General features: G+C 36.5%; 1 protein-coding gene across 3 annotated transcripts; it reads right to left on the reverse strand.

Moving 5' to 3' along the window:
- Positions 1–1,411: 1,411 nt before the first annotated feature.
- Positions 1,412–115,631, reverse strand: LOC125074876. Of its 3 annotated transcripts, XM_047686337.1 has the most exons (19): positions 115,569–115,625; positions 114,849–115,110; positions 73,580–73,649; positions 25,595–25,817; positions 15,832–15,943; positions 11,350–11,503; positions 10,988–11,090; positions 10,369–10,620; positions 9,947–10,025; positions 9,157–9,237; positions 8,631–8,664; positions 7,858–8,014; positions 7,520–7,609; positions 5,448–5,557; positions 4,922–5,046; positions 4,322–4,470; positions 4,084–4,175; positions 3,190–3,289; positions 1,412–2,251 (listed from the first exon to the last, which is right to left on the reverse strand). In XM_047686337.1, the coding sequence occupies exons 4-19, from the start codon at positions 25,677–25,679 to the stop codon at positions 2,058–2,060; spliced, it is 1,917 nt and encodes a 638-aa protein (XP_047542293.1). In that variant the 5' UTR covers positions 25,680–25,817; positions 73,580–73,649; positions 114,849–115,110; positions 115,569–115,625; the 3' UTR covers positions 1,412–2,057. The 3 variants fall into 3 exon arrangements, with proteins under 3 accessions (XP_047542293.1, XP_047542292.1, XP_047542291.1); XM_047686336.1 differs by having other exon boundaries at positions 73,580–73,645; positions 114,849–115,631; XM_047686335.1 differs by having other exon boundaries at positions 114,849–115,631.
- Between the last annotated feature and the right edge of the window lie 28,548 nt (positions 115,632–144,179).

Genomic DNA, 144,179 nt, shown 5'->3' on the forward strand with positions numbered 1-144,179 from the left:
TGCAATACTTTTAATGACCTTAGAACAACTAGTTTTATTAGAAAATATTTATTTAATAAAAATAGCAGCCATATCTGTAGTTTACTAGTCGTTCGCGGCCCTTCGCTTGCGTTTTAGGGATCGATCAGGGCATAAAAAAGTAACAAACGTCCCATCTTGGAGTTCGAGCCTGCTTCGTAATAAAATACATCAAAATCGGTTCAGTGATTCGGCTGTGACAGAGCAACAGACAAAGTTACTTTCACATCTATAATATTAGTTATATATAAGCAAAATACAAAAAAATAATAATTTGCAGGTACATATGAAAATTAAATAGCTAGAAAAATAATCCTGGCAACACTGGTTAGATATAATCTGTGAATTCGATACTTACACAAGAAGCAGTTTAGTTTAACTATATTTTTCTTTCAGTCATCATAGTTTTTCAATTCGAAAAAAGAAGACGGCGTGCAACAAGTTAAACTTGTTACAAACAAGCTCGCCCCCCTCCTCTACCCAACATTCGAAAGTTGAAAACCGTATATCTAATAACCCCTTATTAGGTTATATAGCGGTCTTATCTTAAATAAATACTTAAATATATTACATTGATATAAAATAATTCCACTGGGTTTCTATAAACTTAAACGGTTGTATGATCCAATAATAAATCACTAATTCAGTAAATTTTAAACAAATTTGTACCGTTATAGAAGTCATGTTAGAGTTATCCTCATAGTAAAGCTTTTGTTAAATTCAGTGGAATCTTTCAGTATATTTATTGTAACCATAAAATTGTTATGAGACAATTCACGATGACTGATTGAAAATAGGAAGCAGGCTTGCATATGGGATAGATCTCACCATAGATGTGAGGAAACATAGAGCATCTCTTATGTTAATGACCTTGGGAACGAAGGTGATATGTCTCCCGTATCTGTTATTGCATTGGTTCAGTCGAGACGAGACGAGTTTGCATAGAGTTCCCCACCCAGTATTCGAGTACGAGTTCCCCATACGAGTTTAGTGAGTAACAAATGAATTGGTCTTTCAATTACCTAAAAGCCTTAACGGTATATTGGAAGGGCAAGTTTTTATACTCAAGGGCCACTTAAGGGCTCGGAATACAAGGAGCCTCTGGGGAGACGCTTGGAATCTTTACGAACCTGAATTTATAATACACAACATTTTAAACGAGCGAGATAGAAAATACCTTAAACAGTATGAAAATATTTCAGTTAGAAAGAGACATACCTCTTTGCGTGAAGAGAGACTTTTAAGTCTCAGTTGTATAAAGGTAAATATACTCAAAGTCCGGTATATAATATTGTATAATGATATTCCAGTAGATGGCGTTGATCGAATATTTTCAATTTTTGAATCACGCGGGCAAGATCTTTGGTACCGAGTATATATATATATATATATATATATAAATAATAAAAAATTATATACTTTAATAAAAATTTTAACAATAATTTTATACAATATCTGATTCTATACTATAGTTAACGAAATCTTTGTTCGTACTAATAGTTAAACCAATTATACAGGGCGTTTAAAATTGATTAAATATTATCTATACAAATTAGATTTTAGTAATCCTGTCACACTTCGAGTTGATTTCAAAACTTCTGTGTTCCGCTCTGATGTAGCAATCGTTTGGTTAATGTAACCGTATCGTTTCCAATTGCAGGAGAACCAAGCAACTTTGACCTTGAATCGGCGCGCCGTCATTGGTCGATATCTAGATCATGAGCGACGTTCATTGGCGTTTTGAATGTCAGCGAGGATTAAAAAGTAAAATTATAAATACAGATGTATTAATCTATTAACAAATCGGATTGATTATGTAAATGTAAGGTTTGTTTATCTTTGGTCCTCCTACCATTGGAAAATACTACATATATAAATATATAGCGTGTTTGACGACAAACGTGACGCGTTAAAATCGAGCCAATAGTATATATTAATTGCGTGACAAATTAAATGTGACGATTTTCACTTTACACAATTACAATAAAACAATAATAAGTCTAGACAATCGTGTTACGCAAACCTCCCTACCGTCCGTGTCACGAGTCCGCTTTGCCGTGCCGCGCTGCAACTATGGTGAGGTCGGGTCTCGTGCGCATCAGCTGCGAGGGGGACGGGGAGGGCGCCGGTGAGGGCGACGACGAGGGGGGAGGCGCTGACGACGGAGAGGTGGGCGCCTCCGATCCGCGGAGGGACTCCAGGCTGGCTACGCGAATTGATGGCCATTTGCCGCCTGAAAAAATTTCATATGTTATGTTTTTAATACATATACAATTGAATCCCGTTGAATAAATCAAAACGGTCACAAAAAAAGTACAATTTATTAAAAAAATGCGTCGTAAACCTTCGGTTTGTAGTTGTAAGTCTATTTATGATTTATTATTGAGTTAAAATATTCAGACGGTATCGTAGAGACAGCAAAAAAATAAATAAGATCTCATTTTTTTTTCGAATGCAATTTTTACGGAATAGACTAATATTAAATTATTTGTATGAATTAATTAATAATATTCTTTTGATTTTATTTTATATTTTTACATAATACTAATCAAAATCAAAATATACTTTATTCAAGTAGGCTTTTACAAGAACTTTCGAATCGTCATTTAACAAACTATTTAAAGTAAAGCTACCACCGGTTCGGAATGTAGATTCTACCGAGAAGAACCGGCAAGTAACTCAGTAGTTACTCTTTTTCAACATCTAAAAATACAGTCATGTTAGTTAAATACAATTATATATGTATGTTATGTCTCCTGCCTGGAAGTCAACAAGCATTAACTCCACGCTTTTTTATCATCAATGTAATCTTGTATCGAATAATATGCCTTCTATTAATTATTAATTTATTAATATTTTAACAGAGTTTATTTTTGCCTCAACGGTCTACAGGCTGGGGACGTCAACAGCGCAATGGCCTAGCTATGGTAAAAAGTCACAGGATCGATCCTGACCCCTTGGACTATTGTCGTCCCCACTCTTAACGCAGGTGAATAAACTTGAAGATTGTGTTGGTGGTAAATAGGAATATTAGTAATTTCTTAATTAATTTGGAGCATTGCTGTAAAAATTGGGCTGAATAATGCATGTCTCAGCTTTTGACTGATGAACAGATTCAATTGGACAGTTTCACAAATACTAAGTTCACATAAATTCATAAATGTATCTCACTGCAAGCGGGCTGGCTGTGTTTGTCCTGTGTGGTGATGATGGTCGCTGGTATGGGGTCGTCATCAGCCAGGCTGCCTACCATCACCTTCTTGCCAGGAACCTGTTACATTACATTACATTAACAACCTGTAAATTTCCCACTGCTGGGCTAAGGCCTCCTCTCCTTTGGAGGAGAAGGTTTGGAGCATATTCCACCACGCCGCTCCAATGCGGCTTGGTGGATACACATGTGGCAGAATTTCGTTGAAATTAGACACATGCAGGTTTCCTCGCGATGTTTTCCTTCACCGCCGAGCTCGAGATGAATTATAAACATAAATTAAGCACATGAAAATACAGTGGTGCCTGCCTGCCACGCGTTCTAACCACTCAGGCACCTATTATTCGACATTTATTCATATAGCGATCATTCCATTTCGGTTTCACTTCAAAAACCTCACTACTAGCCCGAAATTCCAACAATGTTATGTACGAATGTTACATTCTTGAGCTTCAGAAAAAGCGCTAAGGCTTTAGTCCTCTCTCTGCGAGTGTCCAATCGTTGTTACTTCGGACTATGAGAGTGGGGGGGGTGTCTATTCTCTACGCTTTTGTTTGCGGACACACTTGCGTGCTGGATGTCTCGATGGACATTGTCGTGACATAACAATCATACTACACACAGACATATAGACAATTTTCTAAAAAATAACAGTCCAAGGAAGATACAAAAAATCTATACGAATATTATAAATGCGAAAGTTATCGTCTGTCCGTCTGTTGCTATTTTTCGCCCAAACCACTGAACCGAATTCGATATAATTTGGTATCAAGCATGCTAGTTCCTCAATATAATAAAACGTATTAGTAAGCGGACGTGTGGTTAAGTTAACCGAACACGCAAACAGCGCTCACCTTGTCCGGCTTGCGCGGCTTGACGGCGGTGGTGTACGTGCGCGCGCGCAGCTTCAGCGACGGGTCCACCTCGATGGGCACGGGCTCGAAGTCTGGCCGACCACATTATAAGTAAATTAATAATAAATATTGGAAAACTCTAGTTAAAACTCGTTCTGGTTAATAGTAAATGATCAAACGACCTATATTATCAAAATGTATTCTATTACAAGGACACAGAGTCTCAATTCCAGCTCACCCTTGTCGGACACGTCGGCGACGTAAGCGGCGAGGTTGGCGGGGTTGACTCCGAGCGCGAGGGCCGCGGCTTCGATGCCCAGGTCGCCTCGCTGCAGCCGGTCCAGGATCTCCGACGGCCCCTTCGCTTGCCAGAAGTCGCGAGCGGTACTGAAAAAAATATTAACAAGCTTTAATTAAAATCCATTTGTCATTGGAAGGAATTTTACAGCCATTTTTTATATATTTCTTCTCCGAACATGCAGGTTTCCACACGATGATTTCCTTAACCGCCGTGCGCTACACTTGTGAGACTAGCAATTAGCTAGGGCCTGATGAGAAATCCAAATAATCCAAATTGTTGAAATAATCCTGGAGCTCAAAATCAGTCCAACCATTTGGAAGGAGTTCAGTGATACACGTGCGGAATCTTTATATATACCACTCACCGATTAATCACGAAATCTCAGGAACTTTAACACCTACAAACTTGAAATGGTAGATTCCTTATAGGATGTAAACATCAGCTAAAAATTTTACGAAACTCCACCCCTAAGGGGATAAAGCCGCAGGTGAAGCTGGCAAATATATATATATATATATATATGTAAAGACTTCTCACCGATACGGTCTGTTAATACATCCATAAACGTCCCGGTATCTGCCGTACAGGGTGCCGTAGCTGACGCCGAGTATTTCCGCTGCCTGTTTCATCTCCAACTCCTTGAGACGGACGGCTTCCATCACCTGAAATTACACGAAATTATCCATCAAGTATAGATCTTTTCACAGACGAAGTCGCTACAGTCCACGTTGAATTAAATAATTTTTAATTTTATTTTTTTTGCTGTCTGTATTCTTAGTCGTCTCACGCACACTATGACTTCTTGTAAGCATGAACGTGACTCACTCATACTAATACATGCTGGTATTAATTTATAATTCATTCCTTACTCGGGTTTAAGGCTTACATAGAAAGGAAACCTACATGTGTCAGATTTAAATCTACCACGTGTGTCTGAATCAGCAGCGTTTGGGAGTAAGCTTCAAACCCACTCCTCAAAAGGGGAGCACTTAGCCCAGACCTAAATTTACAGCCTGACAATTACTTAAATACTTTTTGTCAACGAGTTTGAGATTCAGCTCACCCTCTTCACATAATTCTCTTCCCAGAACTGAGGCCGTCTTCCGTGCTGGAGGTAATCGTTCAACTTCACGACATCCATGAACCGTGGATCTTGCATTCCCAACTTGTTCGCTGAAAACGAAACACCAAATATACTTTAACGAGCGCTCGACTACAATTTTATCCTACGAGAGGAACCGTTGGAGAACTTAGTAGCAAGCAACACCGAATAAATAATATAGATTAATTAAATACATTTAAATGGCAACACCGGTAATGAATACTAGACAAATAGATAAAACCGCGGTTTGATTTTACATTGTAATATAGAAAAAAAAAATTAAAACTAATAATAACTACTAATAAAAAAAAATTAAAATTAAAAACGGAAGAAACGCATGAATAGGCGGACGAGCAAATGGGCCCTGATGGTAAGTGGTCACCACCGCCCATAGACATTGGCGCTGTAAGAAATATTAACCATTCCTTACATCAACAATGCGCCACCAACCTTGGGAACTAACATGTTAGGTCCCTTGTGCCTGTAGTTACACTGACTCACCCTTCAACCCGGAACACAATAATACTGAGTACTGCTGTTTGGCGGTAGAATATCTGATGAGTGGGCATAACCTACCCAAACGGGCATGCATAAAGCCCTACCACCAAGAAACTAGAACTTTTAATTACATTTATTTTAATCTGAATGCCCATTGGTCGATGATAGTATGCGACGCAACAGGCGACCAATGGGCGTTTAGAAAATAAATAAATATTGGACAACATCACATACATTGCTCTGATCCCAATGTAAGTAACTAAAGCCCTTGTGTTATGGAAATCAGAAGTAACGACGTTACCACAAACATCCAGACCCAAGACAACATAGAAAACTTATGAACTTTTTCTACATCGACTCGGCCGGGAATCGAACCCGGGACCTCGGAGAGGCGTACCCATGAAAACCGGTGTACACACTACTCGACCACGGAGGTCGTCGAGGTTAAGAGGTCGAGGAGGTTAAGAATTCAGTCCAATCAAGCAATTTGAGTTTGCTTATCATTTTTAAAAGTGATTTTATCTTTAGCAAGTTTTAGAATCGCTTTTTCTCAGAATTCTTAAATCTTAGCGGAAAAAATGTAAGACTTTTTTTTTGTCTGAGCTATTTTTATCAAAATAAAACCAATCATTTTGCTACAAAATCCAAAAAAATCATACAGAATTCGTTTTGCAGGATTGGGTCTTTTCATAGTTCAATTATAATAGCTTTCCTAACGTTCATGTACAGTCGGGGTAAGAAAAGGTTCGTCACCTTAAGGTCTATTTTCGTGTGCTCGGTATGAGCGATAATCTGCTTTACCGATTGAGTATGACATATTGCGTCGCAATGTACACTATTTTGAACCTAGTTATCATACCGTGTTAGTTCAATTTTATGTGCAGTTTTTTATTTAATGCTTTAGTTTCAAAATAAGTTTACGACTTGATAAGGGAATGAATTTGAAAACTCACGGAGGTTTTCTTACTCTGACTGTACATTTACAGCTCTTTGGGAATTTATGCAAGGGTGACTTCAGGGCAACATAGCTGAACTGTAATTCCTAAATCAGAGCCTTTAGCTGCCTTGTTCTATGTTCATGGTAGTTTATGATTTTATTATTTAATTAAGGAGATTATTACTTTTTTGTATTGTAATTGAATACTTTCGTAAAACCTGTAGTGGTGTAAAAAACTGTATCAGACCGTGTGGCTCTGTGAGTATTCTGATGGTGTATTTATATATTAAATTGCAGTGTCCGTTTGTAATAATAAAATAACCGCTTTTTACTAAATGTGTATGTGTGTATACGGTACATCTACAAAAATAACATCTTTTACAAATTTTGTCTGTCTGTCTATCTTTCTGTTTGTTCCGGCTAATCTCTGAAACGGTTGGACCGATTTCGACGGGACTCTTACCGGTAGATAGTTGACGTAATAAGAAGTAACTCAGGCTTACTTTTATTTTATAGTTATATATATAATAATAATAAAGTTATCATTCGGCGGGCACAGCTCGCAGCTCGCAGCTCGCGGGCAGGAGGCGTTACTCACGCTTGACGTAGTCGATGTGCTGTGTGCTGGCCGTGGACGACGACGACGACGCGTGCGCGCGCGCGCCCGCGCTGCCGTCCGACTCCTCGTCTGCAACACCACGCTGTTATATCGAGGGCTAACGGAGCCTCAAATACATACAACTGTTCGACCACGCCCGCGACCCCCCCCCCCCGAGGTATACTACTATTAACATATACAGATCGATGCTTTGACGCCTGTGTTTACATCTGATACCTAGCAATAAAATGCAGACACATAAAAAATATATTGTAACAACTGACATATATTTCCATATAAGAACCCCCCCCCCCCTAACTCAGTACATATATACATACCACCACTGTTATCGCCGTCCACCCTCAGCTTTGTCCGTAGGAAGGAGCCGATGTCGGCGGGTGGGTCGGCCCATTCGTCGTCCGACTGGTCGCGCGACCAGTCCCCCTCCGGCCCCTCGCCTGCCCCCCACCCCACGACGCGCTCCGCAGTTATATCCTGGAAGACATGTGAAATCTATTTTATAATATATATCACTAAAAACGCAATGCAATTTTCGAAAGTTTAATGTACTTGATTCAAGTAGGCTTTTGCAAGAACTTTTGAATCGTCATTTAACAAACTATTTAAACTAAAGCTACCACCAGTTCGGAATGTAGATTCTACCGAGAAGAACCGGCAAGAAACTCAGCAGTTACTCTTTTTCAACATCTAAAAATACAGTCGTGTTAGTTAAATACAATTATATATGTACGTTATGTCTCCTGCCTGTAATTCAACAAGCATCGGGCACAATCGTATTTTGCTTTAGAAAAGTAATTTGTGCCAAAAAAAAACATTTGCAATTTGAGCTTTAATACTAAGTAATAAGAGTCAATCACGCTTCGTATAAAAAACGCCTTATTAAATCATACAAAGCAATTTAACCCCAAAATCATGTTCAGTTTTATGCACATATCAAATAATTATTATTATACCATTTAGAAACGGTAACTGTATGAATGTGTGTGCGTTAGTGTACGTGCGTGCGCGTGCGTGTGAGTTTGGGTGTGTCTGTGTGTTGGTTATATATAGAATTGTTTCGTGTACTTTACAGAACAGTTTAAATACTTACTAAATTTCCATGCCGCCATTCTTGATCTCTTTCACTGAAAAAAATAGTTTATAAAAATTAAAACTGTGTAATGTTATTGATTTTAGTTACTTAAATTAAAAAATAACCCTTAATCTATATGCATACGAATAATACTTGGCCATGGGGCACCTACTCATTGCCTATAGTTGTGTTCAGGTTTGAAGAGTGAGTGAGCTAGTTTAACTACGTATACAAGGGGCGGATTTAAGATAGTAGTTTGGAAGGGGAATGATCCCGCTGAAGGTAGGTTTTAGCAAAATAAAACACTTAAAAAGCACACCAACTTTTTTGCCTTTGGTAAAAATTTGCTAAAAAGTTTAAGTAGAATAATAATGATCAAGTTCACTTTAAGAAATGAATTGGGGGGGGAGGGCGAATCTAAGGCCTTTTAGATCGAATCTGCTACTGGGCACAAGGGTCATAACGTCATAATCAAAGTTGGCAGCGCTCTGCCGATGTAAGGAAAGATCACGCCTGACGACTTAACAAAAAAAATGGTACTAACGATTTAATTTGCCCGCTGTTTTCGTCGTCCGTGTGTTCCGTTGCGCTGATCACCCTCTGACGCTTCGGACTTGGACTCTCTCTGCAAATTATACATCATTATTATACGATAAAGAGGTAACAACTGTTTGTTTGTATGTAGTGAGTAATCTCGGAAACTCATGATCCAATTCTAACAAAAAAACATTGGTAGAAAGCTACATTATTCCGGAATGCTAGTAACAGCCTGTAAATTTCTTGCTGCCGGGCTAAGGCCTCATCTCCCTTTACGGTGAAGGTTAGGAGCGTATTCTACGACGCTGCTCCAATGCGGGCTGGTGGATTCACATGTGGCAGAATTTCGTTGTAAATACAGAAATTCGTTAAGTTATTTGCAGGTTTCAATAACCATATTATATGTATGTAGGTTTCCTGACGATATTTTCCTTACCGCAAGAGAAAATTTCAAATGAAACAGACGACTATAAATTCCAAAAAGAACATTGCCAAATTATTTTACGTTCCGGAATTGTCTCGCTTATCAGATGCACGCATCGACCGATGAGGTGCGAGTATTTTATTCCCTAGGAGTACGACTGGTGGAATGGACTATCTAGCCTATCGTGAACTCAGAAGCTCCGAGTTGTGAGGCGTCTCGACGATGATTGCCAAATCCAAGCGCCACAGAAGATATCTTAAAAATATTTTGGGACAGGGCGGTTCGTAAAAGCAAATCACCAGAACACTATTTGTATCCGCGTTTTTGACGTGATTAAGATGGGGCTGTAAAGTATAGTTTATGTTTAACTTACGTGTCCGACATTTCTCTCTTAGGATTAGGGATGCTGTTCTTCTCTTTGGTCGGCAGTTTTATTAAAGGCGGTGGTCCACCTGCCGACGAAACGAGAAAATTAATCCTGTAACTTTTTGTGATATTCGCTTAACCCTAGCTTTATACAATTATTCTATTAGATCAAATTAAAAGGCCCCCAGATGGATTCAGGCCTCTGCTCTTTATGAAAATGTTTTAAGCTGATACACGTATACCGGTTTTATTTCAACACCGATCACGAGATAATTTGAAACACAAATTAGGCAAGTTCAAATACTGAAAAGATAATTTTATTCTTATATATCTGGACTTATAATGGGTCATTTAATAATGGACTATTTATCCTGGTCAGGCAGGTTACCTGTCTAATCTTATAATGGTAACCGCTACCGCTAGACTCACCATTGACATTAAACTTTTCCTTATTCAAGTCTTCCATTTCCTCTGGTTCGATCTGACTCTCGAACTCTGGCGTCTTCCTATCGACATTCTTCTCTTGAGTATTCTTTGTGTTTTGCGTATTCTTCAAGTCCTGTGTATTCTTCTCTTGTGTGTTCTTGCAATCGTGAGTCTTCTCCGCGTTTTTGTGTTCATGTCTCTCGATCGCTTTCACGTCTGCCGGTCGTTTCTCGTGGGCGGTTGTCGTTACTGCTCCTGAAATTTATGTAATCGGACTTTTTAGTATTTAGTTCTACTTATATTATCTGTGATGGGACCTTGTGCAAGGGTACTCACCACGCCCGCATACTTTAGTTTTGCTGTACTAGTGTAATTACAGACATAAGTAATATTCCATTTTAGATCCCAAGAATAGTTTACATTAACAATGTAAGGGATGATTAAAATTTGTTACAATGCCGTTGTCTATGGACGGTGATGACCACTGACCATCAAGTGGCCAGATTTGCCGTGCTTTTCGAAGCACTTGTGTGTCATGAACCGGAAGTTCATAGTCCAGCCGATTAAGCTTATCGCTCATGATGACGGAACTTCAACTTAGGTTAAGATATATCAGTCTTACCTGTAGTACAATCGGGGGGTTCATCCTTATTATTCCACCGAATATCCGTGAGCCCTTTTATACGAAGTTCCTCGGCCGTCTTCAGCAGACCAGCCAACTGGGTCTGCAAGAAGATACACAAGAATGTTGTTAATATTACCGTTACTCCACCAAGCTGCTGTAATGCTATGAGGGGAATACCCGTATTGCATTTCACCTGACACGTACAGGATACCTCACGAAGTTTTCTTCCACTGTAGAGCACAAGATGATTTATTATATTATACCGAGAAATAGTTATAATGGGCTGACATGGTGAAGATGATGAAAGAAGATGGAAATTAAGTTTAGAGAAAACTAATTATGGTGACGTTTTCACTCACGTGGTGCACGTTCATCTCTCCGGTGTACATGTAGTCGAGGAGAGCCTTGAGGTGTCGCGGTTCAGCGCCGTCAATGACGAGGACCGGCTCACCTTGGGCTTCGTGAGCACCCAGCAGCGCCCCGAGCAGCTCGGAGCATGCTGCCAATACCACTCTGTGAAGAAATGAAAAGTAAGTGTTTATTCAGCTCAATAAGACATATCCACCAGATCGATTTTGGTCATGCGCTCCAAAATGAAGGGGCTATGTGGGACTCGCCGGTGCCCGGTACGCGTAGTGCACCCCCGTTCACTAGGATATCCACAAACACAGCGGTACCCAATCCTTTGGGGGATATCACTGGATCGCATACTACAATGACGATCTCAATACTATTTCAACTCAATATAATAAATGCTAAAATTAGTTTATTTGTTTGTATGTTACGCCTTCTCGTCCTAACTAACTAATCATCATCCAATTTCGCATACACATTATCAGGGTGACAGAAGAGCACCTAATACCTAACAACAAACCCTCCCCCCCATTTAAGCCTCGAAGCTGAAGACAAAAACTAGTGTGTCCAGTCTAAAAACAAAGTTCATCTGTCTTTCCTCAATCACGTGTGCTTTTATTATATTTCCTGCGCGTGTAGCTGGTCTCCGGTCTGGTAAACCGGTCGAAAGGACATCGGTAAAAGTCTCGTTAGACAAAATAGAACCTAGTCCAATTAATTTAAGATTTATCGTCGACATTAATTATCTTTGTCCATTTGCCTAGCATGACCACTAATTCCGTTCGAGAGTGGGACGTAACTGTTATTTCGAAAATGATACGCACTTTAAAATATCGCACCCCCGGTGCGAGACCGTCACTTTTACGAAAATGCAATTTTTCAGGAGAAGCATTTAAAGCTTTGACGTTCTCCAAGCGTCGCCGTTATACGCGCCAAAACCATAATGACACCACGCTATCTTACGGAAACTATGTGTACTACGAAAGTAAGGTTATTGCCCCAAATAAGGGGTTGCTTCAGGACACTTAATCTTCATCGGTCTTGCACCGGGACTGCGATATTATATAGTTCTTTTGTAGACATTTTATACAGTTTAATAAGTTAATATATGTATGTTGTAATTACCTGTAATCAAAAGTACAATCAAAACCTTGTATATTATGATTTTGAGCTTAAATAATTTAAACCATAAGATCGTCACTTTTGTTGATAATTCAAAATAAATAAATAATAAAGATTTATTATTATTATTAAGTTAAGACAAAAAAAAATTTATCAAAATCATAAAATCCGACGTGAATACCTTTCTTATAAAATATTATCTGCAGCACAATGACAAGACACGTGTATTGAAAACGGGACTGTCCCCCTCGAAAACGGAACGTATGGTCACAGTTACATATAAGCATAAAATCCATTCATTTACGTCTATCGACAAATCTACGACTTGTGTAATAATAATAAAACAAATCAAACAAATATGCACATATATACATCGATGTGTTAACTTCCGGTCGTACGTTCTAGATTTCTATTAGCTTTCTTTGTATTTAACATATATATATATTTACAGTTGAGCGCACATATATTATAAAAAAAACCTTTTCATATAGTCTAAGGGTAAATAAAGAGTTTTTTTTTTATGATATTTGTTGGCGGATGAGCAAATGGGCCACCTGATGATGTAAGTGGTCACCAACGCCCATAGACAATGGCGCTGTAAGAAACCTTGGAAACTAAAGTGTTATAGTATATATTAGTGTCCCTTGTGACTGTAGCTACACTGGCTCACTCACCCTTCAAACCGGAACACAACAATACTGAATACTACTGTTTGAAGAGTTTTTTATCAGTATAATTTTGTTTTAATATTAGGTACCTAATAGTGGTATTTTAGATCATGGTATCTGATGGTAAGTGATCACCACCGCCCAAAGAAACATGACACTGTAACTATTAAAAATGTTAGATTACATTTTGAAATTTGAGTGTCCCAGTCATAACAGAACGTATGGTCACATTAAAATATGAAGTTCGGCTGTTATGGTTAACGAAATATTTTATGTAATAAAAAATAAAAATTAAACAATATAACTTAGGTACTTACTTATATATAAATTGCGTTCTTATATATAAATGAAAAAAAAAGAAAGACAAATTAAATTTTAAAACGATAAACATAAATAAAAAAAAAAAACAAAAGAAATTAAAAAAAGCAGCAACGTAACATAAAAATGCACAAACGTTCAAAATAAATGACATCGTTCCAAATTTAAAAACTAGTTTTCTATTTTAGAATACATTCCAAATTTAAAAAAAAAGGAGGCAACGATCGCTATCGATATTATGAAATTGATTTTATTAATTCGAACGTTCTAGAAATAGCTTCGAAACCTCGTTACGAATGATTATCACTCGAATTATTTATTGAGGCGAAATGGCTTACTAGTCGGAACGATGACTGCGGGTTCAAACTACTGAATTTTCATTTGTTTCACCTATTATTGTTACGAATTTTGATTTAAAAATAATACTAGCAATGCCCCAAATTAATTAGGGAATTACTAATATTACTATTTACCCCTACTTTTAAGTTTATAACTCGGGTTAGGAGTGGGGACGACAATAGACCAAGTGGTCAGGATCGTTCCTGCGACCATTGCGCTAAACGTAAACTGTTGACGCGTCGTGTTCCACCTACAACGATTTCATTTCTAAATATTATAGTTAAGTAATGTACATAATCTTACGTCACGTAACTATACATCTAATATCGTATATAATCTTTTTGGACGGTGTACCTCAAGAAAATGGGGGGATCGATATGAGGGAATTGTCAATATTTACAGTGTAATTATATATTTGCGGTGGTGACCTCTCACCATCAGGTGACCAGTCTACCAAAAAAAATAATTAAAAATTAAAAAAATCTTGTCCTGCTCTGATCACTCGGTTAAAAGTCACACATCCCAACCACTGAACCATCTCAAAGCAGCTTTTAAATACATATTTGTTTTAATTAATTGAAAATAAATAAAATTATCATTTACATTATTAACATTTTCGAAACAGACATTATCGAAAGTCAGCCAACAAAAAAAAAAATTAAAAAAGCACAAACTTATTTAAATCACTTAAAAAACTTACCAATACGAATATGTAAGTCCACTTTGCTGTTACAATATTTATTACAAACGATAATACCATAACGCATAAAATACAGATTAAATATTTAAAAAAAAAAAAGAAGTCCGTAATTTTATCAGCGTCCGCGCAAGTGGTACTACAAGAATTCTTACACGACAATCAAATCAGAATGAATCTTTAACTGTATTAAACGTCTTATCTGTAATTAATTAAACTAAAAAAAAAAAAAAAACATCTAATTTATCGAGAGTATTTTTATCGTAAACGGCACAGTAATTTAAAGAACGACCGCGTACATGTTTTCACCATTAAACATGTTTATAAAAAAACACCTGCGTGAAAATATTTAAATTTTAAAATATAATAACGTCATATTGTTATACTTGTGCTTCCGCGAAGTGCACGCCATTGATGGTACCACCCATTCATCGAGAAAAGAACAAAAAAAGCAAAAACAAAAAAAAAAAAACCCGATGAGTTCGTTCGCCGGTTCTTCTCAGGTCCGAGGTGCTAAATTCCGAACCGGTGGTAGATTTTTGACAATCAATAAGCAAGTGTAAACACTTCTATATTGAATAAAGATTTTTGACTTTGACTTTGATGGTACCGATGGACATATGTATACAGCCTATTCCGATCGAAGGCGTAAAGATAAACAAACCTTAGATTTACGTATTCCATGAGATGCGCTAACAGCTCTGACAAATGGTACACTACTAACAGTTCTTGATTAATAAATCATTATTTATAATTACACTATTCCACTTAAGCACTTCAATTTTTTGCTTTCGACGATTGTTGTTAACGATCTATGTAGTCGTGTCATCGTTTAGACGATCTTTTATAATACACTATACCAGACAACGTCCACACACACACGCGTACCTTGACGTTATTTTACGATGGTTGAATTAATTTGAATAAATACGGTTGACGAACTCTATGATTATAATATATCTACATTCATAATAAGTCGTTTAGAATTATCATTATCATTTCGTCTTCCACTAACGTTTTCATTTTCTCTAAATCATATAACATAAATAAAAACTGACTTACAATAATGCCCTGAGGTACGCTTCAACTAAAAGCTTAACACTATTCAATAAGGTTGTAAGGAATATTAAGCATACCATACGTGGCTAATACGCCACCGATCTCGGGAACGAAGATGTTACGTCCCTTATCCTGTTACAGTCAGTTAGATAGGTGCACAACGATACTAAGTATCGTTGTTTGTAAACAGCGTCATCAAAAGCGTTTCATAAACAAAATAATATAATACAGACGGTATAGGGACTTTCTTCGTCTTTAAATCCAAAAAAAAATAGTGGACCAACCTGTGCGCCCTGAGTGACACCCCTCGTATGTTCTGCGGATCGACGGTGTCCTTGTTAGGTACTTGAGTCGCGAAGTTCGGCGAACAGTATAGCGTGACATCACAGAAGCGTTCTGGAAATAATAAAATATACTATAAAAATATAGAACATGATTAGATCTTTATATACCTACTAGCTGAACCTGCATTACACGCACTAAATATATAAAAAAACTTTACATACAGCACGCAAACCTACGACGAATTTTAAACTCATTAGCATTAGCAGCCCGTAAATGTCCCACTGCTGGGATAAAGGCCTCCTCTCCTTTTGAGGAGAAGGTTTGGAGCATATTCCACCACGCTGCTCCAATGCGGCTTGGCGGAATACACATGTGGCAGAATTTCGCTGAAATTAGACACATGCAGGTTTCCTCACGATGTTTTCCTTCACCGCCGAGCACGAGATGAATTATAAACACAAATTAAGCACATGAAATTTCAGTGGTGCCTGCCTGGGTTTGAACCCGAAATCATCGGTTAAGATGCACGCGTTCTAACCACTGGGCCATCTCGACTCTAAACTCACGAGGAGTGAATTAAAAAAGCCTATGTCCTCAAACTATCTCAACACCAAATTTCATCTAAATATGTTAAGCAGTTTAAGCGTGACGTAACAGACAGACTTACTTTCGCATTTATAATATTAGTATTGATATAGATTTTGGCCCTCAATGTATACAAATGATAAATTAGATAATAGTTCATACATTTAAAAAAACATGCCAAAAACTCCACTCGGGAAACTAAAATTTCGCGGTCTAGAGTGACAATGGCGTAGATCTGACATGAGATCTTCGCTTTAGGATGGAAAGAGATACGTGTTTAACTGACTTTATGTTTTATTCAATTGTTTAGGGAATATATTTGTATAAAATTTTTTAATAGGACTATACTTTTTAGTCTCGTAAAACATTTCAAAGGTTCCCTGCTAGAATCTACATTACAAAGAGAATGCTGGTAAATCCGCAAAAAAATAATAGGTTCAATATGACCACTTCAAGTTAAATATATTACAATTTAATTTGCGTAAAACATTTAAATTTGTATGCAGTCAAATCAGCCCGAGGCAGTTTTGATCAAATGCCTCTGACAGTTCTAAGAATGATTATAACGTGCCATATGGAAATTGTACGATAATTATAGCATTTATTTAGCTATGAATGAACTGTTCTAAATAGTCGTTTAATACCTTATTTCGTTATACTCTAGCAAGTTGTCGGCCGCGGCTTCACTCGCGTTTTTGGCAAAAAAGTAGCCCATGTCCTTCCTTAGAGTTTGCTTCGTACCAAATTTCGTTAAAATCGGTTTATTGGTTTATCAGTGAAAGAGCGACAGACAGACAGACAGAGTTACTTTCACATTTATAATATTAGTAAAGATTAGATATTTTTAGATAGTTAGAAATAACGAAACTTGCTAGCTGTTGGCAAGTATTATATCATAATCCAATCCATTTCAATCCAAAAGAGTAACTACTGATTTTCTTGTCGGTTCTTCTCGGTAGAATCTACATTCCGAACCGGTGGTAGCTTTACTTTAAATTGTTTGTTAAATGACGATTCAAAAGTGCTTGTAAAAGCCTACACGAATAAAGTATATTTTGATTTCCTAATTTCGGTACGTACACAAACAATGCTTCCAGACCTTCTAGAGCTTTCAGACGGGGCTGTTACTGAGAATTCCTTAATAGAAAAACCCAGTAACTTCAATACTCAAAACAACAGACAGAAAATGACAGACGAACAGACAAACATGAGAACGATCGTACAAATGTATCGTTTTAACATCCTACACACGGAACCCGAAAAAACGAAACCATTTACAAACAATTACAAACTCACAAGATACCCAAAGGATGTAAAGCGAAAATTTTAAAAACTTATGCTAATTTATTTTCAAATTGAACATTATTTTGATATAATTAGCGGTAGTCAGTACCGCGGGATCGGATTTAAACAGCGATACAGGTTATTAATCCGTTCTCTGATCTCTTAAATCTCTTAAATAAATACATTTTAATATTCAATAAATTGTTATTTCATAAAATGCACGCTCGCCGCGTCGAACGTCTGAATTTCAAACGGTCAAAAGTGGAGTGATAACCAGTTCCCAGACCCAGCTTCTCAGGGGTAGAATAAGGTTCTACATAATACACAATACATCTAAATAATAAGCCGAGATGGCCCAGTGGTTAGAACGCGTACATCTTAACCGATGATTTCGGGTTCAAACCCAGGCAGACACCACTGAAATTTCATGTGCTTAATTTGTGTTTATAATTCATCGCGTGCTCGGCGGTGAAGGAAAACATCGTGAGGAAACCTGCATGTGTCTAATTTCAAAGAAATTCTGCCACATGTGTATTCCGCCAACCCGCATTGGAGCAGCGTGGTGGAATATGCTCCAAACCTTCTCCTCAAAGGGAGAGGAGGCCTTTATCTCAGCAGTGGGACATTTACGGGCTGCTAATGCTAAATAATAACACCTAGTTACCGACGTCGCAAAGTTCACACAATCCTTCCCGGGACACGGTATTCGTTTCTATAGTTAAGATACGACAGATTTTCTAACTTGGCTTATCAAAAAATTTAAAGCTCATGTCAATAAGACATTGTTAAAATTGGACTTAGTATATCAAACTCAAACTCAAATTCCTTTATTCGATATAGAAGTATTACACTTACTTATTGAAGGTCAAATTAAACACTACCACCGGTTCGGAAAAAGGAACACCCTGACCTGAGAAGAACCGGCGAAAGAAACTTAGCGGGTCTTTTTTTTTGTCAAATTAATTAGACACATAATTGTATATGAATAGAAACAGCCAGGAGGCAATCGTTTCATTCCCAAGGTGTGCTATCAAACATAAACTCACTAATTGTATGGTACCCTTTTGCACAAGCGTTCCTTAACAAATTTTTTTAATTTCGTAACAGAAGCATTTTGAACACTTTCTGGGATCCTGTTGTAGAACCGTATACATTGCCCCACAAAAGAGTTACTGACTATGCAGTCGAGTAACAGGAGTAACAAGATTGTGTTTGTTCCTTGTACCAATGTTATGAGAATCACATTTTCTTATAAAAACATTAATATTTTTCCGTACATACAAAACATTACAGAATATATATTGAGAAGCAACAGTTAATATGTTAATTTCTTTAAATTTATACTTTAATGATTCCCTGGCTCCTAGGTTATATTTGATTTCTAGGTAGGATATACTCTAATATATGTCGAGGAACGAGCAACGCCTTTTGTTAATACGATCGAGAACTATGCTTGGTGTTGCTAGTCAATGAATTCTCGATATCGAAATGTCAAGTTGACAATTGAATCGGAATCGATTTTGCGAAACGGCAACACTGCATTTTTGATGGAGCTGTCATTCATTAATTTGTTATTGCCGATTTTTTTCCGTTAAAATAAAACATTGAGAAGTCCGTTAACGATTTAATTTGAACACCGAGTAATGGAGGAAGAGCGATGCGAGCGATGGAAGGGGATGCGACATACATATAAGTAATTAAAATGGTGGACAAGAGAAACCCAGTAACTTCAATACTCTAGACCTAATCACTCAAGTGATCGATGTTTACTACAATGACAGACGAACAGACAGACATGAGAACGATCGTACACGATCCGATAACACGATACGATCGAGAACCTACCGAGTTTCTTGCCGGCTCCTGTCGATTGAATCTACTTTCGGATTCGATGGTAGAACATTTAATTCAACACTAACATCGATTCAAAAGTGCTTCTATGAGCTTGATCGAATGAAGAATATTTTGGTTTCGATAACAACTCTACTGGTCAACAATCTAAATCATCAATTTACACCTCTTTATTAATTATACACCTTAACCCTCCAACAGTAACAGCCTGTAAATTTCCCACTGCTTCGCTAAGTACTCCCCTCCCTTTGAGGACAACGTTTGTGGAACCTTTGAGGGCAAATGCGGGTTCGTGGATACACACGTGGCAGAATTTCGTTTTAATTAGACACATGCAGGTTTCCTCACGATGTGTTCATCCACCGGGCACGAGATGAATTATAAGCACAAATTAAGCACATGAATTCAGTGGTGCTTGTTTGATTACGCACGCGTTATAACCACTGGGCCATCTCGTCTCTTGCCCCTCCATTTAAGCTTTAATTTTGCGTTGGGAGTGAGTACGACGGAGCCCATAGCCTAAGCCTTAGCTCAGCAGGGGCATGCCAGGGCGACAGTTCTACCAACAAATGGTCACATAATCGCAATCGAATCGAAACGCCAAACGTTGCCGTTCAACCGTTTACCTATTCTCCTAAAACAAGATCCAGTTGTGTTTCGATAGAAAAAAAAAATCGGGATCGCATCGAAGTAGGTTTCGCTCTCAGCTACGACCAAGCTGCGAATTGAATTCTCCCCTTGGCCTTATACCTTTCCCCTTGTACATCAATCAAAATAACTTAAATACCACAAGTTTAGAAAAAAAAAAAACAATCAACGGCTTCCTCAAACCCCTGTCACCGAAAAACTCATCACGATTCCGACCCGAGACTTCCCAATTAATTAAAGTTACGGTTTTTATTTTCAAATTTAATGTGTCGACAGATATTTTTATTGCAGTTCTCGAATTTTAAATAAAACTGGCGTCGTGGCTCTTAATTGGTGGTCATTTCGTACGAGCACCGTCCGTCGTTTCGGAGAAATCGTCGAACACAAAGAAAACAAAATATGCGTGGAAGCCGAGATTCTTATTTCAAAAGCTGGACAGATAAACAAACTTCAGATCTACGTATTCCATACGATTTTCTAATAGATCCGAAAACGATTTTTACGACCGAATGCAACAATACCTTGAAGCGTAACGCTTAAAAAAAAAAAGTCGCGATCGCCTGTCAAATAGGCTTGGGTTTACTTTTTGGCGCGAAGCTCGGATGCTTCGGACGTACTATTCTCGAGTCATAGAAAATTTGACATATTAGATGTTTTTTGTTATTAATTATAACTAGCGTGTCTCCCGCGAAACTTCGCGTTCATTCAAAATCTTTTTTGGGACTTTCTAAACCTATGACAGGTTTTATTTCTAATTGAATTCATTCAACTAGAAGTCACTTATCTACATTTGGCGCCAAAATGATGAACCCTTTTTTTAAATGAAATTTTTAATGTCAAACAGTATACTTTACTTCGAGTTTGTCGATAACAATTTACTTTAATTTAGTTCACGTACTTCATGTTTTTCTTGAATATCCGCTAACTAATCGGACAGTATCTTTTTTCCTCTCTATAAAATTAATTCTTTGTTAAATTTTAACAATTTGCAATATTTTCTGCACATCTACGGCTGGAGCTCCTCAAAACGAGACCATTACCGATATTCTACGTGCAGCTATCGTCCCGTAATCACTGGGACAAAAATCGGCTTACGCTATTTATATATAAAATTCATTTAAAGTAACTCATCTCATTTGTTATTGTAAAGTCAGATAGTTATTAGTTTATTCGATATAAAAATCATTTTCAGTTCTGTTCTGTAAGAATATATCTTTATACATCTATTTTAAAACACTTAAATATCACTTGCAAAGTTCCTATAACAACTACACTGACATTCAAAACGCCATTTTTTACGAAACAATAAATGTCATAATCTCCGAAATGATCGAGACTCTCGACCAATGACGTCGCTTCAATTCAAGGTCAAATATGTAATTATTTCGGAGATATGTAACCATTTTTATGGTATAGGTTGACGGACGACCATATGGGCCACCTGATGGTAAGTGATCACCACCGCCCAGAAACAATGGGGCTGTAAGAAATAATAGCCATTCCTTACATCACCAACCTTGGGAACTGAGATGCTATGTCCCTCGTGCCTGTAGTTACACTGGCTCGCTCACCCTTCAAACCGCAACACAACAATACTGAATATAATTTGGCGGTAGAATATCTGATGAGTGGGCGGTACCTACTCAAACGGGCTTGCACGAAGACCTAACACCATTTAACCCTATGTGCCACCAAGCATGTTTCCTTTACTTTTGTACTAAATAAGTGTCCCATTAACAGTCAAAATAGCACAACTGAAGCTTATCCTTATCTGAGATTAATTTATTGATTACACTTTAATCATTAAAAACAACGAGGCAATATATATGACATATTTATATAAAATTACGAAGAAACAAGATTCGACAGCTGATTGAAGCGTCGTATCGACGGTTGGCGGGAATGTTGACCGCCGCCATTGTTGCGGCGTCTACGTCTGCGACGAATCGCCTTTGTTCCTCATAATTTTTATATTGTATTATTGTAATTTCTTAAGATAATGGAGATTTGCCTTTATATATATTTAGATACGCGTGATTAAGACGTTTGTTTATTTAACGTGTGAAACGAATCATTTCTCTGATTACACGGACAAGTGTTGCCAGGTCTCAACAAATATTACATTTAACGATAAAGTTGCAATACCAGTTTCGCGGCAAATATCGCGGGTAATTTCAATGAATCAACCTATCAATCAGCTCACAAATACGGGTCAGAGGCTCAAATATTGCTTTAGAATTCATAAAAAAAACGACTTAAAGTACTGTATAAATACAAAATGTCTCTATAACCTTCTAAAGGACATTGGTATGTTAAGATCTATAGCAATTTCTATCGCGGAACGAACACTACAGGCACAAGGAACATGACATCTTAGCCCCAAGGGTTAATGGCGCATGGTTGATTTAAGGAATGATAAATATCTATATCAACATTACAAATGCGAAACTAGCTCTGTCCGTCTGTTGCTCTTTCAGGGCGGAACCCTGAACCGATTTTGCTATCAAGCACGCTTGAACCCCAAGATATAGCCTACTTTTTGATGCCTAACACTTATTTTAACATTAAGTTTACATTAACAGCCTGTAAATTTCCTACTGCTGGGCTTAGGCCTTCTCTCACTTTGAGGAGAAGGTTTTGGAGCATATTCCACCACGCTGCTCCAATGCGGGTTGGTGGAATACACATGTGGCAGAATTTTGTCGAAATTAGACACATGCAGGTTTCCTCACGATGTTTTCCTTCACCGCCGAGACGAATTACAAATAAATTTATAAGCACAAATTAAGCACATGAAAATTCAGTAGTGCTTGCCTGGGTTTGAATCCGAAATCAACGGTTAAGATGCACGCTTTCTAGCCACTGGGCCATCTCGGCTCATATATTTAGTAGCTCAGTATATTTTAACGACCACAACAAAAACGGATAATAAGCAGTTGATTTTTTAAACTTATTACAAAAAAACTATTATCAATTATTCAAGTTATAATGTCAACCGGTCTCGAGACATATTTATAGGACTGCGGGGAACAAACAAACATAAAATAAAGTATACAAAAAAAAACGAATTCAAAACTAAAAAGAAGACATAACATTCATATCCTACATAACTCAGGGATGACTAAAGCTAAATATGCCGGAGATCGTCATCATCATCCTCCTGCCCTTATCCCAATTTTATTTAGGGTCGGCGCAGCACGTCCTCTTCCATAATTCTCTGTCTGACGTCATCTCACAAGTAACATTCTCTCCAGCCATATCATCTTTCACACAATCCATCCATCGTCACTTTGGTCGTCCCCTTCCTCTATATCCATCCACGTCCAAGTTCAAGACCTTTCTCATGATCTATTTATTTATAGATTTTCGAAACACCGTCGGCATATTCAGAAATTATTTAGTAAAAGTAGGTAACAAATTCTTGTATAGTGTGATACCCCAATACAAGAGTTTACACTGTACATTTTAAATAACAAAAAATAACTAAATACTACACTCCTACACAGTGGCGGACTAACAGGAGCGGCTCGACCCGGGCCTCCAGTCTTGGGGGGACCCCCAAATGCATTCGCATTCCTCTGATGAAATCCTAAACAAGACTTTAAAAATTTTATGTTTATATATATATATATATATATATATATATATATATATATATATCTAGAATCTTTCCGTCTCGCTTACTCGCACGGATACAAATTTAAGTTCGAAGAACAACCACAAAGAAAAAATCTCAATTTTATACCGGACAGACAGAGTGAAATTATCGGCGTTTCTCTACTATATTATGCATATATGTATATTATACATGTAAACCTTCCTCTTGGATCGTTCCGTCTATTGATGAAAACCGCAATAAAATCCGTTGCGTAGTTCAAAAGATCCAAGCGTTCAGACGCGAAGCGACTCTGTATCGTACTGCGTAGAGATTTAATTAAATACTTTAAAACAATCAATGAATATTAATTCCTCACATTTTTATCGTACATACAATCTCGTATAACATACTACGTCTTATCTCTAAACGATTACCGAACGAACATAAGCTTTAAACTAATTAATTGGCCAATTTGATAATCTTCGCATCTGTACATGTGATTCGCATCGTGAAAAAACTACGACGATTCACTTCTGATTGACTTTTGAAACAGTCGACTAACTAAACATTTTGAGAAATATCCCACGGCTGGGCAAAGACCTCCTATCTGACGTTTTGAGGAGAAGGCTTAGAGCTTACTTCACCACGCTGCATCAACGTGAGTCATTGGATACGAGCGTTAATCACTAATTCTTCCTTCTACATACAAAATTAAGAACTTGAAAATTCAGTGCTAGAAATTCCGGGATAGAACCTTCAATCATCAGTTACCACTCACACGTTCTAACCACTGGACCAACTCGGTTTAATAAACAATTCAGGTAATTATAAATATATTCGTATATTAGATTTCGAATCTATTTCTAGAACGATCGAATCAATAAAACTAATTACATAAGAACGATAGCGAGTTCGTTGCTTCCTTTTTTTTTTAAATTCGGAACGTATTCGAAAATAGAAAACTTGTTTTTAAATTATTTATTTATTTTTAACATTTGTGATTTTTTTAATTATCGATCAACTCTAGTCTGTTCTAGAATGCTCAGATTGGCTTTGAACGACGATTTAATAATAAAAATAATGGCTTACTCATATTAGCCCTCGAAAGCCCCCCCCCCCCTTACTGTTGAAATATCAAATATCCTCCGTCTACGTCCCTAACTAACTATGCAAAATTTTAAGTTAATTTCGAAGATTTTGTAGTATTTATTTTATATGTATAGCGAGTATGAGAGTTTTTACATTGGACAAGGGAACCCTGGAAGTACAAATAAGTTAAATGCAAAAACAATTCCATTTTTGAATGTCTAGTCATTTCGAGTGTTTTGAAGGTTCAATGCGGTTCCGGCTAACGACAATCTAATATCCTTGACCTATGCAATATTTTGAAAGTATATATTATTAAAAAAACTAACTATCTATTTCGTGCGCGTTCGAATTTAACAAATAAGTTATCGTTGTAAGTTACTCCTTATTACATCAGCTATCTGTCAGTGAAAGTCCCGTCAAAATCGGTCCAGCCGTTCCATAGTTGATACAGGCACAAGGGATATAACATCTTAGTTCCCAAGGTCGGTGGAACATCAGCGATGAGGGGAATGGTTAATATTTCTCACAAAGCCAATGTACATGGACGACAGTGACCATTTACCATCATGACAAATAAAAAAAAAACAATCTTACCGCGAATAAAATAAAAACAGAACGCAGCCAGTCAAAAACAACTCAAGAGAGTTCGTCAAAGACTCCATCGTTTAATCATAGTTGGTGTCTATGGAAAACAAAATGCACCTCACCTTTCTCGAGGAGCTGAGCGAACATGCTCTGGACGTTCGAGTGGTGGTGTTTCCACCTGAGACAGTACTGCTGCGGCACCATCATGTTCCTTATTCAAGCACTTTGGTTGCTTTCAAAAGTTTGGTAGAAAAATTTTGGTCAGTTTTATTTTTATATACAGTCTATACAAAAAGAGGGGGGTTTAGCTATTTTGGAATGTACTCCTTCGGTGGTTCTTTTTACCTGGAACAAGGATAACACACGATTAATTAATTTATTTATTACACACACACACACACAGACACACACATAAAACACAAACATTATTAGAAAATATAAAGAGATATGTCGTATCTTGTGACATTAGCAGCCTGTAAATTTCCCACTGCTGGGCTAACGCATCCTCTCTCTCTGAGGAGAAGGTTTGGAGCATATTCAACCACGCTGCTCCAAGGCGGGTTAGTGGAAGACAAGTGGCAGAATTAAGTTGAAATAAGACACATGCAGGTTTCCTCACGATGTTTTCCTTCACCGCCGAGCACGAGACGAATTATAAACACAAATTAAGCATATGAAAATTCAGTGGTGCTTGAACGAGCAATCGGGTAAGACGCACGCGTTCTAAGCACAGGGCCATCTCTACTTTAAAAAAAAAAAAGTTAATATATAATAAACATTATGTATTAAATAACAGATACAATGGAATTAGACAAATTGTTATTAAAAAAAAAACTTTACATTAAAACATAACAAAAAAACAACAAATTAAATAAATAAATATTGGACAACATCACATACATTACTCTGACCCCAATGTAAGTAGCTAAAGCACTTGTGTTATGGAAAATCAGAAGCAACGACGGTACAAACACCCAGACCCAAGACAACATAGAAAATTTATGAACTTTTTCTACATCGACTCGGCCGGGAACCTGGGACCTCAGAGTGGCGTACCCATGAATACCGGTGTACACACAACTCAACCACGGAGGTCGTCAAATGGTATTATATAAACACGTATACAATAGAAAGAGAACTAATGCTCCAGCACAACGCTTCCCTTACTTGACGACTTGCGACTGTTCACTCCACTGGACGCAGCGTTAGAGAATTCGCCCCAAAAAAAAAAACTTTTTAGAACTCTGACGAGTTTAATCTACATATCACGAATCTCAGAAACTATAACACCTACAAACTTGAAATTTGGCACGTAGGTCCCTCAAAGGATATGGACATCGGATAAGATTTACGGATTTTACGAAACTCCACCCCTTAAGGGGGTAAAGCGGGGTTGGAAGTTTGTGTTTCATATATTCGCGCGGGTAAAGCCGCAGGTTCGACTAGTGTATTATAAAATTTTATATGACATTATCCGCCTGCTTAGTTGGGTATTAAGTATTAAAAGGGGGGAGGATTAACGGACACCTGTCTGGGTAGCATCACCCACTCATCACATACTCTACCACCGCATGATAGGGATTTGCAGTGCGCACTGTAGGTACCACAGGTGGTGAGAGTCACAATTACAGGCAAACTCAAACTCGAATTCCTTTATTCAACATAGAAGCATTACACTTTCTTATTGATGGTCAAATTAAACACTACCACCGGTTCGGAAAAGGAAACACCCTGACCTGAGAAGAACCGGCGAAAGAAACTCAGCGGGTCAAATTCTAAAATTGATTAACTACGAATAAACTATTGATAAATTTCCCTTACACTCATGTCCCAGTGTTTATAGACGGTGGTCACCACCTGGTGGTCGTCAACACTCAAGCCTATTAAAGATAATTAAAAAAAATATAATACAAAGTAGACTTACAAGCAATTTAAAAACGTAATTTTACAAATTAATTGTACACCAAAGTACCACCGGACCGGAATGTCGAGATTCTACCGAGAACGAACGAAAAAACATCAATCATTACTCTTTTATAGTAATTAAAACGCATCGCGATATTACACAGTGCTGTGTGTGGTCGAGATACAACGAGATTTTTTTTTTTTTAATTAACTCAGCTTAAATTTTCTTCCATACAGCCAAGTCGGATAAAAGATTAAACTTGCAGTTCTATAATCATATTTAAAATTCCAGTATAAGCGCACGTAAATACTAGTCATTACGTATATACATTAGCAGCCTGTAAATTTCCCACTGCTGGGCTAAGGCCTCCTCTCCCTTTGAGGAGAAGGAGAAGGTTGCGGGTTCGTGGAATACACATTCGGCAGAATTTCGTTGAAATTAGACACATGCGAGTTTTCCTCCACCGCCGAGCACGAGATGAATTATAAACACAAATTAAGCACATAAAAATTCAGTGGTTCTTGCCTGGGTTTAAACCCGAAATCATCGGTTAAGATGCACGCGTTATAATTACCCAAGATATCTCGGCTCTATCGTAAATTAAGAAAATTTATTGGTATTGCAAATTAAATAAATGAGTGTTTAACATAGTTGTTTTATTACTATTAATAACGCCAAAGAATTAGTTCTCACTTGAAAAGAATAAACAAACATTTCTTATTTAAATTATATTTTTCTATATAGATCTCTAATAAGTATAGATTTTAATGTTTCAAAACCACCGGTCGCTCACGTAAACCACATTCCTTATCGATCACGACCAATTTCCTGCAGTAAAACGCGGACTCAAGCCTTCGAGACATTCTCTGGTAGACAACTGTATCACAAACATTATGACATTCACGGTCAGTATCGAATAGAATTGGAGTTGCGTGAATAAAAGTGATAGATGGCAAGTTGTCCATAGACAATGTCTCCCATTCCTTACATCGCCGATACGCCACCGACCTTGGAAACTGACATTTTATGTCCCTTCAAACCGGAACACAACGATAATACCGGTTGACTTCCAGGCAGGATATATTACATACATATATAATTGTATTTAACTAACATTACTGTATTTTTAGATGTTGAAAAAGAGTAATTACTGAGCTTCTTGCAGGATGCTCTCGGTAGAATCTATCCGCTCCGGTAGGCTTTTTATTTAACTAAACACTGCAACAAGATTAGAAAGTAATTTTAGTAACGTACTTGAATAAAAAAAAAACGATCTATATACTAATATAAATGCAAAATTAACTCTGTCTGTCTGTTGCTCTTTCACGACCAAACCATTGAACCGTATTCGTAGAAATTCCGTATGAAGCAAGCTTGAACCCCAAGGAAGGACATATGCCTTTTTTACTCCTTAAACCTGACAGCCAATCACAACAATATCACTGTAGAATTATAAATACCGTTAGATTGTAATCTATCTCGCGAGATTGTGAACATCCGAAATATTGTGAACGGTGATTTAACTCAAAATAAAACTTTAAAAAAATCGATGGTTTATTATATTTCGATTATGTTTGGTTAGAGTTTATATAACTTAACTTTAATAAGTGACGTTATAAGTAGACAAGCAAAGCGTTAAATTGTAATCAGCATACGGTTCACAATCTCTCGACAGTTCACAATCTCGTGGGATAGATTATAATCTAACGGTATTTACGATTCTACGATGACATACATTTCGAGCGCGTTAAAATCCTCATTCGTAAGGCTACAACCAAACTGTGCGGTTAAGTGAAAAATTACATCGAACAGCTCCCGGACGATCGCTCGAACGGACATCTCTCAGTTCATTTGTTTAATACTCCTTGGCGGCTAACGCTTCGCTTCGTTGCGCGAGTGTTTATTATCCTAAATAAATAAAAGCGACATCATGATAAAAAAAATATATATTCGTCCATCACCAGTGGCGTAGCATAGGTCACTAGCACCCGGTGCGGACTCCAAATTGGCCGCCCTCTTATTCTTGAAATCGTTATCGAGTTTGAAGTCGAATTAACGGACGGTTTTCGACATTTTGGTGGTACGAGTAACACTTTTGACAGATTTACGCATGACAATTGACGTTTTCGTTAATTCCTTATCGAGTTTGAACTCACTTGATTTATTTGGGTGAGAGCAAGTGAAACTTTATTTTGAAAAATAACTATTAAGCGTGTGAGGCAAAAAAATAATATCTTTAAAAATGTTAAACCTCAGCAGCGCCGCCTCCGGCAAAGTGCCGCCCGGTGCAAACCACACCCTCCAAATGCTACGCCACTGTCCATCACCGGGGCCGGATCTACCATATGGCTTCAAGGATTCAAGGTCAAGTCAAAGTCAAAAACACACAAACCATAACTTTATTAAATTAAACAGATCGTATGGTTAGCAGCCCTACGAGTCCTGCAATTAATCAAACCCATTCAATTAATTTAATTCAAGTCTAAGTTCAGATATGTCTTAGGTGGGTTCCTAAGTAGTGTTAGCCCGGGGCCCAAACTTACGGCAGATGGGTGTAACAACGAATATTATTATTATTTAAAGAATTTATAACCAAAGAAACCAATCAAGTACAACAAATTTACTTAAGGGACCATCTGACGTAAAGTGGTACCATAAGATGAGGTATCGCTAGGGGACAAATTTGCCCGTAACAATTATCAAAAATAAAATATCCGGAACCCAAGTACTCGATATATTATGCAACTTTTTAAACACCATACATACGAGACATTCGTACACACAAACACACCCATACATCCATTTAATATCGAAAAACATATTTAGAATGTAAATTATTAAAATACGTTATTAATAATCATTTAACATTAAAATATTCAAAATAATCTACAATAAAGACGAAAATAACGCTACATACAACATAAGACACATTAAAAAAAAAAGAAAAAAAAAACAAAAAACACGCGCTGTCAAACTTGCACAAAAGTCGTTACTACGGGGATTTTTATATCGCTTTTTTAATTAAATCATACTAAATATCGCGTATACTAAATACGCACCCGGTTTCTATCGTTACACACATGTATACCTCTCTATCGGTGTTAAACCGTAAAACAATGTATAAAATATTTGTCATGATAATTTGTATGAAGGGGGCTGATTTCTGAATCGCGCTATCGTTTGGTTCGCTCCAATATATATAGGGTCTCGATGGAAAAAATATTGTACTGGCATTTATGGGGCTCTATGTTAAACTGGAGGTACCACAGTGGTAAGGAATGTCAACCGGGAGTACGGAAGTGGATTTTTGGATGGTGAGTGTACAATTGGTGTACGCGACGCCGGGAAAGCCCCCAGTCGGCAAAATATTTCCCGACATACCAAGAACTTTAATGAATTACACCCAAGCATTCCTCGTGAATCACTCCGTCGATTAGTAAAAACCGTATTAAAATCTGTTCAGTAATTTTTGAGTTCAGACAGACAGTTCTTTAATATGTAGAGATTTCATTAATTTACATAAAAATATATATTACAATTTATTTTTAATTAAAAAAAAGTAGGTCTTGTTAGGCCTAACATTAAATTATAACTATGTAGAGATTATTTGTTTTAACGCGCTTAACTCAGGAACTACTCGTCCGATTCCAAAAACCTTTCAGCGTTAGATAGGTCATTTATCGAGGAAGGCTTAGGCTTTAGGCTATACCATCACGCAACGACCATCATCAACAACGAGCGAAGTCGAAACAAGCACCACCCACTCATCAGATATTGTACCGCCAAATAATACCTAGTACCCTGTATTGTTGTCCGGTAGAAGGGTGAGTGAGCCAATGTAATCACAGGCACAAGGGAAATAACATCTTAGTTCCCGAGGTTGATGGTGCATAGGTGGATGTAAGGTTAATATTTTCTTACAGCGCCTTTGTCTATGGGCGGTGGTGACCACTTACCATCAGGTGGCCTAATTTGCTCGTCCGCAAACCATTCAGTTCATTGTAGTTTAATTGCTGATTTAATATCAGTAGATTAAAACGCATATATCCCCGACTTTAAACATACGGAACCTTTATTAGAAATCACAGGCAGTGAGTAATTAAATATAATTTTATAATTTACTAATATGTGTTGACAGTCGCTCCGGGTCCTACCTGGCGCAGAGGTTGTCCATTGCCGTACAGCGTGGAAATGCAGCCTGCATTATGGGCAGCTTTGCGTCGGGTGGGAACCAGGAGAGACTATTTTAAATATGACTTTGTATAACATTTTTATATTATATTCATTTGATTTGATTTGATTACAAACATTATGTACGAATTTAACCATATTACATAACAGAAAAGCACTGAATTCTAGCTCAATTAATAATACTACTATTAATACTAGCCAAGTCTTAGCTAAGAAATATGTGTCGACTGATATTTTATTCTTCGGTCAAATACATACATAAAATACTTATGACATTTTATTCTATATTTTTGAAAAAGTTAAGTTTGCGGGTAAATATCCCACTGCTGGACTAAGGGCTCTCCTTTGAGAAGACAATATTAGAGAAATGCAGGTTTCCTCACGATGTTTCCCTTCACCGAGCACGAGCAATTACAAACACAAACACAAATTAGTCAAATCAATTTCAATGACGCTTGGATTCGTACCCACAATCAATTCTCAAGATAAACGCGTTCTAACCGCAGCGCCATCAAATATACATACAGTTACAAAATCAATCAAATTAAACGAAGTCACTCACGACACGGAATCATTCGTTCGATCGAAAATAAAAAAAATAAAAAAAAATCTAAGCATAAAAAAGCAACACCATTATCACTAAAAAGGTACGAACAAATAAAAAAAAAAAAAACAAAATACTGTCTCTTAACAATTATGACGTACGAGAAATCCGATCACGGCTTATTAAAATTAAAAAACGAAATGTACATAACGAGGCATTGCGTGTCACTTGAATAAAAATAAAATAACACGAATAACCAGACCGCGGACGCGTTTCAAACTGAAAATTTTGACAATTCCGACAATACCAACTTATTATGTAGAAGGTATTTAATTTGGTACTTTTTTTTTGCGCGCGTTTTAAAAATTTCAAACGGATTGGAGAGTATTTCAGCCAATTAAGCGGAGGTACGCCTTCCGTATTGACGTGCGTCGAGCGAATTTGTCGATGCGGTTGCGCTTGCGCAGATCGACAGTTGAACGACTTGAAGGACCACCTCGCTTCGTACGGTCGACTGATTTAGGGCTAGAGGTATCAAATCGAATTATTAAGATGTAATTAATTGTATATTTTGAGTTAAGCTAACTGTAAAGGTATACTGTACGAACGAACTTGATACTCAACGCTCGCTCTGGTATTTAAGAAAGTAGTATTCAACGTCGACTTAAATAATCGCAATATTTAAGGGAAACACGTATCAAAATTGCACATGTATGTAAAACGATGAACCACCATGATACGTCCCTTACACTGACTCACACAAACTTCAAACCGTAACAAAAATGACGAACACGTTAAACAACGTTGCGTTTTAACTAACTTGGTGATAGGGTTTTGTGCAAGCCCGTATTGGTAGGCACCATATCCTAGCGCCAAACGGGCAGGGTTGAACATCTCAGTACGCAGGGTCGGTGGCGCTTTGGCGATGTAAGGAATGGTTAATATTTCTTACAGAACAAATTAAAGTAATGAACGAAATGAAATTGGAAAGTACATGATCATATAAACAATTATTTTACTCGTTGATTTCCGTATTACTATCTCACTAATATGATAAATTCTCTAGTAAGTCTGTCTGTCTGTTACGTTTTTAAGGCTAAACCCAATTTGATGATATTTTGTATGAAGCAAACTTGAAGCCCGAGGAAGGATATAGGAGTTTGATGTAAGTTTGTTTCTAAACCACGAAAGATCGGCTGAACGGATTTGGATTAAATTTGACAGAGATAGATCATAGCTTAAAAAGCACATAACTCCACCCCCGTCACTCGAGGACGGAACTAGTTTAAAATATATCTTCTACACATATAATAAAATTGGAGTGTCTGTTTGATTACAAACTTTTACTAAATGCAATTGTATACACGGTACATATACCAAATAACATCTTTTTCAATTTATGTCTGTCTGTCTGTATGTTCCGATCTAATCTCTCCGAGATAATCTCTCGAACGGCTGGATCTATTTCGATGGGACTTTCACTGGGAGATAGCTGATTTAATAAGGAGTAACTTATGCTACATTAACAACTTTTTTGTTAAAATCAAATGCGAAACACGAAGTCGCGGGCACGGCTAGTAAATATTAATAAAAAAAAAATTACGACAGCAAAACGACAACAATCTCGGTCGTTAAAAAAAAATCAACCTACATATTTATGCTTTACAAACATTTAGGTATATATATTATTAAATCGCCTCGCTTTTTTTATAAGTAATTTTAGTACTCGAGTGCAAAAGCGGCCGGACCGACCGGTAATCTTATATCTGTTCACATAGAGACATATATATTTAAAGACATATAGAATTATGTGCTGAAGTATTTTCATGGACATTTATATGAACTCAATCAGAATCTATACATATAATAAAATTGGAGTGTCTGTTTGTAATATAAAAATAACCGCGTTTTACTAAATGCATTGTATACACGGTACAAGTAACAAAATAACATTTTTTTAAATTTTTGTCTGTCTGTCTTTTTGTTCCGGCTAATCTCTGGAACGGCTGGACCGATTTTGACGAAACTTTCACTGGCAGATAGATGATGTAATAAGGAGTAACATAGGCTACTTTTATTTTAGAACTTATGTGTCAAATTATTATTTTAAAAATGAATTTAATAATTAAGCGTGGCTTTATTATTATATATGTTTAACTTTTATTATTATTATATATATGTTTGCCTTCAACACTGCAATAACCCCATCAGTTTCCACCAGTCCAGCTTTACCCCCTATAAGGGTATTAGGTCCTAAAATGAAAATATACTTTACCCAAGACTTTTAAAATTTTGAATCGGTACCGACAAGAAACTCAGTAGTTACTCCTTGTAACTGCTTCAATAACAAAGCTATATCAATAAACATAAATGTATATATGTATATATCCTCAACAAGAGCGAACACCCCGTATAAGATTTTTAAAGATGACGTTAATTCGACCATATCACATCATCTTTGAATCGAACGACACATTCAACGACGTGCCTGTAATTATTTTATAATTGCAATTAAACTTAAATTCGATCGTTTAATGAATACAACATTTTTTTAAATTAATTTAACAAAACTAGCAAGTTTTTTTTTTTTTTTAATTCCTTACGTAACCAATGGCCCACCATCACATGACTGAGACATTACGTCCCTTATACCTGTAGTTCCTAGCTCACAGCTTTCAAACCGGAACGCAACAATATTGAGTGCTTGGCGGTAGATCCTGACGAGTGGTACTTACATAACGTGCTTGCACAAACCTTTAAAGATAAATATGTATCTAAAAGCACAGCCCACCACGCTGCACCAATGATTAAACATACTCGAACACGCTATTTGCAAAGCCTTCGTATCTAATACGTTCGAAGGCTTTTTTTTTTAAATTTCTAACTGGAAAAACCTCTTTACAAATATACATGAATTTTTCACTTCAAATTCCTGATAATACAGGGTTAACTTGCTTGTTTAACAATGTTACGTTACATTGGTACGGGATTCATAATGTCAAATCAATAAATATAAAGAGCATATTCCACCACGCTGCTCCGATGCGGGTTGGTGCAATACACATGTGGCAGAATTTCGTTGAATTTGGACACATGCGGGTTTCACCGCCGAGCACGAGATGAATTATAAATACAATATAAGCACATGAAACTTCAGTTGTGCTTGTCTGGCTGCTGTTTGAACCAGCAAACATCGGTTGAGATGCACGCGTTCTAACCACTGGGCGATCACTGGAATTGAACCACTGCTATCTGTGCATATACCTGATACATTATTTAAATACAATTCAAGGCCTCGACAAGTGCTATTATAATTTTTTTTTTTTTTTAATTAAAGCACAACAAGGCCTACGACTAACGTATAAGTTGTAAAAATTTTATGTATACCACACCTACACAGGTAAATCAAATTTATGAGTCTGTCTGTGAGTTCAAATTACTTTTATTACATATGTATATGGAACAATTAAATTATTATATACATAAAGAATATTTTACATTTAAATTTTTAAGGATTTTCATGCACTTAAAATAGATAGAAATACTTTCTGAAAGTCAGCTCCACCCTCAGACCTTAGAAGTCTAAAAAACTTTAATCCGACATCGCCAACGCACCCCTAATCTTGGGAACTATGTTATGTCCCTTGTGTTACTTACACTGGCTCACTGACCTTTCAAACGGAAACAGAAATATACTAAGATTTATAAAGAAATTGTTTTGTTACAAAGATCGCTAAAGAAAAATTCGTAGTTTTTTTTTAAGGAAAAAGTATTTGTTTAACTTCCCTTAATATTCATAGATTTAAGAATATTTAATTCAAATTTAAACACTGGTGAAACCACGGAGCATACATTGTTTATATTTTAAATGAAAGAGAACAAATGCTTGCTTTATGCGTGAGAAAGCGAAGCGGATTTACCACGTGGGCAACACGAAGGTCGAGATTTTAAAAATAGGCCATGACCCTTTTTTTTGGCATTGGTTGGCGGACGAGCACATGGGCCACCTGATGGTAAATGGTCACCACCGCCCATAGACAAAGGCGTTGTAAGAAATAATAAACATTCCTTACACCACCTATGCGCCACCAACCTTAGGAACGAAGATGTTATGTCCCTTGTGCCTGTGATTCACCCTTCTAACCGGAACACAACAATACCAGCCCTACCACCAAGTAGTTCATTTGGCTTTTCTCCTCTTATGGTTGGAATAGAGTATAGTTACACTGGCTCATTCAGCTTACAAACCAAACAAGAATACTAAATTATTGCTGTTTGGTGCTAGATCTAAACCGTGGTTGTGTAGTGTACCGAGAAGTTAGCTGTCAAGTCTTTAGTCCTGCGTCATTCGTGGCCCCCTAGCCACCAATATACCCAACCAGTTTACGATTCTGCTACAGATTTAATACAAAACGAATCGCTGCTATATAGTCTTATTACCTTTCAAAAAAACGTTTTTCATAATTCTCAGGCAATCAAAAAAGCGAATGTACCGTTTTAGGTTGACGCAACGAAAACGAGGCGTGTCCGTTTTCGTTGTGGAGGGGTTGCAATAAAACCAGTAGTTATTACGTTGACATTTTTAATATTGTATTGGTATATAGGTACTTCTTATTATATAAAACCGTACACAAAAAAAACGGGTTCTTTATATACTTCTCGTAAATGAATTTATGGTTCGACGTTTTTTTATAAAGTTAATTTGTTTTTATAGCCTACGTCTGGGCTCATGGCAACGGTCAAGTCGCATTGTTCCTAAAGGTACGTATACTGGCAACGCGCCCCGACTTCCCTCGCAAAACGACAAGTGCGCTTAGCAAGTACCTATATTTATTTTATAAGGTTAATTTTTTAATTTACATAAGTATATATAGTTTATATAAGTATATCATAAATGAAAAAAATATAGAGGAAGAGAACGACCGAAGAAACGATGGATGGATTCCGTGAAAGACGATATGGCTGGAGATAATGTTAATTGTGGAGGAGAGATGACGTCAGACAGAGAAGTATGGAGGAAGAAGACACGCTGCGCCGACCCCAAATAAAATTAAGATAAGGGCAGATGGATGATAATAATGATTCCACCACAGGATACTGATTATTGTAAATCTGTTTATTTGAAAAGAGCAACTATGTGAGTTTCTTGCCGTTTCCGAAACGGTGGTATTGTTTAAATATCGACGATTCAAAAGCGCTTCATTGTGAAGTTTACTTGAATAAATTTTATTTGATGACAGACATAGATCAGCGTGTGTCAACGGCTTTCGTGATTAAATTTTGGATAATTTGAATTGCAAAGGTGATAATTTTCGTTACAGACCCGACCACCATTTTCGCGGCCAACGATTTCCCGTCAAACATAATTCATAAAAGTTGATATCTTTTAAAGTATTCTCTCAAATGATACAGTGCAAGCGACAATTTCAATCTATATTGAATACCCAAGATAACTAAGACATTTTTTATCTGAATGAGGATTTATAATTACTTAGAGTAAGTCGCTCCGCAAAAAGCCTAGTATTTTTTTACATTTTACATTACATTAGCAGCTTGTAAATTTCCCACTGCTGGGCTAAGGCCTCCTCTCCCTTTGAAGGGAAGGTTTGGAGCATACATATTGGTGGAATACACATGTGGCAGAATTTCGTTGAAATTAGACGCATGCAGGTTTCCTCATGATGTTTTCCTTCACCGCCGAGCACGAGATGAATTAAAAACGCAAATTAAGCACGTAAAAATTCAGTGGTGCTTGCCTGAGTTTGAACCCGAAATCATCGGTTAAGGTGCACGCGTTGTAACCACTGGGCCATGTCTACTCTTAACTGGACAATTAATTACCATAAAACCCGAGCTACCAACCTTCTATAAATTAAAAATATATTACATTGCATCAAAAATGACGTCGAATAAAAACTTTTTTACAGTCAATAAAAACGTCCAAATCGTAATCGTCCGCTACCTTTATTGAGGCAATCGGAACAGGGCCGGATCTACCGTATGGCTTTTTGGGCTTCAGGTCCCGTGGATTCAAGGGGCCCACAGCTAAGTCAAGACAAAAATAGACGATAATGCGAAAGAAATCCATAACTTTATTAAATTAAACAGATCGTATGGTTTGCAGCGCTGCGAGTCCTGCAATAAATCAAACCCATTTAATTAATTTAATTCAAGTCTACGTTCAGGTATGTCTGAAGTGGGTACCCTAAGTATTATTAGCCCAGGGTCCCCTAAACTCAACGGTCCGGCTCTGAATCGGAATATAGAAAAAAAAAAAAAAAAACTAGTATTGTCGCGCAACCGTGACCTCTTTCAAAAGATGAGCGATAATGGTTGTTTTGTTTTTAATTTTCGACTTGAAAACGATAAGCGTAACAGAATTATTACATTTTCAAAATTGATAACGCGAGGTCACGGGGACGCTGTTATCATTCGTGGTCATGTTCGACGTGCTTGGAGATTCTACGGGATGTATTCAACTAAATACAGCTACAGACTCAAAGTTAAATTTACATGGTGAGTTTTGGGCAAGTATCTCAGTGTAGGTAGCCAATCAAATCACATCACATCAAAGCGCAATGGTCTATGGGCCCCTAGCGTTGTAGTCTCAGGGTAGATCCTGACCCCATGGGCTATTTTCGTCCCCACTCCTAACACAAGCTTTAAGCTTAAAAGCCAAAATCAATACACACACTTACTTACAAGCACTTTTGAATCGTCATTTAACAAACTATATTAAGTGAAGCTACCACCGGTTCGGAATGTAGATTCTACCTAGAAGAACTGGCAAGAAACTCAGTACATACTCTTTTTCAACATATAAAAATACAGTCATGTTAGTTAAATACAATATGTATGTATGTGTATGTAATACATCCTGCCTGGAAGTCAACAAGTATTAGCTCCACGCTTTTTTATCATCTGTATAATCTTGTATCGAATAATATGCCTTCTTTACCAATGTATTTTTTACAAATGACTTGAATTTATGAATCGGCAAAGTTAAAAATATCCGCGGAATTTTATTATAGAAACGGATACCTTGCCCCAAGAAGGATTTATTGACTTTGCGGAGGGGGTAAATAGGAATATACGTAATTTCTTATAATGGGGTATTCTACGATACGTAATATTGTTACAGTTTAAAGGGCGGGTTTAAAGGGCGGGGCGGGCGGTAACTATAGGCTCAAAAGTCATAAAAAGCTAGTTCCGTGATGGTTCCGTAGTTAGGGGTTACTTATTCTTACTGTACTGTCTAGTGTCCCGTTTGCCTAGCTATAATAAAAAAAGTAATATTTAAAAAAAAACCTTCATTCAAAATAGAAGATTTATTGATTGTCAAATTTAAAACAACCAGCGGTTTTAAAAAGTAAATACCTACACTTTTTTAATGTAATAGTTAAGCGGACTGGCAAATGGGCCACCTAATGGTAAGTGGTCACCACCGCCCATAGACATTGACGCCGTAAGAAATAACCATTCCTAACACCAATGCGCCACCAACCTTGAAACTAAGATGTTTTGTCCCTTGTGCCTGTAATTACTCGCACTTCAAACCGGAACACAACGATACAGAGTACTGCTGTTTGACGGTAGAATATCTGATGAGTGGGTGATACCTACCCAGGCTTGCACAAAGCCCTGACACCGACTTAAAAACACTTCAGAAGAACTGGCGAAAGACACAAAGCGAGTTTTTGGAACGAAGTTCTTTAACGCTGCTTATAGTGGATTGAACTGTCAGAAATCGCCACGTAAGGAAAGAGCAAAAATTAACCAGTATTTTCACCGTATAACAATATTTCAATGAGAGGATCGGATAAAATCGCCGCGGGACGTGCGCGCATTACTTATAAGCAACACCGCGGGCGGGTGTATAGCGTTCGGTATCCATTGTATTGTAATTTTCGAGCTTATCTCGTCATTAAAGTTAAAACTGGAACAATACTCAAACTATTTTTATATCTAGATATAGTATCGAGGTACAGCCGAGATGGTCAAGTGTGAGAACGCGTGCATATTAACCAATGAATTTTCGTGTGTTGATTTTGTGACGGCGAAGGAAAAATTCAAATGAAAGGAAAAATTAAACTAATCCGTATTGGAGCAGCAATGGGAGAGGAGGTCTTAGCCCAGCAGTGGGAAATTCACACTGTTACAATAGTACAAAAGAACTAAAACATACGAGCTAACTTTATTATCTTGGTGTGTGACGGTTACGGTTGGCCCTCGCCGAACGTCATATTACCTTTACTAGTGTGCGTGCACTCAGGGGCAAACGGTTGGCCTCTATTTTTTTCGATACGATCTCCGCTTTGACATTCTATACATATACATAACAAAGGGACAATACTGTAAGCTTACTTTAAAGCTTATAGTATGAGAATTCAGTGGTGATTGCCTGGGTTTGAACCCGAAATCATCGGTTAAGATGCACGAGTTCTAACCACTGGGCCATATCGGCTCTTAAATTTATGTAATGTGAAATACTATATAGGTAATATATATTCAAGTAAGAGAAACATTTACAACTGCTTACATCAGCGACGCCAACCTTGGGAACTAGGATATTATGTACCTTGCGCCTGTAACACTGGCTCACTCACCCTTCAAACCGCAACACACCAATACAGAGTACTGCTGTTTGGTGTTAGAATATACGTCGAGTTAATGGTAATCTAATAAATAATTAATCCTACAAATGAAACTAAATAAAAAAAACGTCATCGCTACAATGGATCCGAATCAATTATATTATTTATAACAGGCACAAGGGACATTACATCTTAGTGCCCGAGGTTGGTGGCGCATAGGTGATGTATGGAATGGTTAATATTTCTTACAGCGCCTTCGTCTATGGGCGGTGGTGACCACTTACCATCAGATGGCCCGTATGCACGTCCGCCAACAAATGCCATAAAAAAAATCAACATCAATCAAAACCAACGTGAACCAACCACTGAAACAAATCGGTTCCCATTGAGATAAACTCAAAACAAGCTTCGTTAACTGCTACCGTATTAAAAACAAACTCAATCGGGAACCGTACTTACGACCTTGCGATATTAAGCGAGTCACTTTACCCTTCTTACAATTTCTCAGAAGTCATTTTAGGCTCGATCTCGTTGAAGATACTAAAACACACATATATATGTAAATATACATATATCGTATTATGTACTTACTTATTATTACATAAAACGACATTCACGGCCGTTTGTAAAAGACATATTTTTTTGTAATAGGGATGTTCAATTTTATCGACAACATTTACGATTTTTCAGAGTACAATATTTTTTGTTTGAATTCGAGCAAATTACGTGACGACACTTCGTACTTTCGTTATATCTTATAATATTTTCTATCTATCTATATTATATATATATATTTAGCGTATACATTTCCCGCTAATATAAGAAAAAATAAGAACTGGCCGACCCCCTCTCTCCATGTTTAATATTTATTACGTAAGAATCTAAAAGGAGAAAATGAATACACTTTTGGTTTATTTTACGGTTTATTTTTCAAATTAACTACATTTTAAAAGGTGTTTAATTGTAATTTCAAAGGTTCTAAAGGTACGCATCCGAGCGAAACTCAGAAATCGGGCGGTTTCCCGCGTTTTTTCAAATATATTTTTTTTTCTTATCTAACTTAAGACCTATGGAAACTCCTTCCCACCCCCTTGGTTGGTATGGTTGACCCCGTTCCCCCCCTAAATCGTCTTACGTTATAAATGAATGGTCCCTCTTTAGTAAGCTAAATCTTTAGAACATCATCGCGTACATCATAGCCGATGATTGCGGTTCAAACCCAGGGAAACCGCTGAATTTTCAAGTGATGAATTGGTGTATTGTAATTCATCCCCTGCTCGGCGGTGAAGGAAAACCTCGTGAGGAAACCTGCATGTGTCTAATTTCAACGAAATTCTGCCACATGTGTATTCCACCAACCTGCATTGGAGCAGCGTGGAAAATATGCTCCAAACCTCTACAAAGGGAGAGGAGGCCTTAACTCAGCAGAGGGAACTTTACAGGCTGTTAATGTAAAAAAAAATGCTACGATTATTTAACTCTCTGAGACATAGTTGTTATATTCAAATCAATCCATTATTGAACGATAATAAAGCTGTTTCTAAACTCATCACTACAAAGTATAAAACAAAGTCGCTTACTGCTGTCTGTCCCTGTGTACGCTTAGATCTTTAAAATTACACAACGGATTTTGATGCGGTTTTTTTTTTATAGATAGATTGATTCAAGAGGAAGGTTTATATGTATAATACATGCACTATATAAGTAGAGAAACACTGATAAGTTTAGAGGTTTCTAATGTGATGTCGTAAATAAACACAGACCCACAATAATACTTATCCGATCTTTTTACGAGAAATAATGGCTTATTTTCGAAGCGGTTTTAAGCAATACAGCATTAATCCTTATCCAATCAAGTACCTTAAATACATTGTGCATTTAAAATAGATCAATATAGTCCTTTACAGCGTGTAATTTAAGATGAATATTTTCGAAGATATTACAGATTTAAAACGCAGGGACGTAGCGGTTTGTATTATCGAACGACTGAAAAACTGTGAACGTTGTGAGACATTCTGTAGTATATTTAGTATCAGCATTGCACCATGCGAAGCCGGGGCGGGTCGCTAGTACTATATAATTACCGGTGTTCAAAATACGCCCCTAAGTATATAGGCTGCCTGCTGCTACCTGCTGCTTTCGATAATTTAAGAAATCACATTGTATATCTTCTCAGATGTCAATATAAAAACTTTATCGACTTAAATTGAGTCTTAATCGATTCTTCAGTATGCATAACGCGTCATACGAAATTGGTATCCAGTCGCGAGACTAGTATACGCAAAATCGTTTTGTCTGTTCGTACATCACGCGACTTTATACCCGTTTTAATATAATATGATAAATTAAAACATTTAAGCGGTCGGACTAATGTACTATTAAAACATTACATTAACAAACATCCTGTAATTTTCCCACTGCTGGGCTAAGGCCTCCTCTCCCTTTGAGAAGGTTTGGAGCATACACATTGTTGGAATACACATGTGGCAGAATTTCGTTGAAATGAGACACCGCCGAGATCGAGATGAATTATAAACACAAATTAAGCACATGAAAATTCAGTGGTGCTTACTCGGGTTTGAACCCGATATTATCGGTTAAGAGGCACGCGTTCTAACCACTGGGTCATCTCGGCTCGGCAATGTACCGCCTGAACGTAAATGGTGACCACCATCCATAGACATTGGCACTATCAATTCACAACATCACCAATGCATCGTCAACCTTGAGAATTAATATGTTATGAGCCTTATGCCTGAAGTTACACTGGCTCACCCTTCAAATTTGAACACAACAATATTGTCTTGCTGTTCTTCGGTTGAGTATTTAATAAGTAGGTCCAAGTCTTAGTACCAAATCGACGCGACCTACAGCCTCGACCGACATAAGCTATTAACATCGATACATTATCAATGGCCAACCCTATTCACAATGATTAATCGATACCGACTTTATACGCACAGAAGCAGATCGTGTTAAATCTTGTAATTCCGCCTTGATATTTTAATTTTTATTGTATATGTCTTACGACAATTCAAAACAGTTTTAACGGAAATTAGTTTAACGTAAGTACCTACTTATCATTCATTGCAAGTAAACGAGAAATAATCAACTAATAAATGCACCCACCAACCAGAATTGGATCAGCGTGGAATACGCTCCAAATCTTTCTACTTTACTTAGATTAGATTTCGACTTGTTCTCAAATATAATTTGATTTAATAGTTAACCATGTGTTTTTTTTTAGAATGTATTGTTGATATTCTACCGCCAAGCAACAGTCATTATCGTTGTGTTCCGGTTTGAAAGGTGAGTGAGCCAGTGTACAAGCACATAACATAACATCTAAGTTCCCAAGGTAGGTGGCGCATTGGCGATGTAAGGAATGGTTAATATATCTTACAGCGCCATTGTGGTGGTGACCATTTACCATCACGTAAACGTAAAGCTATTGGACATAGTGTCCTCTACAGCGTCACCGGACGGAGGGTAAAAGACGCTGAAATCTCGGCATAGGGCGGCGTCGACGTCGAAAATTTTTCTTTCTTGTTGTTTCTTCAAACTAAAAGATATACATAACACCTTATTGTGCACAAGTGAAGCCGGGACGCGTAACTTGTTCTTCATATAGTTTTCCTTACATAAACCTTTTATATTTATAACAGAGTTATTAGCAAAGTAAAATCAGGCAATTTTTTGTATGCATTAGCATTAGCAGCCTGTAAATTTTCCCACTGCTGGGCTAAAGGCCTCCTCTCCCTTTGAGGAGAAGGTTTGGAGCATATTCCACCACGCTGCTCCAATGCGGGTTGGCGGAATACACATGTGGCAGAATTTCGTTGAAATTAGACACATGCAGGTTTCCTCACGATGTTTTCCTTCACCGCCGAGCACGAGATGAATTATAAACACAAATAAAGCACATGAAAATTCAGTGGTGCCTGCCTGGGTTTGAACCCGAAATCATCGGTTAAGATGCACGCGTTCTAACGACTGGGCCATCTCGGCTCTCAGGCAAATTGCTCATTTATTTCAACATCGCGAAACGTCTATATATGTACGTATACAATTCACGACATTATTCAGCCGTCAATTTTGTTCTTAATGCGACTGAACTACTCGGAATTGAATATATAATTACATTTACGAAAAATGAAAGATCGAATTGACACAAAATACATTCCCCCGGTTCCTCTTACGAGATGTTTTAAAAAAAAAAAAAACATTATTTAAGACGTGGCTGTATGGTGTAATACATACGCCTTATTCGAGAGAAAAAAAAACATCAACTGACAATAAAATCGCTCCCATTAACGATACATAAATGGCGTTTCCGTGCCTCGGACGATAAGAGTGTTTTATTATATTTGACTCCATTCAACAAGGCCTTTTACCAATAAATTCAATTATAAGTTAAAACTGGATCGAGATTTTTTTTTTTAAATATTATACCATCACCATTTATAATAAAAAAAAAAAATTATGACCGTATTGATTTAAAATTGAACAGATATAAAAAAAAAAAACAATTATGTACAAATTTATTATTCCTAAAAAGAAAAAAATAACACTAAGCCAATTCGAGGCTTTCGAGGTTTTATACAATAATATAATTTACAACGATCTTATAGATGAAAGCACGCCTTGGAAATTAAACGACGGATTCCTGGTAGATTCAAAAAATAAATAATGATTGACACAAAAAAATTATACGTGTACAAAAACTATATACATATATATAATATCTCTGCAACGTTTTTTGCGATAATTACACGGACGAAGGATTATGACATTTGACACAGTTCAAGTTTATATGGAGAATTATTGTAATGACACACACATTAGAAATACATCAAAATTATAATGACACATACTGCTATACGTTTGTCAGACACATATATACATACATATATAAAAACATTTATAGTTTAAGTTCAAACCGCCAATGACAACACACGTCCTGTCAAAGTTAAGACGACGCTATTTTTGACATTTCTTTTTTTTTTTAATTGCAAGACATCGTCCGGCTGAGCCTCATTTTCCTGCCATTCGAATCGATATATTTTTAATTTTAGTATTGACCAATGAGCTATCACCATTCTCAGATCTGAGGCGTTTCTTTCCGAACCAGTAGATTTTTTACAATCATTGTAGGTGAAATTTATATTCAATAAGATTGAACAAGACGACCCCTGTAGCACGCGTTACCGGAACTTTCGATGTTAAATTTAAGTGTTGTAAATGAGTAGTTAAGTGTAATAGTGTTGTATTATAAATAAAGATGTATCAAGAACTGTTAGTGCTCAATTAGCAAATCGCATGGAATACTTATAATTTTAATCTAAATTTTATTTCGAATGGACGTAGCTGTTGGCCAGAGTGGCCTCTACAGCGTCACCGGGCGGGTGGGCGAGTCGTGGAAGTCTGTCGGATGTTACGAGCCCACTGAAGGGCTCAGAGTACGCGCGAGCTACGGGCGCCTCCTGTGAGGCCGGACCTCGGCTTAGGACTAGTAGCTACATATTATAAAAAAAAAAAAAACTTATTTATGAAACGAAATTGATGATTAGACGTACAGACATTTCGATATGCGATATCAATAAATGAAATCCGCAGATAGTGAAAACAATTTAAATAATCTACAATTTCGGACAGGCCTTGATATTTTCCAACTGTTGCATTGCTTGCTGCGCAGTGACGTGGCTAGGCGGATGAAGGCTCCGCGCCTACGTCACCGAAGTGAAGGTTTCATAAATACCTATATAGTACCTCTAAACAGCAATACTTAGTATGGTTTTGTTCCGGGTTGAAGGGTGAGTGAGCCAGCGTAACTTCAAACACATAGAACATAACACCATAGATCCCAAGGTTGGTGGCGCAAAGGGTTTTACTATATACGCAAAGGGATGCTCACTATTCCTTACAGTGTTAAAAAGCGCCTATGGTTTTCATGGGTACGCCACTCCGAGGTCCCGGGTTCGAATCCCGGCCGAGTCGATGTAGAAAAAGTTCATTAGTTTTCTATGTTATCTTGGGTCTGGGTGTTTGTGGTACCGTCGTTACTTCTGATTTTCCATAATAAAAGTGCTTTAGCTACTTACATTGGGATTAGAGTAATGTATGTGATGTATCCAATATTTATTTATATTAAAAATAATAAAAGAAAAAAACAAAAACAATCACTAACCCCAGAACATATCACATCAGAAAAACATACCCCAAAAAAACACGATCACAACTTACACTACTTACTTGGTGGTAGGGCTTTGTGCAAGCCCGTCTGGGTAGGTACCACCCACTCATCAGATATTCTACCGCCAAACAGCAGTACTCAGTATTGTTGTGTTCCGGTTTGAAGTGTGAGTGAGCCAGTGTAACTACAGACACAAGGGACATAACATCTTAGTTCCCGAGGTCAATGGCGCATTGGTGATGTAAGGAATGGTTAATATTTCTTGCAGCGCCATTGTCTGTGACTACTTACCATCAGGTGACCTATTTGCTCGTCCGCCTCTCGATATCATAAAAAAAACCAACATTACAACATACATAAGTCATTTTTTTTAATATTTTTTTTTTTAAATATTGGATAACTAGTTAATTTTGTAAGTAGCTAAAGCACTTGTGTTATAGAAATCAGAAGTAACGACGGTATCACAAACACCCAGACCCAAGACAACATAGAAAACTAATGAACTTAAACTTAACTCATGGTTCATTTATTATTGTAATACCACACCAACGCCCCCCCAAACCAGACCCGATAGGCGCTATCGGCTCGCTTTGATCAAACAACGCGAGTACCGACTTCAAAAAAAAATAATCGTATAATCGTATAAATTATTCGACGTATTAAATATCGGTAGTCGTCACAATCGTCGCTGATAAACGGGAGCCCCTGTCTGATCAAGGAATCGATTTTAATTAGCGGACCCACCTCGGCCACGTATCAGTTCATTGATTCCTCATAAACAGTAGATACGATCTTAACGGAACGATACAAAACATGACTTACATCCTGTATTGAAATACTTTTTTAATATTACGAATTTATATAACAAGCTTTCATTGTTACATAAGTAATTGTATTAAACGTGAAAAAGTAAAATATTAATTTATTTACGCTCGTTCGAAACTATATATAAATAGTCTAAAACACAATCTTAGGTATAAGAGAACAAAAGACAAACGAACAACATTTGACAGCAAATATGCCGCGATATCATTGGTACGGGGGCCATTCATTCATTACGTAAGACTATTTTAGCTTGTTTTTGACTCCCTCCCCCACCTATTATAAGAAAAAATATGAATAGGCCGACCCCCCCCCCCCCCTGTTTATTATTTATTACGAAGAATCTAAAGGATAAAATGAATGAATACAAGTTTGGTTTATGTTTCAAAGAATCCATTTTTTTGAAATATTTATTTGTAATTTCAAAGGTACTAATTATATTTATTTTTTGGCGCGCCCGTTGCCATGGAAATGGAAACATTGCTTTATACCTGTACGCATCAGAGCGAACCTCGACAATCAAACCTTTTTCAAATAATTTTAACTTTGCGCATTTTTTTGATCCTACGTAAGAACTATCGAGACTCCTTCCCACTCACCTTGTAAGAAAACATAAGACCCCTCGCCCCCCCCCCCTCCTAAATCGTCTTACGTAATAGACGAATGGCACCTAGAGAGCTTGATTCATCTACGATATTCTCTATGGATTTGCGAAAAAATGGCTATTTGAACGTCGACGAAAATGACATCGGAATTTTGGAAATAAAATTAAAGTGGAAATGAGTAGTTAAGTGCAATAGTGTTGTATTATAAATAAAGATATATTAATCATAAACTCTCAGCAGTGCACAATATAGCCGAGTTATTAGCGAATCGCATGAAATACGTAAATATTTTTTTTTTTGAGCCGAGGTGGCCGAGTTGTTAGAACGCGTGCATCTTAACCGATGGTTTCGGGTTCAAACCCAGGCAAGCACCACTGAATTTTCATGTGCTTAATTTGTGTTTATAATTCATCTCGTGCTCGGCGGTGAAGGAAACCATCGTGAGGAAACCTACATGTGTCTAATTTCAACGAAATTCTGCCACATGTGTATTCCACCAACTCGCATTGGAACAGCGTGGTGGAATATGCTCCAAACCTTCTCCTCAAAGGGAGAGGAGGCCTTTAGCCCAGCAGTGGGAAATTTACAGGCTGCTAATGCTACGTAAATTTTATCGTTTTTCCTACTTCGATTGGAATAGGCAATACAGATTTTCATTTGACACGTACAAGTTTTCTCACGATGTTATTGCAACTATTAAAAAGACGCATCTGAGAAGATCCGGCGACTGAAATAATTCATAAAAACACGAACAAAAATACACATAAATATGACCTCCTCCTGACCTATTCCTCCCAACGAGGTTCTTACCAGCTGTGCTTAGCTCATTGCAATAATATAGCAATATAGTTATTGTGTCTTGTACACAATAATGTGTGCGCTAACACAGGTGCACTCTCATAACTGATGGAACCGCAAATCCGACAGGACTGCAGAATTTATTACATACATACATTACAGCCTGTTAATTTCCCACAGCTCCTCCTTAGCATGCGTGAATCAAGCGAGTAGTCGGGCGACACAACATTAAAACATTAACAGGCCTCCTATCCCTTTGAGGAGAAGGTTTGGAGTACGTGGGTTGGCGGAATTTCGTTGAAACTAGACACGTGCACGTCGTCCTCACGATGTTTTCCTTTACCGCCGAGTTAGATATGAATTAAATGCACGAATTAACGCATATAGCATATTTATACAATCAAGCAGAATAACGCAAGACCAAGAGCTGTACGTGCTCTCTAAGGCACGGGAGTGTGCACACTTTCAGCATCCAGATTCCGGGTTGTTACTGAGAATTCTTCGGCTGAAAAACCCAACAACATATGGATCTACGATCTCATATCGAACCACTAGACTGACACGACATTTACCTAAGATATTACGTCCCTTAAAATAAAACACAATAAAATTAATTTAATAATAATAATAATGAATGCGATTGTTACAATTGACGGATGCCACCCGTTAAGAAAACCTTAATCACATTAATGAACTCAAAAAAAAAACATTTCAACCGATTTAATGTACATAATTAAATACCTAATTAAGTATTTTACATCGTTAAGTGTTCCAACCACTGGGCCATCGCGTCTCGGATTTCACAAAAGCGAAGCCGGTTCCCTCGAGATGCTCCCCCTTACCATCGAGCTTGAGATTCATTATAAATACATATTAAAAACTTGAAATATCCAATCGTATTTCAAGATCACGCGATTGAATTTATTGGGTTTTTCCGACGAGACATCCGTTTCGATTTCCAAATCATCATCTGCCTCGCACGACTGTGTGCACTCTGTGGAACCAGACATCACTAACAAACAAAATTGCGTATACATTCCTTAAGGCCGGTAACGCACCTGCAAGAACTCCCGTGTTGCAGATGTCCAACATGTAAACCTTCTACCATATTGTCATCTATAACATAAGTTAAGCTCCTGAGAAAAAGCTATTTCCAATGAAATCGGATTACCTGACCTTTCAGACAAGATATATTATATTATAAATGTATTTACTTAACATAATATATGTCAAATATTGCCAACGAGTAACTACTTTCTTGGCGGTTCGTCTCGGTAGAATCTACATTCCGAACCGGTGGTAGATTTACTTTATAGTTTTGTAAAACGATTCGAAAGTGCTTGTAAAAGCCTTGAATAAAGTGTATTTTGATTGTTTTTTTTTTTTTGCAGCAAGCCATCTAAAAATGGAGTCTTCAATTTACAATACATATATAATTTTTCTCCAACATATATATGTATATATATAAATAAAATTAATTCTATCTGTTACCTCTTCACTCTTCGACTGCTGAACCGATTTAGATCAAATTCAGTATGGAGATAGTTTTAGTCCCGGGAAATGACATAGGCTTTAACTCAGCCCTCGAGGGTGTAACCGTTTATGAGCTTGAGGTAAAAGCCGTAGATTCAGTTTATATTACATAACATACATTACATTAACAGCCTGTAAATTTCCCACTGCTGGGCTAACGCCTCCTCTCCCTTTTGAGAAGAAGTTATGTAACATATTCCACCACGCTGCTCCAATGCGGGTTGGTGGAATACACATGTGGCAGAATTTCGTTGAAATTAGACACATGCAGGTTTCAATTAAACACAAATTTAGCAGATGAAATCTTAGTGGTGCCTGCCTGGGTTTGAACCCGAAATCATCGGTTAAGATGCATCTCGGCTCTTCATTTCAGTTCAGTTCGTATATAGTATTAACTGTACTCTCATGACTCATTCGAGCAGGCAATATGTTTAAAAATTACAAAGTAATTGACATTTTATTTTATAATCAAAAACGATTCATACTTTCATTCACGTCATACGTAAGAATTGTTTATACGTTATTAAAATTACAAAATAACTCCTGAATCTTGAGCGAAACTAAACCACTCCACTTGCAATACCGATCCGCGTCTCATTAACTTTAATGAGATAAACGAAAAAAAATCATTAAAATTTTGATGTATTAATTTCGCTACGTATGGGATTATCTACTTAAAGTTAACGAGAGCAACTTCGATTATTACTTAATAATAAATAAAAAAAAAAACCACAAATAATAACTTACATTTAATCAAGTAGAGATATTTTTAAACATACACATAATATAGATACGATTTCTTGTGAGTACTTTCGAATCGATATTGCACAAAATTTATATTGAACGTAAGGCGTGGGGTAATCGAACATTGGGGCATGTCAAGCGGAGGAATGAGGACCATGTCGTGAGAACAGTTTTTAGAATGGATGTGGATCGATACAGAGGTAGGGAACGACCAAAAAACGATGGATGGATTGCGTTAAAGACGATATGGTTAGAAAGGATCTTACTCGTGAGACGATGTCCGACAGAGAATCGAACATTGGGGCATGTCAAGCGGAGGAATGAGGATCATGTCGTGAGAAAAGTTTTTAGAATGGATGTGGATCGATACAGAGGTCGAGAACGACCAAAAAAACGATGGATGGATTGCGTTAAAGACGATATGGTTAGAAAGGATCTTACTCGTGAGATGATGTCCGACAGAGAATCGAACATTGGGGCATGTCAAGCGGAGGAATGAGGACCATGTCGTGAGAACAGTTTTTAGAATGGATGTGGATCGATACAGAGGTCGAGAACGACCAAAAAAACGATGGATGGATTGCGTTAATATAGAGGTAGGGGACGACCAAAGAGACAATGGAGGGATTGCGTGAAAGACGATATGGTTAGAAAGAACGTTACTCGTGAGATGACGTCCGACAGAGAAGTATGGAAGAAGAAGACATGCTGCGCCGACCACGAGTAAAATTGGGATAAGGGCAGGAGGATGATATATATTGAACGTAAAGCTGCCACTGCACTGGTTCCAAGGCCCCCATCTTGAGAAGGCCCCGAAGAAGAACCAACCATTTCTTTCACACATTCGTGCTGTTGACTGCTACACATTATATTTTCGAAGTTGGCATATTTGTAAGTAATAACTAACATACTTATCAAAAGGCTAGTGACGATAGTCGATATTCAAAGTTGAAAGCTATAGTATACGTAATAATTGTACATATATATTTCAACTTAAAAATACTAGATGGCGTTATGTCAAATTGTAGACAATTCTAAATCGCGATGGCAAGATTCGCTAATTGTTTGCATATAGCATTTAGAATTTTATTGAATAAATATGGTTACCAGTGGCACCTAATAGTTTTATTAGTAAAACATTAGTAGTGTTGTGAAGCATCCTTAGGGTCGATTGAGCTGGTTGTTCAGCTATAGACGTGCTCTTCATGATAGAAATAGATATACTATAGCCATAAGAATGTACAACCAATCAGATTCCTACGATTTTACGAAAATTACCGCACCGTTTATTTGAAACTATACTCAAGGCCTGGCTATAAACACATTATCTGTACATGGTAGTAAATATCTACCGAAAGGCCCCAAATTCATGAGTGCCCAAGGGCCCCAGCACAGCTTGAGACGGATCTGGTAATCTCTAAGAAAAAGATCAAAAACTAAAACACTGGTGGGATAGAAAACTACATTCCTGGGGCATTCTTTATTATAGTTACACTGGCTCACTGACTCTTCAAACTGGTACACAACAATAATAAGTTTTGCTGCTTCGCGGTATTTGATGAGTGAGTGGTACATACCCTGACGGACTTGCAGAAAGCCCCACCGTGAATACAAGGGTATACTATATTTTAATAAGTAAAGTTACCACCAGTTCGGGATGTAGATTCCATTGAATGGTACCGGCAAGGAATTCGGTAGAAACTACAGTTAGTGATCGCTTAACTTTTGAACTGATCAATTAAGGCCATCTTAGAGGCTCGACTAATTAAATTTAACTACCACCGCCCACGGACATGCAACACCATTTAAACCATACATTACAATACATTTTACATTAGCAGCCTATAAATTTCCCACTGCTGGGCTAAGATCTCCTCTCCCTTTGAGGATATTTCACCACGCTGCTCCAATGCGGATTGGTGGAATACACATGTGGCAGAATTTCGTTGAAATTAGACACCTGCAGGTTTCCTCACGATGTTTCACCTTCACCGCCGTGCACGAGATGAATTATAAGCACAAATTAAGTACATGAAAATTCAGGGGTGCCTGCCTGGGCTTGAACCCGAAATCATCGATTCACTGGGCCATCTCGGCTCTCGGCAAAGCATAAGTAGGCACTTTCCTTAAATACTCTCAAAGGATCCTATGTCAAAGGTTCGGAGAAACCGATATAACTTGGAAACCAGGATCGAACCTGCGACATTACCATCCCTAGGTTGCAAAACATTAGAGGTTCCATCGCGATAAATATGTCCTCCTATATTAAAATCTCGACGGCTACCGTTACGCAGAAGGAAATAAAAAAGAAAAAAGAAACGCATCAGACGTTCTGTAATTGGCGATATCATGACTGAACGACACCTTTGTGTGTCAATCATGACAGACTCTTAACACCGAAACCATTATTTGTCGGCTTATTCGGCGAATTTCGTCGGTCACATTAAATCAACTCGAATAAAGACGTCTCGTCACGGCTGATGTTTTTTGATTTTTGAATCGTAAACAGTCATGAATATTTGGACACAATTTTTTTGTTCCCGGGTCAATATAATACATATATAATTTTATGGGTATCTTTAGAGTAACATATTTAAATTCCGACATCTACTAGGAGAGCTTCGTGCAAGCCCAGGATACCAGCCATGCAGGTATGACTTCCAAGCAGTATATATTACATACATATATAATTGTATTTAGCTAACATGACTGTATTTTTATGAGCCGTGATGGCCTAGTGAATAAAACTGGTACATATATCATAACCGCTGAATTTCATGAGCTTAATTTGTGTTTATAATTTATCTCGTGCTCGGCGGTGAAGGAAAACATCGTGAGGAAACCTGCATGTGTCTAATTTCAACGAATTTGTGCCACATGTGAATCCACCAACCCGCATTGGAGCAGCGTGGAGGAATATACTCCTCACCTTCACCTCAAATGGAGAGGAGATCGTAGTCCAGCAGTGGGAAATTTACAGAATTGATTAATTTTATTAATTTTGAAATTACACTCATTAACCGTTCCCCTTACAAACCAAAGCCATGCGATGTACTTAGTAGTTATTACGCGGTAAAAACACAAAGACAGTATCAGACGGACGCTCACGTGTGACACGACACGTCTGAAGCTACATTAAAAACTTAACGCTTTATACGAAACATTCGTGAGTCACTATATGTATCAACGCAACGGTCCTATATGTTTATGCACCGCCGCTAACGAGCAAAGATAAATTAAGGTACGTTGCACATCAAAGAAGCCGCGCGATATCGCGACGCGTCGCATTTTAGTGCCAAAAGAAATTAACATTTTAAAATCAATTCGGTATCACTTGAGTTTACATTGGATTGAATATGCATTTTCAATTAACGCGTCGTGAGAATCTCGTTGCTGTCCTAATTGATTTCGTTAACGTTACGTTATTCCAACCACAAGAGCGAAGACAAACAAACAACTTTGACCTTGAATCGACGCGGTATCATTGGTCGATGCTTGAATCTATGATATTCGTTATGGATTCGATGAATAATGCGTTTTGAATATCGGTAGAGTTGGTTTTGGAACTTTTGAAGTAAAATTTAATTGGATATAAGTAGTTAGGTGTAATAGTGTTGTATTGTGGCCCAGTGGTTAGAACGCGTTTATCTTAACCGATGATTTCGGGTTCAAACTCAGGCGGGCACCACTGAATTTTCAAGTGCTTAATTTGTGTTTATAATTCATTTCGTGCTCGGCTGTGAACGAAACACCGTGAGGAAACCTGCATGTACCTAATTTCAACGAAATTCTGCCACATGTGTATTCCACCAACCCGCATTGGAGCAGCGTGGTGGAACATGCTTCAAACCTTCTCCTCAAAGGGAGAGGAGGCCTTATCCCAGCAGTGGGAAATTTACAGGCTGCTAATGTAATTAAGAACTTTTTGTAGTGCACGATATAGCGCTATTAGCAAATATGTAAATTTACAAATCTATTTTATTTTATACTTTATTGTACACCACTCAGAGTCAATAAATGTTCATTTTTACTCCATCGATTGCAAATATATTCAAATACAGACTTCAAATTGTGTAGGCAGTTAAGCGATACTATGCGTTTAGTGTGTATCGTCCCTAACGCATCGACGTTCACAAAACATCGAAATTCCGTTCCACTTAACAGCACAAAGCATTCCTTTCACAAGGGCTAAATAAACCACATTTCAAAATTACAACGCCATCTGTGTAACGCTACGCGAACTACATCGTGTACGTTTTACGAAACGAACTATTGTTGATACATTGCGGCCAACAGATGGCGCTTTTTATAAAATTCAAGTAATTCATTTTCGAAATCGTAATTTGTAAATTACGTAATAGGCATTTTAATTATTGTGTTAAATATTTAACGTAATATACGTTTGATTTCAATGAAATTTATTAAAAGTCAGTAGGGCTTACATCAGATCTGATTTTTCCGGGACAAGATTCGATTCTTATTGATTGAACTTTAAAAAAAAAACTTTTGCAAATTATTTATATTTTAAAAGTGATTTAAAATTTAAATCGAATACATATTTCACCGTAAATTTGTATTATTATTTTTGAACGGTGACTAACCTCACAATTAAACGTGTACAATATCAATATTTTCGGTTATGTTAGAGTTTTTATTATCCAAGTGAAATTCACATCGATAGATTATAATCTACTAAGAAATGATAAGTTGAATTTTAAGCAATATGAGACGGATCACGAAATTCGACAAATGACAGTCTCACGAGATAGATTTTAAAATCTGACACAGTACTACAAGCACAAGGGAGATATCATCTTAGCTACAAATGTTGGTGGGGTATTAGTGTGGTTTAAGATTTATTATTATTTATAATTTCATACAGCATCAATGTCTTTGGGCGGTGGTGACCACTTACCTATACATGGTGGTAGGGCTTTGTGCAAGCCCGTCTGGGTAGGTACCACCCACTCATCAGATATTCCACCGTTAAACAGAAGTACTCAGTATTGTTGTGTTCCGGTTTGAAGTGTAAGTGAGCAATCTTAGTTCCCAAGGTTGTCGGCGCATTGGTGTAAGGAATGGTTAATATTTCTTACAGCGCCATTGTCTATGGACGGTGATGACTTAAAATCAGATGGTCCATTTGCTAGTCCATGTACCGATACAATAAAAAAATACTATTTACAAACTAACCTTAACATCTATTTCAACACTTTACGACATTACACTCGACATATTAAATAATCAATTGTTATGACGTTTATAGGCGTTAACTGACCCAGTGAGTGTTAACTGTTATACAGCAATCGGAATACACGCAATGTTTACCATAAAGACTTAGTTAGCCAACATAAGGCGAGTTGCTGAACAATTTATGACGTCAAAGTGCTATGTCGTTAAAATTTATCATCTTGTATTTATTAGTGTGTCAAAACCAAGCATTATAATTGTAATGTATAGTGTTCTAATGAACACTTCTATTACTTTATTGACATACTCCTCAATAAAAATGGCGGACAATAATAACTGCTGGTACGTCTCGGAATCTACTTTCCGAACCGGTGGTAGCTTTACGATAAGTTCAACACTGTAACAAGACGATTCAAAAGTGCTTTTATGAGCCTACTTGCATAAAATTTGTTTTTTGTTATAACGTCTTTGTCTCAGATTTTTTTCTAACGAAACTAATGGACGGGCAAATGTGCTATCTGACGATAATGATAACCGCCAAATAAACACCCAAATAAACAAGCAGTGGTTTCACAGCACTAGTGCTGTAAAAAATATTCATCATTCCTTACTGCAGTACCAATAACCGTAACACTACCGATTTTGAAAAATAAGATGTTTACTTTAATAAAGATCATTTGGCTTTTTTATAGGCTGCGTTAGTCAAAAGATGATAGATTCAATCGTATTTTTGCGTACGTATTACGTAACTATAATAAAATATTTAGAGTATTTTTTATTATGTAGATTAGAGACTGATAAATATAATACTTGGTTTAAACATAGTTATAATAAGAAAAAGTTAAATTTTATATCACTGTGACGCATATCATTGTGACGTCATAAGTAAGTCAGATATTTACGTCGGCCACCTTAAAGTCTATTTGATAAACGCAATCGTTTATTGTATTAACTACACACAACTATTTGAGTGAGCCAGTGTAATCACAGGCAAAAGGAACATAACATCTTAGTTCTCAAGGTTGGTGGCGCATAGGTGATGTAAGGAATGGTTAATATTTCTTACACCGCCTTTGTCTGTGGGCGGTGGTGACCACTTACCATCAGGTGGCCCATATGCTCGTCCGCCAACCAATGCCATACAAAACCCCCCCTTAAACATTCCACTTAATAACCCATTGTCCTAGTAAAACATCACACCACGGTCACCCTACAGCATATTAAAAATTAAATTAAAAAAAACAAGTCAAATCTAGACTTTTAAATACCTCAAGACGAAGGTATTCGTTAAATTTGTTTCTCACAAATCCGGATATAATAATTAAAAGTAGTTTTCGAGTTATTTTTGAAATGTAGGAATTGCGTAATTTTCGAGGTCACGTGAATTGCAACCTCGTCCGGTAGACGCATATTGTGCCTTATTACGTATCGGATAGGTGTCAAAATCGTTCGTGTTTCACTGACCTTCGTTATGGATTGATTTCTCTTATATTGACTTTAATTTTAAGTATTTGGAAGGGTCGAGATGACAGAGTGGTTAAGACGCGCAAATCTTGAACGACGATTCTGGGTTCGTTTCATTTGGTTCATTTGTGGTTATATGTTTTATTTGTTTATATATTATTGTATATATATATTTATATATATAATTTGCTAGTCCGCCTACCTGCTTAAGGTAGGCGGACTAGCAAATTAGCTACACGTCATTGACAATGTAAGATATTAACCATCCCTTACATCCTCTTAACACCCCCTCTTTGGTTTGTAGTTACCGTTCAAACACCACAACCATAAGTATTACTGTTTAGCTGTAGAAAATATTATGAGTGGTACCTATAGCCTATTTCAATGGTAGAAGGAAAAAAGATAAACAAGCCTTAGATTTACGTACTTCATGCGTGTGCTAATAACTCAGCTACATATATCGTGCACTACTATGAGTTTATGATTAATATATCTTTACTTATAATACAACACTATAACACTTAACTACTCATATCCAGTTTAATTTTACTTCCAAAATTCCTATAACAGTTTCGTCGACGTTCTAAACGCCATTTTTTCGTAAATCCACAGTGAATATCATAGATTAATCGAGCTCTCGACCAATGATATCGCGTCAATTTGCTGTCAAATGTTGTTTATTTGACTTTTTTCCTATCATAGTTGGAATAGAGTATATCCAGACTGGCTTGCACAATGCCCTGCACCTAACCTCCTCTAAAGACTTCATCTATGCTACATACACCAGTCAATACTTAACATACCTTTAACATATATATACAATGACTATGTTTATCTACTAATAGATGCGTATCATAGTAGAGACATGACGACAATTTTTCTTCTCTGCTTTTCAATCTTAAAGTTGTACCTAGACCGCACACGTTTGGAGCCGGGTATATAGAACCTATATACAATATAGCACACTCCAAAAATCATACATAACATAGTATTATAATACATATATAAAATAATAACTTATTTATTTTCATGCTAATTTTAAATACCTACATAAATTATACTACAGTCGGTAATCCAGCCGATAAACACATTGTTTATATAACCCCCCCCCCCATTTTCACTTTAACACAAACATTTAAACTGTAAATCGGTTTAATCTAAAAATCATATCAAACCTGTATACATGTAAATATATATTTAAAAAAAAAAAAACAGTAATTAAAAAGCTACGATTGAGATAAAAAAAAAAAAAAATTCACAAACCAAATTGAATGCTTGTAGCGATAATATTTATCTTTATATCGTTTTTCATGTAAAAGATATAAAGTCTTGCATTTTATGTTTTTTTTTTTTTTTAATTTTTAAATAAGGTTTAGGTATATCCGTTCCCACGAAAGGCTTTATTCTGATAACGTCATTTATATATACATACATATATTACTTCGTGTCTGTACGATGACCGCGATCTAACTTGAACGAATATATCGCCAATCACTATGCATATATATACACAGATACACATACACATATATACAGAGCACAATTAAAAAAAAAAAGAAAAATATTATTATGATACCAAAACAAAACAAAATTTAAATCTGTAACAAAATAAACACCGTAAAATAAAATAAGGCGTGAAGTTGTCTATTTCGAGCGACGTGACATTTAATCGGCGATTCGCGAGCAACTTCATCGCGTACCATCATGTCACTGATAACGCATCAAAAGAAGTATAACTTCAAGAACATTAGATGTACGTATTAAATGCGATTTGCTAATAACTCAGCTATATTGTGCACAACAGACAGTTCGTGATTAATATATCTTCATTTATAATACAACACTTTTACGACTCAACTAACTTCACTTCAACAAACAACGCAACAACTTTGCCTTTGTAAATCTTTTTTTTTATGGCATTGGTTGGCCGACGAACATATGGGTCACCTGCCACCACCGCCCATAGACAAAGGCGCTGTAAGAAATATCAACCATTCCTTACATCACCTATGCGCCACCAACCTTGGGAACTAAGATGTTATGTCCCTTGTGCTCGTGATTACACTGGCTCACTCACCCTTCTTACCGGAACACAACAATACGGAGTACTGTTATTTGGCAGTAGAATATCTGATGAGTGGGTGGTTCCTACCCAGACGGGCTTGCACAAAGCCCTACCACCAAGTAAAAATCGATACAAAACGCCATTTTCTCACAAATCCATAATGGTAATCATAGATTCAAGCTCTCGACCAATGGCATCGCGTCAATTCAAGGACAATTGTTTATTTAGATTTACACCTCACATGTATATGTATGATCTAGCAACCCCAGATATAGTAAATATGGTTGCCAGATCGATACCCTAAGATATCTAATTCAAGCACCTACATACTTTATAACTTAGTGAAGTGCGATTTAATGTTAAGTACATGATACTTTTTTAATCAAATAAGTAGGCATGCGGCCATATAAGCCACCTAAACGGTAAGTGGTCATCACCAATTAACATTGGCGCCGTTCTCATTCCCTACCTGTATACTTCTTAATCTACAAGAAAAACACAACGAAAAAGAAAAGAAAATTAAAAAAAGAGATTTGGTAAGCAATGGTGGTAAGTGTGTCCTAAATAGGTGTACCATTCAGCTTCCAAGTTGGATTCCAAAAACCCAAAGCTGATTTTCAACGGTACCCTATGTACTTATGACATGTGATGGGTGGAAAGTACCTAGGTTGGCTTGCACAGAGCCCCATCACTCTATCACAGTAAAACAGACAAATTTGCTGGTTGTGTCGTGATGAGTGAGAAAGAAAAACAAAAAACCTGTCAACAAAGTCCTTGTCACTTTATCCCTGTCTTTATTTATAGAATACTCATCTCACGAAAGACAAAGTAAGCCAGTGTAATTATTCTCAAACAGGACAAAGCATTTACTATGAAAAAACCTACAATAAAAACAAATAGATTTCTAGGATAATATTTTTTTTATATACTAAAAGCTGATCCGTCCTGTCCCGTTAACCAGTGGAGGTCAATTGCCTCCCCATAAAAATATTCCCATTCGATGCTAACACTATCACACAACATCCAATCGCCGACGATATAAAAAAACTTTATTTACAAAAATACAGTAACCCCCACCTAAAAGGCCCCTCGCCAATCGGGGCCTGAATTAAAAAACGGTTCACAGTTATAAATACAAGATCATTATACTCTTATTCTGAGCTTTTAATTAATTTAATTAAATTGACAACATATTACATATTTTTATATCGGACGATAAAAATAAACGGCGTACTTAAAATAAATTCAGACATTTTTTTTCTCTGACCACGGACAGGATGCTGCAGTTTCCATTTAGCGTGCAATAAACCATGTTGATATTAAGACAATGATTGATATGGTCCAGCGATTAAAACACTTCATCTTAACCCACGACTTTCGAGTTCAAACTCAGACGAGTATCATAGTTTTGATATAACTTTTTCGTGTGACTGCCTCGTCCGTCTAGTGGCTAGATAAACGGCCACAGATCCTGAGTTTCTGGGTATGTAGTATTTAGGTTCGTCTGTCATATGTATGTCAACAACACGGAGTCTGGATGGGGGAAGTGTGTACGATCCCGTGCCCCGAAAAGCAAGTTAAGCCGTTGGTCCTGCGCCTGAAGTCTTTCCGGCCATGTTGGATTTGCCGTCCCATCGGATTATGAGAGTGACGGAATAGAGACAGGTGTGTTTGTGCACATTCCTGTGCACTATGATATGGTCATCATTACATTTACATTAACAGCCTGTAAATTTCCCAATGCTGGGCTAAGGCCTCCTCACTCTTTGAGAAGATTTGGAGTATATTCCACCACGCTGCTCCAATGCGGGTTGGCGGAATACAAATGTGGCAGAATTTCGTTGAAATTAAACACATGCAAGTTTCCTCACGATGTTTTCCTTCACCGCCGAGCACGAGATGAATTATAAACACAAATGAAGCACATGAAAATTCAGCGGTGCTTGCTTGGGTTTGAACCCGCAGTCATCGGTTTAGATGCACGCGTTCTAGCCACTGGGCTATCTCGGCTAATAATATGGTCAATGCGACCGAGATCGATCAGACATCATCATCATAATCGCCCGTCTGAAGATAATTAGCCAAATTTTTATCCAAAAAAATCAACTAAAACAATATGAAAGTTCAATAACAATCGGTTCAGTAATATTCGCGTGAACAGACCAACAAATTATAACTGTATAAATATTAGTATTACGATTCAAATTCGATAAAAGCTAAACTGAAAAATGGGCAATACATTATACATTCCCCTATATTCTAGTTAAATAATATGAATCTATATATATATATAAGCGAAATACCGCTTATAGGGTGTAGACATCCGCTAAGATTTTACGAAACTTTTTTTTTTTTAGATATTGGACAACATCACTCTGATCCCAATGTAAGTAGCTAAAGCACATGCGTTATGGAAAATCAGAAGTAACGACGGTACCGCAAACACCCAGACCCGAGACAACATAGAAAACTAATGAACTTTTTCTACATCGACTCGGCCTGAAATCGAACCCGGGACCTCGGAGTGGCGTACCCATGAAAACCGGTGTACACAACTCGACCACGGAGGTCGTCATTCAACATTTTATATATTTACGAAATTTATACGATATTTTACGAAACTGATTTAATGAAACTCCACCCCTAAGACGGGGGATTGAAGTGTGTGTTTTAAAATTTTCGATAGAGCCGCAGGTTCTAGTTCATTGTAAAGTTATAGTAATCTCGAAATTAATCTCTCGATTAAATGGACACAGTACACGCGACGCCAACGACCCACCGGCCACATCCCACGCGTAAACAGCACAACTCACTTTCAGTAACCTTGGCACTCATCTCAAATAACTGGATCCAAAAGTAAGGGGTGCATTTATTTTTGGTACTCAAGGAAAACGACAAAAGTACTCCATTACGAATTTATTTTTAGACCTTTTATTTTACTACTATTATAGAGAGTTAAAATTTGTTTGTTTGTATGTACGGAGGTGATCTCCGTAACAATTGATCCAATTCAAGATTTTTTTTACACTGTTAGAAAACTACATTAAGCCCGAGTGCTTTCTTTAAAAAGCTAAAGGATATTACAACACTAATGACTTTTTAGTTGACTGCACACCTTGGGAATGAAATGATCGCCTCCAGGCTGTTTCAAATAACTAAAATATAATTATCATTGTACATGGAAAATGGATAAAAAAAAATATATATATATCCCGCTGAGTTTCTTTCGCCGGTCCTTCTCAGGTCTGAGGTGCTAAATTCCGAACCGGTGGTAGATTTTTGACTATCAATAAGCAAGTGTAAACACTTCTATATTGAATAAAGATTTTTGACTTTGACTATTTATATACAGTCTGGTATTTATATAAAGTTAAAGTGAAGCGTCAATGGCGCAACACTATTACACTTAACTACTTATATCCAATTAAATTTTACTTCAAAAGATCCAAAAACAACTTCACCGTCATTCAGAACCCCCATGTTTTCGCGAGTCCCTAACGAATATCATAGATTATTCAAGCTCTCGACCAATGACAACGCGTCAATTCAAGGTCAAAGTTGTTCGTTTGTCTCTCCTCTTGTGAATGGAATACACTATACGTACCCCCTGAACAATTAGTTATCCTCTTTAGAAAAACACCGTTAACGATATCCGTCAGGACATCAATGAGATTATCTCGACGTGTTTATTGAATAGGGATAATTCTACTATAGCAACTTAATCGTTCAGCCGAGTAACTATTCTACAAACACTTCGGTCAGTTGGGTTGGAATATAATCGGGATCGTATCGTAACCGATATAAAGTGGAATTGATCCTCAGATACGATTTAGCTGAGGTCATCCTCCTCCTCCTCTTGCTCTTATCCCAATTTTATTTGGGGTTGTCGCATCATGTCTTCTTCTTCCATACTTCTCTGTCTGACGTCATCTCACAAGTACCATTCTTTCCAGCCAAATCGTCTTTCACAGACTCCACCCATCGTTTCTTTCGTCGTCCCCTTCCTCTATATCAATCCACGTCCATGCTCAAGACCTTCCTCACAACACGGTCCTCATTCCTCCGCATAAAATGCCCATACCATAAAAGCCGGTTTCCACATAGTCTCTCGGTTACCGGTGCCACTTTCAAACTTACTCTTATGTACTCATTCCTTACTCTATATATTCGCGTAACACCACACATTCCTCTCGAAATTCTCATCTCCGCTACATGCAGTTCACTTTCAGTCATCCCTTTATGTATCGTAACATAAGTTACAGTAGAACTCCGATTAACCGAATTGATAATTATCCGAATCGGTCCTAATAGTAATATAAAAAAAATAAACCAAGTAATTTTTGTTGTTGTTTTGTTTTTTTGATATACTTCAACAGTTCTGGTTGTAGAACTGAGAGTCTATGTCCGATTTTCGATGGTCCGAATCGACCCCAGTCAGAATGAATTCGGATAATCGGCGTTCGACTGCAGTAGAATTTACCCCTGGTATATTTAATCCAATTTAAACTCGCATCGCACATCTGTAATATTCACGTCGTCAATGTATACGTATATGCCATATTTAAGGCAGTTAGCCTCACAATTTCACGTCGAATTCGATTACATATCATTTATGACCGAGTTATTGTAACAAATTGTTACTTGGAAATACGCGAAATGATTATCGGCGGCTTTCGCTCGACTTATTTGTTGCGAGGTGAGTTTTTTGTGGTCGATACGTTTTCGAAACGAATTAAGATAGTATTTAACCATGGTCACGATATAGCTTTCAGATTTTCAACTATAAAGAACCACACCATGATCTACGACAAAGTGCCGAGAGGCTTTACTTGGTGGTAAGGTTTTGTGCCCGACTAGGTACCACTCGCTCACCATCTATCGTTCCGCCAAGCAAAACTTAGTATTGTTAAAACATTTAGAAGACATTAATCCATCATGTGGCGATACTAATGAGCAATGTGACCAGCACTTTTTTTTCCTCGCTGGACAATCGCGTTACGCATTCCCAAATGAGTTGGAAAGGGGGGGGGGGGGTGTGAAATTAGGGCTCTCCGGTGTCCAAGAGACCTATCACGCCCTATTACACCGGAATACCCACAAAAAAGTAACCATACTACAAAGGTGTGACCGCAGCACATTCGACGAATTAAATTAAATAACTTCGTAAAAATTCTTTTTAGCACTCTGATAGAAAGTACGAATACATTCTTAAAATATAAACCGATATTGGTGTGGTCGAACGAGTTGAAGAGATAAAGGGCGAACAGGAGTCATTTAAGGTTGACGCTTTACTAAATGATCATGGCGACAGAGTGTCTGACAGGTTATACTGACTAGATAATTGATCTTGAGGTCAGATTTTCCTCATCAGATCATTCCTGTGTCGAAAACCACGTAAACCCGTTTTTTTTTTAAATACTAATATTCCTATTTACCCTCTAATTAGCTTTAAGGTTTTGCTAGGAGTGGAGATGAAAGCAGCCCAAGGGGTCAGGTTCGAACCTGCCCTTAAGCCATTGCGATATTGACGGTTTGAACCTGCACTAGTTTTTTTCGAGTCGTGTTGAATTTGCCGTCTCATCGGCTTATTATACCGAGAGAATAGACTGTGCATCAGTGTTTGCACACCCACGCACACACACGAACATCTGTATAACAAATCTCTCCTGTAAATTAGTCTAGACTTGAGAATATCTCCCAAATTCAATCAGAAGTATTGAAAGGCGGCACATCAATTGGCGCAGCTTAATCGTCAACGTCAGCCGCAACCACAGGGTACCCACCACTGGAAATCAGTATTCAGTGTCAGTTAACCCGACTTATACAGACGGTGTCACTTTTTTAGGGCATACCAACGTTGCAGACGTCAAATCCAATTTGTTAATGCTTCGTTTTAATTGAATTTATTCGCTTCATTTACGAAAACACGAGAACGTCTGTTCGTCTCCTTGTCGGCTTTCAATTAGATAACAAAGGGGGGGAAGGGGTCTGATATGGCATATATTTGCATTAACTTCAGTCGAAAAAATGTGTAATACAACGTCAACTTTTTTTTTTTGGAACGATGTCCTTTTACTGGGTTTCTTACACCTATTTAAAAAATAACACAATCGAATCAAGAAGCCTCCGTGTCTTGAAATCGACTAACAAAGCGAGTCCTCAATCTAGTTACTGACAGTTACTTACGGATCTAATCAGTCACGAAGGCGCACCCCTCTTCCTGACCTATCTTTGCTTATACTAGTTTGTCGCCCGCGAAACAAAATAATGAACATTATTTAAATGAAATTTTGTAATGTCAAATAGTATAATGTCTATCTAATGTTTTTGATTTTTTTTTCTTATACAGTCGTAGGACCTCTCCCTATACGGCCAGTAACTTTTTCCGCTCTGTAAAATTGATTATATTTGTTAGTAAATCGCAATCAAGAATCCTCTTTAATTTTCTGCACATCTACGGCTGGAGCTCTTCAAAATGAGACCATAGCCGACTTTTTATGTGCAGCATACATAATCACCGGTACAAAAAACGTCTTACGCTATTAATATATAAGATATTATAGCTCACGAAACGCTTCATAGCGTCAAACGTCCACAGGACAAGCGCCCCGAGACATTATCAGTCGCGTGTGAAAATTCGCGCTCGAATATTATTTCCATAAATTTCGAAAAATGCGTGCGTCCGTCACTCGAGTGAAAAGGTTTAATTGATAAAGTCATATGTTTCTTTAGTTAAGTAGAATATTTAATTAAATTGGTTTATGTGAATTTAAATTCAATATCGAAAGTCACGTCACCAGAATCGCATCGCATGTAATTCTGTACTTTCAAATCTTTAATTTTTTTAAAGGTTAAATATTACGTTTGATAAGTGGCTAAGTGTTCTTTATAGCTGGATTAGTCGTCTTCAAAATTCGCGAGGCAACCTGCATTTGCCGGATGAATTTTTGCCATATTTAATGTGACGAAAAAATCACCAACGCTATAGACATTAGCACTAAGAAATTCGACACAGATAATTATGACTGTGTGAGCAAGTCTGGATAGGTACCCACCCCCACTCAACCGATATTCTACCGCCAAACATCTAAATTCAGTATTGTTATGTTCCAGTTTAAAGTGACTGAGTCGGTGTCTCTACAGGTACAAGGTAAATAACATTTAAGTTGACAAGGTTAATCATTCTTACAGTCATTGTTTATGAGCGGTAGAGACCACCATCATCTGATCGCCTATTTGCTGGTTCGTCGTCGTATATCATAAAAAAGAACTTCAACGAGCGACGGGCGAAGCAATTCACGAGAGGGTTACAGAGTAGCCACGAGTAGAGTACCACACAAAACACTCACATAACCACCTGTACCAGCTTCTTGATGGAATCTTTCCATTTAACATTGAGAGCCGAGATTACCCAGTGGTTAGAACGCGTGCATCTTAACCGATGATTTCGCGTTCAAACCCAGGCAGGCACCACTGAATTTTCATGTGCTTAATTTGTGTTTATAATTCATCTCGTGCTCGGCGCTGAAGAAAAACATCTTTAGGAAACTTGCATGTGTCTAATTTCAACGAAATTCTGCCACATGTGTATTCCAACAACCCGCATCGGAGCAGCGTGGTGGAATTAGCTCCAAAACAAAACAAAAAAAAAAAAATCTTTCGAATAAACGCAAACTTTCGCGGGCGACGCACTAGTATAAAAAATATTTTTTTTATTAATTAATCGCACACGTGTAAAGCCAGGGTTGATAATAGTTAACATAATCAAATAGTTCAAAATAACGCTATCGTCGTTACGGAAATCCGCGAGTAAAAAAAAAAAAAACAAGGAACTCGTACAGTTGCTCTTTGTATATAAAGCAGATTCACATTTATTGTTCTTGAAATCATCTAATAAATAATTAAACTTTCAAATTAATTGTAAATATTCAAACATTTATACAAAAAAAAAAACCACGAGATCTCAGCAAAAACAACCGGCGACGTCATTTCGTCACGTCCGTACGTCACGCTCTGATACTTGAGAGTTTTCAACCAATCTGCATGAACCTTTTCAAGTAACTAGTCTCACAAAGACATTTCGAATATTAGCACAGTGGCCCAGTGGCCAGCACAGGTGTAATCTAAATCTGCTTATGGAATCAAACCCGGATTAAATTTGTGTTTGTAGTCTAGTCTCATCACGAGGAAATTCTTCCACATTGGTACCAACAAACCCAAATTGGAGTCGAGTGCTGGATTATGATCCGAAACTTTCTCCCAGCAATGGATTATTAGCAGGCCGTTATTCAATTTCAAATATTTACAAATAAGTTAATGAATAGCAAAAAAAATATTTAAAAATCATTTTTTTACGTTAAAAACTTACGTGTCTAAGCCGTTGACAGGAGTTCTTTCGTCTGAAGCCAAACCTGGCTTCGTCGGATCATGCTTGTCATAAAATGATATTGTCGTTGGTGGCAGGGCTTTATGCCCTGTCGCCGGGACTAGGGGGTCTCTGTACCCCGAGAACCCCCTAGGAATTGGAGGACCGCAGAGTTGGGCCTACCGTCAGGACGTCACGGTAGTATGCGCAAGCGATTCCGTGACGTCTCGCGAAAAGTCGGAGTGGGTACCGCTGGTTTTTTTGTGGGTATTCCGCCTTCAGCGCCGGCGAGCCCCACATACCCGCCACATCATGTGGGGGAAAAGCGTGATGCGTTATTCCAGCGAGGAAAAATAAGGCTTCCTGCACGACCTGGCTATGTACCACTCAACATATATTCTACCGCTTAACAGCGATACCTAGTATTATGGTGTTCCGAATAGAAAGGTACCAAGTGAGCCAGTGTAACTACAGGCACAAGGGACATAACATTTTAGTTCCAAAGGTTCTTTACGTCGCAAATACTTATTTAAATAGGTATATTTATTGACAGTGACCATGTCTATGGGCAACTCTAACCGCTTACCATCGCCATCAGGAGGCCCATGTATCCGTCTTCTCCCCTACGTAACATAAGACGAATTGATTTCAATTCAGCTTTGCATCATTTGATCTAAGCTAACAAACATTGTTAACCAAATAAAAGCTTGTAGAAACACGTTCAAAAATCAGTAATCATTCTCTGAGTTTCTTAATTTACAATCAAAAACTATAACCAAGTCGACTTCGCTCAGTATTTGTGAATCGTCAAATGAAAGGAGTATCTATACTAATATTATAAATACCAACGTAACTCTATCTGCCTGTTGCACTTTCACGACCAAACCACTGAAGCAAATTTGATAAAACTTCGTCTGAAGGTAGCTCGAACTCCAAAGAAGGACGTCTACTTGTCTACTGAATAAGTCAATTAAATCAAAGCGACCACCGATTCTGAATAAATATTCCAACGAAAAGAACCGACAAGAAACTCAATCAAACATTACCACTAATTAAAACAGGTATGTTAATTAAACACAATTATATGTATCAAACAAGTTAAATACTTAATAAAATACGATAAAAAAAAAATCTTTGACTTAGTATTCGAATATTATTAAAGTTAATTGAATTAATTTAAAATGACAACGTAAATTAGTAAAGGAGAGTAACTAAATCTCTCGCTGGTTCTTTGCTTAAAGGTAAGAAAGGGAAGGGAGACGAGAAGAGGGGGATAACAATATAGTATAACGCCCTAAGTTATATGACAGCGTATCACATTTATATTTAAATCAGTAGCTTTAAATTTAGTTCGATAGTGTAACATGACGATTCAAAAGTGCCTTTATGAGCCTACTTGAATAGATTCTCTATTTTTTCTATTTTATTCTATTTTGATTTTGATTTTTAACTACTAGTTTTCGGCCGAAGCTGTCGACATGTTTGGTGGAGGGGGTTATTGGATCGAGGGTTTTAGATAGAAGGACCCTTGACTGTTTCATTTCTCGGGGTTCAAGCTTACACTAGCAGCCTGTAAATTTCTCACAACTGGGCTAAGGCTTCCCTTTGAGAAAGTTTTGAAGCATATTTCACCGCGCTGCTCCAATGCGGGTTGGTGGAATGCACATGTGGCAGAATTTCGTTGAAATGCAGGTTTCCTCACGATATTTTTCTTCACCGCCGAGTACTAGATGAATTATAAACACAAATTAAGCACATGAAAATTCAGTGGTGCATGGGTTTGAACCCGAAATTATCGGTTAAGATGCACGCGTTCTCGGCATCTCGACTCTCAGGTTCAAGCTTGCTTGCTTGTAACAGACATACACACAGAACTAATTCCGCATTTATAATACAACTATAGCTAGTGGGTTCGAAACTGCGTTATAGGTTGATGTACAAAAAACGAATGACGTGTTTTTGCACGTTTTCTATGCGTCCACGCATCTTTTATCAGAATGTTGATCTTCGTACATGTGTCATCGGCGCGTGCGTTCTTTTTTTTTCACTACGGCAACGGCATAAACCCGGGGAGAGACGCGTTCAGCCATCATTCAGTTAACCATGACACGACAAACATATAAAAAATTCGAACATATATTGAGGAATAGGATATACCTTATAAACTTTCTCGAGCTTACGAAGAACATCTCAAAAAGGCTCATCACAATCGGTACAGGAGCGGATACAGTGCAGACATACGAATATTATTTTTATTTATATAGATTGAATTAAGCGCAAAATAGTTTATAATATTATTCGACATTTCTAAGTTCGACTCAATTGGATCACGGAAGTAGGAAGCGTACTTTGATTTTAATTTAAGATATAAATATATACTTATATACATATAATTGTCAATCTCACGCATAGCTTTTATTAAAATACATATAAACTTGATACATACAAAGATATTTTTTTTTTAAATAACATTTACGTAAGTACACGCACTGAAAGAAATATTAAAGGTTAATATCACCAGTGCACCACCAACCTTGGGAACTAAGATGTTACATCACTTGTGACTATAGTTACACTGGCTCACTTACCTCCAAACGGAAACGCAACGATACATAGTAATGGTCTTTAGAGGTAGAGTATCTGAACACACTGTGTAAGCAACCCAGACCGGCTTACACAGAACCCCACCAACAAACGAAACACAGAATATACCTTCTATTTTATTTAACAACTAGCTGTGCCCGCGCCTTCGAGCGCAATTGATTTTAACAAAAAAGTCATTATTGTAGCCTGAGACACTCCTTATTACAGCAGCCCATTGAAAGTCCCATCCAAATCGGTCCAGCCGTCCCAGAAATCAGCCGGAACAAACAGATAGACAGACAAAAATTGAAAAAAACGTATTTTGGTATATATACCGTGCATACATATGCACACATTACAGTCTCTATCATAGGGCACGTGGAGCTCGTGCACAGGGCCCCCATCCTGAGAGCCCAACGAAGAACCAACAATTTACCAAATTAAACCAAAAAATAGCAATAGCAAAAGGGCCCCAAATTCATGGGTGCCCAAGAGCCCCATCATAGCTCGAGACGGCTCTGTATGCAGACATATGATTGAAGTAAAAAGCGCTTATTTTAATATTACAAACAGACACACCAATTATATTATAGGTACAGATTAATTTTAGGGGGTGGCGTTGTACTTGTGTTAGGTATCAAATAAACTTCAAGGTTGATTTAAGGCACTATGATACAAATTAGGTAAATTAGTGGCTGTACATAATTCATTTTGGTTTTCCGCAGATTTACTTCCTGTGTGAGAAGGGGGGGGGGGCGGTTTTATGTCCTATGTCCTTCCCTGCACCCTTGACACGTATGCAAAAGTAATCATCAGTGGAGTTTAGACGTAAAAGCGTAACAAACGCACTCACGATCACATTTATATACGGATAAGTTTCGAAATTAATCCATTAACATACAGAACCCCGACGAGACGAGAGCAGAGATAATTTCGGTGACATTTTGAAAAAAACACGCGACGTGTTTTTGTTTTTTTTTTTAATTCTTTAATTGACTCAACGTATCGACACTTGTTCCAGTGTTTTATATTAAATGAAACGATAATTAACAAGCGTTGGCTTTATAAAAAAATGGCGATTTAATCAGTAATCTGAATTTAACATCAAAAATTAAATATTGGAAAAAAAAAAATTGTAGAGTACTTGTAAACGTATTTTTTATTAATGTTTAATTTTGTTTGTTTAAGCGGTTGTACAATGACAATTATTCGGATGGAATAGGTGTTCTGGTGGGAGGGGGTTCGCGTACTACATTTTGTTTGAAAGTCCTACGATATCACATAAACACTTATCTGTACACACAGAACCCATACACACTCACCTACGATAATTCGTATTGCTGGGATCTGGTTTGAAAGTGGAGTAAGCCATTAGTTTGACAAGAGACCTAACATGTTCGAAGACGTTGGTTTCTTTGAAATAGGTAGCGAACGGCAAAATTACATTGACTCTGTGAGGAGTATCAATCATTCCTTACATCGTAATTGCGCCACCAACCTTGGGAACTGAAATATGAGCATGCTTGTAGATACACTAGCTCACTCACCCTTTAAACTCGACTTTGAAAATTTTGCCGTTAGGCAGTAGTGTAGCATTAGTGTTTACTGCATTCGTATTGTATGGAGAGGATTACATGGACTATCTCGGTGTTCTAGTAGCTTCTGATAACATGACATTTCAGACACAGGATCGATACAAAAAGAACGAAGAAGGCGAAAAAGAGGCATCTTGCGGGCTGGTATGGCTAGGGTCACTAGTGGAACTCATTCTAGCTGACTGTACATAGGTCGTCTTCAGCTCTTGCCCAGAACCAATAAGTTACTTGTACCACGTGATTAACAGGAAACATAAAATATATTCATTAAAACTTCATGACATCTTAAAAAAATATTTACTAACCCTCAATTATGATGAAGTAGAATCACTCTATTAAAACGCATATTATAATTTACACAGTTAATAATATATACATGTATGTATATAATTTATGTATGTATTTAATTTAATCCCGGCAGCTGAATTTCACCTTCGATCATCTCGTAAAAATTCTAAATTTCACCCGCACCACCTAGATTTCCGAAAATCCACAATAGCGCGATTTTCAAGGCATTTTCTGCCTCGCCCAACCACTCTGTGGAACCAGCTTTCGCCGGCGGTTTTTCCGAACCGATACGACTTGGGAACCTTCAAGAAAAGGCTGGCAACGCACCTGCAACCCCCCTGGTGTTGCAGATGTCCATGGGCGGCGGTAATCACTTTCCATCAGGTTAGCTTCCTGCTCGTTTGCCCCCTATAATATGAAAAAAAAAACACACACACACGCTTATAATATATGATGTTGTACGATATTGATATGGAAGAAGAATTCTGGCACAGGTGCCCTGCTGCACTTAAAAGAAGGCTCCAACCTTTACTGTTTATACCGTAATAAGCTGAATAAATATATATTTTTGTAAAAGAATCGAAAAATCGGTTTGATTGCCATTAAAAAAAAAAAGAAAAATCTTACAGTAAGTATCTACGGCCGGATGTCACTACTGGTCTACATTGGCGAGCAGTCGATTTGTAAGTCTGCCTTCCTGAAAACAAAAAAAGAATTTAGTTACATTAGATCCAACCCGCGTATGGGGGGAGGGTGTTAAGTCAATAACTGCCTGAAATTAGAACCATGATCTTTTTTTATGGCATTGGTTGGTGTAAGAGCATATGGGCCACCTGATGGTAAGTGGTCACCACCGCCCATAGACAAAGGCGGTGTAAGAAGTATTAAGCATTCCTTACATCACCTATGAGCCACCAACCTTGGGAACTAAGATGTTATGTCCCTTGTGTCTGTGATTAATTTTGAACTAAGTTTAACAATAAAACTACGAGTCTTCTATTTTTTTCTAATGACGTACAAGTGAACTAATTGATAATCGTACCCAATTAATATGATTTTAATTAATCGCACTTTGTTTTCGTTGTGTATAAATAGTAAACGTGCGAAGCCTGATCGGTTCACTGGTAACCTTTACACAGTATAAAACAAAGTCGCTTCCAGCTAAATGTCCCTGTGTATGCTTAGATCTTTAAAATTACACAACGGATTTTGATGCGGTTTTTATATATATATATCTTCCAGCTGTATGTCCCTGTGTATGCTTAGATCTTTAAAATTACACAAGGGATTTTGATGCGGTTTTATATATATATATATATTGATTCAAGAGGAAGGTTTATATGTATAATACATGCACAATATAGTAGAGAAACACTGATAACTTTAGAGGTTTCCAAAGTGATGTCGTAAATAAACACGTTTTTTGCGCTTAAATGCTGGCTCAACCCTACGAGATATATCAAAATAATGTACTACGGTATAGTACACCTCAAAAAGTTCTTGAAAAAAGTCCACTATGGTATATGTCTATCTCTTAGGGATAACTCACAACAACCAATTTTTTATCCTTTACTTTTTACGAGAAATAATGGCTTATTTTCGAAGCGATTTTAAGCTTTACAGCACTAATCCTTGTCCAATTAAGTACCTTAAATACATTGTGAATGAATATAGATCATATGGCCCCTTACAGCGTGTAATTTAAATGAATATTTTCAAAGATATTGCAGATTTAAAACGCAGGGACATAGCGGTTTGTATTGTCTAACGACTGAAAAACTGTGAACGTTGTAAGACATTCTGTAGTACATTTATTGGTAGCATTGCACCCGTCCGAAGCCGGCGCTGGTCGCTAGTATACATATAAAAGCGAAATACCACTATACCTACAAACCTGAAATTTGGATGGTAGGTTCTTTATAGGGTGCAGACGTACGCTACGAAAAGATTTTAAAGTCCAGCCCTAATGGCACAAAACGAGAATTGAAAACTTGTATGAAAATCCTAGGTTTTTGAAGCAAGAGACTTGAAATTTAAAATGTATGCTCTATAGACGCCGTGGAGGTGTACTAATAATATATCTTCAGCAACAATGCTAGTATATAATAAACTGGTCGTGGTCGTACGTCCAGACTTCGTACGAAAAAATAACCACTACACACAAACACACACAAGGTATACTCCAAAAACAGAAGCAGCACGAAAAATTAAATGGCCCGTGAATTTGAATACGCAATCATCGGCTAAGACTCACGACTTCCAACCACTGTACCGTCCTCCTCCTTGCGGCTCCTCATTAGGCCTTATCAGCACAGAATTATAATAAAAAACAATTTATTTAGTCATCAAAAAATATATTAGTTTCATCCAACTTCCGCCTTGAATATAATATATCAATTATATGAATATATTTGCATCGTAATTACTATTCAACATTAACATAAATTATAAAATGATTTCTTTACGTAAAACTAAAACGAACTTAAACTACCGTAGCGGTGTCAAAAGTATTTCTATACAAATATTATAAAGCGGAGAGATTCGTTTGTTTGTTAAGGATTAGGTCTGAACTTACTGAACCGATTTTAATCATTCTAAACCTACTACCTACTATGTAAACATACCTTTTTTATCTGCGTGTGCTTATTTATAAAAAAAAAAAACGGACATTAGCGCCTTGAGGAATTTTAATCATTCCATACGTCTCCAATACGCCACCAAAGTCAAAGTCAACAATCTTTATTCAATATAGAAGTGTTTACACTTGCTTATTGATTGTCAAAAATCTACCACCGGTTCGGAATTTAACACCTCGGACCTGAGAAGGACCGGCGAAAGAAGCTCAGCGGGATATTTTTTTTCTTTTGTTTTCATTTTTATTACAGTAATAATTATATTTTAGTTATTTGAAACAGCCTGGAGTCGATCATTGCATTCCCAAGGTGTGCAGTCATCTAAAAAGTCATTAGTGTTGTAATATCCTTTAGCACACAAACGCTCTTTAACGATTTTATTGAATTTTATAATTGAATAATTTTGAACGTTTTCTGGGATCCTGTTGTAAAAACTATACGTTTTGCCCCAAAAAAGAGTTACTAACCCTGTGTAATCGGGTACTTGGAGTAACAAGTTTATTCTTGTTCCTAGTGTTAATAAATGTACGTCACAATTTCTGGGAAAATCATTTATGTTTTTGCGTTCATACATAACATTATCAAAAACAAATAGAGAAGCGACAGTCATTATTATAATTTATTTAAATTTACCTCTTAACGAATCTTTTGGGAAATCAATTATTATTTCAAAGTATTTCTGCTTAGCGGCAGAAGTGGGTGGTACCTACCCAGATAGACTTGCACAAAGCCCTACCCCCAAGTAACCTAATAATAATAATGTTTATTTCATCAATATAATAGTGTCACATTATAAATAAATACATATTAATCAAGAATTAGCAATCTTGAATATGTTACACAAAGATATGTTTACTCCTTGTTCGATTCGAACAGCTTCGTTGCATGGAATTGAACACCAGCTCACAAACTTGGGAACCTTCAAGAAAATAGCGTACTCATTCCTTAAAGGCCGTTGCGTTGCCGCATCTAAAAACCCCCTTTTATATGTAAAAGGCGACCAAGTGCGAGTCGGACTCGCCCATGAAGGGTTCCTTTTTTTTCTATTTTTGTATGAATATATTAATGCGGTTAACATAAAGCATCTACTTATCAAGTTTCAAGAGTATAGTTCTTATAGTTTCGGAAAAAAGTGGCTGTGACATACGCACGGACAGACAGACATGGCGAATCTATGACGGTTCCGTTTTTTGCCATTCGGCTACGGAACCCTAAAAGAACAGTTTAAATCGACTACAAAGTCGGAAAATCCCATGGGTATTACCCAAAGTCCGAGGTCAACGAGCTGATCCCATAATTGCTCTTAATCACAGAACAGTAACATCACGCTGAGGGTAACATTTTTAATGCATTGTTAGTCTAGTGGTTATCTTAACGGCTTTAGATATGGATAATTACGAAGGGGGTTCGGGTCTCGGGCGCGCAGGCCACTTCTCACTAGCCGACTAGGAGTTACAACCTTGAATGAGTTCAACATAACTTAACTCGTCTGATCTTTCCGATCATATCGGATCATCATCCCACCGGTTCACGTTACGGGTTGTAGTAGGGAATTTTGTGTGTGTGTGTTTTAATGTCATATAGGTGTGTGGAATGGGCCATCTGATGGTAAGTACCACTGGCTATAGACGTTAGTAGTTTCTGGTTCTTATATTTATCAATGCGCCACAAACGCTGGGAACCAACATATTATGAGCCACTGATTCAGACTCCCTTAGGGATGTTTTTAACAAAGTAGGAATACTCACTGTTGCGTCACAATATATTTACAACAATATTATGTATATTCACGGTTACATTGATCACTTTGATAGAATCAGTGATAATCATTGTATGAACAAGAGACGTAAGGATAAGCAAAATCAAAGTAAGTACTTTTAAATCGTAATTTAACAAACTATACTAAGTGAAGTTACCACCGGTTCCGAATGCAGATTCTATCGAGAAGAACCGGCAAGAAACTCAGTAGTTACTCTTTTTCAAAATTTAAAAATACAAAATCATGTTAGTCATATACAATTATATATGTACATATATAATATATCCTGCCTGGATAAAAAAACCGTGGAGATAATACTTGTTGACTACAACTATTATCTCCACGGTTTTTTTATTTATATAATCATTATAATCATTTTTATCATTTATATAATCTTGTATCGAATAATATGCCTTCTTTACCAATGTATTTTTTATAAATAATTTGAATTTATGAAACGGCAAAGTTAAAAAGTATCAGCGGAATTTTACTTAAGCAACGGATACGTAGTCTTTATTATTTATTTATTTATTAACTCTTTATTGCACCCAAACTTAAAACTAAAAATTACAATTTTGTTACACAAAACTTGCATGAGGTGCAACAGGCGGCCTTATCGCTAAGCAGCGATCTCTTCCAGGCAAACTTTTATTATTTAAGTATTTATTCTTAAAAATTAATTTAATCATGGTAATAATGCAGGATGATTTTGTATCGCCTCGAAATTTATCTATCCATCAAAATTTTCTCTATATATTTTTTAAATACGTTTTATTTTTATACATGAGCCATTAGGAGTCAATCGGATCGACTGCAACAAGACGATTCAAAAGTGCTTGTAATGTCTCGTACAGATGTGCTTCGAATTTGATTGCTTCTGAAATCTGAGACAACATCAGTTCCAGGGCCCTGTAACATTATATGTAAATAAATTTATATCACGGTTTTATGAGTTTTATCTGATGTCCGAGATAACGAACGGGATAAACTTTACGTCCGAGGTAATATAAAATAATAAATAAAAAAAAAATCCATGTTCGAACAAAGTTAACATATGTTAAAGAAATAAATATTTTTTTTATAACACGAACATTAAAATACATTAAAATTAAATTATATGTACAGGGTCGTTTTTGACTTTACAGTACTCGGAATGTCTGATCGCGATAAACTCAAATGATTAACAAATTTTTATAAGTTTTTCACGATTCGACGAAGCGACATTTACGGTTCTACAATCCCAGAAAGCGTTCAAAATGCCTCCAATGCCAAATTAAAAAAAATTATTAAAGAACGCTTGTGTTAAAGAAAATTATACTACTAGTGAGTTTATGTTTGATAGTACACCTTGGGAAACGATCGCCTCCTGGCTATGTCATTTCAAATTGTATATTTGTAAATAATAAAATTGTCAAAAAAATGGAGCTGAGTTTCTTTCGCCGTTTCTTCTCAGGTCGGAGTACTTTCTTTCCCGTAATTCTTTATACCCAAAAACCTACACCCCACCAGCCTTTTCCCCAGCACCAGCGTTATAGTTTTCGAAAGAATTTGTTCAAACTATCAAACCTCTACAGACATATATAACGTGATAACTCAAAAATGGTTCGCTTTTGCATCATGCATATGGGAGTTAAAATTACCATACCAATATCACCGCCTAACGGGAAAACGTAGAATTACCAACAACCCTGAATATTTGTATTATTTTAATTGCGTTTAGTTTTAATATAACACTAGCTACTTTTCCCGACTTCTATATAACAAATTTTGTCATACATGATCTTTGCGAAAAATCAAAAAAGGTGCTTTTATGAGGTGCGTTGAATAAAGAATACTTTGATTTGATCTGGGGGTCTCCACGACTCTAGTAAAACACAAACTGCATCCACTCCGAATCATCGAAAAGCATCACAGGTTCGCTTACACGAGCACAGTACCTTTATCTCCTATCTTTAGTGTTATTAATAAGTTATAATTGTTTTTATATTTTATTTTATTATATAGGTTGGCGGACGAGCGAATAAGCCACCTATATATGGACAATGGTGCTGTCCGCCAATAGAAAAAAAAAATTAACCATTCCTTACGCCACCAATGCGCCACCAACCTTGGTGACTAAGATGATATATCCCTTGTGGCTTTAGTTACCCTGACTTACTCACCCTTCAAACCGAAACACAACAATACTGAATATTGCTATTTGACGGTAGAATATCTGATGAGTGGGTGGGACCTACCCGGACGGGCTTGCACCAAGAGTACAATGGATACATCAGTCTTACTGATTGTCAAAATGAAAACCAATCAACGGTCCGCAAAAGAAATTAAATAATAATTACGATTTAATTTCTACCAATCTGTCATCACGATGATGACGATGACAGGAGACCAGCCAATCACACAGGACATTTTACAGTATCACGATCCGATGGGACGGCAAATCCGACTCGACCGGAAAGAGATATCTCCATACATCCCGAGACATGTATACTTTATACATCCAGAATCAGGTCTGTCACCGAACTCATTTAACAAAACCCTAGCGGTTCTCTCTGATACGGTTTTGTTATAGAATCTATTAAAGAACTGTCGCAACAGTAAACCGGTTCGTATTGGTCTGGTCCCGTTTCTGTAATTAGATTATACATTTATCGATATTACTTACGACTGCAACTGCGTTATTTTTAACAAACGAACGTGTTTTATTTATTTTTACAACGTAACATTTTACCCTTCGGGGTTGTTTTAAAAAACAATGATATATAAATATAAATATTGGACAACATCACATACATTACTCTGATCCTAATGTAAGTAGCTAAAGCACTTGTGTTATGGAAAATCAGAAGTAACGACGGTACCACAAACACCCAGACCCAAGACAACATAGAAAACTAAAGCACTTTTTCTACATCGACTCGGCCGGGAATCGAACCCGGGTCCTCGGAGTGGCGTACCCATGAAAACCGGTGTATATATGTATCGTAATAAATTCGTATACATATAATATGTACCTATACTTTAATATCATACACAAATAATCAATTCAGGAACGTATTTACAATATTATGTATATTTAGGTGGTGGTAGAGCTTGTGTACCACTCGCTCGTCACGGTAGCATACCTAAACGACCCCAAGGTTACCACTGGGTTTCTCGTTGATGTTCCGTGGGTGTTCCGGGCACCGGCGAGTCCCACAAGCCCTCTTCTTCCACGTGGGGGAAACGCCTAACGTGTTTTGGCAGCGAGATAAAAAAAAAACAATGTCGTTCGTTCGTTTCCAATATCGGTGGAAGACTGGCATGGAATGCTTAAATGCATTTTACGGCGCCAATGTCTTTGGAGTGTGGTGACAAACAAAACTTACCATCAGATGGCCCATGACTTAAAAAAAATAATAAATTATAATCAGAATCAGTGATGATATAAATACGAGAAGTAAGAATAGGCTTTAACGCCAAGTTAAGTTACTTTATTTTACATGTTGACACCATACACTGTGAATGTTATGTACACTTGTAATCGATGTACATATCAGAAGTTGATTTTCTTTTTTTGGATGTTGTGTAAACCATCAATTAATATGTATATTGTTAGTGTACTTATTAAATAAATAAATAAATTATAATTAATTAAGTTAACGAAGCAAAGTCAATAAATCCTTCCTTTTCCTTCATATCTATAAAAAAAAATGTCACAGATATTTCCAACTCTGTCGATTAATACTTTAAAAACATACATAATATATTATAATCGATCATTCACTAAAACATTTAAAATAAATATCGTTAACACTGATTAACCAAGTTCCAGTTATATACCCACAAAATCTTAAGAAATTCATCAAGAATGCAACTGTCAGTTAAAAACTTGACACCACAATGACAACCCAAAATGGATGCCTTCTTGAATTCATTTAATACGTATGAAAGGTGACGTCACTTCCTTGACCACGTCACCCGGTTTTCGTTCTACAGTAAAATATTATTCAACACACAATTAAATAGACCATAAAAAACGTAGGGTTAATGCTTCTTGACTCTCAGAATATATAATAAATAAATTTAATTGTATTTGATTGGCATAACTTTATAGATAGAGTTTCTTGTCGGTTCTTTTCGGAATCTACATTTCGAATCGGTAGAAATGTTCCGCAGTTGGGCTAAGTACTCCTCTCCCTTTGAGGAGGTTTGGAGCTAATTCCATAATGATTGTCGGTAAATATACGTGTGGCAGAACTTCATTGATATTAGACACATGCACCTGATAGATGATGTATTCCTTCATCGCCGAGCACGAGATGATTTATAAACACATTTTAAGGGCATTTTATTGAGCTTGAACTCGCAATCATCGGTCAATACGCACGCACCCAAAACTCGGAAAAATCTATCAATACAGAACGTCATCATTTATTTAAACGAAATCAAAAATCAAATCGTTGCTTTAAATCGGCAATAAAAACTGATTTAAAGTCTTAATTAGTCTTAATGAGCTAAAAATGTCTCATAAAATTAAAAGTTCAATATAACTGAGAAAGGATACGATGTTACTTTTTTAAAATACTTAAAACGTCTGAAATACGTCTCGATGCGGAAGTCCAGGCAGGCAGTTGACACAAGTCTTAAAAACTTGTCAATATCTTCGCAAAAAGTCACAAAACGATCCAACAGCAAAATAAAAACTAATTAGGAGACTTGGATAAGACTTGGAATGAATTTTAAAAACGATGTGCATACTTTGAGTTTTTAAAATTTATCGTGGCAAAAAAATTGGAATCCAATTCAGGAATTCAGTAAAAGAAAAAAGAAATTAATTAGGAGACCTAAGGCCACATGCGTTAAATATGAAGTAGGTATGGTATGGTATGCGTGCAAGAAAATGATTTACAAAATTCGTTTTCTCGAAAAATTTAGCGAGGCGGCAAAAAATATATTAAGGGGACTCTTAAATAGACCAACGAAATGGCCGTGCTAAATTTTATGACGAAATTCAGTTTCCAAAGTTCACCCTAAGAGATTTCAATGCAAAATTGTTTTTTAAACTTTTATTTTATTTACAAGAAAGTCTCGATACACACCAAAAATACACTAGACATTTATGGCATATGGGACAAACGAACAGGATTATCCTGATGGAAAGTGACTACCACCGCCTATGGACTTCTGCAATACTGAAAGACTTACAGGTGAATTACCGGCCTTTGGTAAGTGAGTAGACTCTTTTCTTGAAGGTGCCTAAATTATAGTTAAATGGCTTGTAAGTGTCCCACTGCTGAGCTATCGTCTCCCTTTTGAGGAGAAGGTTTGGAGGTCCCACCACGCTGCTTCACTGCGGTCCGGTTGAAACACATGTGGCAGAATTTCATTGAAATTAAATACATGGTTTCCACAAGATTTTTTCCTTTACCGAGCACGAGATGAATTATAAACTCTAAATAAAGCACATGACAATTCAGTGGTGCTTTGCTGTTTTGGTTGGAATCAGCAATCATCGGTTGAGGTGCACGCATTCTAACCACTGAGCCATCTCGGCTCTTGCAATACAAAAAATGCCTAAAAAATCGCTCGATTGTGGATATCTGGACATCCAAGTGGTGTTGACATTAATAATTAGGGTACTAAAGGAATATTACGCCAACAATTTTTATAATTCGAAGACTGTCGATTAAACTGTCTTAAAAATTTTGGTAAGCAAGTTACAGTGCTACCAATACAAAAAAAATTAATTAAGAAACTTTATAAAAAAGTTAATTTACTTAAAATTCGAAGATTGACAGTTAAACTGTTGGGTTGGCCACGCTGATTGTGGGTGTCGGCTATATGATGGAACGTATCCACTAAAAAGGTTAAAAATTATCATTAACATATATTTCAAACAAATTTTGAAGCTTAATTTTCAAAGATTATATCAATCATCAACCGTTTCAGAACGTAGAGTTTACCGAGAACGCACTGACTCTCACAACAAGTTTCCATTTAGCTCAGCCAGAGCGTGGCGCATTGGTGATGTAAGGGATGGTTAATATTTACAGCGCCATTGTCTATGGGCGGTGGCGACCACTTACCATCAGGTGGTCCAGTTACTCGTCCAACAACCAATATCATATATCAAATAAAATAAATAAATAAGAGACCTAATATTATGTAATTTTAAAAGTATCATTTCTTAAACAAAAATAAATAATATTATATGACTCAAGTTCATGGAATAATTCCACATGAACAAATTGAAAGTATGAGGTAGCAGAGTGGGAAGAAAACGAGATTCTTAACCAACGATTTCCGGTTCCGAACGAGGCACCACGAACATTTTATTCGTCTGATGATAAAGAAAAACGTCTTCCATGTATCTATCAATACAGATTAAACCAGAGCAAACCTTCAGCCTTATGTCAGTTGTGGGATGATTAGAATCTGGTTAAAACCAAATAAAGACCAAAGATCACTTCTAAGTATCTATCTAGTCTCACTTGCGAAAGTGTCTCAGTCAATCTGTTACGCTTTTGTGCCTGAGCCACTTCGAATTTGTATACTCTATTCCAACGATCCAAACCTTCTCCTCAAAGGGAGATGAGGCCTTTAGCCCAGCAGTGGGAAATTTACAAGCTGCTATGCTAATTCCAACGATAACAGGAAAAAAGCGAAATAAACAACATTGGACAGCAAATCGACGCGATATCATTGGTCGAGAGCTTGATTAATCTATGATATTCACTATGGACTTGCGAAAAAATGGCGTTTTGAACGTCGACGAAACTGTTATCGGAATTTTGGAAGTAAAATTAAAGTGCATATAAGTAGTTAAGTGTAACTGTGTTGTATTATAAATAAAGATATATTAATCATAAACTCTTAGTAGTGCACAATATAGCCGAGTTATTTGCAAATCGCATGCAATACGTCAATATCTAAGGTTTGTTTATCTTTTTTCCTACTTCCATTGGAATAGGCTATATGTAGGTATAAGGGCCGTTTGTATATAATATTTGTATCATTTTAATTGCGTTTATTTATATAGGAAACTAGCTAATTGTCCCGACTTCGCTCGACTATGCTACAAATTCTGTCATACATGATTTTTGTAAAACTTCAACCGTTTACGCAGCGCACGCATCAAAAGCTCTCAAAAGACATAATTTCCTCCCGACTTTTGAACATTTTTGTTTGATACTCCACTCGGTTCGATAGGGTGATGTTATCAAAAAGCGTTCCTCGACAAACGGGCTACCTAACACTGATATAATTCCGACGAAAATAAAATGAAATAAATGAAAATCCGAAGAGTAGTTCCTGAGATTAACGCATTCAAAGAAGCTCTTAATATTTACAATATAAGTACAGATTACATTCAATGTACTCCTTAGACGCCCCCCCCCCCCCTGAAATCCAAATTTAACGCTTGATTTTTATCCTCATCGACTCTGTCCGTCCGTTCCATCGTTATCAGCCAGTAGTTTTATTAAGCACATTAACAAAGGACTTGATGTTATTGCAAGAAATTAAAAAAAAAAAAAACCGTTTACCTTTTTAATGTATTCGTTCGAACATAAATTACCGTCTCAGAAACTCGTTCGAATTACGAAGCTTAATTGACATTTTTATTAAAAAAAAAAAAAATCTACGTATACGCGTTTTAAGCAACACCATGTCCTGAACGGGGTACCACCCACTCAACAATTGTCTTACCGCCAGACGGTAATATGTTTGTTAACCGTTGGGTCACCGGATGGTGAGTGATCACCACCATAGACATTGGTAAGAATCATTAGTCATCACCTCCAATACATTAAATACTGAGACGGCGTAACTGAACTAAGATGAGATTTTAATTTATAGATTTTATTATAGGTAGCTTATATTTTAAGAACTATCTTAAACTAGTTTAATTAAAAAAAAAAAAAACACTGGAAAGAACGTCTTCGAACAGGACAAAGTATGTAGTAACTATCTCAATGGTATACAATAAAATTTATATATTATATGTATACATTAAAAGTTTATTAGATTTCTATGTTGTTTCTGGGTGTTTGTGGTACCGTCGTTACTTCTGATTTTCCATAACACAAATACTTTGCGAGATCGAATCAGAAATGAGGAGATCCGACGAGTTCTCGAGTGGCGACCATGGACCGGAAGACGCAGCGTGGGTAGGCACCCCACAAGGTGGTCCAACGGTGGAGGTCGCGGGAAGCCGCTGCTTGCGGGCTGCACAAGACCGGTCGTTGTGGCGATCTTTGGAGGAGGCCTGTGTCCAGCAGTGGACGTCCTTCGGCTGACATGAATGAATGAAGTACTTTAGCTACTTACATTGGGATCAGAGTAATGTATGTGATGTTGTCCAATATTTATTTATTTATATGTCGCACCAAAACATCAAACGTGATATTTTTCTTTCATGGATTCCATAGTAGCCTAACAAGTACCGGGGTACTTGTTAGGCTACTTAATATAAATCTATCTAAATATATAAAAGCGATATACTACTCACGGATTAATCACAAAATCTCAGTAGCTGTAACACCTACAAACTCGAAATTTGGCAGGTAGGTTCCGTATAGGGTGTAGACATCCGCTTAGAATTCGGATTCTACGAAACTTCACCCCTAAGGGGCTAAAAAGAGGCTTGGATGTTTGTGTTTTATAAATATCGCACGGGTAAAGACGCATGTTCAGTTTGATGTTCAGACATGTAGTCGAGTAAATTTTATTACATATATTACGAGTTTAATTATTGACTTTGAAATGTAACTTTCTTGTATTAATAAAAAAAAATCATACAGTCGGTCGCTTGCAATTTTTCGGGCGAGAATTATAAAAAAGAGAAAAAAAAACGATTGCATTCCATGTTTTTATGAGGTCGGTGCACACTGGTCATTTGTAGCGTGCGATTTTAACGAAGCGATATTTCTTTTAAAACTATATAATACTAGCATTTGCCTGTAGATTCGTTCGCGTAAAAAGTAGCCGATAACGTTTCTTGGTGTTCAAGCAAACTACAAATCAAATTTCATCAAATTAGGTTCTCTAGTTTGGCCATGAAGGAAAGACAGACAGACAGACAGTAACTTTTGCATTTATAATATTAGTAGGTATAGACAAGTTCTACAAAAACATGCCGCTGTGACGTCAACATTCTAGAAAGCAGGCTAAAACTTCGACGCTCAGATAGTTATATAACAAACTAGAGCACCCCTACAGTTTCACCAGACATGGAATAAGAAAAGAGGGTAGAATCATTTCTATTAGTAGAAAGACGGACAGGTTGATAGACCTCCTGGTGGTAAGAAGTCACCACTGTAAATACACATTGGCTCCGTAAGAAATACGAATCATTTCTTATATCTCAACCCGTCACCAACCTCGGGAACTAAGTTACTACGTCCCCTGTGCCTGTAGTTACACTGGCTCATTCAGCATCTTCAAATAGGTCATAGTCACGTACCGATACGTCAGTACTGTTCACGTGATTGACGCACCAAGTTAAAAAAGAGGCAGTATTTATATAGCTTCTGTATTTGTATGAGGCAAGCTTGAACTCCAAGGAAGGACATTGACCACTTAATCACGGCTAATACATAGTTTATTACAGAACAACTTCGTATACAAAACGACATATGAGGCATAACAATTCCAATCAACACCCCCCCCACCTACACTCGCACACACACACTCCCAAGCAAGTAAATCTGCAGTAGCAAACTAGTTCGCCATATATAATCCATCGATTTTCCGCAAGTCGACGAAAAAACGGTCGAGCGTATACGTCTGTTGTGGACGCTGCCTTAACGGTAAGAGACGGTATGAATGATTTCAGTAAGGTATATATATATATATATATATATATATATATATATAATTGGTACAGTTTTATTTCAATTCAAGCAGTCTTAACATTATTTAAATCGTCATTTATTAATTCATATTGACCTACTGATGATACGGAATGCAAATTCCACCAAGACCCAACGATAAAGTCGAGATAGTTAATCTTTTATTCAAATGACTTTTGGGGGCCGTGATTTTTTTATATGATGAAGACAGGCTGACGGGCAAATGGGCCACCTGATTATTAACCAACCTCTACATAGCAAATGCACCACAATCCTGCGAAATAAGATGTTATGTCCCTTGTGCTGGCAGTTACTCTGGCTAACTCACCCTTCAAACCAGAACCCACTAGCACCATATAATTTCTAACGAATGTGCTTAACTTAAGGCAATTTCTGCTTCGCACAACCACTCTGGGAAACCATCTCTAACCGACGGCTTTACCGAACCGATACGACTTGGTAACCTTCAAGAAAATGCCGACTCAGAACCTGAAATCCACACTGGTGTTTCAAATGTCCATGGGCGATGGACACTTTTCATTAGATGAGCCGCATGCTCGTTTGCTACTAAAACTCCATTAAAAAAAATCAAATTAAAAAAACACCGGGCTACCCCTTACTAGAACATATACCGACAAGGATGCCTTATTATTATTACAGTGTCAATATCACCTGGCAAAGATTACCAATCACCTAATCAAACTAACAAACAATTAAAAAAACAACACTCAAAACCCTAAAATTAACACTTATCTTAAAGTGCAGCACGACAAAATTACTCCGAAATTTCCGAAACACTTGGAGAATTTATCGTTACGAACTAAATGATATTCTAAATAATTAAAAAGTAAAACTGTTAAGTGTACTTAAGTATTATAAGATAACATTTTATTGTTACGATAAAAAAAGTTATTATTTCACCCGAGAGAGCTTTCGAAATTCCTATAACACTGTAACGACCTAAATACCTGAGGTTACTCTACATCCGGATACGATATCGACTTCGCAAAGACGGTACATCCTTCCGGGGACATTATTTAATTTTATTTAAATACGCCATTAAAATATACTTTGTTCAAGTAGGCTTTTACAAGCACTTTTGAATAGTCATTTAACAAACTATTTAAAGTAAAGCTACCACCGTTTCGGAATGTAGATTCTATCGAGAAGAACCGGCAAGTAACTCAGTAGTTACTCTTTTTCAATATCTAAAAATACAGTCAGGTTAGTTAAATACAATTATATATGTATGACATGTCTCCTGCCTGGAAGTCAACAAGCATTAACTCCACGCTTTTTTATCATCAATGTAATCTTGTATCGAATAATACGCCTTCTTTACCGATGTATTTTTTACAATTGACTTGAATCTATGAAACGGCAAAGTTAAAAATGTCTGCGGAATTTTATTATAGAAGCGGACACCTTGCCCCAAGAATGATTTATTGACTTAGCGTAAAAACTTTTTGTAAAAACCACCTGATGCTAAGTTATCACCAGCGCGAGTAGATAAAAGCACTGTCAAAAGTAAAATCAAAATGTTCTTTACTCGAGTAGGCCCATAAAAATTTGAATCAATAGATGCCCCTCGGAGCGGGTACCGTTGTTTTTTAGTGGGCATTCTGGCACACCTAGAGCTCGTCGAGTCTCACAAGTCAAAACAAAACATTATTTATTTATGTAGGCTCATAAAATCACCTTTGAATCGTCATATTTGTGTTGAATTAATATAAAGGTACCATCGGTTTGGAAAGTAGATTTCATCGAGAAGAACAAAAACATTCCTTTTTGTTAATAACTAATTTTGCACTAAACAATAACGGTTGAAATTTTAATACAAGGTAAGTTATAATTATTTATAACTTCTGTCCAATTATCAACCATCTAACAATTTTTTTCACAAAGTTATAAATAAAAACAAAAACGCCTGTCACCCTCTCAACCCCCTAGCTTTCGCCGCAGAAGGTTAAAAATTTAAATTTGTTATTATTTTAACGTCCCAAACCACATGTCAAAAATACTAATTACTTGACGGGCTTTATTGACTGGCCTATATATTAATATACCTATAATTACTTAACTGTCTGTCCCACTGTTGGGCTAAGGCTTCCTCTCCTTCGAGACGAAGTTTTGAAGCTTTTATTCTTTTTTTTTATGGCATTGGTTGGCGGACGAACATATGGGCCACCTGATGGTAAGTGGTCACCACCGATAGACGAAGGTGCTGTAAGAAATATTAACCATTCCTTACATCACCTATACGCCACCAACCTCGGGAACCAAGATGTTATGTCCCTTGTGCCTGTGATTACACTGACTCACTCACCCTCTAACTGGAACACAACAATACAGAGTACTGTTATTTACCTTATTTATTTATTCTACCAATGCGGATTACACGTGGCAGATTCTAATTCGCCACGTGCAAGATTCTTTTTAACGCCGAATACAGATGAAACACGGATTCATCTGTCTCTTCGCTGTATCTCCGCTCTCTTCCCCTAAACCACTTAACAGATTTAGATGCGGTTTTTACGAATAAAAAGAGCGATAAAGTGCTGTATACATAATGAACCTGCGGCTTTATAAAACACGAACATTCAAATCCCGTTTTACAAGGGAATTTTCGTAGAATTTTAGCGAATGTCTGCACCTGCCAAATTTCAAGTTTGTATGCGTTATAGTTTCTGAGATTACGTGTTAATCAGTGAGGGGTATTTCTCTTTCATATATATCCATACATACAGATAGATTTGTACAATTCCATACACAATTAGCAAAGTTGACATTTAATATAGATCAAATGACTCCAACAAGAGAATCTGTCGCTGTTAAACGGGCCGTCAAATGACCGACTATTTAAAAAAAATTATCTTGTCAATTAAAATCACCACAATTCGAATCTGTAGGTAAACCGCGAACAAATCTTCTAGATCTGCTGATACGCTGATGATCACTGATTTTTAAACCTTACAAAACAAACACAGCTACCGGCGGTAGCTTCACTTGATATAGTTTGTTAAATGACGTTTCAAAAGTTACATTATTACTAAGCGCCCACTTTATCCTCAATAAATTACGAAGCAGGGACCCTTACGAAGACGGGACCGGTCGCTGGTGTTTATAAAAACCGAATACACATATTAAAATAAACGTTCTACGGCGGGTCTCTAAAAGAAATCACGTGGAATCGGTATGTCATTTACACGGTCCATAAACAAAGCATATACATACTCAGTAATGTATTTATAATAATATATATATATATATATATATATCTCTGAACTAACTGTCTCTTTTTAAGTATATAGTGCTATTTGTAGTTACCAAAATAACATTTAATTTCTGGAACCGTAATTTATCACTACATAGTATAAAACAAAGTCGCTTCCCGCTGTCTGTCTGTCCCTATGTATGCTTAGATCTCTTCAACTACGCAACGGATTTTGATGCGGTTTCTTTGATAGATAGAGTGATTCAAGAGGAAGGTTTATATGTATAATACTTGCACAATATAGTAGAGAAACACTGATAGTTTTTTAACTCGTAAATAAACACGTTTTTTGCGTTTAAATGCTGGCTCAACCCTACGAGATAGATCAAAATAATGTACTACAGTATTGTACACCTTAAAAAGGCCTTCAATTAAGTCCGCAATGGTATATGTCTATCGCTTAGGAATAACGCACAAAAAACAATTTCATCCCGTACTTTTTACGAGAAATAATGGTTTATTTGGGGAACTATTTTAAACAATACAGCGTTAATCCTTATCCAATCAAGTACCTTAAATACATTGTGCATTTAATATAGATCAATATGGCCCTTTACAGCGTGCAATTTAAATGAATATTTTGGAAGATATTACAGATTTTAAACGTAGAGACATAGCGGTTTAAATTGTCTTATAACAAAAAAGCTGTGAACGTTGTATATAAAGACGTGTAGTATATTTAGTATTATTGCACCCGTGCGAAGCCAGGTGGGTCGCTAGTGTAATCATAATGTAACTCAGACGGTAGTGTTGTAATCCAATATCGTTGTTGATTAATTTATTCTTTTCTTTTTTCTTAATATAGGTAGGCGGACGAGCATGTGGACCACCTTATGGTGAGTGGTCACCATCCTCCATAGACAATGGCGCGGTAAGATATATTAACCATCCCTTACATCACCAATGCGCCACCACGCTCTGGCTGAGCTAAATGGAAACCCGTGTTAATTTTTTTGTAATGAAATTAAAATAATAATTTTGTAATGCCTACTATTTTAAATTGACATAAAATTGAAACCAAAAAAATATCAACCTACAGTTACGGAATAATATTGAGCAAATGTTACGTTACCCACCTGATGGTAAGTGGTCACCGTCCATAGATATTGGAGCTGTAAGAAATATTAACCATTCCTTACATCGCCAATGCGCCACCAACCTTGGAAACTGAGATGTCACGTCCCTTGTGCCTGTAGTTACACTGGCTCACTCACCCTTCGAACCGGAACACACCAGTACTTAGTACTACTGTGTCACGGTTACCAGGTTCGTGGCGCATTAGTGTACGGAACGGTTAATATTTCTTACAGTCTACACGGTGGTGACCATTCACCATCACATAACTCATTTGCCTAACCGTCTAAACATTACATAAAACAAAAAAATAAATAAACATTCGACAGCGGAACCCTAAAAGAAATCACCCACCAACGGAATGTCACTCTACGCGGTCGATTGACGAAAAAAACAATTCAGTAAAGTTTTTTTTAATAACTTGTTCTGAATTCACGGCGAAAATATTCCTTAACTAATTACGGTATTAATAATCATATTATCGCGTTGATGAAAAAAAAAACCACCAGTTCCGGTTATACGTCGTTTCGGTTCGCTCGTAATACAGGAAGGTTTATATGCTAGTCATAATAAAACTCGATGGTAGATTGGATCGCTATGTTCCGGTTTAGAGAGTGACTTGAGCCACGAGGGACATAACATCTTACCTCCCAAAGTTGGTGGCGCATTGGTAATGGTAACAATAATTAGGATTGTCTATGGGCTGAGATGTCCCAGTGGTTAGAACGCGTGCATCTTAACCGATGAGTTCGGGTTGAAATCAAGCGAGCACCACTGAATTTTCATGTGCTTAATTTGTGTTTATAATTCATCTCGTGTTCGGCGGTGAAGGAAAACATCGTGAGGAAACCTGCATGTGTCTAATTTCAACGAAATTCTGGCACATGTGTATTCCACCAACCCGCATTAGAGCAGCGTGGTGAAATATGCTCCAAACCTTCTCCTCAAAGGGAGAGGAGGCCTTAGCCCAGCAGTGGGAAATTTACAGGCTGCTAATGTAATATGGGCACTAAGATATAATGTGGACAATAAGTCGTCCGTTATTTATTTTAATTTACCATAGACCGTAATAATAAATAATAATAATAATTTTTACATGTTGATAAAGAGTAACTACTGAGTTACTCTTTTTCAACATTAACATTCCGAACCGGCGGTAGCTTCACTTAATATAGTTTGTTAAATGACGATTCAAAAGTTTTCGTGAAAGCCAAGCAGAACAAAGTATATTTTGATTTTCATTATTCTGAGTTCGAACCCCACTGAATTCATTTGCCTAAACAGCCCGTTGGAGTCAGATCGAAATCTTAAAAGGGATGACACCTTTGCGGAGTACGACATCAACCGGCTCTAACTTAAATATTGTACTACTGGCATAAGATCCTGCGAAGGACCAAGGTTCTATCCGAGGTCGTTACAAAAGTACTTACAAATGTCAATTTAAATAGATGTCTTTAAAACTAACGCTTGTCCTGTCAATAGTCTTAATTTCAAGACGTAAATAGGAAACGCAGTTACATATATGTACATATATACTAATTTTATATACAACAACATACTACCTACTACCACTACCGAAACGAATCAATATACAGTTTAGTAGTTATTTCAGTTAGGTATAACAGAAAAAGTCTCATCATTCCCTTGAATAGATTTAATCATACATAGTACACAGTTTATCTCAAAGTCAAAGTCAAAAATCTTTATTCAATATAGAAGTGTATACACTTGCTTATTGATTGTCAAAAATCTACCACCGGTTCGGTATTTAGTACCTCGGACCTGAGATACTCAAATCAGCGGGATATATATATTATTTTTTTTAGAAGAACCGGCGAAAGAAACTCAGCGGGATATATTTTTTTTCATTTTTTTTAACCATTTTCCATGTAGGTACAATCCCATCAAAAACATAAATGTAAAAATAAGAGCCAAGTTAAATATTATGATATATACCTTGGTTGTTGACTTCAACGACAAAAGAAGTGAGATCTAAATTTGTGCCAAGTTAAATAGTCCTTTCTGAAATTTATTTATAACTACATAAATATCATTTCTTCTTATAACTTGGGATAATATATTGTTGCCTAAGGTCTGACTTGGCTAGTTCCCATATACGAATTATATTATAGCCTTCGTAAGTTCTAAGCCTTTACAAATGAATTATAAACACAAATTAAGCATGCAAATATTCAATGGTACTTGTCTAGATATGAACTCGCAATATCTGGTTAAGATTCATGTTTTCTAGTGACTGGACCATCGCAGCTCTTAATGTACGTTAATACTAACTAAGCAATACTGAGCTGTCCTCCATTCTATTAGATGTTCTGAATTATAATTTGTTATTCTAAACACAAACTACAAGTTGTGTTTATAAGCATATAAGAACTAGCCAAGTCAGACCTTAGGCAACAATATATTATCCCAAGTTATAAGAAGAAATGATATTTATGTAGTTATAAATAAATTTCAGAAAGGACTATTTAACTTGGCACAAATTTAGATCTCACTTCTTTTGTCGTTGAAGTCAACAACCAAGGTATATATCATAATATTTAACTTGGCTCTTATTTTTACATTTATGTTTTTGATGGGATATCACTACTTTTTGTATATAAATTATTAGTAGGTACTTATTAATAACAAAATTAATACCAAATGGTTTTTGTTAAGCTATTCTATTTTCCTACGTTTACGGGGTAAAATTGTCTTTTTTTTTTTTATACGTTCTTATTTTTCTTGTAGGTACCTCTGAAATGTTCGAGTGAATTGCCCATTCAGTGTCCGGATTTTTTTTACGCGTTTTCTGTTTATACTTAATTTGGCCAAGTAGGGGTGGTAATACGTGCGCAGACGGTTGTACTCTACAATAGAGTTCTCTTGTGTTTTAATTTGACTTGGACCTAAATTGATAAGATGTACTCCATCTAAGGTTTTAACTCTGGAGAGGCCAACGTAAGCCTGCTCTTTACTTAATATAGAGGAACCTATGTCGAAAAGAGCACCGTCAATGCGAAGGCCTTGTAATTTGTGTATAGTAGTAGAATATGCTAAGCAAATAGATAATTGTTTCCTTTGAACATATATGTACATTACTTAATATCTGTAACATGGTTTTGACTTCTAGTTTGCAAATTAAATTATGTTTAAATTGAATCGTTATTTTACCGACGCTATTGCTGTTGTCGACGTCCCCAATGTACCTTCTCTATTTTTCCATTGGACCCATACACCAGTCCTTTGCTGACATCAGCATGCTTGCTCGATACTGTTCTTCCAAGCAATAAGGATCCCCGTTTGTAGCGCTAGAGTACAAACTTAAATCATTCCAGTTACGATATACATAGTCTACTACAGTCACACGAAACCTATTTTATTGTTGTATACTAGTATAATCAAACAAAAAATTTGCAGTCGAATAGATTAGGCAGCTTCCATCGGAAGGCATTGAAATAATTCTTATGAGCGCGGTTGCCACTCGCTCAGACACGTCCGCGTTAAGGTTTAATCGCAACGCTCCTTTCCCGCTGCTCCGGCGTCGCATCGCGCGCCGTGTACCGAAATGCCTATTATTATTATTTTTTTAAGTATAATGATTTTGCACCATTGATGTGCGCTAAATGCCAGTTAATAACGTAATAAATACGAAAGTACTAAAACGGAAATATTTGGATTTAAAAAACTTAAGGGTGGTATTCAACTTGTTATATATTCACGTGAAGACCTTAAAATCCACATTAAGACGGGCTGTCATAAGTTTTGATTGCTGGTTCTTACATCATTTTTTTTATTACAGTTATTATAGGATTATAGGAACTAAGTATATATTAAGTGTTCCTAAGAGACCCAATAAATGAAAAATTATAATAAAATGATAAAAAATTACCAGTTTCAGATTTTTTCCTTTATATTGGCCTAATTATCTACCTGCATGCTAAATTTGAACTTTCTAGGTCACCTGGAAGTAGGATATAGTTTTGATCTATAGGTCAGTCAGTGATAAAAATGACGATTTTTAGACGTTAATATCTAAATAACCATTTGAGATGCGTTTATGAAATTTGGAACACATATGTATCTCGCGAGTCTCAATATATGAGCCAAATTTGACACATTTATGTAAAATAGTTTTTGAGTTATGAGGAGGTCAAAAGTGGCTCCAAATGGTTCGTGTAATATTACACACGGTGCTGCACGCCAGTTCTGCTATACTAGAACTTGGCTGACACGCTACCGCGTGTCTAGATAAGTATATTTTAGTTGTTTGAAACAGCCTGGAGGCGATCATTTCATTCCCAAGGTGTGCAGTCAACTAAAAAGTCATTAGTGTTGTAATATCCTTTAGCACACAAACGCTCTTTAACGACCCTTTTGAACTTTATAATTGAATAATTTTGAACGTTTTCTGGGATCCTGTTGTAAAAAAGAGTTACTAACCCTGTGTAATCGGGTACTTAGAGTAACAAGTTTATTCTTGTTCCTAGTGTTAATAGAATGTACGTCACAATTTCAGGGAAAATCATTTATGTTTTTGCGTACATACATAACATTTTCAAAAACAAATAGAGAAGCGACAGTCATTATTTTAATTTCTTTAAATTTACCTCTTAACGAATCTTTTGGGCCCAGGTTATAAATTGCACGAATATATGTATCATTAACAAATATATATATATAAATAAACATATAAACAAACATTCACATCAATTCACCAAACCGAAAGTAATAAAAAGAAATTCAATATTTAAATCGTTGCCATACAAAAAAAAACATCCAAGCCCGGCTGCATTCATCCTCATCAAGGCATAAATATTAAAACATTTCGAGGCATTAAATTAAATAACAAAAAAAAAAAAAATTAAACAAACCGACCACCGCAAAAAATCCGAGACATTTCAAAAAAGTGTCAACCCGTTGTTCCGCCATCGCGTTCAGGAGTGACGTATTCCGATGACGTAGTAATTGTGCAATTATTCTTAATAAGCGTCGAATGTTCGTTCATATCGATCAGAAATATGGGGAGCCACCAACGACGTCTGCGGGCACCGTTTAAGGTCCGACTTCCACTTCTCGCATACCCGCTAATATTACAAATGAAGATTCTCTTTAAGCTTATCAACCACTCAACTGATATAACGACTCAACGTCGTCTGCGACACTGGAGACGGTATACTTCTTCCCACTGCTGGGCTAAAGGCCTCCTCTCTCTTTGAGGAGAAGGTTTGGAGCATATTCCTCCACGCTGCTCCAATGCGGGTTGGCGGAATACACATGTGGCAGAATTTCACACATGCAGGTTTCCTCGCGATGTTTTCCTTCACCGCCGAGCACGAGATGAATTATAAACACAAATTAAGCGCATGAAAATTCAGTGGTGCCTGCCTGGGTTTGAACCCGAAATCATCGGTTAAGATGCACGCGTTCTAACCACTTAGCCATCTCGGCTCAGTTTAAACACTGACAGCTTCGAAATCGACGGGTACTTCTCGCTTAATTTGTGTTTAAAATTTATCTCGTGATCGGCGGCGTAAGATATAATCGTGATTTTATCTACATGTGTTTCATAAATATCAGGACACGTGTGTAAGGTTCGGAATTTCGTTACGCTTCGCTTCGTCAGCCAAATTTTTTTTTAACTGTAATTCGCCCATTGAGCAAATGTGTCTAACTTGTTTAACATATAAGATTTTAAATTAACATGGTCATTTTTATTAGTAACAGTATTTAAAACGGGATATTTACCATGTTTTTTATTTTTATTTGGTTGACGGCATCAACATCTACCCGCAAACGTCAGTCTCGTGAACAAGAAATTCGCAGATAATGTCGAAATATCGAGCTCCAACAAATAAAAATAAAAAACATGGTAAATATCCCGTTTTAAATATTTGTTTAACATACTCGTATATGGGATTTATTGTAGATTTTTTAATCTTCTTCGTCATATAGGTACTGGGTAAATGGTACCTGATCGTAGGCGGTCACCACTGCCCATAAACATTGAAATTTTAAGACATATTAACCATTCCTTACATTTTTAATCTACCACCAACCTTAGGAACTAAGACATTGTATATCTTGTGCTACTTACACTGGCTTAACAACTCTTCAAACCGGATCACAACAATAGGCTATTTGATTCGTTTTTAAAATCAATTTTATATTATTTAGTAGAGGTTAAGGAACCCAGTAAAAGTTGTCTTTTTTAATTGTGGTACATATTTGCTGAAAAACATCAATTTAAAAATTCCACATTTAAATAGCGCGCGAAAACGCTACTACTTTGACAATATGGCGCTGCAATAGGGTCGGTGACATCACTAGCCTGTAATTTGTGGCACATATAATCCACATATAGTAGGCAAACGAGGCTAACAAGCAAGTGACGTCATCATAAGCCCGACCAACCAGGAGCGTTTTGTGTCACGAGACAAACGTTTAAAAAAAATGCATTTTTGTTTATGGATTTTTGAATAAATTAATTATTATTTTCAACATTTCTTTAATAAATAACAATTTTTAAACTCATAATATATTTAACACTTTATATTTCGCATTGTCAAATAGCCTATAGCTTGTTTGGCGGTAGAATATCAAACGAGTTATTAACTAAAAACTTTAACTAAACTAGAGAGCAGTTCCGAATGATCCCGAAACAAAACACGATCGTCAAAAGTTCAAAACGCGGGAACGACATCACGATCGATTAAAACGATAACTCGAATCAAATTAACGTATTTTCTAAAGCCATTTCAAAGTCCTCATTCGAGTGATCTCATTTTTGGAACGTCACGTTGAAGTACGCCGTGAATTTAATGTAAAGCCACCGGTTCGGTTCTGTCGAGGGAGAAACGGCCCGAAACTCAATGGCACCGATTACCGTGGGCATGCCAATTAAATACAATTACATAAATTATTTATCCTGTACCAAAGTCAACGAATCATTGACGCTTTTTTATAAGGTTTCATTTAACTTGCATTATTGTTTGTGAATCAATGCGATCAAAGCTTGCAAGATGATTAAGAACCGACTAGTCGGTCGCCCGCGAAACTTTGCGTTTATTAAAAAAAAATCTAAGAATATCGAAGCCTATGACAGGTTTTTTTTGGATTTCATTTCATTGTAAACTGCAAGTAACTCACATATTTAGTGTCAAAATGATGGAACATTATTTTAATGAAATTTTTAATGTCAAAGAGTATATGTACATTAGTTAAGTTAGAATTGGAGTCTGTCGATAGTAATTTACTTTAATTTTGTTGACGTTTTATTATACTCTAACCGACCAGTAACTTCTACCCGCTCTCTAAAATTCTAATCATTTTTTAAATTGTAACAATTTAGAATTATCTTTAATTTTCTGCACATCTACCGCTGGAGCTCTTCAAAATGAGACCGTAATCGATGTTATACGTGCAGCTATCGTCCCGTAATCACTGTGACAAAAATCAGATTACGCTATTAACATAAAAGATTCCTCTTCCCTCTTAGAAGATAAGGGGGGGGAAATATTGTGCACTGGTTCAGTCCCTGTGACAATGCACTTTTGATCTAATTCTGCAACCAGGATTAGCTTCAGGCGATGGAACTTCTTAAATTTTTTTGGCAATCGGTCGCCACTAAAGACGCTGGTGCTGGAATTTAGCTAAGGTGTTATGTCCCTTGTGCCTGTAACACTGGCTCACTCACCCTTCAACCGGAACACAACAATACAGAGTACTGTTATTTGGCGATAGAAAATCTGATGAGTGGGTGGTACCTACCTAGACGGGCTTGCAAAAAGCCTTACCACCAAGTAAACTATATAAACCTTCCTCTTGAATCAATTTGTTTATTTAAGAAAACCGCATTAAAGTCAATTGCTTAGTTAAAAACATCTAAACGAACAGTCGGAAAGCGACTTCTTTTTATAGACATAAAGCCTTACTTATCAATGTTTTTTTTATATAAGATTTAAATTTATGAATAGGCCAAGTTATAAAGAACTGTGGAATCTAGTTATAGAAACGAATACTGTGCCCCACAAAGGATGTATTGACTTCGACTGCGGTGTTACAAGTTTACCTTACATTGTCTTGTTTATACGAAATTTGTCGCTGTGTCTTTTGAAAATATTTTTTTCAGACCAAAAGTTACAATTAATTTTTAAAACAAATAGACTAATAATTCTATTCTAAGGCGAAAAGCCAAATAAACAACATTTGACGGCAAATTGACGCGACATCATTGGTCGAGAGCTTGATTAGTCTATGATATTCACTATGGATTTGCGAAAAAACGTTACGTACGTCGATGAAACTGTTATCGGAATTTTGGAAGTAAAATTAAAGTGGATATAAGTAGTTAAGTGTAATTGTGTTGTATTATAAATAAAGATATATTAATCATAAACTCTCAGTAGTGCACAATATAGCTGAGTTATTACAAATCGCTTGAAATACGTAAATCTAAGTTTTGTTTATCTTTATTCCTACTTCCATTGGAATATGCTATATCTGAATTTATAATGAAAAATAACATTAAATAAATAATAATCAATAACAACAAAAAAAATAACTAAAATAACAAATTTTTCAATGACAGGAATATTATGTCAGAAACTTCGCGCCAAAAAGTAAACCCAAGCCTCTGTGACAGGCGGTCGCGCGCTTTTTTTTTTAACGTATTATGCTACAAGGTATTAATGCATTAGGCGTAAGACTATAATAATTTTATGCGTTAAAGTTATACATTCCGAGCTATTACTCTAAACGGGGCTTGGTCTCGTTGAACCTTTTGTGGGGCGTTCTAGGTTCTTGACCCTACGTCCTTGGCGAATGCATCAAAGACGACACGGATGGACAATTTCTCTAAACCTGTTTCAGTGGTGATTTATGAATATATGAACCATCACGCCTTTTGACGATAATATAGCGTTTTCGGTGGCATTTATGTACGATTATTTTTATAATTTATTTTTTTATTTTTATGATTTTTTACTTTTAACAAGCGCAACCGAACCGGCTTTTCACGAGTACATAGGTTACACTAAAAAATAAAACAAACATCCTAAACGGAACATCGAAAAACCTTTTAGCGCAACAATCTTCGAAGTATGCAATTTTGCTTGATAATTACAATGCTTAGTTATTAAAAAAAGTTTATAAAATTAAATTACACGTCATAATTCATCACGGACGCCATATTCCGAGAGATATGACGTTATTAAATCATTAATTTCGTTAAAATATCTTACGAAAATTATACCTCTCATGATATCTTCATAATACTTATCAAAAATATAGATTTTTAATGTTCATGTTTAACATCGCAACAGGTGTTTTGTGGTATACTAGCGACCCGCCCGGCTTCGCACGGGTAAATTTTATTAACACGATATCAATATATATACTAACATGATTGTATTTTTATATATTGAAAAAGAGTAACTACTGAGTTTCTTGCCGGATCTTCTTGGTAGAATCTACATTTCGAACCGGTGGTAGCTTTGCTTTAAATAGTTTGTTAAATGACTTGATTCAAAAGTGCTTGTAAAAGCCTACTTGAATAAAGTATTTTTTGATTTTGAATTTAAAACCCATAGCATTCTAAATGTTACCAGTGAAAAAAAAAACGTTCCGCTGATTATCTCTACATACAAACCGTAAACTTAAAAACACCTTGTTGGTCTAGTGGTTAGAGCACAGACCCTAGGTTCAAACCCCAAGTCCAAAATTATGATAGCTCCACAATCTTTCTGTTAAGTTAGGTTAGTTTTTATAATTCAATTCGATATATTAACAGTCAACCTGTCAAGTTGTAAGCTAGGTAGACAATATAAATAATTATAACCACCATACGTATATACTTTAGGGGGTTCATTACTTAAGGGGGTCTTAAGATATGGGGATGCGAAAATATGGTCAACAAAAGTATATGAATAATAATTCATTTTTATGATTTCCATACGATTGTATCAAGTTTGTACCAAATAAACAATATTTGAACTTTACATTACATTAGCAGCCTGTAAACTTCCCACTGGGCTAAAGCCTCCTCTCCCTTTGAGGAGAAGGTTAGGAGCATATTCCACCACGCTGCTCCAATGCGGGTTGGTGGAATACACATGTGGCAGAATTTCGTTGAAATTAGACACACGCAGGTTTCCTCGCGATGGGGTACATGTCAGTCACCTCCTCGTGGTGTACCCTGGGCAACGGGGCCGGCTTGAGCTTGCTCGTCGGTCACGGCTAAGACTGGCGGGAGGGATGCCGCGGGGCTGCTCCTGGTACGTCCCTGATCGGCGTCAGGGCGGACCATGTGAGTGGCCTCGTTGGCTAGGAGGGAGTGGGAGGGCTCGCTACTCGAGCCTCCCAGGTGTTTTACACCGGTGGTCAGCGGCGGAGCCTACCATCTTATCCGCCGCAGGGCGTCAGCTTCGTTGACGCCCAGCCTCAAGTGGCGGACTCGGGGGAGTTCGCCACATTCCCGCGTGGAGGATGAGGGGGAAGGCGCGCACTAGGCGCGCTTTCCATGAATATTCAGCCGCCTTACGGCGGCTGCCGCTGGTGGGGTCGCGGTTGCATGCCCTTGGCGATCCCGTGGCCTCACCACTCGGCGGCATGGTGGAAACCCGAGGATGGTTTTAGTGGGTAGGACAGGGCATTAGCACTAGCGTGCCCTGGCACGGGGCATTAGTTCCCGGTTGAGTCCCACATACCCATCCCGGTCCCCCGACCGGGCGGCATGCGTAAATGCATTTGCTCCTCGTTAAACAAAAAAAAAAAAAGGTTTCCTCACGATGTTTTCCTTCACCGCCGAGCACGAAATGAATTATAAACACAAATTAACCACATGAAAATTCATCGAAATCATCGGTTAAGATGCACGCGTTCTAACCACTGGGCCATCTCGGCTCTCAATCAATGGGTTATTAAATAATAATTATTGTTTATGATTTTACCGGATTGTGCTGCACTTTGTACGGTTCTAAAAGAAAAAAAGAAAAATTATCCGTACGAAGTCAGCCCGGACGCTAGTATCACACAAAGGTGACCGAAATATGTTCCGTCACGCGTGGTACATAATGACGTAGCAGTTATGATAACACTAAACAAACAATTATAATAATAAGAATACGTCTTCGAACATACTATATTTAATTTAAAGATTACAAAATTTCACTTCATACTATTTTTCTTAGCTACAGATAAAAAAAAAAAAAACAAAACACGTGCAATCTACGTGAACGACGCGATGCTGAAATGTTTATACGAGATTTGTTGCAATTAAACGAACCCTAATATAATAAACATAATCCCTCGTCTTACTGAAGGAAGATTTAGTCCACGCGCAGTCTAAGTTGACCGGTCAGACGTTAGGCACGAGTTGCATTCGTTATGATGGTTACCTAGACGACTGATCTCACGAGATGAAGTAAGGTAACAGGATTAAAATCAATATACACTTTATTTAAGTAGGCTTTCACAAGCACTTTTGTATCGTCATTCAACAAACTATACTAAGTGAAGCTACCACCGGTTCGTAATGTAGATTCTACCGAGCTAACTAAAAATTGCCCAAGAAATTCAGTAATTACCCTTTTCAACATTTAAAATACAAAGTCATGTTAATGAAATACATTTATATGTGTATACTAGCTGTGCCGGTGACTTCATCCGCGTTTGAATTTAAGTTATTTTTACATTGCAAAGTGACTTTATTTTTATTTTACATATAAAATACAATTCTAAAATAAAAGTAGTCTATGCTACTCTTTATTACATCAACTATCTGCCAGTGAAAGTCCCGTCAAAATCGGTCTAGCCGTTCCAGAGATTAGCCGGAACAAATGGACAGACAAAAATTGTAAAAAATATTACTTTACATATGCATTTAGTAAAAAACGGTTATTTTAATATTACAAACAGACACTCCAATTTTATTATACGTAGACTAATCCACGCTTTTCTATTTTAATTTTGAACTTGTTGATTTCTGTTAAAAACCACGAGTTTTAGCCACACAGCCATCTTTCCTCTTATAGCTCCAATAGAAGGAGCGCTTGTGTTTAAGTGGGCATCTGATGATTACAATGTCGTCCTGACCGATTCCGACTACGGCGGTCAATGGAGACCAGACAGCCACGCAGGACATATAAAGCATAAGTGTGTTCACAAACACAAACCCAGACACACTCTATATTCCCTCAAACTCAAAATCCGATGGGCCGTACAGCTTTACGCGCTTCACGAGACTTGACTCCTCCAGAGTTCGGCCTGCAACTGTTAGAAAAACTCAATATTTTCTTATCATTCCCGCCTAGAGTTTAAAGCTAGGACCTCAAAATCCACAGTCATATATAGCACTAGACGAACAAGACAGGAGTTCGGATGCAAGCAGTATTCTGACGATCTCCCCACCCCGAAAGTCTCTTAGAAAAGATTTAAGTGATCTTTGGTGTCTCGCTGATAGTCCGAGACTTGATCTTCACCGATGAAACAGCACCCGGAATTTTACACTCGCGATTGTGACGGGCCCGAAGTACGAATAAATAAACAGCGTTGAACTCGAAATGACTTAAATTAAGATCTTAATCAACGATGTTGAGGCCTAAAATAATCCACATTAATCATTATACGATATGAGCCGAGATGGCCCAGTGGTTAGAACGCGTGCATCTTAACCGATGATTTCGGGTTCAAACCCAGGCAGGCACCACTGAAATTTCATGTGCTTAATTTGTGTTTATAATTCATCTCGTGCTCGGCGGTGAAGGAAAACATCGTGAGGAAACCTGCATGTGTCTAATTTCAACGAAATTCAGCCACATGTGTATTCCGCCAACCCGCATTGGAGCAGCGTGGTGGAATATGCTCCAAACCTTCTCCTCAAAAGGAGAGGAGGCCTTTATCCCAGCAGTGGGACATTTACGGGCTGCTTATGTTTATGTAATCATTATACGTCATGAATGAAAAAAAAAATTGAACGTCGACAAAGCTGCTATAGGACCTTTGGATACAAAATAAAAACAAATAAACGTAATTTGACAGCAAATTGACGCGATATCATTGGTCGAGAGCTTGATTAGTCTATGATATTCACTGTGGATTTGAGGAAAAATGGCACTCTGAACGTCGACGTAACTGTTTTCGAAATTTTGGAAGTAAATTTAAACTGGATACAAGTAGTTAAGTTCTGAGTTCTGAAGTTATCAAAAACTGTTAATGTAAACCTAAGGTTTGTTTATCTCCATTCCTTCCTCGATTTAAATAACGTTTGCCCAGCGCTGGGACATTCTCCACCTCATCACATCACCACAACATAATACATTACGAGTTACTTTTCAATTATATAATTTACTGTATAATTTTTACTCGAAGCATATGAATTAAATGGGCGGAGCCGAACGTGAGGAGTTTTGTGCCGTGTGTGCCGGCTCTCAATTCCTCTCTGTCAGTCTGTCTTCAACAGTAGGAGGGGCGTCACGTACACATATTAAAAAGAATTATTTTATTAATTTGTTTGTTTCGATAATATTATAAATACAAAAGTAACTGCCCTTTTGTTTGTAGCAACCCCAAGAGGGGACGTAGGATACTTTGTTTTAACCAACATTTGACGACTAACATCTAAAACGCAAGCGAAACCGTAGTCGACAACTAGTCTGTTTAATTGTTATTTACTGACATACTCTGTAAACAGTAACCACTGAGTTGAGCCGAGATGGCCCAGTGGTTAGAACGCGTGCATCTTAACCGATGATTTCGGGTTCAAACCCAGGCAGGCACCACTGAAATTTCATGTGCTTAATTTGTGTTTATAATTCATCTCGTGCTCGGCGGTGAAGGAAAACATCGTGAGGAAACCTGCATGTGTCTAATTTCAACGAAATTCTGCCACATGTGTATTCCGCCAACCCGCATTGGAGCAGCGTGGTGGAATATGCTCCAAACCTTCTCCTCAAAGGGAGAGGAGGCCTTTATCCCAGCAGTGGGACATTTACGGGCTGCTAATGCTAATGCTAAAAAACTGAGTTTCTAACCGGTTCTTCTCGGTGGAATCTACTTTCTGAACAGATGGTAGGTTTACATTTAATTCCGTACTGTAACCTAATGATACAAAAGCGCTTCTATGAGCCTACCCGAATAAAGACAATTTCGATTTTGATTTTACTTCTAGATAAGTCATTGATAATATTTATCTATCCTTAAAAAATAACTACTTATTAGTATTTTTAAGATATTGAAAAAGAGTAACTACTGAGTTTCTTGCCGGTTCTTCTCGGTGGAATCTAAATTCCGAACCGGTGGTAGCTTTACATTAAATAGTTTGTTAAATGACGATTCAAAAGTGCTTGTAAAAGCCTACTTGATTGATGATTATAGTTGTTTAGTTTATTTGTTACACAGTACCAAGTTTAATTTAAAAATGCACACACAGCCTACAGAAAGCTCGAACGGCGTTGGACGGGACATATGTCGAGAGAAAATATAGAAAAATTGAGTAGTTTAGTAGCAGAATGGCATCCAACGGATGGGAAAAGAAGTAGAGGCAGTCAAAACAAAAGATGGGAAGATGTCTTGCGGTAAATAGCTGGCTTAATATGGAGCCGATTAGCAAGAGACAGGAATACGTGGAAATCTTTAGAGGAGGCCTTTGTCGACGGACAAGCTGTTCAACAAAAGCGACCAGTTGCCGATCACTTTAATACAAATTAGAATGTATATTTAGTTTTTAGCAAGTAGGCATGAATCATATCTATTTATTCATTTATTATCAAGTTTAATAAACGTTTGCACTAAACATACAAACAAAATATTTTTACAAGCAATAGTTCTAGCAATATCACGAGACATTTAAATAATCACGTAAAAACTTTGGGTCGTGTTATACGAAGCCCTGATACGAGTTCGAATAGATCAAATCACGTGTGTTTATTTGTCATTCGCGTCTCGAGAGATGGTCCAGTGCATCTTAACCGATGATTGCGGGTTCAAACCCAGCCAAGTACTACTGAACTTCCATATGCTCTTATGTATTTATAATTAAAATTTCGGATGAAAATATCAAGACACACGTGTATCCGTGTACAACAGCTCAGTCGATAAAGGTCCTAACACTCATAAAAAGGAGTCTTACTTTACTTTTTTTTTACAGATTATAAAAATGAACAATACGTCAACGGAACTAAAACGAGTTGCGATTGAATATCGATATTGAACCGATACATCGCTTATTGAGTCGCTATGACGATTGACGGCTTAGTGATCGATAACACTGTCTCTTTCAACCTGAAATTATTAGGACTGCGCTACACATACTCATCGCAACACAAGGAATAAGATTTCGAGAAAAAAAATTGAGGTGGGCAACATTCTTAGTTATCATGAGAGCTGTAATAAAATACCAGCTGAAACTGATACACAAACTTCCAACCCCCGTTTAACTGAAAATAAATAGGGTGTAGACATCCGTTCTAAGCGGATGTCTACACCCTATAAGGAACCTACCAGCCAAATTTCAAGTTTGTACGTGTTATCGTTTCTGAGATTTCGTGGTTAAAAAATATTTACATACTTCGATAATGCAAAAATAGCCCGTGTCTGTACGTCTGTTACGCTTTCATAGCTAAGCCAGTTCCCCCGAATTTGTCTGAATTTATTATGAAGCAAGCTTGAACCCAAAGGTATAACTTACTTATAAGTACCTAACAGCTGACCACCAACCAATAAAGGGCAAGCGAATACGGGGGCGACGACTAATTATTTAAAAACAGTTGAATTGTTTATTTGTTTATGCTTATTCGATGGTGAATCTACCCCGTAACGTGAATTCCTTCTTAATAAATATAAGCTAGTTTAGACATTAGTGCTCGCTGATAAAATATAAATTATCCGTATAAATAAAATTGTTTAGTAATTAGAACCGAGATGGCCCAGTGGTTAGAACGCGTGCATCTTGACCGATGATTGCGGGTTCAACCCAGGCAGCCATCACTGAATTTTCATGTGCTTAATTTGTGTTTATAATTCATCTCGTGCTCGGCGGTGAAGGAAAACATCGTGAGGAAACCTGCATTTCAACGAAACTCTGCCACGTGTGAATTTCACCAAACCGCATGGGAGCGGCGTGGTTCTCCAAACCTTCTCCTCAAAGGGAGAGGGTTTAGCCAGCAGTGGGAAATTTACACGCTGGTAGTGTTGTATCTGGGTTGGTACCACAGACACATCAGATATTCTATCACAAAACAATACTTTTTATTATTGTGTTCCGGTTTAATGAGTGAGCCAGTGTAACGCACGAGGCACATCAAATATTAGTTCCCAAGGTGGCGCAATTTTGATGTGCCAACGCCTACAGGCCGGTGGTGACCACTTATAATCATGTTACTTACCCATTTAATATTTTACCTAAATCATAAAAAAGTACTTTTACTAAATACAAAGTACGTATAACATAAAAAAATATTGAAATATTTTTGTCTCCGTTCCGGCTTATCTCGAAAACGGCTGAACCGATTTTGATGGGACTTTCACTACCCCTCATAACATCAGCCAGATAGCTGACGAGAAACTAAGGCAATTTTTTTTATTTATTTTTTTAAATTCGTATCCTATAATTAAAACCCATGACATTCTTAACAAATGCCAATCCAACTACCACGAAGACGAAGTCGCGGGTAATAGCTAGTTCCCTAGCTATTACCCGCGACTTCGTCTTCGTCATACTACGTCATAAACGTCAAACTAATTTACCCAATTTCTACCCACTGAGTCATCTGAACGTATTCTTCTATTATATAAATAAAGGTTAACCTTTCGAATAACGAAAACCGAATCGTCGTCGTGAAATTTGGCAAAGGTTTCATTTGACTATCTAAGAATCTAAAAGATATTTGTAAACTCACAATGTTTCACGTGAAATCGAATTTCGAAAGTCATTTTCTAACACGGCAGTATCTAGTAATCTTCAGAATGTGGTCTCGGGAAGGGGGTGAGGGGCTTGGGGGGTAAGCGTTGGTTGGGTGATGAAATTCGGTTCATTCATCTTCTATATAAATAAAAACAAAATATTTTTGAAATATCAATATAAAAAATACGTATTTAGATTCTTATTATATCCTTGTGAAGCAAGAACGGAGACTAATACATAAATACAACATCGAATCTTTAATTCCCGCCAGTGTGAACAGAGCCTTATATCATATTAAAATTCCTTTTTCATGTCGATTTTTACAAGCACGTTCCACTTCTCATTTGACAAGTCACGTCAATATGAGGAACCGAGCGAACACCTGTTCCAAATATTCCAAGAAACGGCGAGAGGGAAGCTCATTAATTATATACCTATGTCCTATATATATAAAAGTATGTACGATGTGAGATGTCGTCCCGGCCAATTTCGGCAACCGCGACCAATCTCAAGCGAGACCAGCCAACTACGCAGGACCTATAGTGCACAAGTGTGGACGCACAGGTGCACTCTACTAGCTCCAATTCATTATGCGATGGGACGGAAAATCCGAGACGACCGCAAGGCCTTTACGTGATTTCCGAAGCACGTGAGTGTTAGTGATTTTGAACCCGATAACTTTGAATTGGCCCGATCTGAAGTTTCGTACCCAGGACTTCAGTTCTACGGTCTGACATTTATCTGGTCACTAGACTAACGAGATAAGAGTCTAGCACTACAAGCGTTCGGTTGCAAGCAGTGTTCTCGTGGTCTCCTCAACCCAAAGGGCTCTTGAAAAAGACCTTTGGTAATCCGCGGATGGTTCAAGAGTTGCAGCCTTTTAAAGTCCCACAGTCCTCTTACCCTTTTGAGGAGAAGGTTTGGAACTTATTCCACCACGCTGCGCCAATGCTAAGGTTCATTTTTTAAGTAATCGAATTCAGTGTTCCTTGCCGTATTTGAACTCAGAATCATCAGGTGCGAAACGTGTCTCTAAGCATTTTTTTTTTATGGCATTGGTTGGCGGACGAGCATATGGGCCACCTGATGGTAAGTGGTCACCACCACCCATAGACAAAGGCACTGTAAGAAATATTAACCATTCCTTACATCACCTATGCGCCACCAACCTTGGGAACTAAGATGTTATGTCCCTTGTGCCTGTGATTACACTGGCTCACTCACCCTTCTAACCGGAACACAACAATACAGTTTACTGTTATTTGTCGGTAGAATATCTGATGAGTGGGTGGTACCTAACCAGACGGGCTTGCACAAAGCCCTACCACCAAGTGATGTGATGTGATGCATGTCTCTAATTTCACTTATTATCTGCCACATGTGTCATTAAAATTCTAATATCCAAGGCGACTGGAACATATACGTCATACGGTCGTAAGGCGTGAAATAAGCTTTATATATTTTATTTAACATTAATATAATTTTTTACATTTAAACTTATCCAGTAGTTAATGTAAATTAATTCAATAGTTTAAAAAAAAAAAAAACAACTACAAACGACATCTCAAGGTCAAACGCGAAATTTTCGTTTTAGTTACGCGTTCCGTCCTTGTCCAACGCGTGTCGTTCCTATGCGACGAAAGGGAAAGCGATAGAGCACGAGGAAAAAAAAAACAAAACATGTTTAATTTACATTTCCAACTTCCGATTTAAGAGTTGTTTTGAAACTATTAACTTTTCTTATTTAACGTTTTTGTAACGATCTCAGGTACGTTTTCTAATTATAAAAAAAAAAATTAAAAAAAGTTAAATCTGTCATTGCAATATTAAACAATGTGTACGAAAAAAAAAAATGTGTGTCAATCGGTGTAATGTGAGTACACTAATGATACACTAGCCATCTCAATATGTTCACGCGTTTAAAAATTATTGTCGACTATAGACTATATACTCCTACCAACCATGAGCGGAGAAAAACCAAATAAACAACATTTGACATTTACATTACATTAAGGCCTCCTCTCCCTTTGAGGAGAAGGTTACCATACCAACCCGCATTGGAGCAGCGTGGTGGAATGATCTCCAAACCGTCTCCTCAAAAGTGAGAGGAAGCCTAAGCCCAGCAGTGGGAATTGTACAGGTTGTTATTTACTTACTTTAATATACGAGTTGTCATATAAGAGCCGAGCCGAGATGGCCCAGTGGTGCGTGCATCTTAAACGATGATTTCGGGATCAAACCCAGGCAGGCACCACTGAATTTCATGTGCCTAATTTGTATTTATAATTCATTTCGTGCTCGGCGGTGAAGGAAAACATCGTGAGGAAACCTGCATGTGGCTAATTTCAACGAAATTCTGCCATATGTGTATTTCGCCAACCCGAATTGGAGCAGCGTGGTGGAATATGCTCCAAACCTTCTCCTCAAAGGGAGAGGAGGCCTTTAGCCCAGCAGTGGGAAAATTTACAGGCTGCTAAGCTTAATGCTAAAAAAAATGCATATAAGAGCGTCCCATTTCGCTCGGTGATAACAAGGGTCTACAAAAAAGGTTTAAATTGAAGGACAACCTGTATAAAAAAGAAATATCGTTTTTTTTTTGGGGGCAAGACCTTCGCTTGCGTACGTCGAACAACTCGACAAAGTTACATGTCAATCAGGCAAATGGTTTAGAAACTCAGAGCTTATAATCATATAGATCAAACATAGAAACACAAGATATTTTAATTTATTAAAATCACAACATTCGACTCAAACCAGAATTGAACTCGGTATCTCTCTAAAGGCTAACCAAACTACCAAGCCGAATCGTAACGATTTTTCTTTAAATGTAATAATAATTCAACTTTAAATTAACGCAATTGAACACTCAAAGAAGAAAAAAAAACTAAACGGGAGTTTCTAAGGTCAAATAAGCTTAAAAAAAAATCGCTACAACTACGTATAGTATATCCGTCCTTGTCTAAAGCATACCTTTTAATATGTTTTGAAAGAGAAAACAATCTGTTCTTCCAAACTCCGAATTTATTTCACTACTAGCTGAACCTGCGACTTTACTCGCGCATATTTTGTAAAACATCAAAAAACCTTCACTGTCCATTCAAATCATCTTCTAACTAACTTGATTGGTGAAAAAATATCAATTCCCAAAACAATCCCCTTATACACCCTTAAGGAATAATTTCCGCGATAAAAGTAACGTATGACCTTGTCCGTTACTCGAACTATCTTTATACCAAATTGCATTCAAATCGATTCAGCGGCTTCATCAAAGCGTGAAGAGGCAAAAGACAGTGTTTCAGAACAGACATTCGCATTTATTATTATTATATATATATCACATGTTATTATTATCGTTTCAACGATTTAAACGTAATGAGGTAACGAACAGACAGAGTTACTTTCGCATTCAAAATATTAACCTATATACGACATTTGTAACGAATGTGGCGCCATCTATTCAATCTATAAATTCCGAAACACACATGGAAACATTTCGACAAGAATTGTTAAACAAAGCATGTACTTATTTATTCACTTGTTTCCGCCCGAGGTTTCACCTCTATATAGGCAGGGGGGCGTGTAGTTGTGTTATGTACAGCCTATTTGTTAATGTATAATTAATCTCTATAACAAATTTCATCCAAATCCATCCAGCCAATAGAGTACCAGACTTTCACATTTATAACATTATCTGATAATGATAAAATAATAAAAAAACAACTATTCTCACAAACAGATGTGATCTGTATATGGAGAGTAGGCAGGGGTAACTAACCTAGCCTACAAAATAATCCTACATCAAGTATGTCCAGGCGAATAAAGCGTTACTAATTAAACTAGGTCATAACTTAACCTTTATCAATATAGAAAGCATTGCACTTTATTGACTGTCAAACTGTTGAAAGTTTAACAGTTTCAAAAAATTCATCAGTACTTATAAAAACTGTGACAGAACTTCAGGTCAGTTATAAAAAGTCATAACTTCTTGTCTAAGGTATATTGTGATTCTGCCAGATAGAAATTAAAAAAAAAAAATGTCTAATCCCAGGATCCCGCTATAATTGAATCCCTTCAATATTAGCTCTGTATAACACTTTAAATACAGACATACAAACTCTTTTAATACCTTATATAAATAATATATAGTATAATCACCATTGACTTGAACATATCCTATTAATTTGGAGTCAACGTAGTGTTTCAAATTAAAAACACTGCAAAAAAAAAGCCTGCTGACTTTATCAGCAGGACAGCTGCACCCTATCTTTCTATTGCATGCCATTGCTTGTAATATATGCAACATATTATACACTTATATTTTATGAGCAACGTACTAAATAACGATCATTTTCTCATGTAGGTTTGTTTATTGTATAAATTGACTACTAGTGACTAAATATCTTAAACCATTAAGAATATGAAGTCGATCAGACCGCACTGTTCCACAGGGGACGAGAATAACTAAAAAATCAGACATACACATACAATGCAAGGCGAAAAAATCAATCAAATCAACGATTAACCACTAGTAAACTTTGGTCATTGCAATTATTTGAACCAGTCAAGTTTGAACCGTACCTGGATAATCCATTCAACATTGATATCGCTAGACATATGTTTATATAAACTAATCATCATAATTATTTCCATATAACTAAACTACTTAAAGTTAGTTTTAAAATCATTAAACGTTAATTCCTACTAAAAAGAGTTGTCAACTTTAACGTATCAAAAACTGTAGAAAAAAAATCCACCAACAAATATACAACCTTTATAATTTATTTTTAAGATACAAGAGATAAGATTGTTATATATGGTTTGATAAGAACATATTTCAGTAGATTATATTTATTTCTAGATATCTACTAATTTTTTTTTTAATTTAAATACAATAAAAATTGAATTAATCAAATCTTATCTGTATTTGAACATCTTATAACAACTATCTCATAAATTGTAAATTTATCTTCTATAGTTGCAAATTATACTAATTATAATGCCACGATAATACAGATGACATATATATGTCTATATATAGATATATATCTATATAGATTATCTATTAAAAAAAAAGTTTAGATAGTACCTACGTTAGCATTCTCTAAGATATTTAAACGTATATAAAATCATTTATGATATAAAAATAATAACTAATAATTACATTTACAAAAAATGGTTGTTATTTCATCATTAATTAAAGAAATAAATATGTTATTTTATTTAATAGTTAAAAAAATATTCCTATAATTCTGACCGGGTGATTTAATTAAATTATACAAATTTAATTCAATGTTAAAAGTATAATTTTTTTTTTTAAACTAACAAAGAATAAGAATTAGAATTATTAATATACATCATATATATAATTATAAGAATTTGTTAATTTAAAATGCGAGCAAAAATATTTTCGAATGCTAAAAATAGATTTTATTGCAAACAAGAAATCTTTTGATGCAAATTAAGCCGTTAATATGGCACAATTTATTTATAGATTCAAAAAATTTCGCAAACGTGTATTAAAAACTTATGTTATCTGAATTTTAATAAATATATATACGATAACTTGATTCTGCAATATCTATTTTTTATTACTCACGAGAATATTAATCCAGAGATAATATGGATTACCAAGACATTCGAATTAACATAAATTTAAATAATTATTCGTTATACCAAAATGTTATACTAAGTTGTTTATATATATAGAACCTGTTTTAGTAAATAATTTATAATAAAATACCTACAAAGCATATATAGACACATATTAGATATAAAAACTATTTGTTGTTGCTCTAAACATTTTTTTTTTAAATGCATGTTTTAGTACCAAATGTTAATATAACTGTTAAGCAAGGCTGTAATTCTTTTTCCCTTTGCTTCAAGGCATTTAAAGAAAAAGGGTTATAAGGTATTAAAAAATTATGTGATGCTAATTAAAATGTTATAAAAAACACATATTTGTTTAAAATATATATGGCTAAAACTTTGGTCTTTTAAATAAAAATTATGCTTATTTTAGGACAGTTTGATGTTATCATTTAATAATGAAATTGTTCTTGCATGTAAAGTGGAAAGTATTAAAACACTTATTAAGTTATTGTCATAAACATGTACAAGGCCATACCTTTTTATATATTCTATGTCCATGAGTTATTAAAATAAAAAAAAACAACTAGCAATAAAAAAAGATTTTCGTATTAGAAGTTGGTACACATGTGTGTTGGTTAAAGGTCATTATGATTAAGGGCATGGTGTCATTTTTGTTAGAAAAAAAGTTTGTTTAATGAAGATAATGTCGTCTGTACTCTGTTGTTACAAATAACAATGATAAAAAAAAATGTAGGTACCTAATGTTTTCATAATCGGTCATTCCGATACTTAATTAGCGTTTTAAGTAATATTTTAAATGTGTAATGTAATACTTACAGAAATCGTACGAACGTTGATTACAAGTAATGCATCCGATGCCACTAATATGACCATCCGTGCTCATAAAAAGAAAATTCTGCTGTATACTTTCACAAACGGAATGCACTATACACAATTAATATACAAACAAAATAATAAAACTCTCACAGTTACCACAAAACAAACATGCTTAATATTTCTAATCTAAACACTTTGTCAACGATTGCACTAACGGGTATTCCTTGTGGAGTATTAACCCATATTCTAGCACTGTATTACTCTGTAATGAACGAAATTATTACCAATTTACAATAACCCGCTCGACGTCCGTTCGCCGCGAGAAAATACTTATGAAACGTTTTTCGAAAGCGCTTAGACACAGAGACGTCGATCTTTCGAAAATGTACAAAATACAGTGGCGCGTTAAATAGGAAAATCGATAAGCCGATGTCGCCGGATCGAAACGAGAATAATAATTTATCAAAAAATGTAATAAAAACGACATTATTTCTCGTGACGGCTCTGAACTGTCAGAATTTTCTATGCGATAACCGACCGGTTTGAGACAGTCGCTATTATCTATTCGAATAGCGCTAGCGGCGGCCGTCTAAAATCCGCCGGTTAGCACGCCTTGCTGGGCGAGAAGCGACCCTATTAACTTCATCACTTACGACTTTCATATTTGGCACTAGTCGCGAAAAAAATGCAAACGGACACGGATTTGTTTGTAAAACTTACTAGTTGTAATAATCAGTGAATTGGAAAATTCCAAATAATGAGTGGCGAGTGAGCGCGCCGTACTCGTCGACTGATACGCGAGACACTGTTTTCGAAACATTTGGATCGACGTCATTTTTTGGCGTATTTTGAGTTGAATCGTGAACGGGAAAACTCGAAAGCATTCGGTCGTGCGAAAGGGATAGAACCACCTCTGTGACGAACAAAAGTGAACTTTAAAGGCCCTCGTAGTTCATACTCGACTGTTTTAATTTCCTATCGTAAAGTAAGAAAAATGAGTGAAGCCGTACTATTTTGAAGTTTTTTTTTCTATACTACGTATATCGGCTAGGAGAGAACGGCTGTTTTTCTATGTAATTTTGCGTTAGTGTGAGTGACTTCCCGTATGTGTAGTTATCGTTTGGATAATAAATACACTTGTGGGGGTATTGTATTACATAAAAATTGTGTAGTCAGTGACTGGCTCATGGAATCAATAATCTAAAAATTCTTTTAATATTTTGAGCAAGTCATGTCTGTAATCGAAATAGTTTTGTAACTCTCGTGTACAGTTAAACTAACCGTGTAGCGGAATGTTGGTCTTAACTTAAATGCGTTATAATTGAACTGTTTTAAATAAAATATTATTGCGATAACTATAACATATTAACATGCGTGTAATTAGAATTACCCGATAACGGTAATAGAGGAGTTATGCTGTTTTGTTAAAATATCAAATCTAAACTTAATTACGCATTTTAACTAAAAACAACGTTTTTAAATTTTAAAAACTTGACACTAGGAATAAATACATTGTTTTTTTAAACAAATATCGAATAAGTTTCAAATAAGGCTGAAGTTTTTTTTTTTTTTAAATTCCATTGTAAAGCATTTGCTTTAAGTAAAACAATATTATTTCGTTATTTATTTTAAAAAATAACAAGAAATAATAATCAACATAATATTTAAAAAAATATATAAGATCTTGTACTCATTACTACTCGAAGAAAACATCAAGTTTAAAAAAAAAAAAAAGAAATTGGATCCATGTTGCGTGTTAGCAAAAACATGCCAGTCATTTGAAACTAATGATTTCGAAAGACGAACTTACAGAATAAAATCGCTTCGATATTAAACATTTTTATTTTAAAAGACGTCAATCTTAAGCTATGCGGGTTCGAACCCGGTTAAACACAATTCAGTTTTCAAGTGTTTAATTTGTGTTCGGTGATGAAGGCAAACGTCGTAATTAAACATGCTTATAATGAAAAGCTATCAAACTTTAGAAAATAATAATCTTAAGTCCAATAGTGGGCACTGGGGCATTACTTTTACAAGTCCCGTCTCATATCCGAGAAACAATGCTAAGAGCTGGTGCCGCTGCGGAAAAAACTGAAGCAAAAAAAAAATGATCTAAATATTCGCGTCTTATGTCAAATTACTTTTTTGTCCCATTTGCTGTCGAAACACTTGTCCCTCGGAGTAGTGGTGCAAAAAGCTTCATTAAAAGTATATTCCTCATCTTATCGCCTCCACTGGTTACAGGAGGGCTGGTTCGTTTTTTGCCCAGAGGATCGGAAAATGGTTATAAAAATATATCCCGCTGAGTTTCTTTCGCCGGTTCTTCTCAGGTCCGAGGTGCTAAATTCCGAACCGGTGGTAGATTTTTGACAATCAATAAGCAAGTGTAAACACTTCTATATTGAATAAAGATTTTCGACTTTGACTTTAACGGGGAAATGCAGAATTCTTGCTACCATTCCATTCCATTTCACGCGGTCAATATTTGTACAGTAACTATTTTTAATTCATACTTGTGTATATTTAAGGATTTAATGTTAATGTTTTTAATAATAAATAGTTTTAAATCAGAATAAAAAACTTTTAGGTACATATAAATATATATTATATATATTATATTGATTTTTTTTACCAAATTTATTTTTGGTGATAAGCGCTACCTTCGGCCTTGAACATGCATTTAATTAACATACTTAAGCCACTCCTTACAAGGTCAATGTGCCGCCAACCAAAGGTTCTAAGATATTATGTCTCTTGGGCCTAATTACACTTACACTGACTCACTCATCCACTTATAGAATAGATTGTTGTACAGACAGTCGGACAAATTGACCATCACCAATGTGCCCCCAACCTTAGGAGCTTAGATTTTATGTCCCTTGAGCCTATAACACTGTTTTGTAAGTATTGCGGTTTGGTGGTACAATATCTGATGAGGGGGTGGTACCTATTAAAGCGAACTTGCTGAAAGCCCTAACACAAGATATACCTTTTTTGTGTAATAGGTTGGTGGACCGGCGATTGGGCCTCCTGATGGTAAGTGGTCACCACCGCCCATAGACATTGGCGCTGTTAGAATTATTAATCATCCCTTACTTCGCCAATGCGCCATCAATCTTGGGCGTTAAGGTGTTATGTCCCTTATGCCTGTAGTTACACTTGTTTACTCAACTTCCACACCACACCACAATACTAAGTATTGCGGTTTGACGGTACAATATCTGATAAGTCGGTGGTACCTACCTCGTAACTACGTACGAGTGAGAAGTGAAATCTTCAACAAACTCACAACAGCGCTCTTCCATTTGATTCAAACAAAAGTTTAGTTAAAGATAGTCCACCAGATACCTTTGGTAACATATATACACATACCCCTTGACTGCGTTTGTGAGTTAGTAGTCATGTGGAGAAGGGGAGAAGAAGTTATTATCTGTACCTCCGGCTGGATCACCTGAACCTGCGGCTTTACCCGTGCGACATTTAAAATATAAATATAAAACACACTTCCAAAACCCGTTTTACTCCCTTAGGGATGGAGTTTCGTAAAATCCGTTCTTAGTCAAAGTCAAAGTCAAAAATCTTTATTCAATATAGAAGTGTTTACACTTGCTTATTGATTGTCAAAAATCTACCACCGGTCCGGAATTTAACACCTCGGGCCTGTGAAGAACCGGCGAAAGAAACTCAGCGGGATATGTTTTTTTTTTTTCCATTTTGCATGTATCTACAAAAATAATTATATTTTAGTTATTTGAAACAGCCTGGAGTCGATCATTTCATTCCCAAGGTGTGCAGTCAACTAAAAAGTCATTAGTGTTGTAATCTCCTTTAGCACACAAACGCTCTTTAACGACTCTTTTGAATTTTATAATTGAATAATTTTGAACGTTTTCTGGGATCCTGTTGTAAAAACGTATACATTGCCCCAAAAAAGAGTTACTAACCCTGTGTAATCGGGTACTTGGAGTAACAAGTTTATTCTTGTTCCTAGTGTTAATAGAATGTACGTCACAATTTCTGGGAAAATCATTTATGTTTTTGCGTACATACATAACATTATCAAAAACAAATTGAGAAGCGACAGTCATTATTTTAATTTCTTTAAATTTACCTCTTAACGAATTTTTTGGGCCCAGGTTATAAATTGCACGAATAGCCCTCTTCTGCAGTACAAAAATAGTATTAATGTCAGTAGTGGATGTCTACACCCTATAGGGATCCTACCAGCCAAATTCAAGTTTGTATGCGTTATAGTTTATGAGTTTTCGTGATTAATCGTGATATTTCGATTTTATATATTCGTCTTCGAGTATCAATAATTAATTATTAACTTAGATGATTTTGTTGTATCTGTGGGGTGTGAACGCCGTGACGTAATGAGTCACGTGATCGGAATCGTTTGAAGGGTCAACTGTCACATTTTGAATTCTATACAGAGCGATGAGTCGGAAGCTAATTATTATTATAGAGAGCGATACAGTTCGGGCCTTCGAAACGGGACCGTCGGTTCACGCAACTCGGATAGTTATAATATACCTACTTTATAATTTGTGATTGCTGATTACCTAAGTACATAAGGTACAAGAATTGTCATACTGTGTCGGCGTGGTTAATTACCTGAGACCTACGCCTTGAACCCTTTACCAGAAGCTCCTATCGATGACGGGCGTGCCTCTGATCTATCGCTGTCGCCGTCATATATATATATATATATACTCGTATACATACATATAAAGATTTAATGAATATATGAACAATTTCAATTGCGTATTCATAATCGGTTAAGACTAAGGTTTGAACCGAATATACATATAGGAATCTGGACTTGTGGTTAAAACGCGTGCATCTTAACCGATGATTTCGGGTTCAAACCCAGGCAGGCACCACTGAATTTTCATGTTTGTGTATATAATTCATCTCGTGGTCGGCGGTGAAGGTAAACATCGTGAAGAAACCTGCATGTGTCTAATTTCAACGAAATTCTGCCACATGTGTATTCCGCCAACCCGCATTGGAGCAGCGTGGTGGAATATGCTCCAAACCTTCTCCTCAAAGGGAGAAGAGGCCTTAGCCCAGCAGTGGGTAATTTACATTCTGCTAATGTAATGTAATGTAAATAGATTAATAGACTTGCTTAATCTGTTAATTTGTTAATTGTTTATAGCTTTACTTAAATCTATACTAATATTGTAAACAAAGTAAAAAATAGGAACTCTGCCCATCTGTTGGTCTTGCACAGACAAACAGATGAACCCAATTTGATTAAACAAAATATAAAGTAAGCTTGAACTCCAAGAAAGGATAAGCTATTTTTACACGCCTAACACCATACAATCAACTCCTTAAACACAAGCGAAGCCGCCGTCGACAGTCCAGTCGACTGACCAGTCGTTTTCATATTATAATAATAATAATATGTTTATTTCAAGAAATTAGATCCCATAGTTTTGTTAGTAGAATGTAACTTATATTTAAATGTTAGTAAATTTATAAACTATTACAATTACAAAAATTAAAAATCAATACGATAGCAATACGGGAGCATGCAGTCCACAGCAATACAACATATAGGAACAGTCTAGTCTTCCTGCTATCATTTTTAGGATGTTGTTTGGGCTGTCACGCACTCGCTGTACAAGAGATGCCGCTCTCCTCCTCATTATAGTCCAAAAGCAGTGTACGCGAGCCTCTGCAAACATGGTGGAGGCACTGCAAGAATTATACCTTGGGATTTATTTTAAAGTTTCAAATACTGTTCCGGTTTCGTTATTATCGAGAAATGCTCGACAATCAGCAGGCTGATAGCAACGCGTCCGTTGCGTTTGAATTGACATTCGACATTCTCCGATAAAGAGGAACTTATTACGTAAAGTCCTTGTAGTGGAGGTTTTAATTTAATTGAATACTTGTTTAATACTAGTCGCCCTTCCCGATTTCGTTCAGGTAAAATTCGTACAAAGTTATGCATACTGTAAATATGTACTTGCGTTGATCAGTCAAGACAAATTATCTTCCAAGTCATATATATTATATATTTATATATAAATAGTTGTACTTATTTAGGTATTGGGTTCTGACTTGGTGGTAGGGTATTGTGCACGACCGTCTGGGTTAGTAGCAACTCATCAGATATTCTACCGCCAAAGAGCGGTACTGTTGTGTTCCGGTTTGAACGGTGAGTGAGCCAGAGTAACTACAGGCACAAGGGATAACATTAGTCCCCAAGGTTGGTGGAGGTTTGGTGATGTAAGAGGTGTTTAATATTTCTTACAGCGCCATTGTCTATGGACGGTGATGACTTACCATCTAACTACTTAAGTGACCACTTAAAATCAAATTGAAACAGACCGTTGTCCAAAAAAAAAAGCGTAATTAAAAATAGTTTTAATTACATACAAATAATTAATTACAATGATGTAATAATAAAATCATAGTTATTATTATGATACATTTATTCCATCTATTTTCAACAATAGTATAACGCACTCTCACAAATTAAATTCATAATTAAACATCGTAAATTATAAAGAATAATATAAATAAATAAATATATAAATAAAGAATAAAGAATAATTATTTATTGCATGCAAATAATTAATTACAGTAAAATAATACTAATCTACTTATAAATAATGTAATATCTTTTATTTTCACCAATAGTATAACACACACACACACACAAATTAAATTTGTTATAAAACAAGATAAGGCGTGAAGTTGTCTATTTCGAGCGACGTGACACTTAATCGGCGATTCGCGAGCAACTTCATCGTGAAGCGTCATGTTTGTTTGTTTTTTTAAAAGACGTATAACTTCAAGGCGATGTACAGGTTGTCTGTGAGATATCTGCCTGCACTCAGCCTCATCCCACGCACGCTTTATTATCTTACACGGAACGCTTGTCTTTATCTCCGAAACCACTGTTCCGAATTAAAAAATAAAAATGTCGTTTAAGGAGTATTACTTCATCAATTCGTACTTTAATTTCGTACTAGTTTTACGTACGCTGAGGTCTCGTGATAGATATTCTTATCCCTTTTCTGAGCTCTGACAATTATGCAGAATTTCATGTTATCGTACCAATATGCTTAAGATGCCTTTCAAAATGAAATTACTTGACTTGGATTGCATTTCGTGTAACAACTCTTAATACAGTCTCCCATTAAAAAGTAATACCGCCTTTGAAATTACAGGCTCAAGCACCATAATATAGTTCCCAAAATTGGTGATGCGTTCAGGTTATAAGGGATGGTTGTCAGTTCGTGGAATGCCACTGTCCAAGGGCGCTGATGATCATATAACATCAGAACGCTTGCCAATCGGCCTATAACGATAAAAAAATATATATTTACATATTTTTTAAGATATTCAAATTTAATTCTGTTAGTTTTTCAGTTCTTATCTGGTCTTATCATTTAATATAATAAAACCGTAACCGTCCTTGTTTGCGAGTGGAATTTTTTTGGAAAAGATAAATTTTATTGACATTAGGTTCAAGAACTCGTTTTTGGAAAATATTCTTAAATAAATCAACGCTAAGACATGTGGAAAGGTCAACTTGAGAAGGAAGTAAGTTTACTTGGTGGTAGGGTTTGTGCAAGCCCTAACACCAACATGGATAGGCACCATCCACTCATCAGATATTCTTAATTTTAGTGAGCCAGTGTAACTATAGGCACAAGGGACAGAACATCTCAGTTCCCAGGGTTGGTGCCGCATTGGCGATGTAAGGAATGGTTAATATTTCTTACAGCGCCATTGTTTATAGGCGATCGTGAGCCCTTACCATCAGGTGGTATACCATTTGCTCGTCCACCATAAAAAAGTACTAAACCAATACCGATAAAGCTTACACCAGAATATGCAACGCGTTTCGGAGAAGTTCTTAAAGTATCATCTATATCCACGTCCAAACTACTGAACTTAATTTGATGAAACTTTGTTTGAAGCAAACTTGAACCTCATGGAAGGACATAGGCTACTCTCTTATACCCAAAACTTGACAACCCAACCCAAAAAAATGATATGCGTTTCGCAGTTTCAACCCCTTTAAATTTATACTATCGATGTGACAAGCGTGAACTTCACGTAATAAATCAACAGGCTAAAGACGAAACAGTTCAGTAGCCTTTCCTCTTCTGTGAATTGAAGTTCTTACGGGAGCTATAGATGAACTTTAGAATTATCAAAAATAAATGTATGTTTTGTTAACGATCAAGTTTCACTGAGCGTATATATTGTTTATTAATAATTTACTAGATGGTTCGGCTTTGCGTAAGTCATACCACCAGTATCAGATATTCTAACGCCAAACAGTTATACTATACTTGGCTTGAATACTCTTTAGAGTAACTGCAGGCTCAAGGAACATAACTCCATGGTACCAAATTTTTATGGCGCATTGGTGTGCTGTAAGGAATGTTTAATCGTATATATTAATAGCGTAAGCCGATTTTTGTGTGATTATGGGACGATGGCTGCACATAAAACGTCGGTTATGGTTTCATTTACAAGAGCTCCAGCCGTAGGATTCTTGATTACAATTTTCTAAATTCTTATGATTTAACAAAGATTTACAAAAACATTTTTGCATTAGCAGCCAGTAAATTTTCCCACTGCTGGGCTAAAGGCCTCCTCTCCCTTTGAGCAGAAGGTTTGGAGCATATTCCACCACGCTGCTCCAATGCCGGTTGGCGAAATACACATGTGGCAGAATTTCGTTGAAATTAGACACATGCAGGTTTCCTTACGATGTTTTCCTTCACCGCCGAGCACGAGATGAATTATAAACACAAAGCAAGCACATGAAAATTCAGTGGTGCCTGCCTGTGTTTGAACCCGAAATCATCGGTTAAGATGCACGCGTTCAAACCACTGGGCCATCTCGGCTCAAAAACATTTTAGAGAGCTGAAAAAAATTACTGTCCGGTTCGAGAGTATAAGAAAAGAAAACGTAAACATTCTAACTGAACGTATATAGTATACATTAAAAATTTCATTTAAAAGAGGTTTCATAATTTTGGCGCCAAACTTCCGAAAAATCTTTTGAATAAACGCGATGTTTCTTGGGAGACCCGGGAGATAGACCACATCTACTCGTCGCCGGCCCATGCGCCTACAGATATAAAAAAAAAAATTAGCTTAGTCTTTATCAAAGTCAATTGAAAACTTGATACATTCTCACTTAGACATTCATAACAATAATTCTATATACCGTAGTTATGTACTACATACCAAGTAAATAGTATCTTTTTATACTAACCTTTTTGCGAAGTCGATTTCAAAATCACATTGTAAATACGTTCGTCCATTAAACGTATAGCGCGATACGCGACAAATATGATGTTTTTTGACCAATTCTAGAGTCGTATCCTCTTTGGAAAATTATCAATTGAGCTGGAGTCTTTATGCTCAAATACAGTCTCTCTTTTCTTATTCCCAGGTCGACGTCAAACCAACTGTCTGGAAAGGACCTTGAAAACTTCCAGACGTCCGGTTGCTACTTAAAATATCGCGACTCACTATTTTAGTGGGTATTCCAGTTTACTAGAGCTACTAGTGAGGGAATCCCGTAACGCGTTTATCCAGTGAGAAAAATAGGGCCTATAATAGTGATATTTATGTCTTGGTTAAACACTGGAATGCTTTAACTATTATGCGTATGGTTTTGTTAGATATGTTCGTTAAAATTGCTATGAATTTCGCTGATTTACTAAGTGGCTCTATTATAAAACTTTATTATTAGTAACTAGGATAGATTTTCACAAGATTATTTAATGTTTCGATTATTAGACCTTGATTTGACTTAATCTGCGATAGCCAATCAAAAGCGTTGGCCAATCACAGCGATTACCTTGTCGTAGTTGAGCCCGGCTGGATAACGGCAGGCACTCTGAGTTGAGTTAACGAAACTTATTAAAGTGTTTGTCTGACTTGAGATCCTTATATATGTGAGTGGGATTTGAGTGAGTTTAAAATCACGGTACCGCCAGAGAAACACTAGTAACTGCTCCAGGCTTTGTGTCAAATTCATATGTTTAAGTAAAATTGTATCACAAAACGTCCAGGGTACTTTGTTGTTTTAAAATGCATGTTTGAACACGTCCTGAGAAAAGGGTACCGAGAAGGGTAAAAAGTTTCTGCTCAAGCTTGGAAAAATCGTAGATCTGAGGTTTTGTTACAGAAGAATTTATACTTAATGCGTTTTTTTTATTAAGTTATTTATTCGTGCAAAGTTAAAGAAACAAATGGACATATATCATCAAGTACATTAATATACTACTTGTATATGTATTCATAGATAACATATAAATAATGATTACATTTACATATATATTTTGGATATGAGAGGAAACATCACATAAACGTCGACTAAAAACCGAATTCTTTTTATTAAATTAAATAATCGATTTCCATATGATAATAGAATTTGTCAAGTTGTTCGCGCCTGATTGAATTACAGATATAATCCTTCACATTTATAATACTATATTTATACTAGCTACCGGCCCAGTGGTTAGAACGCGTGCATCTTAACCGATGATTTCGGGCTGAAACCCAGGCAAGCACCACTGAATTTTCATGTGTTTAATTTGTGTTTATAATTCATCTCGTGCTCGCTGAATGTAAAATTTGTTTTATGCTTTGTGGAAATGGAGTATAGAGGTAAGAAAAAGTATCTTACGTGAATCGTAATAAGTATCAGCAGTGGGGTCTGTTTTGACTAGTTGGAATGGGTACGGGGATCGAGGTAACCATGCCTGCCTGGGCGTATCCTCGCAGCTGTCTGAACACTGAAGTTGAGGACGTCTGTTTTTGAGCAGACACATATATACTAGTTCATATATAAATATATTTGATGACCTACGTGGTCGAGTAGTGTGTACACCGGTTTTCATGGGTACGCCACTCCGAGGTCCCGGGTTCGAATCCCGGCCGAGTCGATGTTGAAAAAGTTCATTAGTTTTCTATGTTGTCTTGGGTCTGGGTGTTTGTGGTACCGTCGTTACTTCTGATTTTCCATAACACAAGTGCTTTAGCTACTTACAATGGGATCAGAGTTATGTATGTGATGTTGTCCAATATTTATTTATTATGTATCCCTACTAACATTATAAATGCGGAAGTAACTCTGTCTGTTACCTCTTTACCCTTAAACCGCTGAACCGATTTAGATGAAATTTGATACGCAGATAGTTTGAGTTTAACTTTTCTTTATTTCACCCCTCGAGGAGGTAAATTGGGGATAAAGGTTTAAGTACAGTAATAGTCATATATGAGTTTTTTAAATTTAGTTCGGCTAAAGTCACAAGTTCAACGAATATATTTCAATCTTTAAACCAAAATTATATCCGCGTCATATCGCTTAGCATCGCAACATATATCCAATGGAGCACGGCCGTACATGTGAACTAGGTTTCTCACACAATCTAGTCGTTTTCCCACCTTTCTCTAAGCCCAATATGGCGATATAAAATCAACTCTATCCCATTAACAATAAGGGTCGATTCGTCGAGCATATTTCCAACCGTAGGTACGTTGACCGCGTTTTGCTTTTTTCTATAATAAAATAGTTTTTTCTTTAACTAGCGATATTATTCGGATTTGTCGGAGTTTCAATAATTTAACTTACAATTATCAACATAAAATTTCATCACACGGTAAGAAAACTTTAATTAACTTTAATAAGGCCTTATTATTTGATAAAATATTATATAGATGACTAGCGACCCGCCCCGGCTTCTCATGGGTTAATTAAATCGTATTAAAACTCCTATAAGACTCAGGAATAATGTAACTTTCTACCAGTGAAAAAAATAGAATTGAATCATTAGTTCCGCCGTTACCCCCTTTTTATGGTATAGGCGGACGAGCAAATGGGTTACCTGATGGTAAGTGGTCACCACCATATACAATGGCGCTGTAAGAAATATTAACCATTCCTTACATCGCCAATGCGCCACCAACCTTTGGAACTAAGACGTTATGTACCCTTCAAACAGGAACACAAATGTTTGGAGGCAGACTATCTGATTAATGGGTGGTACTTACCCAGACGGGCTTGCATAAAGCCCTACCAAGTATACAAACAAACAAATTGTTTCTCTATATAATATTAGTATAGATAAATACTATTTTGTAGTATTCATCCTAAAAAATTTCCATGTAGATTGAAATGAGTAACTACTGAGTTCCTTGCCGGTTCTTCTCGGTAGAATCTACATTCCGAACCGGTTGTAGCTTTATTTTAGTTTGTTAAATGACGATTCAAAAATGCTTGTAAAAGCCTACTTGAATAAAGTATATTTTGATTTTGATTCTAAATTCCAAACTGGTGGTAACTTCAAATTTAACGTCTCGTAAAACGACGATTCAAAAGTACACGCAACAATTTTCTCGAAAAATGTCAAGCATTTCTCAATGAGTTAATGCAGCAAGAATATTTAATAACTAGCCGAATCTGCGGCTTTACTCGTGCGAAATTTATAAAACACGAACTGCCAACCCCCTTTTATCCCCTTAGTAACCTAGTTTCATGCAATCCGAATTCTGTGCGGATGTCTACACCCTATAAGGAACCTATCTGCAATATTTTAAGTTTGTAGGTGTTATAGTTTCTGAGATATCGTGATTAATATAATATTTAAAAAACTTCTGATAAGTGAGATCTGGGAACCAATTCTAATTCATAACTGTTACGGTACGTTCTCGTTTTTCGATTCGAAACTGGATCGTTGAGCTAATAGGACAGGAAAACAACTAAACAGTGACGATTTTGATTCGATTGGGAAATATATTCTGTAACGTTATATATTGCGGAAAAATATTAATGATTTTATGAGAAAATGTGATACTCGTAGCATTGGTACAAGGAACAAACACAAACTTGTTACTCCTGTTACTCGACTGCATAGAGTCAGTAACTCTTTTGTGTGTTGCCAAATAAAAAAAATATGTTAGGGAACGCTTGTGTGCGTATGGTTATTATACAATTATTGAGTTTATGATGAACACGCCTTGGGAATGAAACGATCGCCTCCTGGCTATTTCTCTGAAGAAACAGTTCCGCTGAGTTTCTTTCGACGTTTCTCAGGTCAGGGTGTTTCCTTTTCCGAACCGGAGGTAGTGTTTACTTTGAAAATCAATTAGTAAGTGTAATGCTTCTATATTGAATAAAGGAATTTGAGTTTGAGTTTTGAGTATTGACATTTTGATAGCGGAAGCCCGCCGTTGTACGCACTCACGTGAACCGTTAAGCAGCCATTAAACAATGTGTTCCTGTTTCCGCAGTGAGCCTGTTTCCAACAGACACAAGGGCATATTCCGCAGATATGTTTAACTTTGCCGTTCCATAAATTTATATCATTTGTAAAAAATACATTGGTAAAGAAGGCATATTATTCGATACATGATTATACAGATGATAAAAAAGCGTAGAGCTAATACTTGTGGGTTTTCCAGGCTAGAATATTATAAAGTATAAAGCCTATAAATATCCCACTGCTGGGCCAAGGCCTTCTTTATCCTATGAGAAGATGGTTTGGAGATTATTCACGCTGCTTCGATGCGGATTGGGGGATAATACGTGGCAGAACTTATGGATTTCTGCAATTTGTGAGTTATAAACACAAATTAAGATTATAAAGATTCGGCGGCGCTCGCCTGGGCAACTTTTAATATAGTAACGAGGAATTGATTAATTATTAAGAATACTATTAATTTTTGACTGTATTCATCGAATAAGAAGTGTAATATTTTTTTGTTAACTTCCAGGCAGGATGTATTATATATGTACATATGTAATTGTATTTAACTAACATGACTTTGTATTTTTAAATGTTGGCAAAGAGTAACTATTGAGTTTCTTGCCGGTAGAATCTACATTCCGAACGGGTGATAGCTCCACTTAATATAGTTTGTTGAATGACGATTCAAAAGTGCTTGTAAAAGCCTACTTCAATAAAGTTTGATTTTGCATATAGCATCTTTAGTCAGTGCCCAGGGTTGAGGGTACATTGGCGATCTGAGAGACAGAGACAATATCAATGGTGTTGGTGACCATTAACCATAAGTTTATTCCTTTGTCAGTCTGCCTGCGTTTTTGCGTGATGGAGTAACAAATGTCCAAATATTGAGTTTTTTTTTGCATATAGTTTTATAGTTAGGAGAGTAAAGTGTAATTTCAGTTTTTTAGTAATTATGTTTTACAATGATGCTTCCAATCTCTCTCTATATTTCTTTACAATCCCTCACAATCATTTAATTTTTTTTTATGGCATTGTTTGGCCGACGAGCCTATGGGCCACCTGATGGTAAGTGGTCACCACCGCCCATAGACAAAGGCGCTGTAAGGAATATTAACCATTCCTTACATCACCTATGCGCCACCAACCTTGGGAACTAAGATTTTATCTCCCTCGTGTCTGTAGTTACACTGGCTCACTCACCCTTTAAGCCGGAACACAACAATACTGAGCACTGCTGTTTGGCGGTAGAATATCTAATGAGTGGTTGGCACCTACCCAGACGGGCTTGCACGAAGCCCTACCACCAAGTAAATAAAGTATATAAACAAAGTATATAAATGAAGTATATCACCCTCAATTAAGAAAAGATTATTCGAGAAGAACCAAATCATATAAATTAAATCAAATCAATTTTATTCAAGTAAACTTCACAACGAAGCGTTTTTGAATCGTCGATATTAAAATACTTCCACCGTTTCGGAAAGCAGCCTCCAGCTAGAAGAAACGGCAAGAAACTCGCGTAGTTGCTCTTTTCAAATAAACAGATTTACAATGCTGTTTTTTTACAATAATTATGTTTCCTGTGATGGACAACGAAAAAACCGTCTTTTCCCTATTCTTACTATTTTGAAAAACCCTTAAATGACCAACCAGTTAACCATCCACCAGGTAGGTAAACAGCACGGCTATCTAACTATTATACAGTTTCTTAAACACACAATAATACATTTCAAAATAACTTACATGGTGGTAGGGTCAATAAACCAGTCTGAGAAAGTACTAACCCACTCATGATAAACTCTGCCACTAAGCAGCAGTTAGTGTTGTTCTGTTCCGGTTTGAACGGTGAGTGAGCCAGTGTACAGGTACAGGTGACATAACATCTTAGATCCCATAATTGGTCATGTTGATGTAAGGAATGGGTGAAATTACTTATGACCTCTTTATCTATGAGCAGTAGTTACTTACCAACAGGTCCTATACCCCCCTCTTAACAATGCTATAAAATAAAATTATTTTTTATCAATTTTAATTATTCAAAATCTCACGGAACTTGTAATTAAAAAAAAAACATCCGCATTTTTTTAAGTTATATAAACTACTTGAAATTATTTAAATTATTTTGGAATTTGCAGTTCGGTGATTGGCGTTTTGTTTTTTTTTTATTGTTTTTTTTTTTGTTATAGCAATAATAACGTACTTGCGTTAATATCTATAAAATAACTATCGTGTAGCTTAGTGATGAGATACATCATTAAGCTTAAGTATCGTGTTGGATGATAGCTGGCACTGGAACAAGGAACTCCAATCCTTCTCCTTCAGTGGAGATAAGGCCCACCAAGCTGTGAGGCTTTTCAAATATGCTAGTGACGTCATAGTTAATTTCAGATGTGTTTTTTATGATAAGGCATGAGTCACGCATCAATGTCCTAAAAGGCACAACACGGAAGAAACTTATCGAAGACTTAGAGACGACTAGTTTTCGCCACCGTGTTACAAGGGATGTTGGGTGATGTATTTGTTCGGTACAAAAATGAATTTCACCAAATTCCGTTCAGGGTATTGTGGGATTCCTATCCTCTACACTACAACTCGCAGCATCTTGAGCTCTTGAAAACTTGAGGATCGTGTCTGTATGATATATCCGTCACTCATGGATCTGCTCTCCTCAGGGTGCGATTGTGATCTCGGCCATCGCATTCCCCGCTAGTTCGGCAGCACGGAACCATTCCGGTTGCCGATTTCCACAGGGCTACGGCTGTTATTAAAAAACATATAAGAAATATATCGGTATAAATTAATTTCTATTTTAAATAAATAATATAACAAAATCGTTATTCAAAATAGATACAACGTGTTCTTTAGAAGCGTTGATACTTAATTTACATCGATCGTTTCCCAGACAAATTTGTCATTCGAAACAAAAAAAAAAAAACAAACTATATTTAGACCGAATCTGTTAACACTTGGATCTTTTTCTAGAATTCGACATGTCTAATTATAGATATTCAAGCCGTATTTAAATTTAGACACTAATGTAGACACTAAAATGGCTGTCGTTTATTCGTAAACGTCGTAACGTAACGGTGTTATCAGCGGGAACGGGATGTACATTATAAATTATAAATATCTAATGTTATGTGTTTGTTCTTAAGGATTTAAATATGTTTTTAGTCTGTCCGTCTGTTTTACGGTACTTATATTAGGATAATAAAGTATTGACGAAGTTATCTGTGAAACAAAATCGTAAAAAAATATATTTAATTAAAAATAATCCCATTGTAAAGTGAATGAAGTCGCGCGCGTGAATTAATAAAGAAAATTATGTGATATTTTATACCCTATAGGGTACATAAGACTCAGGGATAATGTAGCTTTCTACCAGGGAAAACATTTTGAGAATTGGACCATTACTTCCGGAGTTTTTTTTGTTATAAATTGGCGGATGAGTACTGATTGTAAGTGGTCACCACCGCCCATAGACAATGTTGCTGTAAGAAATATTAACCATTCCTTACATCACCAAAGCGCCACTAACCTTAGGAACTTAGATGTTATGTCCCTTAAGCCTGTAGTTACACGGAGCACAACAATAGTAAGTACTGCTGTTTGGCGGTAGAATATCTGATGAGTGGGTGCAGTACTAATCAGACGGGCTTGCAAAAAAGACCTAGTAGATTACTCCCAGTATACAAACAGACAAATTATACCAATTCATTATAGTAGTAAAGATAAAACTAGATGATTATTTAAATTATTTATAAAAGATTTCAAACAGGAAGATCTGATTGATGCGAATCCGGTATCAGAATTGATGTCTTCGTTTAATTTTTTAATCTATCCGCTAATCTATTTATATAAATAAATATTTTTTACATTTATTTTCGTCTCCATAATTTATATTAAATAGTTCTCACAGAAACATATTAACGGACGGATCTACCATGTGGCTTTTTGGGCTTCAGGTCAGGGCCCCGTGGATTCAAGGGGACCCAGCTAAATGAAATCAAAGTCAAAAATAGACAAACCATAACTTTATTAAATTAAACAGATCGTAAGGTTTACAGCTCTGCGCATCCAGCAATTAATCAAACCCATTCAATTAATTTAATTCAAGTCTACGTTCAGATATGTCTTATGGGCCCCTGAGCTAGCCCAGTGCCCCCTAAACTTACGGTCCGGCCCTGCATATTAAATTCGTTTATTTCTGCCAATATTAAAAGGATACTTTTTGCTTGTAGCCTGTAATCACACTGGCTCACTCAGCGTTTAACTACAACAACAATTTAACATGGAATCTAAGTTAATTGACATTCAATTGACATCACAAGTTACCTTGCTTATACGAGACTACTGTACAATAAGTGTCTCTATGTGAAGATAGAGATGTAGCTTGTAAGTTGAAATTCTATACTTTTCTCTGCTATATACTATAATATACATGTACTATACATATAAACCTTCCTCTTGAATCAGTCTATTGACGAGAACAGTATCCGTTGCGTAGTTTAAAAGATCTAAGCGTACAGAAACGACTTTGTTTTAGACTATGTACAGAAGATGCAGCGATTCAGAGAATACGACATATTATACGTAAAAGGTCTAATTAAGTTTAGTGTATTTTCGTTTGTACCCTGTACAAGATAGCTTGATCTTTTTGACATATGTAAATTATTCTGATCGACATAACTTTGTAATGACGAACATATTATTTTCTTAATTTAATGATTTTAAAAATTGTTGTGATTTTAAATTTATTTAAAGTAAAATTTAAATAGAAACACTGTAAATAATAGACGCTTGTACAGTGTTACATCGGTCGGACGGTAGGGACGCGAATAACAGGCAGTAACTGCTACAAATATCGATTACAAAATATTGTTACGAACGGGAGTCCTTTTGGTTGGGTTCTATTTAGCTGGTATAATTCTTTTTAGAAAAATAAGTTAAAAAGAAAATTAATTCTAATTTGAATTACGCATTCCATCGACTGTTATATATGTTATATTTTCTGTTTCTCATCACTAGCCCGTCTGTCAAATAGATCAGGCTAACTTGAACAGGGTATAGTACTTTTTGAAGTTACACTTCTTTTGTTCCGTTATGAAAAAATGTTGTCAGTGAGTTTTTACGATGCGCGCGCACAGTGACATGACATCTACAGAATGAAGTTGCTCGCGAACCGCCGATTAAGTGTCAATTCGCTCGAAATAGACAACTTCACGCCTTATCTTGTTTTATAACAAATTTAATTTGTGTGTGTGTGTGTGTGTTATACTATTGGTGAAAATAAAAGATATTACATTATTTATAAGTAGATTAGTATTATTTTACTGTAATTAATTATTTGCATGCAATAAATAATTATTCTTTATTTCGTCGAAAAAGAACTTACGCACGTACATAAGTTACATGTAGTATTTTTTTTTTCTTTTTTTTATGGCATTGTTTGGCGGACGAGCATATGGGCCACCTGATGGTAAGTGGTCACCACCGCCCATAGACAAAGGCACTGTAAGAAATATTAACCATTCCTTACATCACCTATGCGCCACCAACCTTCGGAACTAAGATGTTATGTCCCTTGTGCCTGTGATTATACTGGCTCACTCACCCTTCTAACCGGAACACGACAATACAGTGTACTGTTATTTGGCGGTAGAATATCTGATGAGTGGGTGGTACCTACCCAGACGGGCTTGCAGAAAGCCCTACCACCAAGTAAAGTATAAACCACAAGAGGACAAAGGTCATATAAACAACATTTGACAGCAAATTGACGCGACATCATTGGTCGAGAGCTTGATTAATCTATGATATTCACTATGGATTTGCGAAAAAATGGTGTTTTGAACGTCGACGAAACTGGAATTTTGGAACATAAATGGAATAGTGTTGTATTATAAATAAAAATCAAAATATACTTTATTCGAGTAGGCTTTTACGAGCACCTTTGAATCGTCATTTAACAAACTATATTAAGTGAAGCTACCACCGGTTCGGAATGTAGATTCTACCGAGAAAAACCGGCAAGAAACTCAGTAGTTACTCTTTTTCAATATATTTTTAATTTACTTGGTGGTAGGTCTTCGTGCAAGCCCGTCTGGGTAGGTACCACCCACTCATCAGATATTCTACCGCCAAATAACAGTACACTGTATTGTTCTGTTCCGGTTAGAAGGGTGAGTGAGCCAGTATAATCACAGGCACAAGGGACATAACATCTTAGTTCCCAAGGTTGGTGGCGCATAGGTGATGTAAGGAATGGTTAATATTTCTTACAGCGGCTTTGTCTATGGGCAGTGGTGACCACTTACCATCAGGTGGCCCATATGATCGTCCGCCAACAAATGCCATAAAAAAAAATATATATCTAAAAATACGATCAAGTTAGTTAAAAACAATTATATATGTATGTAATATATCCTGCCTGGAAGTCAACAAGTATTAGCTCCACGCTTTTTTATCATCTATATAATCTTTTATCGAATAAAAAGTCTTCTTTACCGATGTATTTTTTTACAAATTATTTGAATATATGAAACGGCAAAGTTAAATATTTCTGCGGAATTTTTTTATACCCATAGGACGAATTAGTGCCACCAAATACTTAATGATTATTTTAAATAGTAATTAACGTTTCGATTTATTATTTACCGCTTTTAAAAGTCCATTTTAATTATTTTTACAACAATATTTGACCAGTTTCAGCTCGGTGTCGAATTAACGTCGTCCTATTAAAAATATTGACTGTTAAGCCTATATAATAGCTTTTCTTTTTTTTTATGACAGAGGTGGCAAACGAGCAGGAGGCTCACCTGATGGAAAGTGACTACCACCGCCCATGGACATCTGCAACGCCGGGGGGCTTGCAGGTGCGTTGCCGGCCTTTCAGGAAAGAGTACGCTCTTTTCTTGAAGGTTCCCAAGTCGTATCGGTCCGGAAAAACAGCCGGCGAAAGCTGGTTCCACAGAGAGGTTGTACGAGGCAGAAAATGCCTTAAAAACCGCGCTGTTGTGGATTTATATATAGCTATCTCTTAGGTGGTGTGGCTCGAAATCGGTGCCTGGCAGAGCGTGTAAATCTGACTGTTTGCATGAAAACATAAATGAACCTTCTAGAGATGGTGATGTGCACGCGTTTAAAACGATGAACAGACGCAAACTTGTTACTCCTGTTGCACGACTACACAGGCTTATAACCTAGTCGGGTTAGAAGTTCAAGTTAGTTGTCGGGTGACAATCAGTGGGTATCTAAATTCAAAATGGCGATCAACTTTGACCCTTACTATAGATACATATTGGTTTTAAGGAAGTAATTGTTTCTCGTTAATAACTTCGCAATTTTTTAACGAGAAAAGTCATAATTACTAAAGTAGATCATTATTATTTTCTACATTTAGTTCCTCGCTCATATTTCAAGGTTCAAGGTTTGAGGAAAAAGGAGGAGGATAGTAATTATTGGAAAATCTTATTTAATTAAAGAATTGTCTTTGGGTAAAGAAACTAAGATTTTCGAAACAAGAATAATACTAATTTCGGTCGATAACCTTATTTCGTAACTTCTTCCGTCGTCTAACCCTACTGGGCTATTAGTAAGTCCTAGGGAAATGTATAGAAAGTATACAATTTTTTTCGAAAACGTTTATTTCAAAGAAGCGTTACATGACGTTTGTCCGGTAGAGCTTATTATAACATAAACGGCTCCATAGATGACATCACGTCTTGTAAGACGATCGCCTGCAGACTGTTTCAAAAATAGTAGACTAGATGAAAACCTGGCTTTGCTGGAAAAAAAAAAAATATATATATATCATTTATGTCGATAAGTTTCTTATTCTACCAGTCTAGTCTAACCGTACCCCCGCACGAAATTATTACTTGGAACACACTGAACGCACCCGTAGACGTCAAACATGGCCGCCCGTTGAACTGTCATGTCGTTGAATTACATGGATTTAATATCGTAATTTTGTTATCGACTAAAATATCATTATTATTAATATAGATAATATAAACAGAACATACATTTCTGAAAAAAAAACTTCCCGCTGAGTATCTTACGACGCGACGGTTATTTTTTTGAAAATTAATAAGAAGGCCTTTTTTGTATAATACCGTCTGATACCAGCATATTCTACCGTCAAACAGCAATACTTGTCTATCGTTGTGTTCCGGTTTTACGGGTGAGTGAGCCAGTGTAACATTATAATAAAAAATAGTTAAAAAATCGTATTTTGTTAACATTTCCAGACATTAAGAGGGTAATAATTTTATATATAGGGTTCCCAGATCAATGTTGTCTATTTTTGTCTTAAAATTTACCATCCAATGGACGTTTTAATAAGAACTCCCGAGAATAGGCTATTTGACAAAATAAAGTGTAAATTATTATTGTAATCAGTATATATGTGTTTAAAAACGGTTATTTATTAACGAAAGTTAAAAATAATAATTCATTCATTCATAAATCTATAAAAATGCATTTTTTTAAACGTTTGTCACGTGACACAAAACACTCCTGATTGGTCGGGCTTATGATGACGTCACTTGCATGTTAACCTCGTTTGCCTACTGTATGTGAATTATATGTGCCACAGATTACAATAAAGGAAAGTGACGTCACCGACCCCATTGCAGCGCCATATTGTCAAAGTAGCGTTTTCGCGCTCTATTTAAATATGGAATTTTTTATTTGATATTTTTCAGCAAATATGTACTAGAATTAAAAAACGCAACTTTTACCGGGTTCCTTAACCTCTACTCAATAATATAAAATGGATTTTAAAAACCAGTCTAATAGCCTATTGTACAAGGCACAGTCAAAATTACTAGCAATATTGCGGGCTGTTATATTTTTTAAATTTTACTCAAATGTAAAACGCAAATATCCAATATCATACAGCTTAGTTTGCTTGTGTGCGGATAAAAAAGATTTTAGTTTTTTTTTTAATTTGGTTTTTAGTGATAATTTTTTTTAACAATAAATATTATACATATTAGGCAAAATCTATTTTTAAATATTTTTATCTTTGATATAATAAAAATATTTTTATTTAGTAAAATTAGTTTTTTTTTAAAACAAAGGTTGAATTGGAGGACAACGGTTTTAAATGTTAATTCGATTTAAATGTAAATTTTTTAAATATTATTTTAATCGCGAATAGATCTCTGATCTGCATTTGAATATTTCTCATATATGATGGTCACCACTTGATGGTACCACACAAGTGTAAAAGAAATTGAGAAAGGAAAATTGACGACTCATCAACTAAACACGACGTTTAGTAGCCATGTCATAATATCCGAACATATGCGTTATCTTTCTTCGAAGTCGAGTAATACCGTATCTCAAAACTACGTCAAGAATGTAAACATTTTTATTAGAGAGCAAAGGTTCAAAAACATACAGCCCAGCGACGTTTATTTTTTTAATTTAAAACGCTATCAAAGTATATTGAACGTCGTAGACATAAAAAAATAGAAAGACCTTCTTTTTTTATTAAAAGTCTACATGTGTTGAAGTCTTATCTAAACGAACGCACACAGACACGAGGCAGCGATAAAAAATACATCATAAAGTTCCTTATGACTGACCTTTATAATTTTAGTATATCCATCCCCATTACTCACACATACAAACGTCAACCAGTTGAAAATGAGTCTTATATATTTATAATAGAGTTGAAAATGGATTATATTACATATTTTTATGATTTTGTACAAGTTCGAAATTCAAAACCATCCACACACGCGCCGGGCAATCGATTTTTGAAACGGCGCTGGCCCTCCCCCCGCGCCTTTTTTTATCGTCCGCCCAGACGATCGTCTTCAACTTTGCTCCTTTTGGAACTACCTATTGTTTTTAATATTATTAGTTTGAAAATTTTGAAATAGGAACGCGTTCTATTTTTAAAATTTTATATTCTATTTTAATAAGTGATTAGATAATAATCTAAGCTTCTTATTAGTAATACTTATAAACATGTTTCTACACGCGGCTTCACTCGATTTGGGTTATGTCGTGTTGTCGGGAGGTATTAGGTAGCATAGTCGGCAGGCATATAAAATATCATTAACAAACATTAAAACTTAAATCAATTATGGTATTATTTTTCAAATACAAAAACAGGTTGTATGGTTACAAAAATGAGTTGCGTGTTATTAAAAAAAAGGAACTTTATTCAAGTAGGCTCATAAAAGCACTTTTGAATCACATAGTGGAATAGTACCGAGAGGAACTAGCAAGAAACTCTTTCCTTATATTTTAATTACAAATAATGTCAATAAACAAAAATTTTTTTTATATATCCTGCCTAGCCATCAACAAATATTACGTCCACGCTTTTATTTCTTTAATATAATCTTGTATTGAGTAATATGCCTTATTTATCAACGTTTTTTTGATATAAGCTTTAATTTTTTTAGACCACCGCCAACAGACATTCACGCTGTGATAAACAAGAATCATTCCTTGCGAAACCAATGCACGCACCAACCAACCTTGGGAACTGAGAAGTCAAGTCCCTTGTGCCTGTAGTTACACTGGATAATTCTCACTTCAAACCGGAACACAACAATATTGTTGTTTAGCGGTAGAATATCTGATGAGTGGGTGGTACTTACCCAGATGGGTCAAAACCCTACCATGTGCTTTGAGTGGGAGTGTACACTCTTTCGAGCCGAGATGGCCAAGTGGTTCGAACGCGTGCATCATAACCGATGATTTCGCGTTCAAACCCAGGCAAGCACCTCTGCATTTTCATGTGCTTAATTTGTGTTTATAATTCATCTCGTGCTCGGTGGTGAAAGAAAACATCGTGAGGAAACCTGCATGTGTCTAATTTCAACGAAATCCTGCCACGTGTGTATTCCACCAATGTAATGTACACTCTTACAACTTTCGGACACCCTACTGTTTCTGAGAATTTTTTCAACGGATAAACGCAATCGTCTTTTCGGGATAATTTTGTTTTAAACGAAAGAATAATTTTGCAAATTCGTCTCTATACGATGGAGCTGTATATGACCAAACTCAACTCAAATTCCTTTATTCGATATAGAAGCATTACACTTACTTATTGATAGTCAAATTAAACACTACCACCGGTTCTAAAAGGAAACACCCTGACCTGAGAATTGGCGAAAGGAACTCAGCGGGTATTTTTTTGTCAATTTTATTATTTACACAATTGTATATGAATAGAAACAGCCAGGAGGCGATCGTTTCATTCCCAAGGAGTGCTATCAATCATAAACTCACTGATTGTATAGTAACCTTTCGCACACAAGCGTTCCTTAACAATTTTTTTAAATTTCGCAACAGAAGCATTTTGAACGCTTCTGGGATCCTGTTGTAGAAGCGTATACATTGCCCCACAAAGGAGTTACTGACTCTATGCAGTCGAGTAACAGGAGTAACAAGATTGTGTTTGTTCCTTGTATGCCATGAGAATCACATTTTCACATAAAATCATTAATATTTTTCCGTACATATATAACATTACGGAACATATATTGAGAAGCAAGTTACTATATTGATCTTTAAATTTTAAACCGAACCGAATTCAACTCCTGATTTATCATTTGTCTGTGTGTGGACAACAAACTAACATACCCCCAGTGTATGTGTGTGTAAGTTTGTTATTTAATAACTGATAAGGTCAGCAGTAATCAGTTGTTAAATTTAGTTACATTTCGAGTCGAGATGTCTCAGTGGTTAGAACGAATACATCTTCATGATCGAGTTCATTCCCTGTCAAGCATCACTTAATTTTCATGTGTTTAATTCGTGTTTATATATAATTTATATTCTACCGCCAAACAGCAGTACTCAGTATTGTTGTGTTCCGGTTTGAAGGGTGAGTGAGCCAGTGTAACTACAGGCACAAGGGACATAACATCTTAGTTCGCAAGGTTGAATGATTAATATTTTTTTCAGCGCCATTGTCTATGGGCGACGGTGACCACATACCATCATAAAATAAAAAACATATATAATTCGTCTCGTACTCGGTGAAGGAAAATATTGTAAGGAAAATTGCGTGTGTCTAATTTGACACTTGTGTAGATCGTGATGAAATAAACTCCTAAAACCTTCTCAAAGGGAGAGGAGGTTAAGTCCAGCAGTGCGATATTTACCGCTTGTTATTTTTTTAAATTCACAGTCGTGATCACAAATAACCATTTGTATGTTGTAATAATATCTCTATAAATTTAAAGTTGAAGTGTATTTTTGTGTTAATATGGCAACACTATCATTATTGTCTATCTGTTTCTCAGAGATAATCTTCAAAACGTGTGAAAATAACAAATGTGACAAAATTTATTTTATTATGATATACCTGAATTAACCTTAACACAAACCTTTATCGCCCCAAAATTACAACCCCGAGGAATGTATTAACTATATTATATAAGTACCTGAATGCTGCATTAACGTGACAAGCGTGAATTTCATACTAGTAATATTATATATATAGTAGAAAAAAAACACAAACAGACCATTTAAACTTACTAAATAAAAAAACAACAGAAGAATGACAAGTTATAATCTTATTAATAAATGTATGATTGTCCTCTAAACGCGATGACAGGCTTGGAGGAGGGGGCAACTGTCCTGGGGCCTCCACAAGATAGGGGCCTCCCTAATAGAGATTCCGAATCCGATGAATTACCAATTTTAATATAATATATCTTTGTATATCTAACTCACACGTCAAGTTCACGATCCAAAAAACCACTCGTGGAGTTCTGTTTGACATTTATTATCGAGAGACTATATAAATTTGGGTGAACCAAACGTTAGCGCGATTCAGAAATCAGCGTCTTCATACAATTTTTCAGTACAACCATTTAATAAATCTTTTTAATGTTTAATACAAAGATTGATAATATTATTGACAAACCTGACTGTCAGAAATTAAAATATTCAAATTAATTTGTAAAATAATAATTAAGGGCCTCCTCCTTTGTGGCCCCAGGGCCTCCAGGACTTTAAATCCGGCTCTGTTTATACGTTTCTAAACCGAAGATTCGATTGTGATGAAACTTTGGTGGGGAGTCCTGCGTATGCCAGCGAAGCCCCTGCCTAAAAATAAGATTTGAGTAATTCAATAATAACATTTTATGTAAATACAGACATTTTTAACTTTGCCGTTTCATAAATTCAAAACATTTGTAAAAATACATTGGAAAAGAAGGCATATTATTCGATACAAGATTACATTGATGATAAAAAAGCGTGGAGTTAATGCTTGTTGACTTCCAGGCATGAGACATGACATACATATATAATTGTATTTAACTAACATGACTGTATTTTTAGATGTGGAAAAAGAGTAACTTCTGAGTTTCTTGGCGGTTCTTCTCGGTAGAATCTACATTCCGAACCGATGGCTTCACTTAATATAGTTTGTTAAATGACGATTCAAAAGTGCTTATAAAAGCCTACTTAAATAAAGTATATTTTTATTTAGAATCGAATCTTTAAACCCGTGCGATGCAATGTTCAAAGAGATACTGAAAAAACGTCTACAGTATAACTTAGTTACTTAAGTTAAATCTTAATTCCTATATTACATCTTACGCTTCGTTCCGGCCGCAGACGGGTTCCCGGGGGGGTGGAATAGGGGGATGGTATATAAAAAATTTTATAACACCGCGACTGCGTGGAAGAAAATATATTTTTTTGAATCGATATTCGTTGCCGACGTTTTTATGTATGTACGAATATCATACACTAGTTGCCGCAGGCGGCTTCGCTCGCGTTTTAGATGTCATCAAGTGTTAGACGTAAAAAGTATGTCTTGGAGTTCGAGTTTGCTTCGTACAAAGTTCATCAAATTCGTTTCAGTGATTTGATTGTGATAGATCAATAGACAGACAGAGTTACTTTTACATTCATAATAGACATGGACCGGATGGCCGAGATGGCCCAGAGGTTCGACCTGACTGGATCGACCGAGGGCTTGAACCCAGGATCTCGGGAGCATTACAAGCTGGCCACTGAGCCAGCGAATTGAATTTGTGTATAATTATTACCCGTCTGTGCTTGATCAAATCGAGTCCCTGCTGGTTCAGTAGAGTCTATATTCCGAGTCGGATAGCTTGAGATTTAATGTTAATTCTGTAAACGATTCATTAGTCGTAGAACCATCTAGAATACATTATATTTCTTTCACATTACATTACATTAATAGCCTGTAAATTTCCCACTGCTGGGATAAGGCCTCATCTCCCTTTGAGAAGAAGGTTTGAAGCATGTGCAGGTTTCCTCACGATGTTTTCCTTCACCACCGAGCACGAGATGAATTATAAACACAAATTAAGCACATGAAAATTCAGTGGTGCCTGGGTTTGAACCCGAAATCATCGGTTAAGATGCACGCGTTCTAACCACTGGGCCAGCTATGTATATGTTACACAAATATATTTTACAAGTGTTGACATTGGTTCTGTGTTACAATGAACATGACACTAATAAATCTATTCTTGATAAAACTTGGACCCATGTCTGAAGTTCGATTAAGTTCAAGTTTGTTAGTATGTCAAATTCTGTGTACACGTATTAGATTTATAACAAGATGTCCAATGGCCTCATGTTTATGTTGATTTTCATACTTTTTATTGATTTTTTATACAATAATGTAATCTATACATGTAATAAAATTGGAGTGTCTATTTGTAATATTAAAATAACCCATTTTTACTAAATTCATATGTATGTATACACGGTACATGTAACAAAATAACATTTTTTCAATTTTTGTCTGTCTGTTTGCCCTGGAACGGCTGAACCGATTTCGACGGGAATTTCACTGACAGATAGCGGATGTAATAAGGAGTACATTAGGCATTACTTTTGTGCTAGAATTATATATATAGAATAAAAATAAAATCACGCTACAATATCTAAATAACTTAAATTCAAACAACGCGCACGATATTGCGGGCACAGCTAGTAACAAATATATTTTATTATTTTGTTAGTAATACGATATTTAAATGTGGTGTACAATAACACACCACATTTAAAAACTGGTGGTAGGGTGGTATTCTTCAGATATTTGGGCCACAATGGGCCTCCTGATGAGTGCCAACTACCCTTAGTTAGATATATTAAACATTTTTTGCATCGACGATGCGTCACTGGTATTGGTCCAGGTCCTGGCTTCAAACCCCAGGTCGGGACAAAAAAAAGGAAAAAGTATGTACACTCCCGTACCTTGGAAAGTACCTTTAGATGGTTCTGGAGGTTGGACCTCATTCCGATCAAGTCTTGCGCACTAATAACCTGCTTAGTTGGCTACCTTGAGATGTGTCGCTTTGACCGAACTCGGTCAGGACGACATCGCATCTGATGAATGGATGGTAAGTACCAAGATGGGCATGCACCAAGCCCTACCAAGTACACGATAAAATAATTATTAAAATCAGCTTCGTCCAAAATAAACTTTCCTTTTTATATTAATTTGCTTTTATTATGATTCCCTGTGATAGCGTTTTAAGAGGAAAAGAGGTTTCGGTGTTCGTGCAGCCGAACCGCGATATGAACACTCGTAAAACAGTGCTAGTCGTAAAAAATAACATTAATGTAAATTTTTAACAAAAATGCACGAATTCTCTGAGATAATTTTACGTTATCAGTTAGATAAAGAGAAGTCGTTATTAAAATTTGTTTGTGATAACTCCGCGTGGTTCTGGCGCCCTGGTCATTCAACTGTATGATTATATATATATATTATTTATTTGATCACGGTGTATGTTCGAAATAAATTATGTTATATATCTGGAAGCTTAGAAGGTGGAAGATGTAAGGGTATTTTTTTGTCAATTACACAAAAACGAATGGTTGGTTTTGAATGAAGCTTAGTATAGAGATAGCTTATATCCTGACTTAACCAGATAGCCTGTTTAAGTCACTCTCATAATCCAGTGGAACGGAAAGAGTTCAGGCACTGTACCAACTTATCGTCCACTTCAAAAATCCGATAGCTTTTTAACGACCTGGTTTTGAACCCAGAACCTTCACATCTGTTTATCTAACCGCTAGATCAATAAGACAAATGCTTCCCAGTGTAACT

Source organism: Vanessa atalanta, chromosome 28, assembly GCF_905147765.1.
Source record: "Vanessa atalanta chromosome 28, ilVanAtal1.2, whole genome shotgun sequence".
In the NCBI taxonomy this organism is placed as follows: domain Eukaryota; kingdom Metazoa; phylum Arthropoda; class Insecta; order Lepidoptera; family Nymphalidae; genus Vanessa; species Vanessa atalanta.

Coding starts and splice junctions, on each gene's coding strand:
- LOC125074876 (XM_047686336.1), bottom strand. CDS start 25,679: ATGATGGTGCCGCAGCAGTACTGTCTCAGGTGGAAACACCACCACTCG. Junction 5,558..7,519: donor GCACATCGACTACGTCAAGC/GTGAGTAACGCC, acceptor TTTCGTTTTCAG/CGAACAAGTTGGGAATGCAA. Junction 5,047..5,447: donor AAGAGAATTATGTGAAGAGG/GTGAGCTGAATC, acceptor GTGTAATTTCAG/GTGATGGAAGCCGTCCGTCT.